Raw genomic sequence first — 142,703 nt, 5'->3', positions numbered from 1 at the left:
AGCCAAGCATGGTGGTGGGTACCTGTGATCCCAGGTACTCAGGAGGCTGAGGCAGGAGAATCGGTTAAACCCAGGAGGCGGAGGTTGCAGTGAGCCAGGATTGTGCCATCGCACTCCAGCCTGGGTGACAAGGCGAGACTCTGTCTCAAAAAAAAAACCCGTAAACAATTAAGTTCATTGTCTGGTAGATATTGAGAGCTCAATAAATACTAGCTACCACTAAAACATATAACAAAACACAGAAAAAGCTTTCCAGGAGTGTGTTTCTAATCCTAGGGTTTCATATCTGGAAATAGACAAGAAGTCCAAAATTTATGTACAAGGATGTTCACTGCAATGATTTATTTAGAGGCAAAACCCAGTCACCCAGCCATCCACCAGTGGCAGCAGACGGCTGGATGGACTCTGTGCAGGGTACCCAAGACATGATGTGACGAGTCAAAGGGATCCCATGGCTCCGTAAACACCGTCATGAAGAGACGATCCTTACTAAAAATACAAAAATTAGCTAGGCATGGTGGCACATGCCTGTGGTCCCAGCTACTCCAGAGGCTGAGGCAGGAGAATCACTTGAACTCAGGAGGCAGAGGTGCAGTGAGCCAAGATTGCATCATTGCACTCCAGCCTGGGCGACAGAGCAAGACTCCCCTCAAAAAACAAAAAGAATAAGGTAACAAAAGAATAAGATGAATCTAAATCCCTCTCATGAAAGTATATCCATGCTATAGACTTACAGAAAAAAGCAAATGGCAGAACACAGCTATTATTTTATATTACTAGTCAAAAAAAAGTACAAGGCTAAAACCAACCTGTTAGCAGTGACTGCTGCTGTTGAGAGCGGGATTGAGTAGGGTGAGACATGGGGCACTTTTCTTTCTATCTTTACACGTACTTCTTTTTCTTATTATAAACTAGTATCTTTACTTTTAAAAGTTATTTAAGGTTTTTTGTTTTTGTTTTTGTTTTTTGTTTTTTTTTAAAGAGAGAGAGAGAAGGAAGAGGCCAGGTATGGTGGTTCACGTCTATAATCCCAACACTTTGGGAGGTTGAGGCAGGAGGATCACTTGAGCCCAGGAGTTCAAGACCAGCCTGGGCAGCATAGTGAGACTGCATCTCTACAAAAAAATATATATATATACAAAAATATTTAGCTGGGCATGACAGTGCATGCCTATAGTCCCAGCTACTCACAGGCTGAAGTGGGAGGATCACTGGTACCCAGGAGGTTGAGGCTGTGGTGAGCTGTGATCACACCACTGCAATCTAGCCTGGGTGACAGTGAGACCCTGTCTCAAGAAAAAAAAAAAAAGGAGGAGAGAGAAATATTCAGAACCTGGAGGAGAGAACGTTCAGCAACTCCTGGCTCGCCCTCCCAGCACTGCAAAACCCAGCTCTCAGGACACAGCCCCCTTGTTTTCAAGTTGCTGGTCCCTGAAGCTGGGTGATGGGGCAGGCCTGCCACACCCTAACTCAACTATGATTTGTATTTTCAGGAGGGGGAGTCAGTATCACGGTGAGGGGTGTCCAGGGTCAGAAAGGAGAAGGTACAGGAAGGAGAACAGAGATGAACCCATGCCTAACTCTTGTTCAGTATAAAACACCCTCCCAGTTAACAGGAGGGCATTCTATCTGGAGTCTGGAGACGCTGCCTCTCCTGCCTCCCAGTCCAGAGGAAACACTGCTACCCCCAGTCCAGAGGGGACGCTGCTCACCTCCCTAGGCACCCCGACTCCACCTCCTGGGGAACTGATATCGTTTAGCTGTGTCCCCATTGAAATCTCAACTTCAACTGTACCTCCCAGAATTCCCCCGTGTTGTGGAAGGGACCCAGGGGGAGGTAACTGAATCATGGGGGCCTGTCTTTCCCCAGCAATTCTCGTGATAGTGAGTAAGTCTCACGAGATCTGATGGGTTTATCAGGGGTTTCCACTTTTGCTTCTAATTTTCTCTTGCTGCTGCCACATAGGAAGTGCCTTTCCCCTCCCGCCATGATTGTGAGGTCTCCCCAGCCATGTGGAACTGTAAATCCAGTTAAACCTCTTTCTTCCCAGTCCCGTGTATGTCTTTATCAGCTGCGTGAAAACAGATTAATACAGGAGCTCTCCCCAGACGCCACAGCTCTTACTTCAGAATCCCAAGTGGCTCCATCCTCTCCAAGACGCCTCCCGAGCCCCATCCTGACTGCCCACTCCCCGGCTCACATCCCACTCCCTGGCTGATCACGGCCAACCTTCTCCACCGAGGCACTGGATTGAAGCAACATATTCTTCTGCAATTCTCCTTTTCTCGTTTCAGCCTCTTTGTAAAGGGACTGTTGGCTACGGATCTTGCTTGGCTGCTGGGATGAGCCAGCAGCACTGGAAGGTTTCTGGAAGGAAAGAAAGATGGGCACCCAAGTCACCATGAGGGTGTTTCCCTTCCCCATGGGGGATCAGAGTCCAGAGGAGGATGATAAAAGAGGTGGCACTCCCGAGCCCCCGCAGCAGGTACACTGCCCTGGGAAAAGCAGCTCAGTGGATCCTGGAAACATCCACTTTAGTTCCCAGAAATTTTGTTAGAGCAAAGTTGGGGCAGAGACTTGAGTTTGCCTTTGGGGAAGACCCTTTGTCCTAGAAGAGACCATCCTGGTTAAATGAGGATAAAGGCCAGGCATGGTGGTGCACACCTGGAATCCCAGCACTTTGGGAGGCCGAGGCAGATAATTTCAGGCCAGGAGTTCGAGACCAGCCTGGCCAACATGGAGAAACCCTGTCTCCAATAAAAATACAAAAAAATAGCATTAGGAGAAATACCTAATGTAGATGATGGGATGATGGATGCAGCAAACCACCATGGTATGTGTATACCTATGTAACAAACCTGCACGTTCCGCACATGTACCCCAGAACTTAAACTATAATAATTAAATAAATAAATAAAAATACAAAAAACTTAGCCGGGCACGGTGGTGCACACCTGTAATCCCAGCTACTAGGGAGGCTGAGGCAGGAGAATCTCTTAAACCTGGGAGACAGAGGTTGCACTGAGCAGAGATCACGCCACTGCACTCCAGCCTGGGTGACAGTGAGACTCCATCTCAAAAAAAAAAGTAAAACATAAAAATAAGGATAGAGGGGAAAATATACCCATCCACCCACTGCCCTAGAAGATTTGAAAGCAGTGGTGTAACCTCTGGTAACTCAAAGATGGTATGAGTGTCTTGTGGTAAAGTGTACACATCTTACAGCAAAACAATATCCTAGCAGATCATGTTGAATCGAGGTCTAGACTGCTCTATGCCTAGCAATTATTGTGTGTCTGGGGAAGGTGGTGGTTCTCACTCAAGCCTCAGCTCCCAGGAATGGAAATCAGACTTTGACTGCGAGAACAATCTGGCTGGTTCCTCCTCCCCAATACAAGAGATTATTGCACTGATTGTTGGAATACTGTCCTCACTGCTGAAAGTTCAAGGGCAAGCCATCTCCTGCAAGTAGGGAAAGTAACTCCTCCTGCTCTTTCTCCCTACTCTCTGTAAAATAACACTGCCAGCCATTCTTGGAATGGCTAGTCCTGGAGCAGAGATGAGGCTCAGAGGAGGAAGAGAGTGGTTTGTCTGTTTCTGGGTCTCAGACTCTTGCAGCCTGGTCTCCAAGCAGCTGAGGCCCCCATGGCTCACCTCTGCACGTGGGCCAAGGTCAGGTGACTTGCGCTTGAGGACTGAGAATGCAGCCCAGGATCTAACATCCAATTTTAGGTTTTCGGGGCTGTGTTCTCTTTGGGTCCTGCCTTTCAGCTTTCAGACTTTGAGGCCTGGTATTAGCCATGCCCTGGGAAGGGACCAAGCCCCAGCTCCAGGTTAGATTTCAGTGGGATTTTAGTCCAGTGGGACTAAAATTGGAGGGTGCCCTACCCAGGCCCACAACGGTCAAAACAAGTGAGTTAAGGGACCGAAAGGCACTCTGGAAAAAGTGCATCCCAATAAGAAAACACACACACACAGCAGGTGTGTGAATGCCGGTGGCTGGAGAGTGAGGGCAGCCTTCTGGTTGGGCTCTCGCTCCCACCTGCTGGGGCACAGCCCTGTCTGACTCGTTGTCCCTCGGGCACCTCATCACTGGGGGAGCCGACACCAGGCTCTGCCTCAGGTTGGTACTGGCCCCAGACTTGGGGCCGAGACTGGAGAGCTTCTTGCGGGTCTCGTATGCCCACTTCTCCTGTTCCACACAGGGTCCGCTGGGCCTCCGGCTCTCAGACAGGCAGTAGTTCACATCTTGTGCCTGTGCCAAGGAGAAAGCAGCCCCTAAGGCATTGCAATGTCCTAGAGGTAAATTCTGGGCTGCCCCAGATCAATGCCAACACCACGGGGCCCTCCAGCCGCCCAGGACTTGCTTTCCAGAAACATAGCCCCCTTGAAGACATCAGCCCAGAGCTTCTAACCCCATTCCTGACCAGCTGCAGTGCCTGGAGTCCCCACAGACAGGACACTGCTCCCATGAGGAACTCAGTCTCCTCATCTGTAAAATGGATGGTGGTTTCCAAATATTTTTGGGGTTACCTTTAATCTCAAGGGAGGCTCCAAAGCATAAAATAGATAAAAAGCTGAGCCATTCTGGGGGAAGCCCCACCTACCAGAGCCCCCCTGCAGGAGCTTCCAAGCATCTCTCCCTAACACATTTGGAAAAACCACTGGACGAGGCGGCCCCTAAAGTCCCTTCCTGCTTTGATCTGCTGAGATATGGAAATTTGGAGACTGAATGGGTTGCCTTAGTCCCTACTGGTGAGCTCAGAGGGGTAATGTGTAGTGGCAATGGGAAGGAGTGAGTAATCTATAGATGGCAGGACCAGCACTGCCAGCCTTTGGAGTCAGATTGCCTGTGTTTGGATCTACTTCTTGGCTGTGTGACCTTAGGCAAGGAGCTTAACCTCTCTGTGCTTCCATTTTCTCATCTCATCTGTCCAATGAGGAAAATTACAGAAACTACCACCCACCTAACCAAGCTCCCCACCCACTCCAGAACAAGTCGCCATCATCCCTCCTGCTTCCCAGGGTGCTCCCCACCCTCCCTGCCTCACAGGATTCTGGCTCACAGCTCAGAGAAGGGTGGGAGGAGAGCGTGCTCCTGTTAACATACCCTCTTGGGCTGCAAGGGCAAGGGGCTTATAGAGGCATTGAAGTTGAAGATGGGCTTGAGTGTGCTGGTGTTCCAGAAGAGGATGTCCCCACTGTAGGAGGAGGTCCCGTGGAACTGGTTCTGGTACTTGGCCATGCTCAGGATGTCCTGCACGTGGTAGGTCTGCCAGTGGCAGCACAGGAGCACCGGCTTGGTCTTGTGGAACCTGTGCACATGCCAGAGGCAGGAGGGCTGAGAGCTCAGCCTTTATTGCTCCATCCACTGGGGAAGCACTGGAGCCAGGAGGATTCTGGGAGCCGACTCAGAGGAGGATACTCTCAGGCATTGGAGCTGGGCTGAAGCCATGCTCCATTAACCTCGTTTACTAAGCGCTTACTACGTGCCTTCTACAAAGGCCTTGTCGTAGGGACTTTACATAAACTAATCTTACGGATAACAAATCTGCAATACACCCCCAGTCAGACACCTAGGTAAGGATTAAGGTTTAAAGGAGGGGAAATTGTGGCCTTATCGAGGCCCCCTAAAAAGAAAGAGACCTTGAACATAGTGTTCCTTCTGCCTGGAAAGCCCATTCTACTCTAAAGACTTCACTGAGACCCTTCCTTCTCATGCTTCGGATTGCACTCCACCCACAACGCCCTCACTGAGCCTTTCCTGACCACCGCCCTCAAAAAGAAATCAACCCCCATAAAAACTTCTACTTTTTTTCATGGCACTTAATATACTTTATAACTGAAAGTATTAACATTTGATTAGTATCTGCCTTCTTGATGTAGACAGAACATTCATATTCTCCAAAAATTTATGTTAAAACCTAATCCTCAATGTGAGGGTATTCTGAGATGTGGCCTGTGGGAGATTATTAGGACAGAAGGGCAGAGCCCTCATAAATGGAATCAGTGACTTTATAAAAGAGGTCCTAGGCTAGGCATGGAGGCTCACGCCTATAATGCCAGCACTTTGAGGGGCCAAGGAAGGAGAATCGTTTGAGGCCAGGAGTTCAAGACCAGCCTGGGCAACAGAGCACGACCACATCTCTACAAAAAAAAAAATTTTTTTTAAGTAGCCAGGCATAGTAACACACACTTGTAGTCCTAGCTATTCAGGAGGTTGAGGCAGGAGGATCACTTGAGCCCAGGAGTTCAAGGCTACAGTGATCTGTAATTATGCCACTGCACTCCACCCTGGGCAATAGAGCAAGATCTTGTCTCCTAAAAAATACAAAAATTAGAGGCCCAGAGAGATCTCTTCTCCTCTCTACCATGTAAGATCATCACCTAACTTCACAGGCTCCATTCTCCATGCTCCTTGACCACTCCACATGTGGCTCCTGTGGACGCTGGTATGGCACGGACTGCACTCAGCAGAGCTGAGAGGACATGGCTGCCCCCACCACCTAGATTTCAAAGGACAGGGCCTCCCAGCAGAGCCACAGCCTTGGAATTCCAGCCCCACAGGGCCAGGGGGTTCATGCAGGGAAGTGCAGCAGGGGCAGGGCCCAGGCATAGAGCCACCAGGGGGGCAAGGCTACCAAATCTCCAGGTGCAGGGCTGCCCAGAGTCAGAGTTCCAATCATCTGCCTGGCAAAGCTGCAGGGACAGAACTGCCACCCCAGTGGGCCTGAAGGGCAGGGCATCCAGCCAAAGAGGATTATCCTTGAGATTTAAGGTCTATGAGCATTGCCCCGATGGATTTTTGACTTGCTCAGGACCTGTCCCCTTTCTTCTTTCCTGTCTCTCCCTTTTATCAATCCTATGCCTGTCCCACCATTCTATTTCAGAAGTACATAACATGTTAGTATCACAGGTTCACAGCTAGAGGGGAATTTGCTTCAGAATGAATTGTGCCTTGAGACTCACCCACATTTGATTTAGGTGATATTCAGATGATATTTTGGACTTAGACATTAAAGTTGATACTGGAACAAGTTAAGACTTTGGGGGCTACTGGGATTAAATGAATATATTTTGCATGAGAGAAGGACATGAATTTTGAGAAGTCAGGAATGGAATACCATAGACTGAATTTTGCTCCTGAATTCATATATTGAAACCTAATCCCAAAGGCGAGGATATTTGGAGGTGGGGCCTTGGGAGGCAATGAGGTCATGAAAATGGAGCACTTGGCCAGGCGCGGTGGCTCACGCCTGTAATCCCAGCACTTAGGAAGTCCGAGGTGGGTGGATCACAAGGTCAAGAGATTGAGACCATCTTGGCCAACATGAGGAAACCCCATCTCTACTAAAACTACAAAAATTAGCAGGGTGTGGTGGTGCACACCTGTAGTCCCAGCTACTCAGGAGGCTGAGGCAGGAGAATCGCTTGAACCTGGGAGGCAGAGGTTGCAATGAGCCGAGATTGCGCCACTGCACTCCAGCCTGGTGATGGAGCGAGACTTCGTATCAAAAAAAAAAAAGAAAGAAAATGGAGTCCTCATGAATGGGATTAGTGTCCTTATAAAGGAGGCCCCAGAGAAATCTCTTACCCCTTCCACCATGTAAGGTTACAGTAAGAAGACAGCTCTCTATGAATTAGGAAGTGGGCCCTCACCAGGCACCAAATCTGCTGGCACCTTGATCTTGAACTTCCCCATCTCCAGAACTCTGATAAATAAATTTCTGTTGTTTATAAGCAACTCAGTCTATGATATTCTGTTACAGCAGCCCAAATGGACTAAGATATTCCCCCACTGAACTAGATGCTTCAGGAGGATAAAGACTCCAATGCTCTTGTTTCTACGCATCCCAGGCACCTAGCAAAAGGCCGACAGTGTATTAGCCTCATGAACGATGAAAGGATGGATGGATGGATGGATGGATACGTAGATGAAGCAATAGTCATTAACCACCACTAACTTCCTGCTCGGTGTTCCAACCACCAGGAAAGCTGGGAATGGAGGAACCCACCTGGAGAGAGAACACGCAGCTGCTGTGACCTACTCACCACGCACACTTTCTACTCACAGGTAATGAGTGATTCTCTTACTCCATCCTGTCACATAGAACACTTTGTTTATATGGATAATCCCACTAATCTGCTGAAGATGAAAGAAAACAGAACTAGAAAACTTAGAGAAAATGGCTCTGGGCCCTAAATGTCTTCCTAAAGGTGCCAAGCAAGAAGTCAGACCTCTCGATGAGAATTGCCTGCAGTTGATACCACCGTCTTTTTCATCATGCTCTCACATCCTATTCTCTCACTGGATGGACTTGGGGGAGGCAGACAGGGTAGTACCCATATCCATTTCACACAGAGGGTAGCTGGGAAACTGGCAAGTGGCGTGGCTGAGGTCAAACCACTATGAGGGACAGGATCTGGGGCAGTACTCAAGCCCCTGGTTTCCCGGCTAAGTACACTTTCTTTTTTTGTTGTTGTTTTGTTTTTTGTTTTTTTTCTTTTTGAGACAGAGTTTCGCTCTTGCTGCCCAGGCTGGAGTGCAACAGCATGATCTCAGCTCACTGCAGCCTCTGCCTTCCAGATTCTCCTGCCTCAGCTTCCCGAGTAGCTGGGATTACAGGTGCCCTCTACCACACCTGACTAAATTTTTTTTGTAGTTTTAATAGAGATAGGGGTTTCGCCATATTGGCCAAGCTGGTCTCGAACTCCTGGCCTCAGGTGATCCACTCGCCTCAGCCTCCCAAAGTGTTGAGATTACCACCCAGCTGGCTAAGTACACTTTCTGAGTTGGTTAAAGGACTGTGTCACAGAAGTTAGGGTGGAGATGCTGGCTTTGCCCTATGCTACTCCCATGGACTGGCCCTATGATACCATCAGGCATTTCCCAAATAGGGGTGACCATGGGTGGCTGTGAATTAACTGACCCCACTGCTAGAAATGCAATCCAAAGGTCCAGTATGTGGAATGAGAAGTGCTAGCAAATTTAAAGCGCAACAGTAGCTAACCTTAGGGGAAACCTGTAAGGCCAGGCACTGTTACCTGTCTTCATTTCATGCATGAGGACACAGAGGCTCAGGGAGGTTTGAAGCCAGGCCACCTGACTATGGTCAACACCCTTTCAGGGAGGTACAAAACATAATGCATACCAGGGTCACAGGAGCCGGGCTTTGCTTCCCAAAAGGCCCTCCCTGGCTCTAGTTGACAAGCCAGACTGACCTCCAGCTGGTCCGGATTGGGAAAGGTCAGCAGGCATTTGCTGATATTGTAGTTCCACATTTTTATCATGCCATCCCGCAAGGCTGTGATCAGGCAGCGCTCGGACTCATCCAGGGCCATAGTGGTGAGCTCCATGTGCTGGCCCCCAGATACAGAGAACTCCATCGTCTTCCTGCCGGTCACGACCTCCCACACACTCACTATGCTGCGCAGGCAGCCACTCACCACCTGTGGGGAGCACATGGCTGGGGGCTGCTGGAGAGGCCGGGGCCTCCAGTCTCAAAGGTGGCCTCCAGCCTGCCATGGCCCCTTCCCTCCATGCACTGAGAAAACAGAAGTTCAGGGCACCCTGCTACAGCATAAGCCATTCTTGAAAACAGGACCTCCTCTGCCCCGTATCACAGGGCAGTTCAAACTGGAACATTTGGTGAAGAACTGTTAACTCAGAAATGGCACTTATCAAGATCTAGCCAAAGAAAATAATCCCTATCTGGAAAAAACATTACTGAAGCAACATTAATCATGACCACTCCCTCAAAAAAAATAAGAAATAAACTAACTGCCCCCTAAGTAGGCAAATGTTGAGAGTAAGGATGGCTATGCCACTCGATGAAATATTTTGCTGCCATGACCACTGTTATAATGCAAGAGTAGCAGGTGAGGCTGGGCATGGTGGCTCACACCTGTAATCCATCCCAGCACTTTGGGAGGCTGAGGCAGGCAGATCATTTGAGGTCAGGAGTTCGAGACCAGCCTGGCCAACATACTGAAACTCTGTCTCTACTAAAAATACAAAAATTAGTTGGGCATGGTGGTGCATGCCTATAATCCCAGCTACTCGGGAGGCTGAGGCAGGAGAATTGCTTGAACCCAGGAGGCAGAGGTTGCAGTGAGCCGAGATCTCACCACTGTACTCCAGCCTGGGCAACAGAGCAACACCCTGTCTTTAAAAAAAAAAAAAAAGTAGCGATGAGGTTGTTTCAGATCAACTCCCCCTACTGAGAACATGTAGAAAAGCTGAGAATTTTTTTTAATTTTAAAAAAACTTTTTAAGGCACTGAAGAGCGCTAAGGCAGTGAGAGATGCTGGTGGCGGGAGCCGGGATGGGCAAGAAGCCCAGAGTGGTGAGCTCCATCCTTGCACAGCCTGAGGCCACCTCTGCAGCCAACGCAGCGCCCCTGTCCAGAGCCCGCACCAGACAAGAGGTCCCGGTGGGTGGGAGAGAGCAGAGGGCCTTGGGCAGCAGCCCCTCCTGTCCTCACTCCTCAGAAGCAACTCCTCGTGCCCAGCCGCCCTGCCCAACCCAGAAACTCCACGCAGGACCAAGGCGCAGCGTGCTGCCTGGGCCTCCCTCCCTTCCTGCAATGAACAAAGCCAAGTTATGGCTTCCCTGGAAAGCGATGCCCAAGAACAGCACCCGCTCTGGGAACCCAGGAGAGCGCCTCGTAACTAGCCCTCCGTCCCATACTCCACGTAAAGAAGGCCCACTCCAGAGCTGACCTGAGGCGCTCAGCCAAGGGCATGAGGCTCAGAGGAGTTAGGCGATCCCATGGCTGACGGGTGGAGCTCAGAGCTGATCCCACGCCAGCCCATCTGCAGAGCTGCTTTCTGTTCCTCTCCCACTGCTCCAGCAGCACCATCAAAGCTGTAAGAGTTCCCAGCATGCCATGGGAGGTGACTACAGACCCAGACACACAGGGAGGTCTGGTTCTGCCCCGTGGCGCCTGGCGCTCCTGCCTCCCCCAAGGCCAGCGCTAGCCACTCACCTGCTTGAAGATCTCGCTGTAGAGGACGGCGCACAGGGGCGAGGAGTGAGTTGTCATCCTCCCTGCTTTGGAAGGCCCCTGGGCCTTTAAGTACCCTTTTAGGATCCCGATCTGGAGGTGAGGAAAGGGGCAGAAAGCTGGTCTGTCAGAAGGGCTCTGCCCACCGTGGCGGGCCGCCAGGAGAAACTTCCAGTAAACCACGACATTAAGACATCCTGAGCACATGCAGGCCTGATTCCAACAAGACTCCAGGCCCCCAGCAGGCCTGCAGATAGCTCGACCCTACTCCATGGCCCTGCCCCCCGGGACTGAGCCTCCCAAACCCTAGTGTTCCTAGACCCCAAATTCCCAGTCCAGCCTCCCTTTCACCTTATGAGTTCTGAGAAGCTAAAGGCTCAATCAGGTGTTCCCTCTGGGAAGCCCCCCCGCCTCCTCCTTGTCCCAGACGAGGCTAAGGATTTCTCTGTGCTCTGAAAAGCACCGAGCACACAACTATACCATAACACATAACACTTTCTACTGAAATTATCTGTTTTTCTTCTACCCTGTAGGTTCCTAGAGAAATGGGACAGTGTCTTTGTCATATATTCTCAGTTCCCGACAAAAAGCAGGGGGTTGGTAAGGTTTGGTGATTCTCAAATGGACTTCAAAGGCCTATTTAATTCAACAAATGATGACCTCAACAAATGTCTGGCACTCAGCAAGGAGATAAAGGAACCCATGACCTTCCTCCTCAAGAAACCCACCTTATAATTTCTGAGAAGCTAAAGTCATCTTAAAACTTCTGAGAAGCTAAAGGCTGCGCACAGTGGCTCATGCCTGTAATCTCAGCACTTTGGGAGGCCAAGGTGGGTGGATCATGAGGTCAGAAGTTCAAAACCATCCTGGCCAAGATGGCAAAACCCTGTCTCTACTAAAAATACAAAAATTAGCTGGGCATGGTGGCAGTCACCTGTAATCTCAGCTACTCAGGAGGCTGAGGCAGGAGAATCACTTGAACCCAGGATGCAGAGGTTGCAGTGAGCCAAGACCACGCCATTGCACTCCAGCCTGGGTTACAAGAGCAAAACTCCATTTCAAAAAAAAAAAAAAAAGGAAAGAAAGAAAGAAACCTGCCTTCTAGTGGAGAGCCAGCCAAGTGCATAAGGATGACACATGTGTCACCGGCCAGGATGGCCCAGCCCACGGAGCATGGGAGGCCGAGGTGGAACTCAACCATGAGTGGCCCCCACGCCTCCTTTCCGAGCTTCTGCTCCCATCTACGGGCTGCGGTTCAGCCTTGCAGCTCCCCAAGCCTCCATCTTACTGCAGCTCCCCTTGCCCCAATCCTCCACAGGAAGCCCCTCCTGCCTGTCCCCATGTTTCCTGTCCTCCAGGGTCAGGACAGACCTCACAGGGGTCCCCACTGGGTCCTGAGTCACAGATGGTCTGTTTCCTGGAGTTCATGACTTAGCAGGAAAAACAGTCACGTGGTAGTGACAGGGCAGTTACGAGGGTCTAGGCTGAGGGAAGGAATGGGGCCGAGAAAGCATGGAGGAAGGGCTCCTAACCAGCCTGAGGTTCAGGGTGGCTTCCAGAGGGAGAGGCTGAGGATGCCTGAGTGGGGACAGTGCAGACAGCAGCAGCAGCTACAGAGAGGGTGACAGGCTGGGGGCCTAGATTTCAGGAAATCCCAAGACACGGCCCCCCGCAGGCCAGGCCACAGAGTCTCGCAGCCTCAGCAGGAGGGATGGGTGTCCCATGGGATGTCAGACCCAGACCCTGGCCCTCTCCCTGCGGCCTCAACCCCACTTCCTCCTGGGACAGCACTCACCGAGTAGGTGCTGCAGATGAGGGTATTGTCCTTCTCGAAGAAGTAGGCGCTGGTGATGGGGCAGTTTCCCAGGGCAAAAAACTTCCCGCAGAGGACTGGAGGCATACGTAGTCCAGCATGTCCCACACACGAATGTTCTACGGGGTGGGAAACAGGCAAGAGGCTGAGGGTGGGTGCTGGGGATACAGCCGCTCCTGAAGCCGTGGGGGTGCATCTGGCGACCAAGGTCAGGCACGTCGTGCAAGCACTTCCAACATACACGCATGGTGTTGGCACCATCACACCCAGCAGCGGAGAGGCTACTCTTGTGCTCAGATAACACAGGTACATAGTGAGCAAGGGCTAGGCATAGCTCCACCCCCACACACCCCCCACCCCGATCCCCAGCCTGCCCCTAGGCCTCCGCCCTGCCAGAGCATCTGAATTAGTTCGCCGGGCACAAAACCCAAGCCAGGCAGCACGTGCTGGCCCTGGGCCCTCCCTTGCTGCCACTCCAGTCTGGGACACAGTCCGAAAGTGGCTACCAACACAGTTGCCACAATGGCCTGCCTATCCCCAGAGGAGCCCCTCCCACTCATCCCAGGCAAAGGAACTTTCCGTAGAGGGCCCACAGAAGTCCTTCCAAGACCCTCACTTCTTGGAGGCATCCTCTGCCCGTGGCTGACTGGGGGCCTCAGTGAGCCCGTCCCTGTCCCCGTTCCCCCAGACTCAGACCCTTCATCAGAGGCGATGATCCCAGCTCCCAGGGCTTCTGGGAAGATGCCAGACAGGAGGGTGTATGGATGTGTTGGAGACGGTGGCCTGGGTGACTCTGAGGGCCCTGACAATTCTCCATCTCCAGAGTCCCAGAAAATGTAACCTGTCCCCTGAAGAAGGGCCCACACCACCGCTGGCCCGCAGCCCAGCAGACGGGGCAGTATCCTGAGCCAGCAGCTGCAGAGGAGCAGAGTGGCGGGTCCTGAGTGGGAGCCCTGGAATGTGGAAAAGGCCAGGCCCAGCCCTGATGGCTGGGCAGCCGAGGAGGGGTCACTAGAGCCCTGAGGTGAGGGGTCACTGAGAGGTAAAGATCAGGGCAGGAGCAGCACAGGGGAAGGGCTGTCACGCAGCGCACAACTCCCCTGCGCCAGAGGCTGCACTGCTGTTTTGCTGCTGGTTCTCTAAACCACTCAACAGCCCGTTCCATGGATGGGAAGACTGAGGCTTAGAAAAGGGAAGGACTTACCAGGGTTACAAAGTCAGAAGCCAGGCTGGGTTACCTGGGAACCCAGCTCTGGCGACACGCCCAGAGGCCCATGACCACCCTCACCTTCCTTCCACCCGGGTCCCCTTCCACTAGGCCTCCGGCCAGATGTGGGGCCGTGGGCAGGGAGGTCACACCATTCCTCTGGCCAGTGTGTTTCCCTGAGGAACAGGAGTCAGGCGGACCGTGGGGGCAGACCTTGTCCTTGGAGACACTGATGAGGATGCTGCTGTTCCTGCTGTCCACAAGGATGTGCGTCACCAAGGTCTGGTGTCCCTTCATCAGCCACACAGACCTCTTTGAGACAAAGGGGTTCCACAGGCAGATGAAGGCATCGTAGCCACCAGTCACTGGGGTCAAGACATGGGTGTCAGTCCCAGGGGCCTCCACTGGGGACCTTCATCCAGGGCCAGGTCCTTGGCCCCCAGCAGGCTTGCCAGGTCCCTCATGACTCTGCCCCTCCTGCTCCAGCCCCTCCATCCTCCTCCCAGGCGGCCTGTCATCACACAGCCCTGGTGCCCAGAAATGGGGAAAGGAGCAGCAGGAGAGGAAGCCAGACAGAGGCCAGAGCTGTGCAGCCGTCTCCTCAGCTCAGCTGGTGCCCCTGTCCCCAGCAGCCCTCCCCCCAGCAGCTTCTGGGTGACCTGAAGATGACTTACCCAGGAAGTTTCTGTCTGGGCAGTAATCGAAGCAAAGAATCCCTTTCCTTAAATGCAGTACTGACAATCTAATATCAAAGGAGAGAGAGCTGCAGGGCTGGGAGCAGTGGCCTCAAGGGAGCCTCTGAGACTAAGCCTGGGGTGGGAGGAGCTGGAGGCAGGGCCTCCCAGGAGGCCTGGGGAGGAGTCACTATCTCTCTACCCTAGGAGAGGAACAGTCCCGGAGACCACCCAGGGCTCACTCTGCAGCCAAGTCCAGGCTCAGCACCACAGCCAAAGCAGTAGCCCAGTCCCAGCCCCAAACCAGCAGCCCAGGGGGTAGATGGCACCTTCCAGGTAGAGACAGCTCCAAGGCATGCAGAGACAGCTCCTGACATTTGCAAAGCATTTGGCCTCATTCCAAGGACAAACTTGATTTTCACATCAACTGTACTGGGACAGGCATCTTCCCATCCATGATACAAATCAAGAAAAAAGGGGGGACTCCAAGGGAGGGACGGAAAGAAGCTCCCAGGTGCCCTGCCCTGGCTCTGTGTGGTCGCCATACAGGGTGCTGTCTCCTGCGTCACCTGGACGCCGCACACAATGCCCAAGATGGAACTGCCCTGTGCTAGGGACAGAGGCACCAAAAGGAAAAGTCAAAGAGCTTGCCCAAGGTCACACAGGTCACAAACGATGGGAGCTACGGGGTGTAGGACATGCTACACCAAAATATGGCACTTTGGTGTTTCAGACAACAGCAGAAGCAGCAGGAGGGCCACACTCGCCTTCCCCTCGCCTTTTCCCTGAAGTAGGTCATAGAACACTCATTCCATAGGTGCCCACCCTATACCTGGGGAAAGGAATGTTCTTATTTCTTTTATTTTTTTCTTTTTCTTTTGTTAGACAGACTCTCACTCTGTTGCCCAGGCTGGAGTGCAGTGTAGCTGGGATTACAGGTGCGTGCCACCAGGCCCAGCTAATTTTTGTATTTTTAGAAGAGACGGGGTTTCTCCATGTTGGTCAGGCTGATCTCAAACTCCTGACCTCTCGAACTGCACCCGGCCAGAATGTCCCCATTTCTGAAGACACAGGGACACAGAGGAGAATCTGGACAAACAGGCTCCCATCTCAGTTCATTACCATCTGATGGAACTGTCCCATCATCCAGCATGACTATCCATTCTTCATCAAACTTCGCATAAAAATACACAGGAGGCCAGGTGCAGTGGCTCACGCCTGTAATCCCAGCACTTTGGGAAGCTGAGGCGGGCGGATCACCTGAGGTCGGGAGTTAGAGACCAGCCTGACCAACATGGAGAAACCCCATCTCTACTAAAAATACAAAATTAGCTGGATGTGGTGGCACATGCCTGTAATCCCAGCTATTCGGGAGGCTGAGGCAGGAGAATCGCTTGAATCCGGAAGGCGGAGGTTGCAGTGAGCTGAGATTGTGCAACTGCACTCCAGCCTGGGCAAAAGAGTGAGACTCCATCTCAAAAGAAAAAAAAAAAAACCACAGGCATCTCTGTTTCTTTGCTTTTTTTTTCCTGAAGGCTCCAATGTCACATGAAACTTAAATGTGCATGCTTTTCTCTTGTTAGTCTGCCTTTTGTTATCAGTGTCTCAGCCATAAACTTTGCAATGGATGAAAAAAAAATGACTCCTCCCGCACAGGGGTCAGAATTCAGAACAAGGGTAGACATGGCAGGAGGTGGCAGGAATCTCAGTACCCAGCAATCCAGGAGAGGAGAGGCTCGGAGGGCCAGAGAGGCCAAGATAGGAGTTCCAGGAAGGCCAGGGCCACGCAGCCTCACAGGCCTGAGCCCCAGATGCTCTGTGTCTATGCCCGTGCCTCTCATCCTCAACACCCTGCCCCGCCAGCTCCTTCTACTATACTCTCTCTCCAAAACTCCATTCTGGCCAGGCACAGTAGCTCATGCCTGTAATCCCAGCACTTTGGGAGGCCGAGGCGGGTGGATCACCTGAGGTCAGGAGTTCCAGACCAGCCTGGCCAACATGGTGAAACCCCATCTCTACTAAAAATACAAAAATTAGCGGGCCTGGTGGCATGTGCCTGTAATCCTGGCTACTTGGGATGCTAAGGCAGAAGAATTGCTTGAACCCGGGAAGCGGAGGTTGCAGTGAGCTGAGATTGCGCCACTGCATTCCAGCCTGGGTGACAGAGTGAGACTCTGTCTCAAAAAAAAAAAAAAAAAGGGGCCAGGGCAAGCAATTCAGATGGGAGATGATGGTGGCTTTGACTAGGTGGTGGTGGCAGGGGTGAAGGAAGAGGGAGCATCGGGGTAGATGCCGGGGGTCAGTCCACACAGCACCAGTTCCTGTCACCACACTGGCTCTATCAGATTTGCTCCTAGCTCGAACCATCTGAGAACTCAGGGGAGGCTGGCTGCCGGGAAGCCAGACCCTCAGGCCCACGCTGCCTTGGAGGCTGAGGCTGACTCCAGAAGCAGAAGTTGGGGTGGCAATGCCAGCCCCACCCACAGAGGGTTTGCCCTAAGACCAGCAAGTGGTCAATGATGCCACCTGCTGGCTAGTACTTTGTACTGCATGCAAACAAGAAAGCATGGGGTGCACCACCACACCCAGCTAATTTTTAAATTTTTTGTATAGGTGGGATCTTGCTGTGTTGCCCAGGCTGGTCTTGTACTCCTGGCCTCAAGGGATCCTCCTGCCTTGGCCTGCCAAAGTGCTGGGATTACAGGTGTGGGCCACCGTGTCTGGCCTAAATGGAGTCTTTCTTTTTTTTTTTTTTTTTTGAAGACAGGGTCTTGCTCTGTCACCCAGATTGAAGGAAGGGAGTATGTGTCTCTGTGTTTGTGTGTGTAAATATATTCTCTACCCTACCCCAAAAATACACCTCCAATCCCTCCATCCCACAACACAAGCCAGCTCTAGGCCACCATCATATACAACCTCAACTATTGCAATGGCCTCCTCACTGGAGTCTCCATCGCCATCCCTGCCCACGGACACTCCACCTGCAACACATAAGTCAGACCACACCAGTTCTCTGCTCAAAACCATCCCAGAACCGTGCTTATATCTAGTTTCAAATATTGTAAGAAGATACTCTGAGGTACTTGGGGAAATGGTAACATGGACTAGCTACTAGGTGATAGGAAAGAATTCTATGATTTTATCTATTTTTTGTGTGTTTAAGATTTTTTATAATAAAAACATTAATTTAAAGTTAATTAATTTAAAAAATAAGAGCATACCAAGGGCAGCAGAGCTGTGCAAAGGCCCTGGGGCAGGAGCATGCCTGAGCCTGAAGGAGGCCAGCGGAGCTAAGTGGGAAGGTGGAAGCGGTAAGGTCAGGAAGGCAGCAGGGCCAGCCCACAGAGGCCCTCCTGGCCCTGGCGAGGTGACCCCCTGATATCCACCTGCCACTGGGGCTCAATAAAACAAGATCTGAATGAAACACATATCGTAGCCGGGCGCAGTGGCTCACGCCTGTAATCCCAGCACTTTGGGAGGCCGAGGCGGGTGGATCACAAGGTCAAGAGATTGAGACCATCCTGGTCAACATGGTGAAACCCCGTCTCTACTAAAAATACAAAAAATTAGCTGAGCATGGTGGCGCGTGCCTGTAATCCCAGCTACTCAGGAGGCTGAGGCAGGAGAATTGCCTGAACCCAGGAGGCGGAGGTTGCGGTGAGCCGAGATCACGCCATTGCACTCCAGCCTGGGTAACAAGAGCGAAACTCTGTCTCAAAAAAAAAAAAAAAGAAAAAGAAAAAAGAAACACGTATCATATACATCAAGCTTGTCCACCTCGTGGCCCATGGGCCTCATGCAGCCCAGGACAGCTCTGAATGTGGCCCAACACAAATTCATAAACTTTCTTATAACATTATGAGATTTTTATGTAATTTTTATTCAGCTCATCAGCTATTGTTAGTGTTACTGTATTTTACGTGTGACCCAAGACAATTCTTCTTCTTCCAATGTGGCCCAGGGAAACCAAAAGATTGGACACCCCGATAGACACAAAGCGAAACTATGATACCAGCACCCATGCAGACAGCCTCAGAAACAGCTCCAAGCAAACTCCCGCCACACAGCCCCATTCAAAGCACTGAATCCAAGACTGAAATCTCCCCTTCACATCAGACATTCCCAGAGGCCCCTTCCCAGCCTGCAGGGAGCTCCAGGACTTGTCTAGGAATGCACAGAGTGCACTGTTTGATCTAAAATGCACTGGACAGCCAGGCGCAGTGGCTCACACCTGTAATCCCTGCACTTTGGGAAGCCAAGGCAGGCAGATCACGAAGTCAAGAGATTGAGACCAACCTGGCCAACACAGTGAAACCCCATCTCTACTAAACATACAAGAATTAGCTGGGCATGGTGGCGCATGCCTGTAGTCTCAGCTACTCAAGAGGCTGAGGCAGGAGAATTGCTTGAACCCAGGAGGCGGAGGTTGCAGTGAGCCTGGCAACAAAGCGAGACTCCGTCTCAAAAAAAAAAAAAAAGGCATTGGCCATATAATGAGGCCCAAGATAAAACTCCAGCTCAAGTGTCTGTTCTAAGACAGACTTCCCCTCCCTGAGCTTCAGGTTTCCCATCTGTAAAATGAGGATTTCAACTGAGTCAGCCGTATCATCTCAGGATTAAATTTTCCTCTGAAAAACAACTGGGACAGACAGGGACAGACAGGGGTCCAAATGGCCCTGGGTCTCTGCCCCAACCCCACCCTGGCCTCACCCAGTCACTCTCTCTGCCCATGCTGTTCCCCTAAAAAGACTCTCCTGGGGCTCATTCTTCAGCCTGTGCAGGAGCAAAATGTTACAGCCCTAGAGGCTCAAGGGAACGACTTGGGGCAGGAGGAAAACTGCAGGGGCAAGAGAAACCCAGCGGAAGATTCTGCAAGAGAACATACCTCCAGTTTAGCCACCAGAAACTGCACAGTAGAAGCTACACAGTAAAAGAACAGAAGTGGTGGCTTTTGATAACTGGGTCAGGGAATGGGGATTGAATGAGGAGGGGGTCTGTCAGGAGTCCAACCTTCTTTATAATGCTTTTATCTTTCAAATGGACAATGCATTTAATACATTCTTGTGTGATTAACTGGTTTTTCAAAAGAAAAGAAAAAATTCACTCAGGGGTAGAGGAATCTAGAGCCAAGGAAACAGATTGGAGCCATCTGCAAAGAAGCAATGCTACCAGTTACCGAACATACCATGGAGGATTCACTCACGTAACCCTGGAGGAAGTGACGGACGTGCTTGTTTTCCTTTCTTTTCTTTTCTTTTTTTTTTTTTTGACAGAGTCTCACTCTGTCGCCCAGGCTGGAGTATAGTGGCACAATCTCAGCTCACTGCGACCTCCACCTCCCAGGTTCAAGCAGTTCTTCTGCCTCAGCCTCCCAAGTAGCTGGGATTACAAGCACAAGCCACCGTACCCAGCTAAGTTTTTGTATTTTTAGTAAAGACAGGGTTTTACCATGTTGGCCAGGCTGGTCTCGAACTCCTGACCTCAGATGATCCACCCGCCTCGGCCTCCCAAAGTGCTGGGATTACAGGCGTGAGCCACCATGCCCAGCTGGAAGTACGTGCTTTCACATCCTTTAACAGAGGAGGAAACTGAGGCTCACAGATGAGAAGGTAACTCATAGTCATCCCTTCATTAAGAAAACATTTCACTGACTGCCACTCACTCTGTGCTGGCTTCCATGCTGAGTTTTGCATATAAATTGGGAGATAGAAGAGGCTACTGTGTTCTCACCATGCTGCTGGTGGCAATGCCAGAGAAACTAGACTCCAGAGTCCACACTCCAACCACCATCCCCCACCGTCAGCCCAGAGGACAGGCCCTGCTTCCTGGGACCTGGTGCAATCTGCAGGCCACTGGTCTGCCCACCAGAGATGTCACTAACGCAGAGGTGGGTCCCCTTTTGGCAGGGATGTCCACATGTGGCTGAAAGGAAACCAGACCCTCACCATGGTCCACTCACCACCCCCATCCCTTCCAACCCCACCACCTCAGCCAGGAGAGAAGCGCTTCTTACTTGGTTTCTCAGAGGCTTTAGCTGGCAATAGCGTCAGCACTACAGAGGACTTCTCGAGAGCCGAACAGGAGACCACCAGGTTCATCTGGGGGATGAACTTGACCTGCTTAAAAGCACACAAGCCTACTTTCATTTGAAATCTTGTAAGTCAGAGGATGGGGAAGGTCAGGCCCACACTAATAATCTCCCGAGAGGGGAGAAAGGATGAACTGGAGTCTGCCCAGTCCACAGTCTGGGTATCCACAGGGAGCCCCCACTGCGACGGGCTGTGCTCCTGGCCCAGTGCCACCCTCCGTGTCTGTCAGAACATGCAGTGCTCACGGAGGCAGGGAGGCCATAAGCATGTGCACTTTGCTGCAACTTGAGCCACAAAAGGATGGCACGCAGCCGAGAGGGCTGGTTGGGCTCTGAATTCTCCAGCTCCTACTCTGTGACCTGGACCAGTGCTTGGCCTCCCAGTCTGGAGATTTTCCTCTCCAGGACAAGAATGGAAACGGTGGGTTGGAGAGATTGGTTCATCAAATACTTGTTCAGTGCTTTCCACATGTAAGGCCCTGAGCCAGGTTTTACACATGCTCACCAGGCATCTGTAGCAATGCAGGCACCGAATCCAAGACACCAAGTGAGACCTGAGACGCTGAGCAGCGTGGAGGGAAACCCAAGCCCAAGATGAGCTTCCCCTAGAAGACAGAAGAGCAGGCATGGTGGCTCACACCTGTAAACCCAGCACTTTGGGAGGCCAAGGTAAGTAGACCAGCCTGGGCAACATAGTGAGGCCCCGTCTCAAATCAAAAAAAGAGCTGGGTGCGGTGCTTGTATTCCCAGCTGCTCCAGGGGCTGAGGTGGGAGAATCACCTAAGCCTGGGAGGTCAAGGCTGCAGTGAGCCATGATCACACCACTGCATGCCAGCTGGGGCAACAGAGTAAGACCCTGACCCCCCCCAAAAAAAAGGGAGAGTTAGTGCAGTCCTGTTGGACCACCCAGACCCACCCTGAGTGTGTCGTTCATTCATTCATTCATGCAGCAAATGTACTGGGAGCCCACCAAGCGGGGGTTACTGTTTTAGGCACTGGAGACAGAACCGAGGACACAAAGTCCCTGCCCTCGAGGAGCTGTGGATCTCGTGAACGTGACAGAGTGAGGAATCAGTGGACGAACCACACAGAGCTGGGAGCTGGTACACACCAGGGGCAAAGGGAGGAAGGCAGAGGTGGGTGGGCGCAGGGCTGTCCTAGGATGGCTGGTTGGGACCAAAGGAAGTAGACAGGGGGAATACGGGGCCCTTCCCCGCAGCCTGAAGGCACAGCACATGCAGAGGCCCAGAGGCAAGAAGGGGCTGAGCGCATTCGAGGAACAACAGCAAAGGAGCCTGTGCTCTGCAGGAGAGCGAATGGGGAGGAAGAAGGTTGGAAACAAGCCCAGAGCTTGCAAGCAGGGGCCAGGTCACCTCAGGTCCTGACGGCCGTGGTAAGGACTTGAGATTTTTTTGCCAAATGTGATGAGAAGCTACTGGGGTGACTCAACCGTATTTCTTTTTTTCAAGACAGAGTCTCTGTCACCCAGGCTGGAGGGCAATGGTGCGGTCTCGGCTCACTGAAACCTCCACCTCCCAGGTTCAAGCAATTCTCCTGCCTCAGCCTCCCAAGTAGCTGGGACTACAGGCGCGCACCAACATGCCCAGCTAATTTTTATATTTTTAGAGACAAGATTTTACCACGTTAGCCAGGATGATCTCGATTCCCTGACCTCATGATCCGCCTACCTCAGCCTCCCAAAGTGCTGGGATTAGAGGCGTGAGCCAGCACACCCAGCCAACTCAACTGTATTTCTAACTCATCATTTCTCTGGCCCTGAATGGAGACAGTGCTGCATGAAGAAAGGAAGTGGGGAAGCCAGCCAGAAGCCACTGAAGCCATCCAGGAGCGAGGCGCTGTCAGCCGGAACCAGGGCTTAGCAATGGCGGTAGTGAGAGGGGCAGGGCCACGCTGAGATGTGGTCTGCAGACAGAGCTGACCAGATCCAAAAGCTGCCTCGACCTGTTTCCAGAGACCAAACCCCAAGGGCTAAGACTGAACCCAGGGAGTAAATCCACTTTTTGCATTTACTTTGAGTGGTACACATGTACAGATAATTACCATCGTAACAGACCAAGGAAAGAAACAACACCCTCAGCCGGTAACTTCTGTACAAAGCAGACTTCTCATTTAAGAGTGTCTGCATGGAAACTTTGATCCAGTGATCTGATAGGGGAAAAAAACAAGGTCCACAGCAGCCGCTTTCCTCCTTTACTGGCAAGCAAAGCCGCAGAAGACGTTGATTTGAAACTCCTGTGCATCTCAAAAGGCTTTTCCACCTAAACCTGACTGGCGGCTCACCGTGTCCTGGTGAGCTCAGTGGAGTGCTCTACCCCAGGAAAAAGACTCAGGCAGATCAATGCTGCCTCCCAGAGGGCCCCCGCTAGTGCTTGGCAGAACCGGAACCAGATTTCAGAGCTCCTCACACTTGCTTGGTGCTGCAATCTAAACAAGCTGATTCTTCATCAGGGAGCTCCAGCTTTGCTGGAGTGGAGAAGGATTGAGACTCCAGGCTCTTTTTATTCTGATAAGTAATCACTTGGGAGTTTGCCATCATGCCTCAAACTACAAGTGCTCCTTGTCCAGAAAGCACAGGTTCCAAGAAGTAGAAGTTCCTGGCATGTATCATAAAACAAGCATGTCTGGGCCAGGCGCAGTGGCTCACGCCTGTAATCCCAGCATTAGGAGGCCAAGGTGGGAAGAACACTTGAGGCCAGAAGTTAAGAGACCAGTCTGGGCCCAGCGTGGTGGCTTACACCTGTAATCCCAGCACTTTGCTAGGCGAAGGAGGGTGGATCACCTGAGGTCAGGAGTTCAAGACCAGCCTAGCCAGCATAGCAAAACCCCATCTCTACAAAAATACAAATATTAGCCGGGCATGGTGGTATGTGCCCATAATCCCAGCTACCCAGGAGGCTGAGAAAGAAGTATCACTTGAACCCGGGAGGCGGAGGTTACAGTGAGCCGAGACTGCGCCACTGCACTCCAGCCTGGGTGACAGAGCAAGACTCCATCTGGAAAAAAAAAAAAAAAAGATACCAGCCTGGACAACACAGTGTCCAGAGGGGTCAGTGTTCCTGTGTGGGCCCCCCGGTGGCCTGTGCCTCCTGGTGGATGTGCACACAAGGCTGGATTCTGGAGAGGCTCCAGTTCAGATGGGTTCCCTAGGTGGCCCCGAGCCATGTCCTCTGGGGATCTAGCGACCTGGGCAGAACAGCTCCAGTGACTTCCTCCTGCATTTAGTCAATGTGGGATGCAGCCCACAAAAGGCTAGCAGCACAGATTCCAGGGCAGGCAGCCTGACTTCAGATCCTAGCCCCCCGCTCACCCAGCAGGGGTGTGTGCAGTTGACCTCACCCCTCTCTGCCTCTTATTCTGGGCTGCAGCCACAGCTCCTCCCTCCTGACAGTAGGCCCAGCAGGGGGTGCTCCAGACACCAGTGCGCCCACTCACCCATGCCAGCCAGGCCATGCCCAGGCCACACAGAGTCCATCTCCAGGACAGCCCTGCCCACCCAAAGGCAACACCAGAGCCAAGGAGAGCAGAAGCCTCCTCACCACCATCCGAGGAAGTTAGCATCAGCACTCTCACCCAGGATCAGAGTGGATGAGGGACTTCCCCAGGGTCCCCCCCACTGGAATCATCCTGGGGTGAGGAGCATCCAGCACCCCTCGGCTGCACCCGTACAGCCTCCCATCCTCAGAGAGGCTGCCCTCTCCCCAGCCCTCCTGGTCTTCTGCTGCCCATCACCTCTCCCTCTGCACTCTGAGCTGAGTGGCATGCACCCTGCACTCAGAAACAGACATCTTCCCAGAGGCTCCCAAGCAGAGACAGGGAGTGGGGGGTATGGGGATCAGGATGGGCTCAGCATCCATGTCAAGGACATGCCCAGGCCTCCGCCCCCTTCCCCAGCATCTTAGCTACCCCACTTGGAGGCCCTGGGGAGGATATGGGGGTTGAACAGCCCACCGGCCATGTTTTCAGAGGTGAAGACGATGACATTGCCCTTGGCGTCCCCATAGCAGAACACACCTCGGTGATAGTCAGACCTGGGGAAACATAGGGACAGAAGAGGCTGTGTGGGCCAGGCATGGTGGCTCACCCCTGTAATCCCAGTACTTTGAAACGTCAAGGCAGGTGAATCACCTGAGGTCAGGAGTTCGAGACCAGCCTGGCCAATATGGTGAAACCCCATCTCTACAAAAAATATAAAAATTAGCTAGGTGTGGTGATGGGCATCTGTAATTCCAGCTACTCAGGAGGCTGAGGCAGGAGAATAACACTTGAACCTGGGAGGTGGAGGTTGCAGTGAGCCAAGATAGTGACACTGCACTCCAGCCTGGGAGACAGAGTGGGACTCCATCTCAAAAAAAGAAGAAGAAAATAAAGAGGCTGTGGAGCCTCTACTTCCTCTCTGGACCCCCAACGGCCTCCCTCCTTCTTAGAAGCAAGGGCAGTTCCAATAAGACCTTCCAACCTTGCCCAGAAACCTGATGAGCCAACAAACACGGGCCCAGCAGACCAGGTCCTGCCAATCACTGAACCAGGATTCAATTTTTTTTCAACCAAATAAATGAATCCCTAGTCCTCCAGCTGCCCTTTGTCAAGTCACCCCTCCCAATAGACTGTGACGTCCCCAGAATCCTCAGCCACAGCCAGACAAGCCTCTGCTGGGATTTGATGGCCATCTTGGTTGAGGGAGTGACAATGACTCCAAGCTCTGAGTAACCCTGGGGGAGAAGGACACAGGGGCCTCGGAGCCAGTGGGGAGATCTTTCCAGGGCTGTTTCCTAGGAGGCTTTCTGGGGGCCCCAATCCTAGCCAGTGATGCGGCTGCTGCCAAGACCCCGAGCACCTGGGGGAGACTCACCAGTAGTCCGTGACCAGGGCACAGCTGTCCAGATCAATGAAGGTGAAGGCCCAGACACACCTGTGATCACTAATATCAAAGAACTCTGGGGGAGAGACAGAAGCCACATGGAACCCAAGCCATGCCTGGGAGGTCTTCAGGCACAGTGAGCAGCCTCATGGCTCTCCCAAGGAATCTGCCCCCTTCAGCCCTTCTCCCCCAGAGAAATCATAAGCAGCTGTTCACAGAGTAAACCCCCCAACTGGGAAGCCCACTGAAAACCCCCAACGGCTTCCCACTGCAGCTGGAATAAAATCCCAGGCTGGATGTGGTGGCTCACGCCTGTGATCCTAGCACTTAGGGAGGCCAAGGGAAAAGGATTGCTTGAGCCCAGGAATTTAAGGCTGCAGTGAGCAGTGACTGTACCACTGCACTACAGCCTGGGTGACAGAGCAAGACCCTGTCTCAATTAAAAAAATCTGACTCCTTCCAACAGATCCAGCCTCACTTCCAGACTCTGATGAGCAACAGCCTCGCCGCCAGGCTGTCTCCACATCTGAAGGGCAGTCTCTTGCCTTCCTCTGCCTCTCTGCATGGCCAGCCACCCCAGAGGGCTGTGAGTCACCAGAGGAGTCCTGGCTGGGCTGGGCTGGGCTGGGCTGGGCTGGGGTCACAAAGGCCAGGGGTCACACTGGTGCCACTTCTACCCCTGCTTCTGGCCTTGACTGAGTGCCTCCGAGCAGGTGACAGTTGCTACATCAGGACAGCAGTGATGACATAATGATCTCTAAAATGGGGTTGTAGGCTGGGTATGGTGGTTCATGCCTGTAATGCCAGCACTGTGGGAGGCTGAGGCAAGTGAATCACCTGAGGTCAGGAGATGGAGACCAGCCTGGCCAACGTGGTGAAATCCCATCTCTCCTAAAAATACAAAAATTAGCCAGGCCTGGTGGCGCATGCCTGTACACCCAGACGCCTGATGAGCTGACAAACACGGGCCCAAAAGACCAGGTCCAGTCCATCACTGAACCAGAATTCAATACTTTTTTTCAAACAAAAATAAATGAATCCCTAGTCCAGCTACTCAGGAGGTTGAGACAGGAGAATCGCTTGAACCCAGGAGGCAGAGGTTGCAGTGAGCCGGGATTGCACCACTGCACTCCAGCCTAGGCAACAAAGTGAGACTCTGTCTCAAAAAAAAAAAAAAAAAAAAAAATAGGGTTCTAATGCCAAATTCTCAGGTCTGTCTGAGGATGAAGGGCCAGAACGCCTGGGACAGCACCAGATCCCCAGGAAACAGATGTTGCAATGGAAAGCCCAGGTGTGAGTCACAGAGAGATTGTTATAACCCTTGCTTGATGGCTGACCGCTTTCTCTGTATCACACAATTTAGCCTCATAATGATGTCAGTGTTGATTAAGAGCCCACTCTGTGCCAGGTACCATGCCAGGAGCTTCACACACCTAACCACTAAGCCACACTCACCCTGGAGCCATCTATCATTGGCCCCATTTTACCTCTGGGTAAAGCGAGGCACTGGGAGGTAAAGTAATTGCTCAAAGGCAGACATCTACAGAGCAGTGGGACCAGGGTCTGAACCCAGGTCCTTTTGATTCCAAAGTCCCTGCTTGTTCCAGAACAGCTGCTCTCTCTCCCCCGCCAGCCTTGCATTGCCAGCTGTAGTTTCAGGTATGAATTTCCTCTTCCTGACCACATTACGGGTGTGCTTAGTCAGAGGCTCATTCATCATCCATCCATTCAACAGTCATCAAGCATCCAGGAAGTGCCAGGCACCGAGACACTAAGTTGAGCAGAACAGATGCAGTCCCTGACCTCATGGAGCTTCCAGTCTGGAGGAGGAGACACGTGCTCAACAGAAGCACACTAATGCATGTGAGATGACACTGAAAGGGGACCTTGAAGGGAAGAGGTACAATCTCACGGGGTCTTTCTAACAGAGGATCTTGGACTAGAGGGTCAGGGAGGGCTTCCTGAAGGAAGTGACTTCTGAGATGAGAGCCAAAGGAAAAGCAGAGACTGTGGAGGTAGAGAGAGGGGCAGGAGGGACAGCAGAGCAGAGACCGAGGCCACAGCACCTGTCAGAGGAGGCGAGAGGAGGCCACAGTGGTCTCGGCACCACAGGGAGGGGATAGGTGGGGACTACTGGAGGCAGCAGGGGTCAGACCTCTGAAGGCCTCATAGACCACACTGAGGATCCCACCTTCATCCTAAGAGCACTGGGGTAGGGTGAAGGCTTTCTGCAGAGGGGTACTGTAAATGCACATCCTGCCTTTGGGGGCATGAGGGGAAGCACAGCATGCGGGAGAGGCTATTTCAGTGAGAGTGAAGGTGGCCTGGACTAGGAGTGGCAAGAGGCAGGAAGTAGAATTGGGACCGGATATAGACTGGTTATGGGCTCTGGCTTGTAAATGCGGGTCTGTTCAACATCACTGTGTAACGCGAGCATTCGCTGACCATCCCTTGCCTACTCGGCACTAAGGCCTCGCCACCTGGCCATCCTCCCAGGGGCTCTGATCCATGTTCACAGTTGCTCAGCCAACAGACCTCTCCCAGGCACCAATACAGGGCCCCCAGTGGCTGAGAGCAAGGCTGGGGAGCCCCCAGGGACTCACCTATCTTTTGCTTGGTAGATGCAATTGCAACGAGGTTTATATTGTGCAGACATACCATGTCGATGACCCACATTGGCTGGTTGTGGAGCTACTGGGTCTGGTTAAGCTGCCAGAAGAAGAGCAAACGAGACGGGCTGGGAAGTATGCCCAGGCCAGCACAGCTCCCTGTGAACCCCTCCTGCCACACGAGGCCCTGGAGCCACTACAGACCTGGCATGGAGCCCAGCACTACCACTAAGACTAGCGATGGGGGCCCTGGATGAACTCCCCAGCCTCCCTGAGTCTCTGTTTCCACATCTGTAAAATGGGCTTAAAAAACACCTTCTTGGGGCCAGGCACAGTGGCTCACACCTGTAATCCCAGCACTTTGGGCGGATGAGGTAGACAGATCACCTGAGGGTAAGAGTTCAACACCAGCCTGACCAACATGGAGAAACCCCATCTCTACTAAAAAAAAAATATATATATACACACACACACACACACACACACACACACACACATATACACACAATTAGCCAGGCATGGTGGTGCATGCCTGTAATCCCAGCTACTCTGGAGGCCGAGGCGGGAGAATTACTTGAACCTAGGAGGTGGAGGTTGTGGTGGGCTGAGATCGCACCACGGTACTCCAGCCTGGGCAACAAGAGTGAAACTCTGTCTCAAAAAAAAAAGAACACCTTTACAACCCCCTTCTGGAGCAGTCTCACAGCTGTATCAAAGTCTTGGCTGCAATGAGCTGTGAACACACCACTGCACTCAAGCTTGGGCAAGAGTGAGACCCTGTAAAAAAAAAAAAAAAAAAACAACCAAAGTCTTGAATATGCATAGCTCATGATCCAGAGATCTATTTCCAAGACATTTCTATGGGGGTGTTTGCATGTACTCAAAGGGGATGGGGCAGCTGCTGTTAGAGCAACAAGCCAGAAGCCACCTGGAAAGCACAGCTGATCTCAACCCACACCACTGACACCGACACCACCCAGACGCTAAGAACAAGGGAGCTGTGCACATGCCAATAAAGAAGAGCTGCCAAGAGATATTAGTGACAAACCAAGGTAAAAAGCAGCATTATAATATGCTTCCATTCACACATTTAAAAAGAAAAGGGCACAGTGGCTCATGTCTGTAATCTGAGCACTTTCAGAGGCCAAGGCGGGAGGATCACTTGGGCCCAGGAGTTTGAAACCAGCCTGGGCAGCATAGGGAGACCTCATCTCTACAAATTTTTTTTTTTTAATTAGCTGGGCATGGTGGCGCAGGCCTATAGTCCCAGCTACTTGGGAGGCTGAGGTGGGAGGACCCCTTGAGCCCAGGACGTTGAGGCTGCAGTGAGCTGTCATTGCACCACTGCACTCCAGCCTGGGTGACAGAGCAAGACCAAAAGAAAGAGAAAAGAAAAGAAGGGGGTAGAGGGAAAGAGAAAGAAAAGAAAAGACAGAAAGAAAGAAAGAAAGAGAAAGAAAGAAGTGAAAGGAAAGGAAGGAAGGAAGGAAAGAGAGAGAGAAAGAAAAGAAAAGGAGAGGGGTATTTAGAGAGGATAGCCATGGAAGACCACCCGAAACTGGTCATAGCAGTTGCCTGCAGGGAGACGAAGTAGGAACTTGGGGAAGGAAGACTGACTTCCACTATCTGCCCCTCCACAGATCTGAATCCTGTTTTCCATCTGCAGGTATCACCTGGTCAAAGCTTACTAACAAGAATTCGTTCTGCAAAGTTGTGAGGAATGAATGGAGTAAGGAACGTTAAAGTGGCCATGTGCGGTGGTTCACGCCTGTAATCCCAGCACTTTCGGAGGCCGAGGTGGGGGGATCATGAGGTCAAGAGATCAAAACCATCCTGGCCAACATGGTGAAACCCTGTCTTATTAAAAATACAAAAAAATTAGCTGGATGTGGTGGCACACGCTTGTAGTCCCAGCTACTCAAGAAGCCGAGGCAAGAGAATTGTTTGAACCTGGGAGGCAGAGGTTGCAGTGAGCCAAGATCACGCCACTGCACTCCAGTCTGGGCAACAGAGCAAGATTCTGTCTCAAAAATAAAAACAAGAAAGTTAAAGCATTGAGGGTGGTGCCCAGCACTCAGTAGGAGCCCAGCACCTGTGCCTCCTGCATTCACGTAACATGCACGCCGACAGAATTCAGGCTGGCACTCCACACAAGTGAAGCCACAAGAAAAGCCAGGTCAGCAGAAATGAGCTGCTGTATCCTAGGGAAGAGGGGAGGCCAGCCTACTTGCCTTAGAGTTGAAGAGGAATCAGAGATGAGATGGGTGTGGCCACCTAAGGAATCTGTATTTTACTCTTTTTTTTGAGACTGAGTCTCACTCTGTTGCCCAGGCTAGAGTGCAGTGGTGTGATCTTAGCTCACTGGAACTTCTGCCTCCTGGGTTCAAGCGATTCTCATGCCTCAGCTTCCCGAGTAGCTGGGATTACAGATGTGCACCATCACATCTGGCTAATTTTTGTATTTTTAGTAGAGACAGGGTTTCACTATGTTGGCCAGGCTCCAACTGGTCTCAAACTCCTGACCTCAAGTGATCCACCTGCCATGGTCTCCCAAAGTGCTGGGACTACAGGCATGATCCCCCACGCCTGGCCCTATATTTTACTCTCTGAATTACGCCACAGGCTCTGAACTGAAGAAAGCAGAAAGAAGTACGATCTGAAAAGCTGGGAGGAAGGAGCAGGGAGGAGTATAAACCAATTCCTCTAGATGGATATTCAGAAGGAGTAAGGAAGGCAGGGGCAGAGAGGAGTCTGTTCCATCGGAACTCAGGGAACCAAGAGAAGAGAGGACTGTGCTCTTGGCCTCCCCAGATGGTTCCGGTGATGAAGACTGGGCCAGAAACCCCCTGAGTCCCTCTCTTCTGCCCAGGGCTAGAGTCTAACCCACATACACTGGTAGCTTTGGTAACTCCCACCATCCACACTGTTCAGATGAGAATCAAAGAGCCCTAGAGAGTTTCAGTGACTTGTACCCAAGAGCACATAGCTCTTGAGTGGAGCTCAGCGCCCCCACCCCGCCACTAAACTTGAGGTCTTTCCATCTGCATGACAGTGGGTGTGTGGTCCTGGGATGCCAACTCCTGCTAAAGCAGCCCCTCCAGGAAGAATCCAGCTCTGCTGGGCCTTCCCAGTGAGCCTTCCTCTGTCCCCTTCAGCCTTTGGAGGTGCTTCAGTGACCATGCAGCAGCTACAAGCAGGAGCTCTGGCTGCAACACACCCTGCCCCAGTCCACACACAGAAAAACAAGATGGACGGCTATGGGAATTCACTCAGGGTGATAGCAAAAATATTAAGGGAAATATATTAGAGAAAGCTATATAATATAGTCTCAAACCCTTTTGGAAGGCCTAAGGGTTTTTTCTATAGTTCTTGGCTAAAGGCAGCCAGAGTATCTTTGTAGGAGCCAGAGAGATTAGGGTGCAAATACAAAGGAATATAAGTAGTTTATCTAGCTAGCTTGTTTACTCATGTGGTCTTAAAAATAAACTTTGAGCCAGATGGCCCTCTCAGAGGGAGGTCAACCAGGGATATTACCCTCTAATGGTGTTTGCTTTGGGCATCAGAACCTGTGCTTTAAACTCCAACCTCTAGTGATGTTGACTCAAGCCTTTGTCAATTAAATTTTATGAATAAATGCAAGTCTCACTGGCTGGTGGGGACTGGTGGTCACAACTGTTTACAGTACTCTCCAGGGAGTCTGTAAGTGACCATGGACCCTCAGCTGAACTGGCAAAGCATAATATCCATGTGTCAGCATACTTTATTCATCCACGGCTGAGTTGGGGTCTGCAGGACAGACCCCTGCAGGTAGTGACCCTGACAGCACCACCCAACATGGGATGACAGCAACAGAGGGCTATGGAAGCCACAGCCTCAGGACAGCAATCATGACTCCTTCTTGGTGCACCCAGGAGAGCCAAGGGACCTCCACGCACCCTAGTTCCACCCAGGCCTCTTCTTCCCCAAAGGCTGAGCCCTGATGCAACTGTGAATCACTCTGCAGTTACACAGGCTTAGAAAACCCTTTCTCTGGGGGCTGCATTCTCAATAAGCCTTTCTGTAGAGCCCTGGAGAGCAGTATTTTTCTCATCTGCTGGAAGATTCTGGACTGGCCTAGAGACCAAGTACAAAGCAGTTCTCCTGAGCGTCTTCTCACTTACTACTCTCAGTCAGGAGCTGGCAGCACAAAGACAATGGTGATGTCAGCTTAAATCCAGTGGGGACTTGCTGCATGCCCTGCCCTGCCCCAAGCACCACACATGTATTACATCATCAAGTGTTCCCAACCACACTGTGAAGAAACGCTACAGCTAGCCCCATTTAACAGATGAGGAAACTGAGGCACAGAGAGTATATAATAAGTACCTTGTCCAGGTCACGGAGCTGGCAGGTAGTACAGTCAGGATTCTAACCCTGGCTGTTGGGCTCTAGAGCCCATGCTCACAACCACTATGACTTCATGCCTGGATCAGGCAAAAGGCCTGAATCAGCAGGACTTGGGGACAGCATGGGAGTGGCTGACCCTAGCACAGGAGTCTTGGGGATGACAATACCATTCACTGAGATGGGGACACAAGAGAAGGAAACCCAGTGGGCAGGGACAGCTGAAGGGACATGCTATTTAGGCTAACAGGTTTGAGGGGTTCTGTGAGACGCCTGCATGGGACAGGCATCCAGGTGGAATCCTGCTTAGCAGAAGGGAAATGCACGGCTCCCACAGGGAAGCCAAGTCAGGACCCAGGTGCTGTGACTGCGAGTCCAGGCTGCTCAGACCATGAATCTGCCTGGGTCCAGGTCACCTTCACCATCGGGGTGCTAAGGCAGAGGCCCTCTGATGACCCATATGTGCACCAAGTGCACGGGCCCCACTTACCCTAAAGGAGCTGATCAGCGAGAAGGACTCGGACCAGAACTGCAGGATCCCGTCTTTGGTGACAGTCAGGAAACACCCGATCTTCTTGAACCAGTGGATTAAAAACGCCACCTTCACCACCTCACAGCCATGGTTCCTAAGGAATGTGATGAGAGAGAGAAGAGTTCAGGCAAAAACAGCTCAGGGAGGGGGCACCTACAGCAGAACAAAGAACCACCGAGAAGGAAGGACAAAAGCCAGCAGAGCGTCACGCACAGGCACGCGTGTGTGCACGCCAGGAAACCATAGCTGGACGTGAGCTGCGGGGCTCTGCCCCCTCCTCCAAGCGGGTTTCTACTGGATCATCAACAGTGACTGAAAGAGAAAGGGCCCCAGAAGCTGGTATGAGGCGGGGCTCCAGAAGCGAGAGGCAGCAAGCTTATTCTGCGAAGTAGCCAGCCAGCCTTCTCGTGACATAGTGGGACAGAGGAGACAGAACGGAGGTCGCTCACAAAGCTTCTTTCATAGGAAAAACCACCCACAGAGGGTGAGGAGAGTGGAGCCTGAGGCTGAAAACTGAGAAACAGCACTTTCTAGCAACTGCTCTAGTGCTCTGAGGTAGAAGGGGGAACAGAACCCAAGGATGAGATCAAAGTGGACAAGGGGCAGTGGGGAACTAGGGCCCCATGCACCAAACAGGCTTCAGTGGTCCCCTCTGGGGGCTGCTTCCCTGTCGCCTGGGAGGAAACCCCTATCCCTGCCTGTGCCTGCCACCTGGGCCACCTGGACCCCTGTGATGAAACTGCCAGACCCACTCTGCACCAACCAGCGCAGGAAGCAGGAGAAGCAATGCTGTATATTGACTGGGGAATGGGGGCTGAGAGGGCCAAACAGAGCAGCCCCGCCATTTTCTACTTATTGGCCTGGGGCCAGCCATTCAACCTCTCCAGGCCTCAGTGGGCTCATCTATAAAATGGGGACAAATCACCTACCTTAGTCCTAACACTTACAGGGCTGTGAGGTTGAAATGAGCCAAAGGATATCAGGCAGCAGGCCGACGCCAGCCCCCAGTCAGCACCAGCGAGGTCATGGATTGAGGGAGGGGCTCGCTGCAGGCTGGCACCAGCACTTGTCCAGTCACCCCCACCCACCAAGGCCCAGGCAGAGGCTCCTTACGGGGGACGACTCTCATGGGGAGGTGGAAGTGCAGGCGGTACTGGCTCTTTCGCATGTCCTCCTTTCCCTGGAACTCTCGCATCATGTAATCCACATACTTTTGCTGCCTCGGAAAGAAAACACAAAGGAGGCAAAACGGTCTCGGACTTTGGTGTCAAGAATGCAAACCTGATTCCCAGCCCGCCGCCCCTCCATCTCTCCCATGCTCTTCTAAGGGGCTCTGGTGGCTGCTTCCCAAGTACTGGCCAAGGCAAGTGGTCAAGCAACAGACCTGCTCTTTGCTTGTTTGTCACTCACGCTGGAGTGCAGTGGTGTGATCACAGTTTACTGCTTAGCCTCCCAAGGTGCTGGGATTATAAGCATGAGCCACCACACCTGGCCTTTTCTTTTTTTTTCCTTTAGGACAGGGTCTCGCTCTGTCACCCAGGCTGGAGTGCAATGGTGTGATCACGGCTTACTGCAGCCTCAGCCTCCCAGGTTCAAGTGATCCTCCCACCTCGGCCTCCTGAGTAGCTGGGACCACAGATGCATGCCACAATGCCCAGCTAGTTTTTGCATTTTTTGTAGAGACAGGGTTTCTCCATGTTGCCCAGGCTGGTCTTGAACTCCTGGACTCAAGTGGTCTGCCAGAGTTCTGGGGTTAAAGGTGTGAGCCGCCGCGCCTGGACAGCAGACCTGTTCTCGAATCCTGAGTATGGGAAGGGGCTACTCGCAGCATTCACTGAGAGAGCACAGCAGCACCTCCCTAGCCGTCCTGAAGTGCTAAGTGCATCCTCACATCACCCCCACAACAGGCATTGCCCTGGGAGCTCTTTATTCACTCTAAGGATAATAAGACTGAGGCCCCTATAAGGATGTGTGAGACACCCATGTTCAAACTTCAGGTTAACAGCAGGGAGCACCCACAACCAGGGCCACTGGGGCAACTCTAGACTCCATCACACTGCCCAGCTGCTGGAAAACACAGCCAAGGCCCAAAACAGCCACCATACAAAGCTATAATGAGAAACGGGAGGTTGTGGAGAAGGACCACTGGGTAAAGCACTGAGAATGCTGGGAATGCAGGGGGGTTACTTTTTTTAAGATGGAGTCTCGCTCTGTCACCCAGGCTGGAGTGCAGCTGTGCAATCTCAGCTCACTGCAACCTCCACCTCCCGGGTTCAAGCGATTCTTCTGCCTCAGCCTCCCGAGTAGCTGGGACTACAGGCATGTACCACCATGCCCAGCTAATTTTTGTATTTTTAATAGAGATGAGGTTTCACCATATTGGCCAGGCTGGTCTCAAACTCCTGACCTCAGGTAATCACCCGCCTGGGGCTCCCAAAGTGCTGGGATTACAGGCGTGAGCCACCACGCCCAACCAGTTTAAATTATTTTTTATTCTTTTTCTTTTAGTTGGCCTTATTGTTCTAAAGGAAATGCTTATTATAAAACATTAAGAGAAATAAAAACAAGAAAATTAAGAAGAATAAATCCCAGAGTGTATGCCTATGCTGAGGAGAGCTACGAGACTGCAGTTACCGCAGGGACTCTCGAGGCACGCTCCCTAGGTTTGAATACTGGCTCCAGTGCTGATGAGGCTGAAGCCCTGGGCAAACTTTCCTAACTTCCCCATGCCTCAGTTTCCCAATCTGTCAAATGGAGGTAAGTTTTTTTGTTTTGTTTTGTTTTGTTTCTGAGACACGGTCTCACTTTGTCATCCAGGCTGGGGTACAGTGGTACAATCTCAGCTCACTGCAGCCTCAACCTCCTGGGTTCAAACAAAATGCACCACCACACCCCGCTAATATTTGGTATTTTTTGTAGAGACAGGGTTTTACCATATTGCCCAGGCTGGTCTTGAACTCCTGACTTTGTGATCTGCCCACCTTGGCCTCCCAAAGTGCTGGGATTATAGGCGTGAGCCACCGTGCCTGGCCAAGCTGGCCTATTCCTGAGTGATGGTGAAGGGCCATGAGATGGTCATGGTACCAGCTTGAATCCCCCAAGCCAACTGGGGGGCTGGTGGGCAGCGCAGGCACATGTCAGGTGGGAAGGCCTTTGTGTTCACCACTGCACACTCAGTAGGTCTCACACCGGAGCCAATGACACTTGTCCCTGGGGAATGAGCTGCCAGGAACTCAGCTCACAAAGATCTCGGGAGGGACCTTTCCACCACGCAAGCCCCTCAACTGGGGCCGGAACAGGGAGGCTTTCCCACGTCGTGATGGCCTCCCATCTTCAGCCGCACCAATTGGTCAAGGACTGGAACCTCCAGTCTCCCTCCAGCACCTGAGGCAGCAGGGGCACCCTCCTCACCCAGGTGACGAAGCCTTCACAGTCCGAGTCCACCTTCAAAAACAGCTCCTTTAGCATGTCATCCGACGCACTGCTCAGAACCTTCTTCATGGCCTTGATGAAGGCGTCCATGCCCAGGGCTTCAAAGAGAGAAGAGAGAACATTATCCCCTTCCTCACAAGTCCCGTGGCCCATCACTGCCACGTGTTCTCCAGCATGGGTGCTGAGGGGGACACACAGAAGACCACATGTACGGCTGGGTGCCGTGGCTCATGCGGTGGATCACTTGAGATTAGGAGTTTGAGAGCAGGTTGAGAAACATAGGGAGACCCAGTTTACATAAAATTTTAAAATTAGCCAAGTGTGGTGGCGTGAGCCTATAGTGCCTGCTGGTTGGGAGACTGAGGTGGGAGGATCACTTGAACCCGGGAAGTAGAGGCTGTAGTTGGCCATGATCTCGCCACTGCACTCCAGCCTAGGTGATGGAGACAGAACCTGTCTCTAAAAAATAAATAAAATAAAGGCTGGATGCAATGGTTCACACCTATAATCTCAGTACTTTGGGATGAATTGCCCAGGCTCTTGATATCCTGGGCTCAAGCAACTCTCCAACCTTGGCCTCCCAAAGTGCTGGGATTATAGGCATGAGCCACTGCACCTGAACAGAAGCACTTTTTTTTTTTTTGAGATGGAGTCTTGTTTTATTGCTCATGCCTGTAATCCCAGCACTTTGGGAGGCCAAGGCAGGCAAATCACAAGGTAAGGAGTTCGAGACCAGCCTGGCCAATATGGTGAAACCCTGTCTCTACTAAAAATACAAAAATTAGCTGGGCTAACCAACAGAATATGGCACAGATGACAGGATGTGCACGTGATTACATGATTTGTTATATAAGATTGCAACACCTGAGGCCGGGCACAGTAGCTCATACCTGTAATCCCAGCACTTTGGGAGGCCAACACAGGTGGATCATAAGGTCAGGAGTTCGAGACCACCCTGGCTAACATGGTGAAACCCCATCTCTACGAGAAATGCAAAAAATTAGCCAGGCATGGTGGCATGCACCTGTAGTCCCAGCTGCTCAGGAGGCTAAGGCAGGAGAGTCGCAGGAGGAGGTTGCAGTGAGCCAAGATCACACCATTGCAATCCAGCCTGGTTGACAGAGCAAAACTCCCACTCAAAAAATAAATAAATAAAAATAAAAACAATAAAAAAGATTGCAACACCATCTTGCTGGAGTTTTTCTCCCCCTTATTGGCTTGAGCCTTGCAGGCAGCTATGCTGGTGAATCCCGCATGGACAATGAGCAGCCTCTAGAAGCTGAAGGTAGCCTCCCATCAACAGTGAGGAAGAAACAGAGGCCCTCAGTCATACAGCGGCAACGAACTGAATTCTGTGAACGACCTGAGTGAGCTTGGAAGTGGGTCCTTCCCCAGTCAAGCCCAAGATCATTCCACAGCCCCAGCCAACAACTTATTTTTTATTTATTTATTTTTTTAGAGATGGAGACTCACTCTGTGGTCTAGGCTGGAGTACAGTGCTGCAATATTGGCTCACTGCAACCTCCGCCTCCCAGGTTCATGCAATTCTTCTGCCTCAGCCTCCCAAGTAGCTGGAATTAGAGGCCCATGCCACCACACCTGGCTAATTTTTGTATTTTTAGTAAAGATGGAGTTTCACCATGTTGGCCAGGATGGTCCCAAACTCCTTCCTTACCTTAGGTAATCTGCCCACCTTGGCCTGTCAAAGTGCTGGGATTAGAGGCATGAGCCACTGCGCCCGGCCCCAGCCAACAACTTGATTGCAGCCTTGTGAGAGCCTGAACAGAGAAGCAGCTAAGCCATGCCCAGATTCCTGCCCCACCAAAGCTGTGAGGTGCATCGGTTTAAGCCACTAAGATTGCGGTTGTATCACACAGCAATAGGTAATAAACCATACATATGAAACTGAAAGAAAATACACCCAAATGCTAACAATGGTTACATTTGGGTATTTGGACTAGGGGTATTTTTAAAAATTTTCTAGATCCCAAATAGCCCCCAAAATGTTTGCAATACCTATGTAACGTCTGAAAGTTTTAAAAGAGAGGTCAGGCACGGCACAGTGGCTCACACTTGTAATCCCAGCACTTTGGGATGCCAAGGCAGGAGGCATTGCTTGAACCCAGGAGTTTGAGACCAGCCTAAGCAACATAGCAAGACCTTGACTCTACAATTTTTTGCCCCATTCACCAGGCATGGCGGCGTGTGCCTATAGTTTCGGCTACTCCAGGGGCCGAGGCAGGAGGATTGCTTGAGTCCAGTAATCCCAGACAAGCCTGGGCAACATATTAGGTTGGTACAAAAGCAATTGTGATTTCTGACATTACTTTTAATAGCAAAGACTGCTCTTGTTTCTACAAATTTTTCTTTCTTTTTCTTTTTTGGGTGACAGAGTCCCGCTCTGTTGCCCAGGATGGAGTGCAGTCGCGCGATCTCAGCTCACTGTAGCCTCCGCCTCCTGGGTTCAAGTGATTCTCCTGCCTCAGCCTCCTGAGTAGCTGGGACTACAGGCACGCGCCACCATGCCCAGCTAATTTTTGTATTTTTAATAGAGACGGAGTTTCAACATGTTGGCCAGGATAGTCTCTGTCTCCCGATCTCATGATCTACCCACTTCAGCCTCCCAAAAATGCTGGGATTACGGGCGTGAGCCACCATGCCCGGCCTATAAAAAAAATTTTTTTTTTTAATTAGCCAGGAGTGGTGGCATGCACCTGTAGTCCCAGCTACTCTGGGGACTGAGGCAGGAGGATCACTTGAGCATGGGAGGTTGAGGCTGCAGTGGTGATCACACACTGCATTCCAGCCTGGGCAACAGAGCAATATCCTGTCTCAAAAAAAATGCTTATCATGTCTGAACCCTCCACACACCCCAGGTGCTGGATCCTGCCCTGTTGCAGAACTCACAAAACACACCTCCAGTCGTGCTGACGTCCTCCTCAAACATCTTCTCTATCTTGGCCAGGTGTGCAGTGATGTTTTCTCAGTAAACAGTTGGGACCCATGCTGAAGGTCCAGCACCTGGCTAAGGGTGACGGATGGTGTCGGGGAGCTAACAGCCTCCTTGTTCTGGAAGCCATGTGGGATGGACAGCTGGAAAGAATATAACAAGAACCAGGCCTGAGCATTTTGATTTCCTGAGCCAAACATTCTCAGCACATGATTTAAAGAGACTCTTTGAGAAAGAATGAGGTAAGTAGTGTTATAATGTTACCAACGGACAGAAACATACAATTCTTAACCATTTTTAGACCTAAGAAGATGAAGAAAAATCTAAATTCCCCTGACTTTGGAGAGTGAATGTTCCCCTTTTATAGATGCCACAACTGAGGCCCAGGATTGCTCAGGGAGGACACAGCCAAGTTCTACCTTACTCATAATGGGGTGTTCATTTATAAGGGACATCAGTTCAGTAACTGTATCATTTCAAATCTTCAGTGGTCAGAATTCAAGACCCTAGGGGGCTAGGCAAGGTGGCTCATGCCTGTAATCCCAGCACTTTGGGAGGTCAAGGAAGGCAGATCATTTGAGGTCAGGAGTTCTAGACCAGCCTGACCAATATGGTGGAAACCCATCTCCACTAAAAATACAAAAACATTAGCTGGGCATGGTGGCAGGTGCCTATAATCTCAGCTACTCAGGAGGCTGAGGTAGGAGAATCGCTTGAACCCAGGAGGTGGAGGTTGCGGTGAACCGAGATCATGCCACTGCAGTCCAGCCTGGGTGACAGAGCAAGACTCCTCAAAAACACAGATGCCAGGGAATCCAGCTCCACCTTCCCTAATTTGATCTTGCCCTGACCAGCCCAGATGTCCCATCTGAGTCAGATCAGCTCACCTGCCCCAGGCCTGGCCTCTGCCAACACACCAATGCTCACACAGACCCACCACTAGGGGTTCTCCCTCACCTCCTCCTTCTACTCATCCTTCCCAGATCCCCCCAAAAGCCTTCCCCACCCCTCCAGGCCTCACGATGCTTCCTCTCCTCGCCCCTCCGTGGGGACTCATATGGACACTAAGCATAATGTTTCAGGTCACCAAAGCTCACACCATCACAGGCTGCCTCCCCTAAAAGATTCCAAACGTGGATAACTAGATGACCTGAGTGGCAGGCAGGCAGTGCTGCTCACTGAGACACACTGCTTTGGGCCTTGGGAAGATGGAGAGATTTTAGTTCAAAAAGTCAAAGGACAAGGGATTGAATTGCTCACTCTCCCCACCTTAGCCCCAACTAAAAAGCAAACGTGCTCATCCTCCTGTGACCTTTCATTCATTCGCCCAGGGTCTACACACACTGACTGAGTGCCAGGCGCTGTGGATATAGCACTGTGGATGCACTGTGAACATAGTGAGGGTCCCTGCCTCCATGAAGCCCAACAGAGGAGCACGTGAAGGCTCTCCCCACCCACCCAGGCCCCAAATTAGGAATCTCAGCACCACCTTCAGCCCTTCCCTCTTCTTCCTATGCATTCTACCATCCCTCTTGTTAATTCTTCCTGATTCCATCTCCTACATACAAGCTCCCCTCTCCTATACCCCTGCTCAGCCCAAACTCTAGTCTTTTGCTGGGACAAGCACAATGACCACCCCTAACTGAGATCAAAGTTTGGCCTTCTCTTCCCATCTCCCAACACTAACACCAGGCATCTTTCTAGGCAGCAAATCTTTTTTTTTTTTTTTTTTTTGAGACAGAGTCTCACTCTGTCACCCAGCTGGAGTGCAGTGGCGGGATCTTCGCTCACTGCAACCTCCGCCTTCTGGGTTCAAGTGATTCTCATGTCTCAGCCTCTCAAGTAGCTAAGACTACAGGCATGAGCCACCACACCTGGCTAAGTGTTTGCATTTTCAGTAGAGACAGGGTTTCACCACGTTGGCCAGGCTGGTTTGAACTCCTGCCCTCAGGTGATCCTCCCACCTCGGCCTCCCAAAGTGCTGGGATTACAGGTGTGAGCCACCGCGCCTGGCTTCTAGGCTGCAAATCTGATCGATAACTTTACCCTGACTCTCACACTCTTCACCCCCAACTCCTGAGCACAGCATTCGAAGCACGTCCTAACCAGCTCTGACCTGTCTAGTTTCAAGCATGCACCACGTTCCAGACACACCTCCTGCCCCACCATCCCCAGGCCCAGGAAGGGTTCCGTGCTTACTCACATTGTCTCCCATACACATTGCAGCCCATCTCCCCAGAGGTAAGCCTACCCACTCTTCAGACTCTCCCTCAGATAGAACCTTCCCCAAGGAGCTCTTCCATAACTTTCACCTGACAGTCATCACTGCCACCTCCATATTCCCGGGTCTTTGTTCATATCTGCCCCTCATGGCACAGTAAGTGTGTATGTATGTCCATACATGCAGACAGCAAGGCGTGAGGGGAAGCACATGGCTGCAGAGCCCCAGAGCTCTGGGTTGGAATTCTGCCTGGCTCCGCCACTTACAGGCTATTTTATTTTATTTTCTTATTTATTTATTTTTCTGAGACAGAGTCTTGCTCTGTCACCCAGGTTCGCATGCAGTGGCTCGATCCCGGCTCACTGCAACCTCTGCCTCCCAGGCTCCTGCCTCAGCCTTCCAAGTAGCTGGGATTACAGGTGCCTGCTACCACCCCCGGCTAATTTTTGTATTTTTAGTAGAGATGGAATTTCACCATGTTGGCCAGGGTGGTCTCGAACTCCTGACCTCGTGATCCACCCGCCTCAGCCTCCCAAAGTGCTAGGATTACAGGCATGAGCCACTGTGCCCAGCCCAGGCTATTTTAATTTAGACATATCGCATCACTTCTCTGAACCACATGTTTCTTCATCTGCAAAACAGAGAGCCACAGTCCCTACCTGCAGGGTTGTGGTTGAGACCTAATGACACCTGAATACATGTGAAGCCCCAGTAAACTGTAATTACACAATAAATGACAGCTCTTGTTATTATTCCTCGTCTCATAGTGAGCTCTTCAAAGGTGAGGGCATATTTAATTAATCTTAACTTAATCTAATTTGTATTAATTATCTCTAGATTCCCCAGCCCCAAACACATAACAGACAATGTGCTTGATAAAAACTCCTATAGCCTGGCCAGGCGCTGTGGCTCATACCTGTAATACCAGCACTTTGGGAGGCCAAGGTGGGCGGATCACAAGGTCAGGAGATCAAGACTAGCCTGGCCAATATGGTGAAACCCCGTCTCTACTAAAATACAAAAATTAGGCAGGTGTGGTGGCACATGCCTGTAGTCCCAGCTATTTGGGAGGCTGAAGCAGGAGAATCACGTGAACCTGGGAGGCAGAGGTTGCAGTGAGCCAAGACCACGCCACTGCACTCCAACCTGGGTGACAGAGTGAGACTCCATCTCAAAAAAAAACTCCTACGGCCCATCCCACCATTATCACAATCTGGTGGACAAAATTAAAATTAAGTGGAAAAGTGGAGTCCACGTACAGACCACACATCACGGGGCTCAGGTGTGTTGCATTTGGCTCATGTAGCTTTTTTGTTTTTTTTTTTTTTTTTAGAGACAGGGTCTCACTCTGTGGCCCAGGCTAAGTGTAGTGACGAGCCACCATACCCAGCCTCAGGCAGCCCTTTAAAAGTACACTTAGGCCGGGCATGGTGGCTCACATCTGTAATCCCAACACATTGGGAGACTGAGTTAGATAGATCACAAGGTCAGGAGTTCAAGACCAGCCTGGCCAACATAGTGAAACCCCGTCTCTACTAAAAATACAAAATACAAAAATTAGCCGGGCGTGATGGTACACACCTGTAATCCTAGCTACTCAGGAGAATTGCTTGAATCTGGAGGGTGGAGGTTGCAGTGAGGCAGGATGGCGCCACTGCATTCCAGCCTGGGCAGCAAAACGAGACTCCTCTGTCTCAAAAAAAAAAAAAAAAGAAAGAAAACAAGTGGCCAGGCACAGTGGCTCACACCTGTAATCCTAGCACTTTGGAAGGCCGAGGTGGGCAGATCACCTGAGGCCATGAGTTCAAAACCACCCTGACCAATATGGAGAAACACCATCTCTACTAAAAAATACAAAATAAGACAGGCATGGTGGCACACGCCTGTAATCCCAGCTACTCAGGAGGCTGAAGCAGGAGAATCGTTTGAACCCGGGAAGCAGAGGTTTTGGTGAGCCAAAATCATGCCACTGCACTCCAACCTGGGGAGCAAGAGCAAAACTCAGTCTCAAAAAAAAGAAAAAAAGTACACTTAAGTTACTTGTGGCCAGGCGCAGAGGCTCATGCCTGTAATCCCAGCACTTTGGGAGGCCAAGACAGGTGGATCACCTGAGGTTGGGAGTTCAAGATCGGCCTGACATGGAGAAACCCCATCTCTACTAAAAATACAAAATTAGCCAGGCATGGTGATGCATGCTTGTAATCCCAGCTACTAGGCAGGCTGAGGCAGGAGAATCAATTGAATCCGGGAGGCAGAGGTTGTAGTTAGCTGAAATCACGCCATTGCATTCCAGCCTGGGCAACAAGAGCAAAACTCCATCTTGGAAAAAAAAAAAAAGTTACTTGCCCAGTATATATCTGAGTATGCAACCCCTGATGCAGAAACCACTGTACTTCCATGCTGGTAAGTGATGTTTTGGGTGACTCTGGAATGCCCCACCCTTTATTAGCTCAAATAATTGTCTTACCTTTTGGAGTTGAGGGATCTCTGCTAAGTCTTCAGAAGACATTAGTCTTGACCTAGAATAAAGAATCATGGTCAACTTAACTACTTCATTGTAAGGACCATGTGGAAGGCTGACCTAACCAGGTCACAGAAAGATAGAAAAGAAGTCAAGGTCAAGGGAGAGGGTGGCTGCCCCTTGCCCATGGACACTCCCAGCAAGCATTTGATGAGCATCCCTTTTCCCAGAGATTTCTCCAGCAAAAACCTTTTGCCAGGCTTGCACCTGAGCCTTTCTTCCCCTGATAGAGAGGAGTTGTCCTGCAGAAGCCATGAGTTTCACAAGTCTCTTTACTCCTGACTCAATGCCAGAGGCTTTCTAATGGGGATCACACTTTCTACAGAAGTAGAAGGGTCTTAGGAGGCCATGTGGTGGTCCAAGTACAATAAACAGATTAGAAAAATGAGGGCCCCTGACTTTCTGCTGCATACACCCTCCCCACCCGCTTTCCAGTGCCCTTGCAAGTCAGGACTTTGGGAGAGCAGACAGAACAGAGCTCTGCTCTGGGAACACAAAGGGAACGTTTCTATTGGGTCGGCAAGGCCTCCATATGAGAAGGATGACAGTGTTTTGTTAGGGTAATTGGAGAGCCAATCCACCTCATCAGCAAGTCTCACTGGGCAGGAGTCCAGAGGGCACGCTAGGATGGCAGGGGTACAGCCAAGAAATAGTTAAGCCCAAGACAGGCACAGGGGATGGACCAAGTGAGCTAGCTTGGCTTGACCTGAAGAGTCCTGGGGGCAGACGGGTGGGAGGAATCATGGGAGAGAAGAAAAAAAAATTGGCAGCAGAAAGTAGAATCTTGAATACCTGATCAGACAGTCTGAACAAAATGAAGGGCAACTATAAAAATTCATGAACAGTCAGGCACAGTGGCTCACACCTGTAATCCCAGCACTTTGGGATACCAAGGCAGGTGGATCACCTGAGGTCAGGAGTTCGAGACCAGCCTAGCCAACATGGTGAAACTCTCTCTCTACTAAAAACACAAAAAAATTAGCCAGGCATGGTGGCAGGCTCCTGTAATCCCAGTTACTCAGGAGGCTGAGGCAGGAGGATTGCTTGAACCTGGGAGGTGGAAGTTGCAGTGAGCAGATATCACGCCATTACACTCCAATCTGGGTGACAGAGCGAGACTTTATCTCAAAAACATAAAAATAAAATTGATCAGCACAAGCTGGAGGGAGAAGACTGAATGCTAGTCAAGAGTGCCCTAACCTAGCAGCCTCTTGGTAACAGCTCACACCTAAGCACCAAAGGAGAGAGCATAGCCTAAGGAAAGGAGATTTGGAAGCCAAGAACCAAGCTAACAGAAATGCCAGAACCATTTCCAGAAAAAGGAGCAAAGAGTGAAAGTGGTTTAATGCATGTGATACTGGGCTGTCCAATCAGAAATTAAAAAACAGGCCAAGGCAGGAGGATCACTTGCATCCAGGAGTTTGAGACCAGCCTGGGCAACATTGAGAGACATCTCTACAAAAAATCCAAAATTAACCAGGTGTGGTGGCACACGCCTATAGTCCCAGCTACTCGGGAGGCTGAGGTGGGACAAGTGCTTGAGCCCAGGAGATTGAGACTGCAGAGAGCTGAGGTCGTACCACTGCACTCCAGCCTGGATGACAGAGTGTCTCAAAAAAAAAAAAAAGAAAGAAAGAAAGAAAAGGAAATGAAAGAAATAAAAAAATACCTGGGGCCAGGTGCAGTGGCTCACACCTATAATCACAGCACTTTGGGAGGCTGAGGTGGGTGGATCACCTGAGGTCAGGTGTTCAAGACCAGCCTGGCCAACATGGTGAAACCCAGTCTCTACTAAAAATACATTAGCCGGGCGTGGTGGCACCTATAATCCCAGCTACTCAGGAGACTGAGGCAGCAGAATCGCTTGAACCCAGGAGGCAGAGGTTGCAGTGAGCTGAGATCGCGCCACTGCACTCCAGCCTAGGCAACAAGAGCAAAACCCTGTCTCAAAAAAACAAAAAAACACACACAAAAAAACAAATACCTGGAAATCTGGGGACTGACACCTGAGGAGTGGCTACATTTAGGGGATAGAAGGAACGAAAAACACACAAGACAGCTAGGAAGATGGGATGCTACAAAGTAAGCCAAGGTGATAAGGGAAAGAAACGGCCACTGAAAGAGGCAATTAAGAGGTTACCAGTGAAAAAAGCTGCAGAAGCTGTATATAAAATGTTAAGTCCATTTCTGTTAAGCATATATGCATATACATGTTGTCACATGCCTACAAAGAAGACTGGAAACATATACTCCAAAATTAATGGCAGTTATCTCTGGCAGGTGAGATTATGGAAGATTTTTTTTTCTAGACAGACTTTTGCTATTGTTGCCCAGACTGGAGTGCAATGATGTGATCTTGGCTCACCGCAATCTCCACTTCCCAGGTTCAAGTGATCTCCTGCCTCAGCCTCGTTTGTGAACTGCAGGGTTGGGTTTTTTTTTGAGACAGTCTCATTCGGTCACCCAGTTAGAGTACAGTGGCATGATCTCAGCTCACTGCAACCTCTGCCTCCTGGGTTCAAGCCATTCTCATGTCTCAGCCTCCCAAGTAGCTGAGATTACAGGCTTGTGCCACCACACGTGGCTAATTTTGTACTTTTAGTAGAGAAGAGGGTTTCTTTTCCATGTTGGTCAGGCTGGTCTCCAACTCCTGACCTCAGGTGATCTGCCCACCTCAGCCTCCCAAAGTGCTGGGATTACAGGTGTGAGTCACTGCACCCGGCCCAGAAGATTTTTATAGTCTAAATCATGCCAATTTTCTGATTTGTATTTTAATTCAAAAGGGTTCATGGCAATCTTCTGAGATGGGGTCTTGCTATGTTGTACAGGCTGGTCTTGAACTCCTGGACTCAGGTGATCCTCACACCTCAGCCTCCCAAGTAGCTGGGACAACAGGCGCATGCCACTACACCCGGCTCATGGCAATCTTTAAAATGTGTTTTAGTGGAGTGGGTAGGAAGGTGGTTAGTAATTTAAATGACTCCTTTGTGAAAGGCCACTGTTGAAGAGTGATTGCTGCAGCATCATTCACAGGAGCAAAAGCCAAAAGTGAACCATTCTAGGTCAAGAAATGGTGAATAAATCAGTACACCTGTACCTAGGACATCACCCAAACATGCAGAAAGACGAATCTGACTTTCAGCAGCTAAGACAGATTTCCATGAAGCACTAATAAGAAAAGCAAATTGCAGGCTAGGTACGGTGGCTCACACCTGTAATCCCAACACTTTGGGAGGCCAAGGCGGGAAGATCACTTGAGCCCAGGAGTTTGAGACCAGCCTGGGCAACATGGTGAAACCCCATCTGTACAAAACATTACAAAAAATTAGCCGGGTGTGGTGGCACTCAGCTATAGTCCCAGCTACTCAAGGTGAGGTGGGAGAATCACCTGCATCCAGGGGTTCAAGGCTGCAGTGAGCTGTAATCACACCACACCACCACACTCTGGGGCCTGGGTGACAGAATGAGATCTTGTCTCAAAAAAAAAAACAAAAAAAAAACCCAAGATGCAGAAAAGCGTGCACAGTATAATGCCAATTTTTGTAAAAGAAAGAAAAATAGGCTGGGCACAGTAGCTCACACCTGAAATCCCAGCTACTCAGGAGGCTACGGCACAAGAATCACTTGAACCCAGGAAGTGGAGGCTGCAGCGAACCAACATCATGCCATTGCATTCCAACAGAGTGAGACTCCATCTCAAAAAATAAAAAAGGTTACCACCATCAGCGGAGCAAAATGACATCCATCACGCACCTCCTGATCCAATACGCTCAGGGCACATTGCTTCAGTAGTATTCCTGCCAAAAATACACATAATCTGAATCTAATCATAAGGAAACAGACAAATCCAAATTATATGATATTCTACAAAATAACTAGGGTTTTTTGAGTTTTTGGGGTTTTTTTGAGACAGAATCTCACTCTGTCACACAGGCTGGAGTGCAGTGGCTCAATCTCAGCTCACTGCAACCTCCACCTGACAGGTTCTGATGATACTGATGCCTCAGCCTCCTCAGTAGCTGGGAATTTATAGGTGCATGTCACCATGCCCAGCTAACTTTTCTATTTTTAGTAGACTCGGGGTTTCACCATGTTGGCCAGGCTGGTCTCGAACTCCTGGCCTCAAGCGATTCCTGCCCACCTTGGCTTCCCAAAGTGCTAGCATTACAGGCATGAGTCACCGCACCTGGCCAAAATAAAATGCCATGTAAATCAAAGAAAGGCTAAGGAACTGTTAGAGAACTGTTCCTTAGCTAAGGAACTCTTGATGTGACTCAAGAGACCCAACAACTAAAGGCAATGCACGATTCTGAACTGAATCCCAGACTGGGACAAGACAAATATGCTGCAAGGGCTGCTATTCAGTGAAATTATGTAAAATTTGAAAGTGGACTCTATGTTATTAGACATTATATTAATGTTTTGTGTTTTTGATAACTGTATTGTGATTATAAGAGAATGTCCTTGTTCTCAGGAAACGTAAACTTAAAAGTAAAAGGGCATGATATAATTCTCAAATGGTTTAACAAATACATGTTTAGTAACACAAATGTAGCAAAATGTTCACAATTATCTGGACAAAAGGGCGTTCTTTGTACTAGTCTTACAATTATTTATATATTCTTATTTCAAACTAAACGTTTTGTAAAAGAAATAACTTTCACCAGGAGAAAGAGGTTCTATGTATGTTCATGAAAAGAGGCAAAGCGCCACATGGAAAAAAATACTGGTTGCTGGCAAGAGACAACCCCAAAGAAAAGGGCAGAAGAAAGACCATTCCTCCAACATTGAAGGGAAGGAAGAGAAGGCTGAGATGTAGAACTCTTTATATTTAGAATTAGAGAACAGATCAGAAGTCACACCCATCTGCCTCAGTCTGTTCCCTAAAGTTGACCTGTCTGGAGCTGACAGAAGAGGGGCAGGGCAAGGCAGGCGGGGAGAGAACCATCTTGAACAGGGGTAAGAACTCAGAGCAGCCACTAGGGGAACATGCTAGGGATGAGAAGAATGATAGGGTTGTAGGAATTTGTAGAGGCAGAAGACTCAGGATACGTGCATTCAAAGTCAGCCAGGACATGGGTAAGAGCTATTCTCCAGGTTCCCAAGCAGCCTTGGAGCTCAGGTGGAGGTCTTCAGCAGAGTTATCCAATCTTTTGGAGGGCAACTTTTACCCAAAACCCTCACTTACCCTAACTCAATTTCATCTCCCCAGTTATCTTGCTGGCAAAGCGCTAACACTTTCCAACTTCCATCTCAACAAAGACATTGGCAACTGTTTCCAGTCCAAGACAGCTCCTTTATGAAGTCGAGATGGAACTCTGGGTCTGCTGCTCACATTTAGAACCAGGGAAATGAGAAAGAATTCCATATGAAGTACAAAAATGAAGCATCAGAACCCATCCCACAAACCATAAGCACACAATCACTTTTCATCCAATTTGAAACATTTCTTTTATTGAAGAAGTTGAACTTACACAACAGACAGGGAAAGGAGCTACAAGCACAAACAGCCAGGACAAGCACAGATACAAAATCATACATAAAACGAGAGGGAAACTGGAAGACACCAGGGAGTCCTCTTATAAAAAGCAGGCTTCACCAAAACCAAAAGGCCAGCTGGCTCCAGGACAGCGAAAGCACAGTGGCTCCTCTGCCCTCTGCATAAGCTCCAATTCTTTGAAAATAGGAAAGAGACGAGAGATGTGAGATGGGAGACTTACAAATCCAGACTTCAGGGCAGGCCTAGACGTGATGCAGCCACTGCAATCTTAGTCCACGGTGCAATTTGGCAGACAAGTTGGTGAAAGGCAAGTGTATGGAGACTTCAATCAAGAACGTGGATTCCAGATTTTTTTTTTTTCTTAAATGAGACGGAGTTTTGCTCTGTCGCCCAGACTGGAATACAGTGGTGTGATCTCAGCTCATTGCAACCTCCGCCTCCTGGGTTCAAGCAATTCTCCTGCCTCAGCCTCCCAAGTAGCTGGGATTACATACAGGCACCCACCACCACATCCAAGCTAATTTTTGTATTTTTAGTAGAGACGGGGTTTCACCATGTTGACCAGGCCGGTCTCGATCTCCTGACCTTGTGATCCACCTGCCTCAGCCTCCCAAAGTGCTGGGATTATAGGTGTGAGCCACCATGCCCCGCCTGGATTCCAGATTTTATAAGATACCCAGCTAAATCACATTTCACATGGAAGTGGATGTTTTCAAATGCTAAGTGACCACCAAACAAAACATTCTCCCTGGGCCTTCACTACTCTGAGAACACCAACATACAAAAATAAAAAATGCTTCCATTTAATCAATAATGGAGACAAAGGATTTTGTCATAGTGTACAATATTAAGAGTGGATGAATAAAAAGTCAAAAAAGGTATAGAAGTCCTATAAATCAGGGTTTATTAGACTAGATATTAATAAATTAGAAGGGATTTAAAAAAAAAAAAGGTTGATGGCCCTAAATATGAGTTTCCCACTGTTTCTTGGCTTAGTACATTCATTTTCCAATACAATGTTAGCAATTCTTACAGCAATTCCTTCATTTTTCCAATAACACATATATTAATCAAATGGTATATATTTTTCACTATATATAAACTATCTTCACTGATTAATACATTTATCAATATTTTAATATGGCCTAAAATATGTTAAATTCTGTCACAATAAAGATGTGTTTCCCTCCCTGGAAAGAAACATGAGTAAAAAAAGGACAATATTAAGATGGATTCCACTTTTTAATTAAGGAAAAGTTCAGAAAACTCACACTTTCTTAAAAAAGAATGAAAATATAATCATAAGTAACTCAGGTTAAAAAAACAGTAACAGAGCCAGGCACAATGGTTCACACCTATAATCCCAGCACTTTGGGAGGCTGAGGCAGGAGGATCCGTGAGCCCAAAAGTTTGAGACCTGCCTGAGCAACATAGTGAGACCCTGTCTCTATTAAAAAAAAAAAAAAAAAAAATTAAAAAGAGAAAAAAAAACAGTAACAATGAAACAAGTAGGAAGAAGGACATTCAGAAGAAAAATCTCCTAAACCTCTGCACAAAAATAATTCTTGCAGAGTTAGAAGTCCTACCTGAGATTAATTCAGGCGTCACTTGCTAATGCTAAGAAAATTCTGACTGGAAGGGAGCAACTCACATTAACAGAAGCAATTACCTGCCCTAGAGAAGGCACTTCCTCACACTCCCACTTAGCTGCAATGCCAATACTATCCTTTCAAGCCCCAACACTGTGATTTTAAGATGTCAAACTTGTATCCTGCTTCAGCTCTATGTAATTTGTCAAAAATTTCAAGATGCAACTCCATAGCCAAAAAGTGAGCCTTTTCTTTTTCAAACAAAAATAAACAAGAGAGAAGTCACTGACTGCTAGAACTAGCAGGGACCCTCAAGGCTGGTATCACTGGATCACACCTTCAGCTGGCAGTAGGTTGAGGTCAGTAACTCAGCTCACGTTACATTTAAAACCACACAACACTGCCAGAGAGAGCTACAGGTTCAGATGCCAATGATTTCAAAAAACCACGACTCAAGAAAAAGGCAGATTCTCATGTGTTCAGCAGCTACTTAAAAAAACAAACAAACAAACAAACAAAAGCACTTACTGGCCAGGAATGGTGGCTCATGCCTGTAATCCTAGCACTTTGGAAGGCCAAGTGAGGAGGACTGCTTAAGCCCAGGAGTGTGAGACCAGCCTAGGCAACATAGCCAGATCTTGGCTCTACAAAAATTAAAAAATTAGCTGAGCACTTCCAGCTGCTTGGGAGGCTGAGGTGGGAAAATCAAAAATCACTTGAGCCCAGGAAGTTGAGGCTGCAGTGAGCCGTGATCATGCCACTGCACTGCATTCCAGCCTGGGTGACAGCGAGACCCTGCCTGGAAAACAACAACAACAAAAAGCACTTCTTAATGACTAGGGAAAATATTAAATATTAGGATATTAGGTCAGAGAGTTAAAGACTCCTAGAATTTTTTTTTTTTTTTTTTGAGACAGAGTCTCACACTGTCACCAGGCTAGAGTGCAATGGCGCGATCTCGGCTGACTGCAACCGCTATCTCCCATGTTCAAGTGATTCTCCTGCCTCAGACTCCCAAATAGCTGAGATTACAGGCACATGCCACCACACCCAGCTAATTTTTGTATTTTTAGTAAAGATGGGGTTTCACCATGTTGGCCAGGATGGTCACGCTCTCTCGAACTCGTGATCTGCCACCTCGGGCTCCCAAGGTGCTTGGATTACAGGCTTAAGCCACTACGCACAGCCAACTCTCAGAAACTTTTAAGAATAAATTTATTTCACTCTACAGTGAATCTTAAAATTACTACTTCTTTGGACTGGGCACGGTGGCTCAGGCCTGTAATCGCAGCGCTTTGGGAGGCCAAGGCAAGCAGATCACTTGAGCTCAGGAGTTAGAGGCCAGCCTGGGCAACATAGTGAAACCCCATCTCTACCAAAAAAGAAAAAAAAAGTATTACTTCTTCTCTCAGGCTTCAAAATTAAGCAGGAGGGAGGGACATACTGCGGTATCCCATAGCTGCCTGCAAAAAACACAATAGCTTATTCCATTCTCCCAAGCTTAACTCTCACATTTTGTAGAAAAAAATACCAAATATCCCCCCCAAAAAAAAAAATAGCCAGGCGTGGTGATGGGCACCTGTAGTCCCAGTTACTTGGGAGGCTGAGGCAGGAGAATCACTTGAACATGGGAGGTGGAGGTTGCAGTGAGCCGAGATCGAGCCACTGCACTCCAGCTTAGGCAACAGAGCAAGACCTCCATCTCCAAAAAAAAAAAAATACTAAATCAGGTTAGAAAACTTAAGTAGAACGCCAAAATCCAGATGACCTTGAAGTTATGCTGGATCTTAAAATCACTAGAAGTATTTCAAAATATATAAACAGGCCCCATTATGAAAAATATAAATATGAACATGATAAATAAGCAAGAGGAGAGGAAACTGGTCATTCAGATAAACCATTACAAGTCCTGGGTAAAATACATTTAGACGATTCGGAGATGGAGGTACTACAGTTAGCAAGGCCCTCCCTACAGCTTGCAACCTGTGGAGGAAAAGCCAAACAGGTGGTGGGCCACTTGTGTTATCCCTCCTGTCAAAGCCTCCTCTTTCAGAGTCAAAACCAAAAGTAGTTGAGGTACTGTGCTTTTCTATCAAAATCATCCTTCATTGGTGAAAATTAGCCTCCACTCACAATGTTTGCTGGGACTTGTGCACGCTCCTATTCTTTCTTGTTCCAGTATCCTATTGGCTTTTACAGACCTCAGTAACTTTTTGTGAACCAGAAGGACTCATCTGACTGAGCCAATGAAAAGCCATGCTCTGCAAATTTCGGATGCAGGAACTAGCAGAGGACCCTGGTCTTAACTGGTCTTAACTTTCGGTCCATTGCATTCCACCTACAGCACTGTCTCCCTCATTTATTTCAGGAAAGGTCAGAGATGGGTACCAGCCACACACCCCCTTCATATGTTCGGTCTACCTACTTGTATGCTTGATCTTGGACTTAAATTCAATAGTCTGCATTGCAATTTGTGCAACATCCATTAAAGCTAAATCTTAAAAACATCTGTCTCCAGTGGAGACAGAGTAACTAGTAAAAGCCATAAATCCACCTTTAAGATTTACCCTGATAGACTGACTCTCACCTAACAAAAGCTTCCCACATCCCACTCTACTGCCAAAATGGAAAGTAAATGAAAGCCATCAGCACATGGAATAAATTACTCTTCCTCCTCTGCCTCATTCCTACACCCAGCCTCACCAACAATCTCAGACTGCAAGAACACACTCAAGTCAACCACGAAAAAATTAAGGTAGAAAATTTTTAAAAAGTAAATAAGGCAAGATATGTAGAATTCCAAACTTCTTTTTTTTTTTTTTTTTACATTTTTTATCAATTAAATAGAAACGAGGTATCTTGCTTTGTTGCCCAGGCTAGTTTCAAACTCTTGGGCTCAAGCAATCCTCCTGCACTGGCCTCCCAAAGTGCTGGGATTATAGGCATGAGCCACGGTGCCCAGCCCCAAACTGCTGATGGATCATTTTACAATTCTATCTCTTGATGCCACTTACAAAGTTCTAGGCATTGGTGGGTAATCTGGTTTGCTTTCAAATGGTCACAGGACAAAGAACTGCCTCTCCTCACACTCAGAAACATGTCTATGAAGGCTATTTCCATTTCACATTCCGGAACCTAAGAGCCTCCAATACTGAGGAAATAAGAGTTATGTAAATTTTGATACACACACACACACACACACACACACACACACCTCTCAAGATTTAAGGTTCTAGACTGAGGAGCCTAGAAATTTGAAAGGCTAGACTTGCTCACCTAGATAACCAAATCAATGAAGCTACTCGATACACTCAACAGAGTACAGAGAAAGCTTCTGTACTCCAAGGACTAAGGTAACATTACTTTCCAAATCAGATTAAGCCAAAGGGGAAACAGACAGACTGTCACAAATTACAGCTATATAACAATTTGGGCTAGGCACAGTGGCTCACACCTGTAATCCCAGCATTTTGGGAGGCAGAGACGGGTGAATTGTTTGAGCCCAGGGGCTCAAGACCAGCTTGCAATATAGCAAATCCCGTCTCTACAAAAAACACAAAAAAATTAGCCAGTCAGGCAGGGTGTGCACCTACAGTCCCAGCCACTACGGAGGCTGAGCTGGGATGGACAACTTGAGCCCAGGAAGTTGAGGCTGCCATGAGCCATGACTGCGCCACTGTACTCCAGCCTGGGTTGCAGGAGACCCTCTCACAAAACAAAAACAAAAACGAGACATAATTTGGCTGAAGTCATCTAGGTTAATGGTTCTAACTATAGTCAAGTTCAACATAAGAGTACAGAATCCCTTCAGGCTTTTTTTTTTTAAACGGAGTCTCCCTCTGTCACCAAGCTAGAGTGCAGTGGAATCATCTTGGTTCACTGCAACCTCTGCCTCCTGGGTTCAATTCTCCTGCCTCAGCCTCCCTAGTAACTGGGACTACAAGCACATGCCACCATGCCCAACTAATTTTTGTATTTTTAGTAGAAACAGGGTTTCACCATGTTGGCCAGGATGGTCTTGATCTCTTGACCTCCCCTTCAGGCTTTCAGAGAACTCTGAACACTCAGTTATACCGTCACATGTGAAAACAAAGAGAAAAAAAGAAGCGTCATGAAGACACAGAAATGAATATGAACTCATTGGTTTTAAAATTTTACAAACTGAATGTGTGAATTCAAAGGTATGATATAGAGCCAGGTGTGGTGGCTCACACCTGTAATCCCAGCACTTTGGGAAGCCAAGGTGGGCAGATCACTTGAGGACAGGAGTTCGAGACTAGCTTGGCCAACATGGCAAAATCCCATCCCTACTAAAAATACAAAAATTAGCCGAGCATGGTGGCACACACCTGTAATCCCAGCTATTCGGGAGGCTAAGGCACAAGAACTGCTTCAGCTTGGGAGGTGGAGGTTGCAGTGAGCCAAGATGGCACCACTGCACTACAGCTTGAGTGACAGAGCAAGACTCTGTCTCAAAAAAAATAAAAAAGGACATATTGCAACAGTGCCAGACCAGAAAAATGAGTGGGTGCCTCACAACACTGATCACAGACTGAGGTTCAGCTTGTTTCAAAGCAAAGTTCTCTGTTGTCAACAGTCGGATTTGGGTCACCCACATGCTAGCAGGCTAATCTGATTAGGTTGATCGGACTAAAGCTTGCATTTTGTTTGAGGACTTTGCAATAAACTCTGGTCAACATCACAAAAGGACTCCTTTATACTCAATCTTCTAAAGCAATCCTTAAAAACTACAGAATATCACCTTGGCTAGAGCAAAAGAAAACCACTCCTTTTCAAAACCCTTTACATTCTAGAGAGTAAACCTTAAAGAAAAACGGGTTTTTAAGTCAATGAATCTGAGACATTGAATCTTCATTTAAAAGAAAACAAAAACAGGATAAAAACAATAGCCTGAAGACAGAAGGGAGTTCTACTTGTCCATACTACCATGCTGAAAAATATTAAAAGAACGTGTCACTATTGTTACAAAATACCCAAACCCTATCTGAAGGAATGCCCTCCCAAATTCTCAGGATACAAAAGCCCTGTCTGTCCTAAGCTTTTTCTAATCAATAAACAGAATTTCAGACCGCATCTGAAGAACTCGTGCCATAAATAATGCCTCGTCTGTACAGAGCTTTTTAGCTTTGTGGTTGGTTTTTTTTTTTTTTTTGGTCCATTGCCCCTTCTAATCCCAACAAATACCCAGTGAGAGAGGCACTTCAGCCAAAATCGTCATCTGTTTTGCAGGTAAAACAAGAGAGGTCAAATAGCTCAAAATTCACAAAGCAGGACAGACCTGCAACAGGATTCACGTCTGATGCTCCCCTTGCCAGAATTATGATTTAAAATTGCAGACATATAGATAAGACCCAAATTAAAATGCAGATTTTCAACCTCCCAACTCAGAAACTCTGGTGATGAACTTTTATAAATACAGTATATCAAGTTCCCCATGTGATTCTGAAGCCCATCAGTCTGAGGATCACCAGCACGAAGAATGAATCTTAAATCCAAATCAAGCCAGATAACCCATTTGTTTACCTGTCCATCACGCAACACAGAACTTGCCAAGCAAACCAAGCAGCAAAGACTGGATGTGCTTCAAATTCAAGAGGCAGGTCAATGCACTTGGTCAAAGATACCCACAGTATCAGCTTCTCTCCTTACCAAGGTAACTTCTCAGTTGACAGCAGCCAAGAATATCTTCACAAACTCCTTGCACTCCTAGAAGGTATCTTCTTGTAGATGACCAATACATATGGTGTCAAATTCCTTCTAAAGGTATTTAAATTTCAAGGGAGGTATCATACCATTAAGTAGGGGTGCAACCCTTGTCAAATCATCAGGTTAGGTTTACAGAGCATCTATCACCATGACTCTACATATCCTACAAAAAAACTACCTTCTGCTCATTTAACTCTATCTCCAACTGAAAATAGCAAGTCTCCTTTTGACTCATTTTTAATGGCATAGAATTTTATAAGGGAGAAAAAACGGCGACAACTTTAGATTATTTTATAGATTGAGATCGTGTTAACTGCCTTTGAAACATACTTTCAGGGCTGGGTGCAGTGGCTCACGCCTGTAATCCCAACACTTTAGGAGACCAAGGTGGATCACTTGAGCTCAGGAGTTCAAGACCAACCTGGGCAACATAAAGGGACCCTGTCTCTACAAAAAATACAAAGATTAGCCAGGCATGGTGGTGCGCGTCTACAGTCCCCACTACTCATGAGGCTGAGGTGGGAGGATCGCTTTAACTCAAAAGGTCAAGGCTACAGTGAGCCAAGATCGTGCCACTGCACTCCAGACTGGGCAACAGAGGGAGACCCTATCTCAAAAAAGAAGAAAGGAAGCAAGAACCACACTTTCAGGAGAGAAAAAAAAAAACCCTCCCCATGGTCATCTGCCAAGCACTGTCCTGCTGTATTTCTCAGGAGGAAATGCCCTGAAAAGGCTTCACGAGCAGACAGGCCAGGCCTTAGACTTCCAAGAGAAAAAATCTCTTACAGCAATGAGAATTTTAAAAAGCAAGAGGCTGTGAAATGTAACGTGAATGAAGAGAAAACAAAGTTGGCTTAGAAATAAGCACATCTTGCCGCGCGCAGTGGCTCATGCCTGTAATCCCAGCACTTTGGGAAGTCAAGGCAGGCGGATCAGGAGGTCAGGAGTTCAAGACTAGCCTGGCCAAGATGGTGAAACCCCATCTCGACTAAAAATACAAAAAAAAAATTAGCCGGGTGTGGTGGTGGGTGCCTGTATTCCCAGCTACTCAGGAGGCTGAGGCAGAGAATTGCTTGAACCGGGAAGGCGGAGGTTGCAGTGAGCTGAGATTGCACCACTGTACTCCAGCCTGGACGAAACAGCAAAACTTTGTCTCAAAAAAAAACAAAAAAAAGAAAGAAGCACATCTGAAAAAACAGTAAAGGATTAGAAAAAATCAGTCCTCATTAAAGAAAGAGAAGCACTGGTTTGTCATCACTTGAACCTAACAGCATATACCCAGGGTAAGACAAATTTCAGAAGACATGATACTCTTGAAATACAGAATTTTATTTAGAAACTGTTTAAAGTAGAAAAAAACCCTGTCAAGAAAGACCAGGTGGAAAATGGGTTCCCAATAAAATGGAATTTCAGGGCAACAAAAGTCTAAAAGGCCACAAAAGAGAAATAGCACCACTGTCATTTGAACAATGGCTGGTTACTTGCATTTTTTGGCATTGTTAATCACTGAATCTGGGTTTTCCTCTGAATTCCACACAGAGCATGCACTACACAACAATTTTATCATAAAACACTTGCTTTCTACACACATTTTAGGACAAGCTACCACCAGAAACAAATCAATACAGATACATCAGGGGCTGAACAATCTCAGTAGTGGGTGAGACACATTTTGCAGAATCCTGCCAAAAAAGGAACTGAATAGGCTGTGGGCAAAGCAAATGAGGGAGAGTTAAGGAATGAAATATTTTAAATATTAATAATTAATTCAGACACGGTACTGTATTTTCTGCAAAAGAAAATTAACATTTAGTAACACACTAATGAATTTTATCTCCAAAGAGATTAGTGCACTGGCAAAGTATTCGGATTACAGTGGAGAGCTGTGGACAGCAGATACCGAAAACACCCCAGCCTTGCAGATCCCAAGGTAACGATGGCCTTCACTGACCACTCCCTTTGCCAGAGGTCCAGAAAGAACTTGCAGCATGATCACCTGCCTGCTGCATTTCCAACTCTAAGCAGCAAACTTCAAGGAGCCAAAGAGGAGTCCCCAAAGGGCAAGGGGAGCAGAGAAGAGAAACATGGTAAATGTAAACCCAAAAGACAGTAAAATGGGATACAATCGCCATTGAAATCCCAGAGATGTGGGCAAGTCCCAAAAAGTAGTTGTTAGATTAAAAAACTGGGCACACCTCACTTCCCCAAAAACATAATACATAGAAATTTCGGGGACAACTGGAAAAATAGAGAAATGCTCAATGAAAACCGAGCTCTTCAACTAGAACATCTCAGGGCTGAAACACATCCTCTATTATTCAGGCAACGATGCCTCTTGACTTTTAGCAAGGATGCAACTGGGCAATGACACCAAATGGCTTACAGGGCAACTTTTTAAATGTTCCTTTTAGACCAAAGCCTAGACCTGTGAGGAGTCAAACAGCCCTGTAAGACCTGTGACAGCAGGTTCCAAAGGGTCCAAGGTCTGACCCTTCCTTCCCAGACACAATGTCAAATGCAAAATCTCCTGTCATGTACATTTTATATTTTGAAATATGGAAGCATATTTTAAATACTCTTAAGGCATTTATTTATTACAACATTCTCTGATTTCACATTAGCTTAAAATTCGATTCAGTCCTTACATTACTTCACTGAGGTCACCGCCTCAGCATATGACATAACACCTCCTCCAGCACTCAGTGTGACCCGCATCCGCACAGTGAGCCCCACGGTCAGCCTCTTTGTTCCCCAGGTGAACCAATTAGATGTTAATACTGCTCTGCTACAAGGTAAAAGCTCCTAACTCAAACTTATTGGAAAAGGAGTGAAACGTCTGCAAAGTGCACTTTAAGAAGAGGTACTTTTTGCTTATGAAAAGAAACCAGTGAGTCCTCTAAGGATAATAAAAGGGAGTATTTTACAGTTAAGCACATGATTTGGAGTGAAGAATTCGGATGTTGCTCTGCTGGTCCAGGCTGTTAATACTCTTCTTGCTCCTCCTGTGGGCCCCCTTCATCAGGTATCACAAAGCCTTCCTGAAATGGGAAAATGAGAGGGAAAGCCACTGAAGATCCATTTCTACCGTGAGTTCACTTTCTTCATACTTAAAGCCTCTCAAAGACAATGGTTCATCCCAGCTCCACCACACACCTGGCATTTAATCACACAGGCCAGCTGACTGCTATTTTATTTCTTTGGTAGTGGAACTGGATCTCATCAAAGACAAAAACTGAGCACAATCAAATTTACCCTCAGACTTGTGAAAGTGATGGATATGTACACTGTTTTCATTATGGTAGTAATTTCACCCATGCCATCAAACGTACAATTTAAATATGTGCAGTGTATTATGTCAGTTATACTTGTAAAAAAGAAAGAGAAGGCCAGGTGTGATGGCTCACACCTGTAATCCCAGCACTTTGAAAGGCAAGGCTTAAGCCCAGGAGTTCCAAACCAGCCTGGGTAACACAGTGAGACATTATCTTAAAAAAAGGAAAAAAAAAAAACAAAAAAACTAGCCAGGCCTGGTGGCACATGCCTATACTCCCAGCTACTCAGGAGGCTAAGGCAGGAGCTGCAGTGAGCCATGATCACACCATCAGGCACTCCAGCCTGGGCAACAACGTGAGACCCCATCTCTTAAAAAAAAAAAAAAAAAAAATTTACCCTCAAAAATCCCTGAAGTCCCCTGAGAAGTTCATTGCTCTAACATCTTCTCTCAATAAACTGTCTAGGCAGCCAGCTTTTCTTTTACATCTTCCTTTTGTTGTACTTAGGAGGCATGCTTGACCCAAAATATTCACAACAGCAAGGATGACCCAACATCAGTGGCAGAAAAATTGAGTGCACAAGGAAAGAGCAGATTTAATGGCTCCCACCTCATTCTCATCCCAGGGCATTCTGGCATGGACTCAGAGCAGGAAATTGCTATACTATTCTGCTGTAAAAATTAGGCTTCTACTTCAACCACCATCTTATTAACTAAATCTCTATAGCTGAACTTAAGATGTGGCTCCACTAAAATAATACTCAGCCTAAACCAAGGTATCCCTACATCTTCGTTGCCTTTTTTTTTTTTCATTATATAGCAAAGAGCAAGCTCTAAATAAAGATTTATTCAACAAATTATCAACTTTTCAGTCATCTGTCTTAATACCCTGAAATTCACAAGATACGTCTCAAGGACAGTGAAAATAACAGCACTATTACCACCTTATATTTGCATAGTGCTACACAGACTACAAATCGCTTGTAGTTTGATCCTACTATTTGTAGACTTTACTAGGCATGCAGAATTACAAACATGACCATTAAACAGTGGACACAGCCAGATACCAAATCCTAAATCTAGAAAAAAATATGAATCTTCCCTGATTAATTAACATGTTGTGATTAATATCAGATTTGGCTGTGCAATAAACATGAATCCAAAGAAACCTAATCAGAGAGTACTGTGAGGGAGCAGGAACCGAGCAAATTCCTAGGAGGGAGGCAAAACACATGCCCGGACATGACGTGATATGGGGGCAAGTTGTGAAAAAGGGAGCATGTGCCTGCTTCTCTGGGCATGCCTCGGGCCCTGATAAAACAGAGGCAGCACCTGAAGCTGAGGGATCCAAGCTATAGGAGGTGGGGTAGGGCGGGGTGGGGTAGGAGTTGCTCCTGGCTAAGAGCAGTTTGTGGTACACACTACAGATGCTGGGCAAGCCAGACACCTCCTTGTCCTATTCCTTCTTCAAAAGCTCAGAGATCTCAGGCAGAAGCTAAAGCTGGGCAGAGGTGCCCTCTGGCTGACTTTCAGGGGTCAAAGATGAAGTCTTTTGATGAACACAACACTGGAATACAATAAGCATCAGCACAGAGCTTGCCAACCGAACTATGTAAAATGGAAAGAAAATATCCTCATGTCAACACATACATCTGTGGCATACAGAATGTCTACAATCCTCTGCAATACAGGGTCGTTTTCCCCCTCATTCTCCTGGCAAATCAATTCAATGTTCCGTAGCTTTCCGAAGTAGAAGTCCCTCTCTTTCTCCAAGTCTTCAACAGTAAGTTTCAATACGTTGACCTGCACAAGACGTTAAAAAGAGCGAGATGCCTGACATTAGTGTGGCAATAAAATATCAGACAGACTTCTAACCCAAAAGGAGATGTGGTCTTTGATCAAACCCCAACACAGACAAAAACCACTTCAGTTTAATGTCAATTTTCTTCAGCCTCAGATAAACAACATAGACTTGTTCATGGCAACCTTGACAATAACAGCTCCCAGAAAGGGCAGACTACACCTTGAAACATGCAGGCGCTGCTCAGGGACTGAAAAAGGATTAAGGAGAAAAAACTAGGGAAGCCTGACACAATTTACAGCCTGGCAAGGTAGCTGACAATCATAAATTGAGTCCTTACCAAGGGACTGGTCAGTCGAGTCCAGGTCTGATTGCATGAGGGGGTCAACGGACGGGACCCTGGAAAGGGCTGAACAGAGCTCTTTTGAAGCCCAATGGAAAGTGCGCTGACCCTCCATGAGCCCCACTGAGGGGCTCTGATTCCCCTTAAGAGGCTATAAAGAAATCAGTCTCAGTGCTTAGGCCAGGACTCTATCTAGCCAAGAGCAATTAATGTTGTAACACTCACAATCCTATGTGTACTTTAGCCATGGTGCATCTTCATTCCAGTGTACTGTATTCACATCTATGACAACTGAATTCAATTTAACTCTCACTGAATGCATGTTTCTTGGCATATCCTGCAGCATAAAACCCTCATAAAAACCTGTATTTACAGGCCAGGGCCATAAAGCAGCATGGAAAGTCAAGCAACAAAATGCAAGGTACAGCCACTGAGAACAACCCCGGCAGAAGGGAATGCTACAAGTCAGAAGGGACCAGAGAAGTCATCTAGTCCAGCCTTCTGAACTTACAGCCCCAAAAACAGAAGCATGTCAGGTGTGCAGTCGTGCACACCTAGTCTCAGCTACTCTGGAGGCTGAACTGGGAGAATCGCTTGAGCCCAAGAGTTAAAAGCCAGTCGCGGCCGGGCATGGTGGCTCACGCCTGTAATCCCAGCACTTTGGGAGGCCAAGGCGGGTGGATCACGGGGTCAGGAATTCAAAACCAGCCTGGCCAAGATGGTGAAACTCCAGCTCTACTAAAAATACAAAAAAATTAGCTAGGTGTGGTGGCGGATGACTGTAATCCCAGCTACTCGGGAGGCTGAAGCAGAGAATTGCTTGAACTGGGAGGCGGAGGTTGTAGTGAGCAGAGGTTGTAGTGAGCCGAGATTGCACCACTGCACTCCAGTCTGGGCAACAGAGCAAGACTCCATTTCAAAAAAAAAAAAAAAAAAGCCAGTCATGACAACATAGCAAGACTCTGTCTTTTTAAAAAATAAATAATAAAAATTTAAAAACAAAAACAAACAGCTTATCTAGCTTCCCCACAGCCTGATGAAGATGCTAAACACTACAGAAGAGATCAAGTCTCATCCCAGGAAGAAAGGACCCTCTTTATAACCTGCATTCAAAAAGCATCCAGAGATGAGGAGCAGGCAACATCACCAGGACAGTTTTATCAAAGCTGACTTCAAAGTGCATCATCAAAGTCTTGTCAGACCAAACCAGAATCACAGTTCTAGACAGTCTATCACTTTTCCTTTACCAACCACAGAAATCAAAAATAATTGAAAGTTTCAATAAAGTACTAAAGGGGCCAGGTGCAGTGGCTCACACCTGTAATCCCAAAGCTTTGGGAGGTCAAAGTGAGTGGATCACTTGAGGCTAGGAACTCGAGACCAGGCTGGGAAACACGGCAAAAACTGTCTACAAAAAATCTAAAAATTAGTCAGGTAGGGTGGTGTATGCCTATAGTACCAGCTACTTAAGAGGTTGAGGCAGGAGAATCGTTTGAGCCCAAGAGTTCAAGGCTGCAGTAAGCTATGAATGTGCCACTGCACTCTAGTCTGGGTGACACAGCAAGACCCTGTCTTTCTCATTCATTCATAAAGTACAGCTACTGCCTGGTGGCTGGCAAAGCTAAATCATTTTCCCTCATTCTCCCCACCTCTGCTTTTGCTGTAGTTTGCTGCCTTTCCTGAAACCAGTAGCCCCAAAGAGCAGGGGTCACACAGGTCCAGAGTTGAACAACTCCAGCAGGAAACGGCCTCGGAGCTTCAGCTCCACCATCCAAGAGGCACGGAAGGAGCCTTCTAACCACATGCCTGGTGGTATTAAAGACCAAGGAGGAAAGGAAGTCAAAAGAGCTTATAAAAAGGAATGCTGGCCGGGTACGGTGGCTCACACCTGCAATCCCAACACTTTGGGAGGCTGAGGCGGGCAGATCATGAGGTCAAGAGATCAAGACTATCCTGGACAACATGGTGAAATCCATCTCTACTAAAAACACAAAAATTAGCTGGGTGTGGTGGCACGTGCCTGTAGTCCCAGCTACTCAGGAGGCTGAGGCAGGAGAATGGCTCAAATCCGGGAGGCGGCGGTTACAGTGAGCTGAGATTGCGCCACTGCACTATAGTCTGGGCAACGGTATGAGACTCCGTCTCAAAAAAAAAAAAAAAAAAAAAAAGTAAAATGTTATCTCCGGGCAGGTTCTCACTGTCCTGATTTCTTAGGAGTATGAGTATGGGTTATGAGAGGTTCGGCATTAGAGATCGGTTCCCTCAAGTTTTAGGACGTGGCTGTTAGGAAAGTAAAAGTATTCAATCCCAAACTCACTAGAATCACAGAGCATCCCAGAGTTTGTCAAAGGAGCCAGGCATGGTGACTCACACCAGTAATTCTAGCACATTAAGAGGCTGAGGAAGGAGGATCAGTTGAGCCCAGGAGTTGGAGACCAGCACTGGCAACATAGGGAGACCCTATTTCTATTTTGTAAAAATATATATTTTTTTTTAATAAAATTTAAAGCCAGACACAGTGGCTGTCGCCTGTAATCCCAGCACTTTGGGAGGCCCAGGGATGTAGATCACGAGGTCAGGAGTTTGAGACCAGCCTGACCAACATGGTGAAACCCATCTCTACTAAAAATACAAAAATTAGCCTGGCATGGTGGCATGCACCTGTAATCTCAGCTACTCAGAAGGATGATGCAGGAGAGTAGCTTGAACCCGGGAGGCGAAGGCTGCAGTGAGCCAAGATCACGCCACTGTACCAGACTGGGCAATAGAGCAAGACTCCATCTCAAAAAAAAAAAAAAAATTTGTTAATGGAATTAACAAAAAGAATCATCTGAAAGAAAGCAAACAAACCAACTACAAGGATTAGTGAGAAAATGTCTAAAACTTGTTTTGATTGACAGAGACCTCTGACAAGTGCCTTAAGGACATTTACTCCTGAAGAAGACATTTCAAATCACCAAATTACTAAGAACAGAACCAGAAGAGCAACAGGCTTTTCGTACCAGTTCTACTCTCAATTTCAATCTCCAGTGACCCCAGTCCAAAACTCAGCAGAAAGACTGCAGAATCCTTTTTATAAAATTATTCAGGGCTGGGCCCAGTGGTTCACGCCTGTAATCCTAACACTTTGGGAGGCTGAGGCGGGCAGATCACTTGAGGTCAGGAGTTCCAAGACTAGCCTGACCAACAGGGTGAAACCCCGTCTCTACTAAACATTCAAAAATTAGCAGGGTGTGATGGCAGGCACCTGTAAATCCCAGCTACTTGGGAGGCTGAGGCAGGAAAATCATTTGAACCCAGGAGGTGGAGGTTCCAGTGAGCCAATATCACACCACTGCACTCCAGCCTGGACAACAAGAGCAAAATTCCATCTAAAAAAAAAAGTCGGGTGTGGTGGCTCATGCCTGTAATCCCAGCACTTTCAGAGGCCAAGACAGGCAGATCATGTGAGGTCAAGAGTTCAAGACCAGCCTGACCAACATAGAGAAACCCCATCTCTACTAAAAACACAAAATTAGTCAGGCATGGTGGCACATGCCTGTAATCCTAGCTACTCAGGAGGCTCAGATTGCAGTGAGCCAAGATGGCACCACTGCACTCCAGCCTGGGCAACAAGAGTGAAACTTGGTCTCAAAAAGAAAAAACATTATTCAGAAAGGACACCTCCTTTTTCTTTCATTCTCCAAATCCCAGGTCCCTGGTAGTATTCCAGAAACATTCAATAAGATTCTACTCTAAGGGCTGGCTTCCAAGCAGACACAGGCTTCTGTCACACTAAGAGAGTTCAGACATGCGTGATCCCTCCCCACTCACCTCTACACTCATGCTCCCTGCCCAGCACCTCAGGCTCACACGTCACATGCTCTGGCAAGCAAACAAGGCAGATCTTCATCTAAGAACATGGACAAGGCACCCCAGCCACCCCAAGTATCCTGTCCCTCAAGGTGACTCACATCCTAAACACAGGGGTGCCCACCTGCTGCATCAACTCAGCTGCCTCGTCATCCCCATTGCCCACACCAGGGTTCTTTCGCACCACACCAGGGCCAGCCTTAGGAGCCGCAGCAGTTCTCTGTGTTGAGATGGGCCTCTGGGGAGCTGAAAAAGAGAACACAGGTTTTTGAAAGGAGTAATTTCAGATCAAACAAAAAAAATCCACAAGACAACACGGAGAAGCTATGACCAACTGCCTTCCACAAGGTGTTCAGTGAAGGAAACCAATGCTAGAGAGTCCCAGCATGCAAGACAACACCCCCACATTTGCCTATTAGTGGTTTCTAACCTGGCAGCAGAGTTAAGTGCCAATTTCGGCTATGATGTTTCATGCTGGGAGTAAGTCCTTCAGTGAGGTCTTTTCTCCGCCGCAGTGAACAGGACTATCATCTATCTGAAAGGGGTACAGTTGTTCTAGTGCATAGAGATGATCCACCTTAACCCAGCTCTGACCGAATCCACAAACAGGTTTTTACATGTTGGTTACCACAGCTAAAATTTAGTTAACATATCTACAAACCAAATCCAGTTTCATGAAGCAAAGGCAGACTTCACGGCAGGTCTGAGCGCACAGTCCCGGCTGTTGCCAGGTGCCCACTGCTCCCCATCTGGAAAGTTAGGTCCCTCCTAACTCCTCACCTCAGACTCCTTGGGCTGGAAGAGGGAAGGAATCCATAAGAACAGGAGAACCTGCTCTTTCCATGAATTGCTTTAAAATCTTTATCTTGTGTACCTTTTAGAAAGTGTTTAGAAGGGTGAGGAGAGAAAAGCATCACACTGACTAGTATTTAAAGATGTCTCTCACTATTTACAGCCAAAAGCAGACAAAGACAAGAACGAAGGAGTAAAGGAGGCAACCTATCTACAAGTAAAAATAATCAAGACGGGCTGAACCTCAAGGTATATGGATCATTGACGATTCATTTACTTAGCAATTATTTTGTAAAGTTTGTGTATTACATGCCAGTTTTGGAAATATTTAATCTTCCTAATACCCCAAACTATCATCACAAAGCCTTTCACCCACTGTAAGAGGTATTTCCTCTGGATGGCTCTATCACATGTTTATCCCAAAGACTAAATGCTTAATGCATGTCTCCACTCAACTGGTATCAGCATCTGAAATATGAAATGCACAGGGTTATCTACGCAGTTTCCCATTCTAAACAGCTAAAGAATAAAAAGTACTCAATATCTAGAGAAACAGGAACCGACATACTGCTGATGGGAATGCAAATGGCTCAGCCACTTTGGAAAACAGGTAGTTCTGCAAAAGGTTAAACACAAAGTTAACACATGGCCCAGCAATTCTGCTCCCAGAGTATATACTCTTGGGTCTGTAACTGAGAGAAACCAAAACATAGTCCACACAGAAGCTGTATATGAACGTTCACAGCAGTATTATTCACATCTGCCAACAAGTGGGAAACAATGCAAATAACCATGAACTGATTAATAAAATGAGGTATAGCCATGTGATGCAATATTATTCTACAATAAAAAAGAATGAAGGACTGATATATGCTAGAGTATGAAGGAACCTTGGAAACAGTAGGAGGAATAAAAGAAGCCAGACACAAAAGACCACATATCTATGATTCCATGTATAGGAAAAGTTCAGAATTGGCAAATCCAGAGACAGAAAGCAGATTAGTGATTACTTAGGGCTGGAGGGAGGAGGAAAAGCTGGGGAAAGTGGGAAGTGACAACTATTAACTATACACAAGATTTCTTTTTTTTTTTTCCTCTTGAGACAGAGTTGCGCTCTTTCACCCAGGCTGCAGTGTAGTGGCGCTACTTTGCTAACTGCAACCTCCACCTCCGGGTTTCAAGCGATTCTCCTGCCTCAGCCTCCTGAGTAGCTGGGATTACAGGCATGTACCACCATGCTCAGTTAATTTTCATATTTTTAGTGGAGACAGGTTTTCACCATGTTGGCCAGGCTGGTCTTGAATTCCTGACCTCAAGTGATCTGCCTGCCTTAGCCTCTTAAAAAGTTGGGATTACACAAGGTTTCTTTTTGGAGTGATGAAAATGTTCTAAAATTGATTGTGGTGATAGGTGCACAACTCTTTGGATATATTAAAAACCATTTAATTTTATACTTTAATTAGAAAGGCATATTTATATGGCATGCAAATTATCTCTCCATAAAGCCATTTGGAAAGCACTCAACCTACCCTCTCTATCAGTTGAAACAGGCTCTCTCAAGGTATTATGAAACCTTAACTAATACTCTTGCCATCTTTTGGAAAAGAAGCAATTTGCATCTGTAGAGTACCCTGCCCCAAAATATACACATTCTGTATTACTGTAAACACATCTTGGGAAAGCTATCAAGCCCATACCCTTTTGAGAAGGTCTGTAAAATCAGCCTCTCCCTACCCCCAGACTCTGCTAGCACCAAGGCAAGCCAAAGTCACCTAGCAGCTAAAGTTCTAGGGCAGGTAGGTAAACTGTGAGTACACATAGAAAGCTGGTCTAGACAGAATGACACAGACAGCCAAAAGCAGTCTGAGAGACCTACACAGCTCCTTCAAGGAGTTCAGCTCTGGTATAATTTCCCATCCTAGGGCTCTGTAAAAACACCCTTGTTCTGGAACTAACTGAAGCTCTCTTATGTGAGCTAGCCTTATGGATTTCTAGAGCTTGGGCAAAACTATACACGGTAACTTTTTCAAGTTTCAAAAACCCTCTGGGGCAAGTATTAAAATTCCCATTTTATGGAGGAGGAAATTGTAGGGCAGAGATGAACTAGCTTACACAGGGCTACAGATACCTAAGGACAAAAAGTTACCTGCCTGATACCAGAATCCATGCTCTGACCACATGCCTGGGATCATATTTCTTAAGCTCCCTAAGCCTATGGCTACTGAAAAAATGCTAGTTGAATGCTAAATGATTATCTGGAACACTATTGTTTGGAAACATTTTGGGGGTTGTTTTTTTACCTGCACTACTAGAACTGAGAGGTTTCTTCGGTTTATTCAGAGCTGGAGCAACAAGGGAGGGAGCCACTGCAGTTTCTTGACCTTGTCTGGCAGCCACAGGGTCATAGTCTTTTCCATCATAGTTTGCATCAAAAAACTTCTTGAACCACTGAACAAATTCAAAATTGTCCTGAAACTTTCCTTTTACTAATTTGTCCACAGGAATTATCTGCAGAGAAAAACAACTGTTTAGCCCAAAGCAAGAGGTTTTTGACAAGCAACAAACTAGTCCATGCATCAAATCATTATAAAGCTCTCCCAAAAAGAGAAAAAAACATTTTAAAGACCTTAGGGCTAAGCCCCTAAATTTATAAAGCAAGTTTCATTCAGTATGCCTTCAAGAGTACCTACACTTACCAACCCCTCCCCACTCTCTCAAATTTGTGAAAAGGAATCAGAAACAAAAAAGGAACAATTATCATATAAGACACATACACACATCCAAGCACGTCCTAAGTCGTTACTCAAGTGTCATGCAATAAAGAGTAAGTCTCCCATATAACTTGCATGGCCACAGTGCCTGTCACAAAGCATGAAATCCACTGCACAGGCCAGGCATGGTGGCTTATACCTATAATCCCAGCACTTTGGGAAGCCAAGGCGGGCAGAAAAATTGCCTCAGGTCAGGAGCTTGAGACCAGCCTGGGCATCTACAATGAACTGTGTTCAAAAAAATTCTGGGCTGAGTGTGGTGGCTCACACCTGTAATCACAGCACTTTGGAAGGCCAAGGTGGGCGGATCACTTGGGGTCAGGAGTTCGAGACCAGCCTGGCCAACATGGTGAAACCCCATCTCTACAAAAAATACAAAAATTAGCCAGGTGTGGTGGCGGGTGCCTGTAATCCCAGCTACTCAGGAGGCTGAGGCATGAGAATCGCTTGAATTCAGGAGGTAGAGGTTGCAGTGAGCTGAGATTACACCACTGTGCTCCAGCCTAGGCAACAGAGCAAGACTCTGTCTCGAAAAAAAAAAAAAAAAAATTCTGACCTGAAAATAGATCAAGATGCAGAATCAGTCGCAGGATAGATTTCTACAAAATGACATGTTTTTCAAGTAATTCCAAATCCTATTAAAACATACTTGCTGGGTGCAGTGCTGTGCGCACCTGCAATCCTAGCTACTCATGAAGACTGCTTGAGCCCAGGAATTTCGACCAGCACTGGCAACACAGCAAGACTTCATCTCAAAAAATAAAAATAAAAAAAAGAAAAAACACAAACAACAGTAACAACAAGACTTCAACTCAAAAAACAAAAAAAATCCACAAACAACAGTAACAACAAATATACACAAGGACCTTGTATTTTTACTGTATAAGAATACTGTGTTTTCAAGTATCCAAACCACTAAAGTGTTGGCCAGAACTTAACTTTTTAATTTTTTTTTTTAAAGAGATGGGGTCTTGCTCTGTTGCCCAGGCTGGAGTCTGTAGTGGTCCAATCATAGGTCACTGCTGTCTCAAACTCCTAAGCTCAAGTGATCCTCCTGCTTCAGCCTCCAGAGTAGCTACAGGCATGAGCCACCATGCCTGGCTTTTAACTATCTTTTATTCTCCAACAATTCCAGATGCATTTATTTACTATAAAAAGAATACATGCATAATCTAACTACATACACCCCTCTGACAAATATAATTTTTAAAAATTACTTTGTATAATACTGAAATATTCACAAATATTATCTCTGCACTCACTTCAATAACCCAGGAATACATAGGATGGGACAGAATTAGATATAAAACAAAATTGGCCATGCTAACCATTGAGGTACATGGGGGATCATTACACTATTTATTTACTATTTATTATTTATATACTATTATTACTTTTATATACTTTATAGGCATTTTCCATATTCAAAAAATAAAATATAATTCCATGATAATGAATGCAAAATTACTGTATATAAGCTATATCTATTTAAACTATGCCTGGAAACTAAGTGATATTCTTATTCTATAAATACCTATTTTATATAGTGTATAGAGACAAAACTAAAATAAAAAATAAGCCTAATTTCAAAATAAATAAAAACCAGACACACCAGCAAGATAACTGGGGGTGTCACTTTTGCCAAAAAAAAAAAAAAAAATGTTATCCCCCAAAAAATGGCATAAAAGGGTAAATCAGCCAGGCACAGTGGCTCACACTTGCCTGTAATCCCAGCACTTTGGGAGGCTGAGGCAGGCAGATCACGAGGTCAGGAGATCCAGACCATCCGTGGCCAGCATGGTGAAACCCCATCTCTACTAAAATACAAAAAATTAGCTGGGCATGGTGACCCCTGCATGTAGTCCCAGCTATTCAGGAGGCTGAGGTAGGGGAATCACCTGAACCTGGGACGTGGAAGTTGCGTGAGCTGAGACCACGCCATTGCACTCCAGGCTGATGACAGAGCAAGAGTCCATCTTCAAAAAAAAAAGAATAAACCCTTCAAAGGGTGGGGGAAGGAACAAACTACTTAATCTATTATCTGCTAAAACAGAGGTGTTTATGCTAAACCACGTCTGGTGGACCATGTTTCTGTTACGTTCAAAAAACTTTGGGGGCAGAAAGGAGTTTTCTAGCACCCACCACGGAACCTCCTTGTATCTTTCTATAAACAGCAAGTATTTCTAGAATCTTCTCCACCTCAGCTTCCAAAGTGCTGGTATTACAGGTGTGAGCCACCATGCTTGGCCTAGAATCTTCTCTATTGGAACTATGCTACATACAGTATGCTTTTACAGAAGTAAATCCAGATTAAGACACTTAGATCCCAGACTACTAGATCTGTTACCCAGGCTGGAGTGCAGTGGGCGATCTCAGCTCACTGCAACTTCCGCCCCAGGTTCAAGCAATTCTCCTGCCTCAGCCTCCCACATAGCTGGGACTACAAGCCTGTGCCACCACGCTCAAATACAAAATTTTTTTACATTTTTAGTAGAGATGGAGTTTCACCATGTTCGCCAGGATGGTCTCAATCTCCTGACCTCGTGATCCACCCACCTTGGCGGCCAGTGATTTTTATTTTTAAAAAATTACTGTGTAGCCAGGTGCGGTGGCCCATGCTTGTAATCCCAGCACTTTGAGAGGCTGAGTCAGGCAAATCATCTGAGGTCGGGAGTTCGAGACCAGCCTGACCAACATGGAGAAACCCCGTCTCTACTAAAAATATAAAATTAGCTGGGGGTGGTGGTACATGCCTGTAATCCCAGCTATTTCGGGAGGCTGAGGCAGGAGAATCATTTGAACATGAGAGGAGGCTGCAGCAAGCCAAGATGGTGCCATTGCACTCCACCTTGGGCAACAAGAGCAAAATTCCATCTCAAAAAGAAAACCATAATCATAAAATAAAATAAAAATAAAAATCACTGTATAAATTTACAAGTTGACTCTTCTAAACAGTTACTAACTTCACAGATGATGAAGAACGACAGCAAAAGGAATAGAGGCAAGAAGGTAAAGGGAAACTGCTCCCGGTAAATTCTGTGTTAACTGAGAAAAGTTAACTAGATAAATTGGGGAAAAAGAAAATGTCCAAAGCTAGCAAAAAAAATAAGCAAGCATTGGCCAGGCTTAGTGGCTCACACCTGTAATCCCAGCACTCTGGAAGGCAGAGGCAGGCGGATCACGAGGTCAGGAGATCAAGACCATCCTGGCCAACATGGTGAAACCCCGTCTCTACTAAAAATACAAAAATTACTGGGCATGGTGGTGCACACCTGTAATCCCAGCTACTGGAGAGGCTGAGGTAGAAGAATCACTTGAACCCAGGAGGCAGAGGCTGCTATGAGCCGAGATCAAGTCACTGCACTCCAGCCTGGTGACAAAGTGAGATTCTGTCTCAAAAAAAAAAAAACAATAGCATCTGTATCCTTATATCATTAGTTAAGAAACATTAACCTCTATAAAACAATAACATTTACTTACTTTGTCAACACCCATCCTCTTAAAACCCGCTTGTAGTATTTTGAAGTTCTGGATGTACTCGTGTTCTAGCTTAGCTTGGAATTTCACTTTCTTCAAGGCAATGGAGCCAGGAAACAGCATGTCCATAAACTGACAATACGCAGCCCCTGAATGAAGAACAACAGAAAAATACAATTAAAGCAGCATGGTGAACTTTTTCCCAGACCCACTTAAACCAAATATAATTTTAAAAGCTGTGAAGTAGACCTACAAAAACCAAAAGTTTTACTGACTACATGTGAAGTCAATTTTTAAAATCTATAACAAGACTGTGGTTTTACCCCACATATTCTACAACATACTTGCAAGCCAGACGCCTATCATAAGGAGAAAAGGAATGTTTCTACTAAATTTTAAAACTCCTGTTCTTTATTGGTAATCATCACGACAATAAAATGACCACTAGAAAGAAAAATGAGGCCGGGCACGGTAGCTCATGCCTGTAATCCCAGCACTTTGGGAGGCCAAGGCAGCCGGATCACCTGAGGTCCAGAGTTCAAGACCAGCCTGGCCAACATGGAGAAACCCCATCTCTATTAAAATACAAAATAATTTGACTGAGAATTCCGTTGGCTAATAGGAATAAAAAAAGAAAAAAGAAAAAAAAATACAGAAAAATTAGCCAGGTATTATGGCAGTTGCCTGTAATCCCAGCTACTCGGGAGGCTGAGGCAAGAGAATTGCTTAAATCCAGGAGTCGGAGGTTGCAGTAAGCCGAGAACACACCACTGCACTCCAGCCTGGGACTCTCTCAAAACAAAATTAAGAAAGAAAGAAAAATGAATGCCCAAAATGCAGAAAAGAAAACAGAAGTAACATTTTCTGATTTTTCACAAAGATATATCCTCCTCTTCATGGGAGTATTTCAAAGATCCATCCTTGATCTAGATTAAAAAATATTTTTTTCCCTAAGATGTCTGTCTCCCTGGGCTTTTTAAATCTCTAAATACATTTAACCTATCATTTATTTTCTTTCTTTTTTTTTTTTTTTTTTTGAAACAGGGTCTCACTGTTGGCCAGGCTGGAGTGCAGTAGCACAATCTCAGCTCACTGCAACCCACCTCCCAGGCTCAAGTGATCCTCCCACCTCAGCCTCTGGAGTAGCTGGGACTATAGGCATGCGTTACCATGCCTAAGTTTTTTTGTCTTTTTGTAGAGCACCTGGCCAACTTATCATTTAATTAACAAGGTTGAATCGAAGACATTTTGTGTTCCTCTATTAAATTAAGAAAAAAAAATTATTGTAAGTCCAGGCCCAGTAGCTCAGGCCTGTAATCTCAGCACTTTGGGAAGCAGGTGGATCACCTGAGTCCAGTAGTTCAAGATCAGCCTGGGCAATATGGTGAAACCCTGTCTCTACAAAAAATACCAAAATTAGCCAGGCATGTTGGCATGCACTTGTGGTCCCAGCTACTCAGGAGGCTGAGGTGGGAGGATCACTTGAGCCGGGAGACAGAGACTACAGTGAGCCATGATCGCATCACTGCACTCCAGTCTGGGGGACAGAGAGAGACCTCATCTCAAAAAAAAAAAAAAAAAAAAAAAAAAAAGGAGACTATAATAATAAATTATTGCAATATTTTTACCCCTTTCGCCCCAATTTCATTCCTTCCCCCACTTGCCCATTTTTTTTCCAAAAACTGTTTTATTAACGCTTAAACTTTCTAGGAAAAATATTTCTCTAATTGTCAACAAACTGAACTCTCCTAATTCAGAGCAGGCCTCACTGTGTATTTACTGCCCTTCTAGGGCTCATTTGCCAAAAGAACAAGCTTGGGAAGCTAAACCAGCAGCTAAACAACAGATAATCTGCAGAATTAAAGATAGCCATAAAATGCATATTCAACTTACTGGAGGTCAGGCCGAACCAGTCCTCTGACAGTTCCAGCATGTTCAGTTACCGTTATTTTTGGAAAGTCAACATAAACAAAGCAGGAGCGCTTCAGTGACCAGGGTGACATTCTTAGTAGAAAGGATCTTCAGAAGGTTAAAGTCTTTATTTTATTTTATTTTATTTTATTTTTTTCAAAGTCTCACTCTGTCACCAGACTGGAGTACAGTGGTGTGATCTTGGCTCACTACAACCTCCACCTCCCTGGTTCAAGCAATTCTCCTGCCTCAGCCTCCCCGGTAGCTAGGATTACAGGTATGTGCCACCATGCCCAGCTAATTGTTTTGTACTTTTAGTAGAGATGGGGTTTCACCATCTTGGCCAGACTGGTCTTGAACTCCTAACCTTGTGATCTGCCTACCTCGGCCTCCCAAAGTGCTGGGATTATAGGCGTGAATTACTGTGCCCCGCCTTTAGGGGCACTGATTTTGAAGTGACTGATTTATTTACTGATCCAACAAAAATACACTGAGGGCATTCTTTTTTTGAGATGGAGTTTCCCTCTTGTTGCCCAGGCTGGAGGGCAATGGCACAATCTCACCTCACCACAACCTCTGCCTCCAAGGTTCAAGTGATTCGCCTGCCTTAGCTTCCAGAGTAGCTGGGATTACAGCAATGTGCCATCATGACTGGGAAATTTTTGTATTTTTAGTAGGGATGGGGTTTTTCCATGTTGGTCACACTGGTCTTGAACTCTCGACCTCAGGTGATCCGCCCACCTCAGCTTCCCAAAGTGCTGGGATTACAGGTATGAGCCACTGCGCCCCGCCACACTGACGGCATTCTAAGTGCCAAGCATTCAATTAGAAATATTTATATTTTAGGCCAGGCCCAACACAAGTATTTATAGTTTAAAAAATAGAACACTTTAATAGCTTTGTAAATTCTAAAGGCAAATGTCCCAGTTTCTTCAACAAATTGTATGAAGAGGGGAAACTGTTATATTCTATTTTATTTTAGAGACAGAGTCGCACTCTGTCATCCAGGACGGAGTGCAGTGGTGGGATCTGAGTTCACTGTAACCTCTGCCTCCTGGGTTCAAGCAAGTATCCTCCCTCAGCCTCCTGAGTAGCTGGGATTACAGGCTCACACCACCATGCCCAGCTAATTTTTATATTTTTTTAGTAGAGACGGGGTTATGCCATGTTGACCAGGCTGGTTTTGAACTCCCGACCTCGTGATCCACCCACCTCAGCCTCCAAAAGTGCTGCAATTACAGGCTTGAAGTCACTGCGCCCAGCCAAGGAAACTGCTATATTTTAAAAGAGATTTTAAAAATCCTAATTTGGCCAGACACGGTGGCTCACGCTTGCAGTCCTAACACTTTGGGAGGAGGAAACTGGTGGATCACTTGAGGTCAGGAGTTCAAGTCCAGCCTGGCCAACATGGTAAAACTCCATCTCTACTAAAAATACAAAACATTAGTGGAGCATCCTGTCGGGCCAGCTACTCGGGAGGCTGAAGCAGGAGAACTGCTTGAACCTGGGAGGTGGAGAGTGCAGTGAGCCGAGATGGCGCCATTGCACTCCAGCTTGGGCAACAAGAGTGAAACTCTGTCTCAAAAAACAAAAACCAAAAAAATTAGCTGGGCATGGTAGCACACACCTATCGTCCCCACTACTTGGGGAGCCCAGGAGGTTGAGGCTACAATGAGCCGAGATCACGCCACTGTACTCCAGGCTGGGTGACAAAGGGAGACCCTGTCTCAAAAAAAAAAAAAAAAAAAAAAAAAACCCTGTATATACAGTATGTCAATTATGAGTAACCCTAGGTAAGTTGTCTAACTCTGTGTCTCAGCTTTCCTACCTGTAAAAGGCAGATGAGAGTACTTACCCTCCAAATTACACATGTAAAACACTATGGGGCCGGGTGCGGTGGCTCACGCCTTTGGGAGCACTTTGGGAAGCCAAGGCGGGCGGATTGCCTGAGCTCAGGAGTTCGTGACCAGCCTGAGCAACATGGTGAAACCTGGTCTCTACTAAAAAATTAGCCAGGCACAGTGGTGGGTGCCTGTAGTCCCAGTTACTCACAAGGCTGAGGCAAGAGAATTGCTTGAACCCAGGAGAGGTAGAGGTTGCAGTGAGTCGAGATAGCGCCACTGCACTCCAGCCTGGGCAACACAGCGAGACTCCACCTCAAAAAAAAAAAAAAAAAAACCATACACATTTTGGAAAGTACTTAGCATGGCCAGGCATGGTAGCCCATGCCTGTAATCCCAGCACTTTGAGAGGTCAAGGCAGGCAGATCACCCAAGATCAGGAGTTCAAGACTAGCCTGGCCAACATGGTAAAACCCTGCCTCTACTAAAAACACAAAAATTAGCTGGGAGTGGTGGCGCATGACTGTAATCCCAGTTATTTGGGGGGCTGAGGCACAAGAACTGCTTGAACCCAGGAGGCAGGGGTTGCTATGAGCCAAGATCAAGCCACTAGTGCTTAGCCTATGGAAAGCACTCAACAAAGCCATAATTAGAAAAAAAAATACAGATAGATAACAATGATTATCACTAATTTGTGACATTACAGCAGATTATGGATTCCTTCATGTTTCTTTCTTTTATCTTTTTTAAAGATAGGATTTTGTCATGTTGCCCAGGCTGGTCTCAAACTCCTGGGCCCAGATGATCCTCTCACTTCGGCCTCCCAAAGTGCTGGATTACAGGCATGAGCTACCACACCCGGCCTTTAATGTTTTTTCAATGGAGACCTAACTATTCATAATAAGAAGAAAATGAGCTTCCTATCTTGTTTTGTTGTGCTTTAAGTAAAGCAAGGGAAAAAATCAAGGTGGTGTTGAAGACTTGGGCAAAAATATTTGAAAAGATATTTCCTTGATTGGAAGCATGACTAGATAAAACTAGCCCCTCAGCAAGGCTGCAGACTTACGAAATCTAACAAAAGGGAAGATGGGGGCTGGGAACTTAGAGGGAACTCCTGTGTAGTCAGGAGGCCTCTGCAGCAGCACACAGCAATCTGAGAAGGGGCTGGATCTAGAAGATCCTTCAGAAGACAAAACTGTGAATTCGCCTCAAAAGATGCTTCTCAGGCCTGGGACACTGGAAAAAAGGTGGAATCATAGCTGCAAATAGAGTACCTGGAAAAGGGAGCTAGCCTGAGGAGAAAACAAACCTGGGATTTTAAGTAATGACAGGTAGGGCAAAAGTATTCCATAAACAGAAATCAGACCAGATCTGCATTCGGGGAGGCCTGGTTAGGCGTGTAGTAACACACTCAAAGCATGAGGACCAGGTCATTCGCAGTGCAGCATGAGTGAGATCAACAAGCTGTCTTACATTAACTCAAGGGCTGTCAGGGCCCCCCATCAAGCTGAGGAGAAAGGAATCTACTATTTGCCTGGGAATATCAACACCTTTGCTGCACAGGAACCCAGAAAGGAGGCCAGGCTGAAGGGAGAAAGCAAGGAGGATAAGGGAAGAGCCAAATACATTCAGTGAGGCCTCTCTACATGTGCAAAGGACCAAGCTGGGCCCTTGAGAAAATGCAGGGGGGCCTGAATATGGAATGCAACGCAGGAACGATTCACAAAAGCAACCAGTACTCCCTTTCTGACCAAAGCAATCTCTCATAAAAATCATTCTCTTTGACCACATTTTTTTTCTCATGACGGCTATCTTTCCAAAATACTTGATGCCTAGCTCTCCAAACTACAAAGACTACAGAATGTATTAATGAGTCTTGAAACAACCTGCCAACTCTTTCACTGAAAGTTATCCTTACCTAAACTCCCCCTACCACAGCCAAGCAAAGGCTCAGCTCACTGCTGGAGGTAAGGTAGCCCACTGCTTACAAAATTTGGCCACGTCACAGGCAGCCAGCAGATTAACACAGGACCTCAGCACTTTGCCCTCTCAAGGGAGAAACTTTTTCTTACTTTGTAAAGCTGTGTTTGGTGGAGAATTCTGGTCTGCTAGATCCTCTGCTCAACAAAGGCGAGGTTAGGCGGGATCTGGCACCAGTGTCAAAAGCTCCTGGAATTTTCCCTGGGCCTTAGTAAAGCACAAGGAGTTGAGAAGCCTCACTTTCTCTGACTCCAACCCCCGGCAGTGGGCCTTCTTCAGGGACACAGTGCCTGTGCCTTATCCTGTCTGCTCTCATACTGGAAGCAAGACCTCATTTTCTAAACACCAATGTAAAATACAATGCAACCATCTACATACTCCAAGAGACATCCTATATGGCTTTCAAAAGAACTAGTTATGAATGAACAAGTTTGTTTACAAATCACAGTTAAGTGCTCCACACTCACCCTTTTCTACTGGGAAAAAGCACTTTATCCGGGAATAGTAGCAGACATCAGACAAAATTGACATACTGGCTGGGCGTGGTGGCTCACGCCTGTAATCACAGCACTTTAGGAGGCCGAAGCAGGTGGATCATGAGGTCAGGAGATTGAGACCATCCTGGCCAATGTGGTGAATTTCACCTGGCCCAGACAGTGGTGAAACCCCGTCTCTATTAAAAATACAAAAATTAGCTGGGTGTGGTGGTGCATGCCTATAGTCCCAGCTACTTGGGAGGCTGAGGCATGAGAATCACTTGAACTCAGGAGGTGGAGTTTGCAGTGAGCTGAGATGGTGCCACTGCACTCCAGCCTGGCAACAGACTCCATCTCAAAAAAAAAAAAAAAAAAAAAAAAAAAAATCTGACATACCTGACATTTTACAGTGAAACAACATCACTATAATTCACTATATGTAATTTACATTTGTTTTAATCCCCTCCAAATGTTTCTATAAAAGGTATATATAACACGTATGCAGCAGGATGCATGTGGGCTACGTGCTCAGAAAGATCTGGATTCAAAACCAGGCTCTGTAATACATAACCTGCGCCCCAGGGGCAGACCAGTCTCCCCATCTATAAAAGGAGGATGCGCACCCCTCAAATGACCCGTATTCATTTCCAGGGTCTGGCACACAATATCTGAGAGCTATTATTATAGGTGATTCTCACGCTGGCCAACAAGTGAGCCAGGTATGACTGCCCCAGTTCACAGATGAAGAACTGAGATATTAAGGGTCTCGTCAAAAATCACATGGCTCAGAGTAGACTGAAGCCTCTTTATGTCTCGTCCTGTCCGCAACAGCTCCTGCCTGAATGAGATAAACCTAGAGCCCGATCAGCATATATACAACTTACGTAAACGTTAAAAGATCACATTTTCCAATTAACTAAGTGAAACAGACTTTGGAGTATACTTACAGAAAGAGGTAAATTTTAGGGAGAATCGCTGGTGAAAAAGCTGGCTCCAGAGAAAATTAGAATGACCTCATCCCCACATTAGTCACAGATCACAGGGAAAGCAAGTGCTTTAAAAATCTCACACAAATGGGGATAGGGAAATGAATAATGAGGAAACTAACAGAAAATGGGGGCGGCAGAACACAGATCTAAGGCTAACAACCTGTTGTTTATGATCAACAAAGGAATTAATGCTTAATAAACATGACTCTTGGGCACCACTGTGTTACTGTACAGCTTCACATGTAGCCCCCATCTGACCATCTGTAAAACCGAGATTAAATACACCTCACCAGGGAAATAAGACAAGCCAATGATACTAAAGCCAAGACTAGGACCCAGCTATAAAATAAGGAAGGGCAGAAGCTGAACCAAAAAAAAAAAAAAAATCCCATAAGCAATGGCAATAATTTAAGATCAATCCAGGCCAGGCACAGTGGCTCATGAATAGTGAGTGAACAGTAGCTGGCTTGAGTAGTGCAATTATAAGGCATTTTTTATTTTCTTCTTTCTAGTTTCCCACATGTCATACCATTAACATATATAGAAAGAGACCATGTTTTGTTATTTTAAATCTTTTTTTTTTTTGAGACGGAGACTTGCTCTTGTCACCCAGGCTGGAGTGCAATGGCACGATCTCAGCTCACTGCAACCTCCGCCTCCTGGGTTCAAGCGATTCTCCTGCCTCAACCTCCCAAGTAGCTAGGATTACAGGCACCTGCCACCACCCCCAGCTAATTTTTTTAGTTTTAGAAGAGATGGGGTTTCACCATGTTGGCCAGGCTGGTCTCGAACTCCTGACCTCAGGTGATCTGCCCACCTTAGCCTCCCAAAGTGCTGGGATTACAGACATGAGCCACCACACCCAGTCTTTAAATCATTACTTCTTTGCCAAATTGTGGTTAAACAGTAGTTCCATAAAATTGTGGCTGAAATGACATTTGCTTGACTTTGATCTTGTGCTTCTTGGGAATAAGAAATGCCACTGATGAACATAAAACTAGAACACTAGTACAATTACTGTCCTCAAATAAAACATGAAATCTGTATGCACAATGATAGAGACCACAAAGTCGGGGCTGAGCTCCAGGCCTTAGAATGCAGTCCCTAGAGCAGAAGATGGTGGACCCACAGGCCAGAGTATGCTCTTTTTTTAAGTATAGTTCTGGCCGGGTTTGGTGGCTCACACCTATAATCCCAGCACTTTGGAAGGCAGAGACAGGCAGATCATTTGAGGTGAGGAGTTCAACCTCATGGTGAAACCCTACCTCTACTAAAAATACAAAAAAAATTAGCCATGTATGGTGGTGCATGCCTGTAGTCCCAGGTACTCAGGAGGCTGAGGCAGGAGAACTGCTTGAACCCAGGAGGTGGAGGTTGTAGCGAGTCAAGATTGCACCACTACACTACAACCTGGGTGACAGACCGAGACTTCATCTCAAAAAAATCCCCACACACTGGCCGGGCACAGTGGCTCACACCTGTAATCCCAGCACTTTGGGAGGCGGAGGTGGGCAGATCACAAGGTCAGGAGATCCAGACCATCCTGGCCAATATGGTAAAACCCCGTCTCTACTAAAAATACAAAAAAATTAGCTGGGCCGTGGTGGCGCACGCCTGTAGTTCCAGCTACTCGGGTGGCTGAGGCAGGAGAACTGCTTGAATCCAGGAGGTGGAGATTGCAGTGAGCCGAGATCGCACCACTGCACTACAGCCTGGGAGACAGTGCGAGACTCCATCCCAAAAAAAACAACAAACCCCAAAACCTATAGCTCCTTTTGGAAGCACAAGCAAAGGCAGGGCTGAGAGGAAGAAACAGGGAGGCCCTAACAAGGACCCTGAACCTCTCTGTGTGGCTTTGCAGTCAGATACAAGCCTTCACATTCCTGAAAAACCTACAGGCTTTCCTAGAAAAATTATGTAGCAGATTTCTCTTACCTGAGCACAACTGTTCAATCTTTGTCAGATTCAACTGCAGAGACTCATTGATCCAGGCCAGCATGTCATGTCGACTTAGATTATCACTGGTCACTGACGTTGAGTATACGTTCACTGCCATCTTCTAAAGCATGGGAGGTAAAGAGAAGAGCTGACGTTATAGTAGGCATGCAAGTAAGGGCAAGTTTTTCCAAGAGAGTCACCCAGAGCAGCAAAAACCTGCAGGAACACTTCTTTTTTTTTTTTTCTTTTTTGAGACCAAGTCTCACTCTGTTGCCCAGGCTGGAGTGCAGTGGTACGACCTCAGCTCACTGTAACCTCCTGGGTTCATGCGATTCTCCTGCCTCAGCCTCCTGAGTAGCTGGGACTACAGGTGTGCACCATCACACATGGCTAATTTTTGTATTTTTAGTAGAGAAAGGGTTTAACCATATTGGCCAGGCTGGTCTTGAACTCTTGGCCTCAGGTGATCCGCTCACTTTGGCCTCCCAAAGTTCTGGGATTACAGGCGTGAGCCACTGCATCCAGCCTAGGAACACTCCATTTTTAAGCCTCACCTAAGAGGCCAAATGAGACACTAGAATTACAGCCCAGGACCTGGATTTCCACATACAAACATGACCTGAAATGAACTGCCCAACACCAGCCAGCCTAAAATTAAGGCCCCATTTTAATGTGGTTAATATACAATTCTAAACTACCAGAGGCATTAAATAAAGGGATGAGTAAGTGCTTTATGATGGGAGGCGGATGCACAAACGAGAATGCTTTCTGTTTAGAAAACATCAGTCCAAGTGTATCCATTAAGATATCAAAATGTTCAAAATTTTCTTCAGACAATGGGTTTTTATTAATTACTATTTGTAGTTTTCACTATTTCCCAATTTTTCCTTAAAGACTGTATCTAGGCCAGCATACTGACACATGCCTGTAATCCCAGCACTTTGGGAGGCTGAGGTGGGAGGATCACCTGAGTCCAAGAGGTTGAGGCTGAAGTGAGCCATGTTCACACCACTGCACTGCAGCCTGGACAACACAGTGAGACCCCACCCCACCCCACCAGCTCCCAAAACAAAACAAAACAAAACAATTATAAATACTTTCATAATTGAAAAAGTAAATCAGCTTTTCAATACCCAGATACTAAAAAGGCACTAGCAAATTATCTTACAAATGAAGAATACCTGTAGCTAATTCTCCGCAGAGCTACCTGGGGATTACAGGGGATCTGAGGGCCTCAATGCCAGATGCTTCACAGATCCTTGTAGTTAAACCCTGACAGTCCTCTGCATGGTTCACTTCATGTCCCTCATTTTACAGGTGAGGAAAAGAGAGGCCCTCAGGGTAGACAGACAAGAAATGCTAGTAAATGTGGGTGTTATTGTCTATGAGCACCAGTTTAGTCAACCCTCACTCAAGTATTTACCCTCTACAAGTATTTACTAGCTCTATCACATGCTAGTTACTGTTCTAGGGACCAGGAAACAGATAAGCAAGAGACAAGGTGCCTGTCCACTGGGAGTTCACATCCTAGTGGTGCGAAGTCTGACACTGACCCAATACACCAAAAACATCATTTCATACCAACCACTTATGCAATGAGGTTTAGGGAATGCGGTCAGAGGAAGCCTCTCTGAGGTGATGGTTGAGCTTAAGGATCAGAAGAAAGCAGCCACAGGAAGCTCTAGAGATAGGGCGCTCCAGCCCAGTGAGCAAAGAGGAAAGCAGAACCTGAGATGGGAACAGAATTCAAGAGGCCAGACGGTGAATAGGCTCTGCAAACTATGGGGAGGAGTTAGGGTTTTATTCTGTTAAGAAATCCACTGTCGGGCCGGGCGTGGTGGCTCACGCCTGTAATCCCAGCACTTTGGGAGGCCGAGGCGGGTGGATCACGAGGTCAAGAGATCGAGACCATCCTGGTCAACAGGGTGAAACCCCGTCTCTACTAAAAATACAAAAAATTAGCTGGGCATGGTGGCGCGTGCCTGTAATCCCAGCTACTCAGGAGGCTGAGGCAGAAGAATTGCCTGAACCCAGGAGGCGGAGGTTGTGGTGAGCCGAGATCACGCCATTGCACTCCAGCCTGGGTAACAAGAACGAAACTCCGTCTCAAAAAAAAAAAAGAAATCCACTGTGAGTTGTTTTGTGTTCTGAGGCAGGGTCTCACTCTGTCACCCAGGCTGGAGTGCAGTAACACAATCACAGCTCACCGCAGCCCTGACTTCCCAGGCTCAATCCATCCTCTTGACTCAGCTTCCCAAATAGCTGGACTATAGACACTCACCACCAAGCCCGGATAATTTTTTATTTTTTTGTAGAGACCAGGTCTCGCTTTGTGGCCCAGGCTCAAGCGATCCTCCACCTCAGCCTCCCAAGGTACTAGGATTACAGGCATGAGCCACCACGCCCAGGCACTTTCAGGTTTTAAGTGGGATAGAATCTTGCTCTAATTAACAGTTTGAAAAAGATCACATTGACTGCTGGTAGAGAACAGACAGCGGGGAGGGAAGATTGAAGATAAAGGCAGGCTAATCCAGATCTAAATCAAATCCCTGAGCAGTCACCATGAGGGCACATTATAAAATACCAGAGAGATTTCATAGTGACCTTGACACTTAAAATTTTCTTCATTTCATGAGACAGCAACTTTACCAGTGGGGAGGGGCAGGAGAAGGATGCAGAGCAATCTGGAACAATCCTGAGATCCCAGTCCTTTGCTCTCTTCTGGCACTTCATTCCCTCCACCTGGTGACTAGTATAGAGTTGGTCTTTCCACACCCGTCTCCTGCATTAAGCTGCTGCAAACCTCCTGAGTCACCAAGCTACAGAACATGACAGCCAGAAGAGGCAGATCCCCTTTTTATGGGGTGACTGAGGTCTGCAGAGGTCAATAACTAGCCAGGTCTGCATCCCCTCACATCCCCCAGGCCCCTCACAGCGTCTCGAGAGACGCTGTGAGGGGCCTGGGGGATGTGAGGGGATGCAGGTTGTATTCAGGTTGGCAAAACAGTGTCAAGGAGAGAAAAATATATCTATATAAACTTATCAGAAAGCAAATCATCAACACCCTTACACTCCCCAAATCAGCTGATAAAACCATGTTATGCAAGACACCAACACAATTTAGTTACTGATTCCACTGGGAAATTAATCCCTGTGTTTCCAGAGCAATTCATTCAAACCTTTATGATAGGAATTACCACACTGAATTGTCATTATCTCGTTATTTCTGAACCATTCTGGAATCAGATTTGGGCCAGGAGGCAATCCACTAAATACAAATAGCTGAGGATTTCAAGCCAGGAGGACATGGGTTTGAATGTGAGGCAGTCATTCATTAATTGTGCGATCTTAGGCAAGCTACTTAAACTCAATGTACCTCAGTTACCTTACAAGTTAAAGCCACCTATCCGAAAAGGGTCATAGAAGGGTTTATATTAGATAAGGTATATAAAATATCTGGCATGGCATCAAATTTAAGAGGTATTAAACAGGCCGGGCACGGTGGCTCATGCCTGTAATCCCAGCACTTTGGGAGGCCGAGGCAGGCGGATCACGAGGTCAGGAGTTCAAGACCAGATTGGCCAATATGGTGAAACCCTGTCTCTACTAAAAAATACAAAAATTAGCTGGGCATGGTGGTTTGTGCCTGTAATCCCAGCTACTTGGAAGGCTGAGGTAGGAAAACTGCTTGAACCGGGACCCGGGAGGCAGAGGTCGCAGTGAACCAAGATCACGCCACTGCACTCCAGCCTCAGCTACAGAGCGAGACTCCAACTCAAAAAAAAAAAAAAAAAAAGAGGTATTAAACAAACAAGGTATAGGGCAGGGACCGTGTCTCACTCATTCTCCTGTATCCAGTGCCAAAAACAGTGTGCCCGAGACCTGCCAGCACTATCTTGCATGGACATGCACTGCAATAGTCTTCAAATTTGTCTGTGTCAATCTGTTCTTACACAGCAAACCAGAGAGAATTTTTTGAATCACAAATCAGAGCAAGCATCTCTCCTGTTTAAAATCCCTGAATGAACAGAATATTGTGTGCAAAATCAGGTACCAAGCAGAGACATTCAAACAAAAAACACACAGTCCCAGCTGAACACTTGTAATCTATTATGGCAACATTCCTATATATACTGTATTGTGTGCACCATGCTGCCATAAAATCTAAGCAGCTGGTAAAGCCATGTGTGTCTCCTGACCACACCCCAGCTCAGAAAATGTTAATGGCCTTTCATCATCATAATTTAAAACTTTCATTAGCAGTACATTAATACCTGGTCCCACGTGCTCCACAAACGCTGCAGCCACTAAATACATGGATTAGGCACCCTGTGGATGTGCAATAAACATCCACCCACTCAAACAATTAATCGGCTCCTCCTAACAGTAAAAACAGAGCCTCGTTCTCAGACCTCCAGCTTCAGCTCACCTTCCTTCACAACTCCATCACTGGCAGCAATAGAAGACCCATAACTACCACACAAATCTCACCCTTACAAGACTTCCTGATCCAGGTTTCCACCACCATGAAAAAGCTACCTCAAACCTGCACAAGAATCTCTCTTCCTTCAGCAGCTCTCCTAGCAAGCTCCCAAACCTATACTAATTCATTGCTGGCTGAAAAGCACTCTACTTTCAAGGCACCATATTGAGCCCTATGCAAAGAGGGGGAGGAAGGTGCCACCAGAAAGAAGCTATGTGATCCTGGGTAAGTCACTTTATCTTCCTGAATCACAAATGGCTCATCCTGTAAAATGGGTAAAACAGTACCTTCTGCACAAAGTGGTGGTGAGGGTTAAACGAGAATCTACATGAAACACTTAACAAAAGGCACATCACATGCCAGGCTTCCCTATGTGCGGAAAACAGTGCTAGACACTTTGACACACCACCACAAAGGGCACATCTGAACCTGTAGCTCTGGACCTCAGGGATAAAGTGTAATAAAAAGGTTAAGAGGCCGGGCCTGGTGGCTCACGCCTGTAATCCCAGCACTTTAGAGGCTGAGACGGGTGGGTGGATCCCTAGAGGTCAGGAGTTCGAGAACAGCCTGGCCAACATGGCGAAACCTCGTGTCTACTAAAAACACAAAAATTAGCAGGGCGTGGTGGTGTGCGCCTGTAGTCCCAACTACCAGGGAGGCTGAGGCACGAGAATCGCTTGAACCTGGGAGGCGTAGGTTTCAGTCACCCGAGATCGCGCCACTGAACACCTGGGCAACAGAATGAAACTCCGTCTCAAAAAAAAAAACAAAAGAAGATAACCTCTCTTAAAGACAGTGTGTGTGTTAAAAACATACAATGCCACATGCAGCACTTAACACAGTGCCTGACACACAAGTGCCCAACTAACAAAGAGCTGCTATTATTATTACTACTGTTAGAGACGTGCCATCAAAGAAGTGGATGCCCCGCCTAGCATAACCTCCCTCAATGGGTCACAGGATCCTCATCCCCAAAATGGGGCAGAGGTCAAGCTCTGCCCTGCAGCATCCGAGGGCAGCTGTGAAGCAGGAGCTGGACTAGCACTGTTCATACCATCCTGTTAAATACTGTCGTCCCGCTCATCACAACGTGGATTCCTGGAGAGCAAATCTTTGCTCCCGGGCGAACAGCCCGCGCTTAGCACGGTGCTCAACACCTAGTGGGCACTCGATAAACACACTGATGAAAGGAGGGAGTCCAAGAACTGGCTTACTTTCTGCCATGCACCGCGCTAAGACTTTCATGTAGCTACTATTATTGTCCCCGTTTTACAGATGAGGAAGCTGAGGTCCAAAGCAGTTAAAGCACCTGTCCAAGGTCACACAGCACGGAATCCAACCCAGGTCTGAATCCACAACCGGATCACTCGGCCCTCAGGCGACATGGCCTCCTACAAAGTGGGTCCCCAGAGCTCCCAGCACGGCCCACCTCGCCCACACCCTCCCGGGGCCCAACAACCCTGGGACCTCCGGCCGCGTTAGCGCAGGGTCCACACCTCAGCTGCGGCCCAGAAGCCCCCACACCGCGGAGCAGCAGCCCCCACTTCCGGCCCGAGACCCCGCCCCCCCCTCCCCGGGCAGAGCGGAGTGCGCGCCCCCCGGCCCAGCCCGCGCGCGCCGGGTCACGGCCCCGCCCTTCCCCCACCCGGCTAGAACCGCACCGCTGTGTAGAGCGGCCCTGGCGCCGCCCGCAGGGCCTGCGTGCGCACGCCAGGCCTTGGCCCACGCGACCGCTCCCACAGCCGCCCGTCCCCGCGCCCGCTGGCCGGCTCACCAGCTCTCGGCGGAACCGCGTCCACTGCCCGCACCCGGCTCCGGTTCCGTCTTCCTCTCGTTCAAACCGCCAGACCCCGCCCGTCCGCCCGCGCGATGACCTCACACGCACCCCCCACGTTACGCGCCGACGTAAAGGCTCGTCATCGCCCGCCGGCTCCTTTTATAGAGAGGGACCCAGCCGCGCGCCGAGGGCGGAGCTCAGCCCCTGATCGACAGAAGGGGAGCCGAGGGGCGGGGCCCCTACCGCCGGGTCGACTGCGGCACGTGGTCGGCCGCAGCCAATGAGGTCCCGTCTCGGTCCGGTGTGACTTGTCCCGTTACAAAATCCCCACCGCAGTAGCCAAAAAACAATTGCTTTCACAATGAATTTTTTTTTTTTTAGAGGCAGATGGAGGTCTCGCTGTGTTGCCCAGAGTGGTCTTGAACTCTTGACCTCAAGAGATCCTCTCGCCTTAGCCTCCCAAAACGCTGGGATTACAGGCGTGAGCCACCGCACCCAGCCTTACAATTAATTTCTGTAAGAATAGGTTATTGAATAATAAAGATACTTGATAGACACTTTGGGGAAAGGCTTAGAAGTCAACGTTCTGGGCCGGGCGCGGTGGTTCACGCCTGTAATCCCAGCACTTTGGGAGGCTGAGGTCAGGAGTTCGAGGCGAGCCTGACCAATATGAAGAGACCCGTCTCTACTAAAAAAATATAAAAATTAGCCGGGTGTGGTAGCACGTGCCTGTAATCCCAGCTACTTGGGAGGCTGAAGCAGGAGAATCGCTTGAACCCAGGAGGCGGAGGTTGCAGTGAACTGAATTGCGCCTCTGCACCCCAGCCTGGGCAACAAGAGCAAAACTCCGTCTCAAAAAAAAAAAAAAAAAAAGTAGGAAGGGAAAGAAGATAGGAAGGAAGGCAAATTGAACACTGCAAAGGTCAGCAGGTACTTTCCAGCTCCAGCAAAACAAAAAACAACAAACAAACAAGAACAACAAAGATGCAGGTGAGACCAAGGAGAAAAAGGAGACTGGCTTCCTGGAGCAGATTCCAATGCGCAACTCCTTTTGCTACAGATGCTGGGTGACTTTGGGTATGTGATCAGACCTCTTTGGAATCAGTTCTTTTACTCATAATCATGGTAATCAGGCCTCACAGGGTTGCCAGAATTCTCTAACAGTAACAAGAAAGCATTTTGGGGGTCATTTGTCATTGCCATTTACTCAGCATTCAGTCCCCACCAACTTCTCCCATGGGCCTCATATACACTGAATTATTTGAGCCACACATCAGCTCTGTGAGGTTGATATTATCCCTATTTTATACTTGGGTAAACTGAGGCACAAGGACTCTATGGAGCACCCCCAAGATCACAAATTGGCAGAGAAGTAAAGACAAGATGGGAACCCTACCAAGTAGCTTTGGGATCCCCACAGGATGTGGGGGGCGGGGAAGGGCACAAGTTCCACACCTGATGCCACTGTTGCTACCAGACACCAGTCAGTCTGGCTGCTGACAACATCTGGAGAAATATTACCCTACCTTTTTAAAAAGGTTTATTATTTGAGGCAGGGTCTCACTGTTGCCCAGGCTGGAGTGCGGTGGCGCAACCTCGGCTCACTGCAACCTCTACCTCCTGAGGTCAAGCGATCCTCCCACCTCAGCCTCCCAAGTAGCTGGGCCCACAGGGGTGGGCCACCATACCTCGCTAATTTTTGAATTTTTTTGTAGAGAGGTGGTTTCACACCCCATGCTGCCCAGGCAGGTCTCAAATCCCGAACTCAAGTGATCTGTCTACCTTAGCCTCCCAAAGTCCTGGGATTACAGGGGTGAGCCACTGTGCCTGGCCTAAGGCTATTATTACTGATAAACATTGGATGTTACTATCGCTACCTGCATCCAGTCTTCATTGTCATCAGCACCACATTAATGGGTCTCATTTTTACAAAAATGTCTCTTTGTAGAGTTTATTGCCTGCCAGGTGTAAGGCAAAGGACTTTCCCTATTGCCTTTAAATTTCAGTAACCTTATGAAGTAGGTAGGATTTATTATTTCCACTTTTTTTTTTTTTTTTTGAGGCAGGGTCTCCTTTGTCACCCGAGCTGGAGTGCAATGGTGCAATCTCAGCTCACAGCAACCTCCATTTCCCAAGTTCAAGTGATTCTTCCACCTCAGCCCCACCAAGTAGCTGGGACTACAGGTACGTGCCACCACGTCTGGCTAACTTTTGTCTTTTTTGGTAGACATGGGGTTTCCCCATGTTGACCAGGCTGGTATCTTTTAGATGAAAGATGAAAAACCCCAAGAGGTTAAGTCATTTGCTTGCTCCAAGTGACACGGTAACATGCCAGACCCCAGACACAAATCCAAGCAAACACAGACTGCTTCAGCAAAGGCCTACGCTCCAGCCTCTTTCCCCAGATCAGAGCATTCACTGCATTCTCCCCTGGCCTCAGAACATAGGATCACTCAGACCTCAGCCTAACCTGAGAAAACACAAGAATTACCCCATACCCCCTCTGAGAACCCCCACCACACAAGCAGACGAGGGCTCCTCACCTGGAGGGCTTGTCCATCTCTCTTGGGGTTTCGAGGCCGGGGCTGTTTATTTGGCTTCATCCTGTCCTGGCATTTGGTACAGCACTGTATACAAGATGGCTTAATTGGGTGGCCCAGGTCCCCGGGGTGTCAACACCTGGGGAAGTGTGAAGAAGTTGTGTGGGTCTAGCTTACTAATTGCCAGCTATCTCACCATGGCAACTGGCATGTGGGCTGTTCTAGTCCTCAAGCACCTAATAACACATTCATCCTGGCCAGGTGCAGTGGCTCACGCCTGTAATCCCAGCACTTTGGAAGTCCAAGGCAGGTGGATCACGAGGTCAGGAGTTCAAGACCAGCCTGGCCAAGATGGTGAAACCCCGTCTCTACCAAAAATACAAAATTAGCTGGGTGCGGTGGCAGGCGCCTGTAATCCCAGCTACTTGGGAGGCTGAGGGAGGAGAATCACTTGAACCTGGGGGGCAGAGTTTGCAGTGAGCCAAGATTGTGCCACTGCACTCCAGCCTGGGTGAGTGAGACTTCATCTCAAAAAAAAAAAAATTAGCTGGGTGTGGTGCTGGGCGTCTGTAGTCCCAGGTACTCAGGAGGCTGAGGCAGGAGAATTTCCTAAACCTGGGAGGTGGAGGTTGCAGTGAGCTGAGACTGCGCCACTGCACTCCAGCCTGGTGACAGAGCAAGACTTCATCTCAGTTAAAAAAATATATATATGCTACAGCCACTGGGAGGGATGTAATATGGAAAGATCTCCAAGATGTACTAACAAGTTCATCCTTCCACTCTGGAAGCTTCTTCCCTCCCCAGACCCTGGACTAGGCCCCTTAGAAACCTGACCTTATGGAAGAGATGGCCATGATTATAGCCCAAATCACACATGACCTGGGAGGCTCAAAGGTGCTAGGTCCGACTGGGGCTCAGTGGATAAACCCCAAATGCATCATCCTATCCCCTCTACAAACACTAGCTAACCAATATTAACCCCCTTCTCCCTGACCAAAGGCTGGAGATGAGTAGCCTGATGGGCTCTGGGCTTGGGACTTCTGCCTGGGCAACCCCAAGTAAAGTAAAGTAAAATGGGATTACTGGAGTCGCAATATTAGGCTGAGAAGGGCAACGGGTATCGTGAGTGCTCATGGAAGGCCAGGATTTCAGTTGAGAGCACACTAAGAATCACAGTAGACACAGGGTAGACTGGGACCCCAGGGCCACTTCCAATTAGTCCCCTTGCAGAAGGTAATTGACCTGCAACATGACAACTTGGGAGCTGTGGAATAAGGTACAGAATTCCACAGAAGCATGATGAACTGTGAGAATCATCATTAGGATCTTTTGCTTGAGGTCTGATTATCACCTTGATCAATTCCCCAAGATCTGTATGTCTGGAAACAGATGTCCCAAACATGGTGCTTCTAAATGAATTCAGCCACTCAAGCCACAGTTGGGAACCATGACTTGGATGCCCATTCACTAGTCTGGTGTGGTCCCTTGATAGACAGCATCAAATTCCTAGGGTCAGGCTGGGTGTGGTGGCGCATACCTGTGGTCCCAGCTACTTGGAGGCTGACAGAGGAGGATCACGTGAGCCCAGGAGGTCCAGGCTGCAGTGAGCAGTAATTGTGCCACTGTGTGACTGAAAATTCCTAGGGTCCACCCTAAACTTTGAGTCAGCAACTCTGGAGGTTGGGCCAGCAATCACAGCCCTGACAAGCCCTCCAGGAAATGCAGATGCACTGGCCCCCACCCTTACATGTTAGCTAGGCCCTCCCCCAGATCCCCCCATCCATCTGACCTGCAGAAGAAAAGGGACATCAGACAGTTATAGAGAAATACTGATTTTAATTAAACATAAGGTAAACTCTAGGTATCCGTCATCTTTCAGCCTAAAAATTAGCAAAAACTGTTGAAACAAGGCACAGTTTCTTCCCCATATTTGTTACGTTGTGGCTCCAGTTACAAAAAAATTTTAATGAAAACGTTAAACATAAAAATAGAAGTTTGAGATTTTAAAAAAAGTGTATAAAAAGCCCCACAGAACTTGTCAATGTTGTTCCTTATCCTACAAAATAGCACCAGTAAGAAGAGTAAAAGGTGTTAAAAACCATTACGACAGCATTTCTGAAATGCAGCTTGTCTGAACTCCCATTCCCCCTAAAAATGACTTATCGTGGAATTAAAAAAAATGTTTAAATCTCCAGAGGGAGAACCGAGCTTTTATTGCCGTTTTCCCTGTCATCTCTTAGATGAGGGAAAGGTGTGAGAAGTGTGCTTCTGTCCCTGACTGCTGTCACTGCATCTGAGTTTAGTAAAAAGATGAGGAATGAACATAGCAGACTTCTGGGGACCTGTGCCAGTGGAGGGTAGGTCTCTTGGAGAGGGGATGGGTTTGAGGGGGTGTCTTATCTTATCTAAGCTCCTTCCTTCACACTCCTCTCCTAGGGAAGAGGGAGATATGGAGGAGCCGTAGTTGTCTACATAATATGTGGCAGCTTATATTATAGAACTCAGCACACCCCTTCCTGAGCTCCCCAGAGGGTTCTATTGCAGTCACTGGGAGGGATTTAGCTAAGAGAGGCCCCTGCCCTTGGGTTTGTGGGGGAAAAAATAGCCCTGAATGTGATGATGATGTCATCCCTGCTGACATCATCATCATTATGGAAAATACTATAATGGGTCCCGTGCAGACTCCAGACCTTGTATTTAGGCAAGGGGAATGTGCCGGGTAAAAGACATATACAACATTTCCTCTTCTGCTTGCCCTGAAAAAAACCATCCTGGACCCTTAAAAATGTCCTGTAGTTACATGCCTACAACTGCACACATCTGGCAACAGAGTAGCAGCCAGTTTTCAGAAATTAAAGTCTTGCAGTAACTGTCTTGGGTGATTTTTCAGCATTAACCTGAGTATTGGAGAGCTGTCGGCACTGTGGTTTTGGTATCTTAGCCATTGTTTCTCTGAGTGGTAGACCCAGGAAGGAAAGAAAAAGCCACGCTGCTACCTACTTCAAGTTTTAAAGTTTTAAGGAAAGGAAAAAATGAGCACCGTGTTTGGCTGCTCCAAGCAGCCAGGTCTGAATTGTGCACCAGGAGGTGGCACCTCGGGCTCCCTCTGCAAGAGATTCAGGTGGCTCTGCCCCCACTGAGCAGGAGGGAACTGAGGTACATGGTATGGCCCACACAGCTGAGGAAAAGCAGGGCCTGGGGATGCCTTCAGGAATCACACCTCCTGGGTCCTGGCTCTGCCACACACCCCAGTGGCTTTGGGGCCTGGCTGGAACTATTCACATGCAAAGTAGTCCTTCAGAGGGGCGAAGAGGTGTCGGATGACAGGCACACTCCAGGACCTTCCCAGCAGCTTCTGGCGGGCGCCACGGCCCATGTTGGAAACATCTGTGTAGTGCACAGGAAAGCCAAAGATCCTGAGGGTACCAGGGTGAAAAGACAGCAAGTTAGAAGTGCCCCTAGCATGTTGACAGCCTCTGGGGAACCCTCGTCTCAACCAGCCAGGTCCCACTCTTTCTGCCCTCGCCATCCCTCAGTCCCATCAGTTAGGTCCCTGGGACCTAAATTCAGAGCCCTTAACTCAGAACACTTGCTCACAAATGGCTCATAAATAAAAATCCTCCATTTTGTGTAGGCCTAGCACCATACTATTGGCACAGAGTTGGTGCTCAGAGGACCTTCCTTGAATAAATGTGTGCATACCAAATCAGCCAGCCAGCAATGCGTCTTCAAACTCCTACGATGGGAGAAGTTCAGCAATTTCCTTAGTAAGGAACAAGGTCACTCAAAAACAGCCTAGATTTTCAATCATCATAGTCTCAGGCAATCAGAATTTTCCTTCCTTCTTCAAGCCCAAATGCTGAATGAAGGACCAAGCTGGACAACTTCAGGCAGGTGGCATTGAATATACTAAAAGCTTCCTCTATAGGATTCTACCAGGCCTGGAAAGAGGCTTCAGAGGCTGAACCTCAGTGTTACTCAGGTATACAATCCAATACCAACAAGTCATCCCAACAGGCCACTGACTGCGTGGGTACTCAGAAGCATGTCAAAGGTGTATGCAATACCTCAGGCCTGCATCTTGCTTTGCCTTAGCGTCTACACAATGACAGCCATCTGCACCAACCATTTTAGGTTTGGGTCCATACACAATAATCTACAGCATAAATACTATTCAGAAGTTACTTTTATACTCAGAAAAGTCAAAGAAGAAATTAAACCAGTTGTAGAAGTGAAATATCTGGAATGAAAATAATCTGTATCAAAGCCTTCCAAATACAGAATAGATGTAAAGAGGAATGTTCAAAGCCTTAATTACATTACTGTACCAAGTAATGATTTTTTAAAAATAGTATAAGCAAAAGGAACAAACAGAGGAGGGAAAGAAAAAGGACAGAACAGAACTGAAATCTAAGAGAGGGTTATTTGCATCAAAATAGACAAACGTAGCCAAAGAAAGGGAAGGAGAGGACAAACTGTGGCTAAGAAGGAATCATTTATAGAATGAGCAAAGTCTTCAAGAATGGCATGTCTGTGGGGTTTTCTTTCACTGGCTTCTCATGCATCCTTGTGTCCCAACGTGTTGGGACAGGCAGATATCAGGGCAGTGCGGCCAACAGACAGATGCTGCAGCCTAATGACCTCCTACCTCAGATTCCTCACCACCACCACACCCCCTCCTCCATTTTTGTCAGGAAGTAAGGGCGAACTATGACAAGGTATTATTACTCCTAGCCCCGCTAACACTGAAGGGCAGTGAGACCATCAAGAGTTAAGATAAACACCTGCCCATGTCTGCCTGTTTCTGTTTCTACCTGCATGGTTTCCCTCGCCAAGTGCAGCCTTGCTCACCTTTCGAGCTCAGTGCACCACAAAACATCTTCTTTGCCATTCATGACAACAGGGAAAAGTTGGTTTTTCCCCTGTTTGATTGAGTTCGACTTGGTGGTTATTGTCTGTACTTTCTTTAACTGGAGAACAAAACGACATCATGGAGTGAGCGCAGAATGAAGGGATCTGGGAAGAGTCAAGATATGGAGGGAAGAGCGCAGGTGCGGCAGAGGAGTGGCAGGGCTGGGAGAGAAAAGTGCCTGGGAAAGATGGAGGGGCAGGCACAGGCGCGGCAGGAGTGGCAGGGCTGGGAGTGAAAAGCAGAGTTGAAGGAACAAGAACATTTTGTGCTTCCCACAAATGCCAAGAAGTTAACAGGAAGGACCAGCCTCAGGAAAAATGAGATAAAAAGTGACCATGAATGAGATCACATGGGGGACCAAGAGGACACCAGAGTTTCTGATCGAGCAAGATTAAGTAAAAACCACCCAGATACAGAGAATGCTCAACCGGAGTTTAGATAAATGGATCTTTGCTTTATGCAAACATGGAGATTTAGGTTTATGGAGGTCTTCATAAAATTAATTTTTTGGCAAAAGCATTAATTATTCCTTTCTCCCAGGGAGGGCCAGCTGAAAATCTGTGTCTTTATGTATCCAGTATTAAAATTAGAAAGACTAGTTGCCTTTTCTCACAGTGATTACTTATCAGGAATGTCTCCTGGTCTCTGTATTTGAGGATGGGACAGAACAATCGTGTGGGAGAAAGAAGCCCAACACCAGGAAGTCACGTGGAGGGGAGGAGTAGGAATCAATCAGACACCAAGGTCATCTCCCAAGTCCCCACTTAGAGGACACCAAGTGCATTTTTCCAGAGGGCCACAGCTCATCTTACCTTGGCTATCCTATTGTATTCCAAGCAGTCCTGCAGCTCGAGTTTATCATTCTTTGATGCTATCACGGGCCTGGGAACAGCCAAAACCCATTACTTTTTACTAGCTGTAGAGGGTCCTCTGCTAGGCACAAGGTGGGAGTGAGGGCCTGTATTGCAGAGATGTACCCTGGCAGTGAACTTACTACATTAAATGATGAAACTGATTCTGGCATGAGCACGAGCATGTGTGCCAAAGCCAGGAATGGGTTAGCCCCAAGAGGGGACAGCCCAGCATCCAGGAGGTAATGCTCCCCTGCCAGGACTTCAAAGTCAGGTTCCCATTGAGCAAGAACACTACACAGGGGTGGGACAGGAGAAACCTCAGGTCCTCGCTCCACTGCTCACTGTCTGAGTGAGCTTGAGCAAGTCACACTACCCCTTTAAGCTTCCTGTCTATTTTAAAGTGATTTGGTTTAGATTTTTGTGGGTCTACCTGATACAATCACTACATCACACCCACGGTTTGGTGGCTCACTGCTGGGTATGCTGCCTCAGGAGGCTTTAAAAGTTAATGGCAACTGGCTGTAGCGGTTCCTACCAATAATCCCAACACTTGGGAGTTCAAGGCAGGAGGATCGCTTAAGCCTAGGAGTTAGAGGCTGCAGTGAGTTATGATTACAACTCTGCTCTCCAGCCTGGGAGACAGACCCTGTAACTTAAGGCAGAAACAAAAACAAAAAAAAGCAGTGGATGGCATTTTCATTACAATGGACAGGAGGTGGTTCACAAAAGGACCAAGCACCCTTTTAACTTTCACCCTTGAAAACAATTTTGCAAATGCAGAGAGGCAAACAGATGACTAAGAAGGGCAAGGGATAGAACTGAAAGTAGCCGAGCAGCTCCAGAACAGAAACCAGAGCAAGAGCACGGAATTCAGGACGACCACAGTAACCCATGTTAGGGATGTCAAGGCCAAAAAACTCAGACATGAGAATGGGAACCGTGCCCACAGAGGGGCTGGGGAAATCACAAAACATATGTCCCTAGACTGATACATTTCTTTGACCTTACCTGCCAGGCTTCAAATACCACCTCTATCACTATTCCTACCACCGCCATGGACCCAAGGGAGCTGAGAGACCAAAATAAAAGGACACTGCACAGCCCCACCTTGTGCTGATTGTAGGATTAAGATCTAAACAAGCCAGATGACTTGGGTCTGTCCCCTTTATGATGCTTGACACACCCATCCTATAAGCCTGCATAGCTTAGTCACAGCATCAGATCTGCATCACGTCTCACTGATCCTCCCACCTCCTAGCCTACACATTCAATGCCTCAGCAAATGTACTACCCTCCAAGTATCCTGAATCTGACCCCTCATTGCTAAGTCACAGGACTGCTGTGCTGCAAACCCCAGGGGCCACCACTCACATTGTGTTCTCTGGGGATGGCACCTCCTGGGGCACCACATCATCATCAGTCATCTCTCCTTCTTTGAGCCATCTAGTCACCACACGTATCCCCATTCCTGCCTACATCCTGCTGTTGTCTGTAATCCACCCAGAAACTGCCATGAATGTAGGACACAATTCATCTCATCTGTAACTTCCCATGCCAAAGCGATTTCAGTGGTACCACATTAAGGCCCATGTTACTTGGCCCTTCTTTCCCAGCCACCTCACATAGGGTGCTCTGAGCTGGTCTGGGGATGTTTCCCATCATCCTAGACCCTCTTCCTTCCATCTGGAGTACTCTAATAACTGCATGGCTCCATTCCTTCACTGACGGCTCTGGCTAGAATGAGAAGCCCTCCCATCAACCATGCAATGCCCATCCGCCAGCAATGAACCCCAAATCACTGTCTTCTCTCCCCTCCACGATAAGCATCTCACTATCATGAAAGTCAAGATAGACATGATGTGTTTAACCTCAAAAATGGCAACAGCGTAACAGTGCCTGACAGACTGGGAGCTCAAATGTTGAAGGAATTAACCCATTTAATTCCAGACACTGGCATGGTACCCTAAGACTGGCTGCTTAGCCAAGTACACAGGCAAGGTGGCCAACAAAAATCCTCCAGGCTACCCCAGGACCCTCACCTCTGTCCACACTTCACTAAGTGGCAGAAGGTTATTGTCTTTCCACACCTCATTCTACAGGGGAATGTTTTAAGCTTAACTCATTAGCAAGTCTGGGATGTCACATTACCATAACATTTTACATCTTAATTAGCAAGTTCTTCTCCTTGAAACCACATATAGAGGAGATAATCCTCAACGAAGCTGCCTGCTTTGTGGCTTTCAGCGGGTCTGAAGACTGAACTGTCTTTAGTATATGATAAATGCTCCTGGTGATGACAATCTGAGGGAGATGGTCTTCAGGCTATTGTTTGTCATAGCAGCTCTGCCGCCTGGTTGGTCAACACAAGCCTGGCCAAGATCGCGTCATCTCTGGGGCAGGAGGAAAGGCACTGCTAACAACAATCTACTTCCATTTCCAGATGCTGTCCCTATGGCAATGGGGAGGAGAGGTGAAGGGCAGGAGCATCAACAAGCTTAAGTATTGAGAGATCCCTGGCAGAAAAGAGATACACAGTCTGGCTACAGCACGTGAGACTTGTATTTTTCTTAATTTTTTATAGAGATGGGGGTCTCACTTTGTTGCCCAGGCTGGTCTAGAACTCCTGGGCTCAAGCGATCCTCCAGTCTCGGCCTCCCAAAGTGCTGGGATTACAGGCGTGAGCCACTGCGCCCAGCCACCTGGGACTTTTAAGATCAGGTCAGTCAGCAGCTTGCAGCAGGTAAGAGTAGAACTCCTACAGAGATTCTCAGGGACTTGCTGAACATCTCAGGGATCAACCCGTAAGACCACAGGTGGTCTGAAACCCAGGGTACAGCCATTTCTCAGCAGAGCCAGCTCTGTCTCGAAAGGTGTGAATGTCAGAGCTGATAATCACATATCACATATTTAACTTGGCTGTTACCTGACCCACTCAGAGCCCCTTGTTACCTGTTCATCCCAGGAAGGTTGCCCCAAAAATATCGGGCCCTGTGAGCAGCAGAAACTTTGATGGCATCAATCATCACTGGATTACACTGCAGGGAGAAAGAAGATTGCTGTTAGGAGCCCATTATTAGAGTTCTGGTATCAAGTGGAACAAAGTCTGACCTTTGAACTTTGCAGGTGATAGGGCTATTCCCTGACTATGAAAGAAGCATGAATCCTCCAAGACAGAGAAAAGACCAACTGCCATCAGGAGGCTGGCTAGAGGACATGATAAATACCCTCATACTATGCTAACGGTGGGTAAAGGGATAAGGTGAAACCTGCAGATTCTGAGACAGTATCTCCTGGGACAAGCCAGATATTACAAAATATGATACACAGTGGGCTCAAGTGATTCTCCAACCTCAGCCTCCCAAAATGCTAGCACTGCAGACATGAGCCACTGTGCCTGGTCTAAAGCAGTTTTCATATCAAAAATGAGAAAACTCTCTAGAGTTAAAAATTGAGTCAAGGCCGGGCATGGTGGCTCATGCCTGTAATCCAAGTCCTTTGGAGGCCAAGGCGGGTGGATCACCTGAGGTTGGGAGTTCAAGACCAGCCTGACCAACATGGTGAAACCTCGTCTTTTTTTAAAAAAAAAAAGAAAATTAAAAAAAAATTGAGTCAAATCTCATGAGCCCTTAACAACAGATGATGGTTTCATCATTTCTGACTTCAAAGAGTTGGGATGAAATTAGAGATCAATGATTTTCCTTGTACTGGCAGGGCACAGTGGCTCACATCTCTAATCCCAACACGTTGGGAGGTGGGCGGATTGCTTGAACCCAGGAATTCAAGACTAGGCTGGGCAATATACCAAGACCTCATATCTACCAGAAGTACATGGTGGTGTGCCCCTGTAGTCCCAGCTACTCGGGAGGCTGAGGTAGGAGGATTCCTGAACCCAGCTGTTCAAGGCTGCAGATCACACCACTGTACTTCAGCCTGGGAGACAGAACAAGACTCTGTCTCAAAATAAATATTTCCCATGTACTAAGAGAACACACCGAAGCCCTCTCTTGGATCTTGCCAGACCAAGAATGGGAAAGTCATTCCCAATATTGGCAACACCCACCAAGCAGCACTGCCAGCAGGGCTTTCCCTGCCCAGGCTGACTGTGACAATCAGGTCCCCAGATTCCCTCACCTCCAGGAACCGTGAGATGTCCCTCTTGTCGCCAACCTTCATGGCTACAACATTCTCAAACATCCAGAAGAACGGCCGGTCATCACCCTCCTTGGGGCGTGAGTAATTCAGCAGGTGGTAAAATTCGAAGAAGAGCCGGCCTGTGCCCTCTGTGCTCAGAAAACAAGGTGACAGAGCAGGGTTCATTCGAAACCTCCAGCCCAACCCACTGTATTCCTGAGACCAACAGGTTCCCAGTGGCCTCCTGACAGACACTAAGGCCGATGCCTACCGTCCACATCCACCTGAATGACAGCAGGGACAGAGGCAGCAGCAGGGCACTATTTACTAGGGTGTTTCCCTGGTGGGCTGAGGATTTACTATGGAGAGTAGGCAGCACCAACAGACCCCTGGGGCTCCCGGTAACTTGGCGGGAAGCAAGTGGCTCCTTCTCAGGCTGCTCAACCTGGATCAGTGGTCAGGTGACATAGGGTCTCCAGGGACTCCCAGAGAGAAGGATGCTCACCATATAGGCCTTTCCTGGCTGGATTCACATTTGAGAGATCGTTGCATGGGCTTCCACCAATCACCAAGTCAAATGGGCCCCATTCTTCAATCTGAGAGAGTCAGGATGAGGGTGTGAACAGAGGGAGAGTTGGACCCACTTCTAGAATCTTCCTTGGGGCCAGGTGAGATGGCTCATGCCCGTAATCCCAGCACTTTAGGAGGCTGACGGGGCCAGTTCATCTGAGGTCAGGAGTTTGAGACCAGCCTGGCCAACATGGAGAAATCCCATCTCTACTAGAAATATAAAAATTAGCCCAGTGTGATGGCACATGCCTGTAATCCCTTAAGCAGAAGGAGAATTGCTTAAACCCGGGAGTGGAGGTTGTAGTCAGCTGAGATTGCACCATTACACTCCAGAGTGAGGCTCTGTCTCAAAAGAAAAAAAAAATAGAACCTTGCATGCTCACCAACTCCACTTCTGACCCTAGAAAACCTAATGTTTAAGATTCCCCAAGCTTTCAATCATTTTTTCTTTTTCTTAAATAGACACAAGGTCTCACTATGTTGCTGAGGCTAAAACTCCTGAGCTCACATGATTCTCCTTCCAAAGTGCTGAGATTACAGGTGTCAGCCATCACACCAGGCCAACCACAGATTCTCTTCTACTACAGTACCCTGGGGTCTCAGGGATGGGGCCTACATGCAGGTTTCAGGGTGTGGAGGACTGGGGAGCACAGGAAGAGACGAGGCCCACAGGGTACAGACTGCCCTCACATTTTTCTTTGTGATGTTCCTCACGTCATTCACATATTTGATATTTCCCTCGTGCTTCACGGTTCCAACAGCGATGGACTCCTCACACACTTCGGAGGCGACGTACTTTCCCACCTTTATGCCCAACTCTTTGAGGACTAGGTAGCCTGTGGGGACCGGGGAGACACAGAAGCATAAATGATGCTGAGCACACAGCAGCTCATCTCCTCCACTCCCTGCTATAGTAAAATGCAGAATTCCTCGTGACTGCATCACATGCGTTCAATCCAGGAAAGGCTATACAGGCACCACACATACTAGCTGTGTGAACTCCATATGGGAGAAAAGAAGGAAACCAAAACCAGAGAGAGCAGTAGTTGTTGCCTAATTTATCTCCAATTATACTTATACTTGTGGAATGAAAATCGGTTGCAAGATATCTGCACATAACAAAAAACAAACTGTAACAGCTAGCTGGGCGTGGTGGCTCATGCCTGTAATCCTAGCACTTTGGGAGGTTGAGGTGGGTGGATCACCTGAGGTCAGGAGTTCAAGACAAAGTGTAACAGCTAAGATGTACCTCCTTTTAAAATGACCAAGACTGCCCGGGCACGGTGGCTCATGCCTCTAATCCCAGCACTTTGGGAGGCCAAGGTGGGCAGATCACCTGAGGTCAGGAGTTCGAGACCGGCCTGGCCAACATGGTGAAACCCTTTCTCTACTAAAAATACAAAAATTAGCCAGGGATGGTGGCGAGCACCTGTAATCCTAGCTACTCAAGAGGCTGAGACAGGAGAATCGCTTGAACCCAGGAGGCAGACACCACAGTGAGCAGAGATCCCGCCATTGCACTAACAAATAAATAAAATACAATGACCAAGACTGCCAGGTGGTTGAGAAGGTGGAGAGTTTTCTTCAGAGAAGGTAATCCCCGGGGTCTTTCTTGCCCCGGATGAGACACCGTAACCATGCCTTCTGACACCTTGGCTACCCTCTTGCGATGCAGCAGCAGAGCATCCCCAGGTGTACCCCAAACTCACCTGTTGCAATTCCATCAAACAGAGACAGGACTCGAATGGGCCGCCTTCGGGCTGCGGGAATGGCAGGGTACAGCTTGGGGGCTTCCTGCCAGGTAAGGAAGGAGGTCATGGTGGTGAAAGTGCAGGGGAAAGACTCCAGCTCTGAGGGAGGGGCAGGTTGACCTTGCTCAGAAGGCTTCAAACCCTGCTGCAGTCACTGCAAAAAGCCCACTGAAGCCTTGATGGGACTGGGGAGTCAGTGTGTACCGTGCGAGCCTGCATTTGGCCAGGAATGGCCAATTTATCCTTGGACACGAGCCAGATATGCATGCACAGATGCACACATGAAAAGGTTATCACCCCAGATGGCAATGACCTAGGGCGGGCCTCCCTCCAAGAACTAGCGAATTCATTTCTACGATTTCCTTCCCTCTCAGCTGTGCTAACTCAGAAGACTACAACCATTTCTTCACATGCTGAGAAACCGGCAAGGAGGGAGTGAACCCTGGCAAGGCTGAAAACGGTGCCCAGGAGCTGTCAACTCGCCAGGTCTCTCAGCTGTTGAGGCTCCAAGAGGTTCCACTTGTACAATGCATCTTTACTTCTACTACTCTTTCTCTGAGAATTCCAGAGCATTCCAACACCCTGTGCCCCTGGGGTCTGTGGTTGTGGAGGTGGGAGCCTGTGGCTTACGTATTCAAGCCCCGTGTCACTGGTGAAGAAGGCCTGTAGGCGCATGTTCCAGTCCTTCCGGCGCCGCAGGATGCCGTGACAGCGCTGCGGGAGACACATGTAGCAGCTCCAGGGCTCCTGCAGCTTGGCCTCGGCCGCTGTGCCTGTACCCACCAGCACCTCCAAGCACTCCACACAGAAGCACCTGTACCCAGCGGCAGGGAGAAGGGATGCCTTTGTCATCCAGCTGGTCTCCTGTGACACCCCCTTGCCACTTTCCACAGGGAAATAGCAACCCCCTCCTAAAAGCTTACCAAGGGTCCGCTGCTTCACAGCATAGCCTGCAGGGCCCTGTGTGGTATGGGTTCACTGAGGTCTTTCTTGATTACCCCATCCCACTTATTCCACAGGCTCTCTGATCAAAAATGCTCTCCCAGCAACCTACTTCACTCCATGAACACTTTGGATTATAGGCCAACTGGCAAATCAGGGAGTGAACCTTCCTGACACCCGAGTCATCCCCTTCCCTCATGCTCTTAGACTACTAAGAGCACATCTAGCTGGGTGCGGTGGCTCACACGTATCACCCCAGGGCTTTGGCAGGCTGAGGTAGGAGAATTGCTTGAGCCCAGTGATTTAAGAACAGCCTAGGGAACATTTATACTTTTAATTTATAACCAAAAAATAGGCTAGGTGCGGTGGATCATGCCTGTAATGCCAGCACTTTGGGAGTGCTGGGATTTGGGAGGCTGAGGCAGGCAGATCACCTGAGGGCAGGAGTTTGAGAGCAGCCTGGCCAACATGGTGAAACCCTGCCTCTACTAAAAACACAAAAATTAGATGGGCGCGGTGGTGCACACTTATAATTCCAGCTACTCGGGAGGCTGAGCTATGGGAACTGCCTGTACCCTGGGGGTGGAGGTTGCAGTGATCCGAGATCATGCCACTGCACTCCAGGCTGGGTGTCAGAGCAGGACTCTGCTTTAAAAGAAAAAAAAGAGCAAGACTCCACCTCAAATAAATAAACAAATAGCTGGGTGTGGTGGCCTGTGCCTGTAATCAAGCTACTCAGGAGGCTGAGGTGGGAGGATTGCTTCAGCATAGAAATTGGAGGCTGCAGTAAACTATCATCATGTCACTGTACTCTACCCTGGGGAACAGAGCGAGACCCTCTCTCAGAAAAGAGAGCCCTTCCCAGCCATCACAAGTATCAACCCTGTGTGCTGCTTCCAGGACAATTTAGCTCCCTGTCCCCATGCCTGGGATTCCATTAAACAGGCAGCTATCTGCAGACTGCAGGAACCGAGGAGCCTAGGGGGCCCACCCACATCCAGCCCACAGGGCCCAGCGCTCACCGGCAGCAGCTCGTGTTGCTGCAAAGCAGCAGCTCTCGGCCCTCGCAGCACACGGTGCAGTAAGACTGATAGCCATCGTCATCATACATGTAAAACAGCTCGAGGAACCGATCCTGACAGCAAGAGAGAAACACCAGTGAAATCGGAAAGCAGAGAAGCCAGGCCCTGCCAGCTTGCAGGTGGAGGTCCTAGGATACAGCCACAAAACACACTGCTGGTGGCTTGGTGTCCTTTAAAAGGACAACTGGCTGTGATGTGTGTGCCGCCGGCCTCTATGACAGCTCTCCCCGACCCTGCCCCAGAGGCAGCGTGCAAGGCACCTGGGATGAGTGAACTTCACTGATGTTCCACACAGGTGCTGTTGGGAAGGACAGGGGAGAGTGGCGAGGCAGGGGGAGGAAGGTCCAGGGCATGGGGAGGAGGACTTACCCGGCATGTCTGACAGAGCCCCCCCTCAAAGAGAGGGTGGAAGGACGCAGGATTTTTCCTGCCACAAGACAAACAGCCATCTGTAAGAAAAACAGGGTTGCGGCTTGTGGCAACGGAGGCCCTGACACCAGCTGCTGATGCCTGGGGTCTCTCAGGTCTTGAGATTTTCCTCCAGGCCAGCACCTTGCCTAGGACTCTTCATGCCTCAGGTCAGGCCTCATGGCTCCTACCTTTCCACAGTGCTTTCAAGGTGCCATCCCTGCTTCACAGATGGGGAACATCAAGACAGGCAGGGGCTACCCTAGTCGGATGATGTCAGGCAGAAAGCTGAGCAGGGGGCCCTCCAACAGAAACAGGTTTTGAGGGCCTGGTGTGACAATCCTTGAGAAGCCTTAGATACTGGCGACACTAAGGATTTTGCAGTGACTCCAATTGGTTTGTTGTCTCATTCATTATGGGACTTGCCCACGCCCATGCCCTATAAACAGCAAATGGCTGTAATTTCAGAATCCAGGTCCCTTAACCAGTAGGCAACCCTGCCTTCCTTTCATATCACCAGGTCAGCATGGAGTTGCATCCCTGGCTGGGTAGATAGGACCTTTATGAAGTCCATGACCAAGCATCCCTACCTAAACAGAAGTGTGAGTGAGTCTTAGGGAGTAGGATTTCTAAACCGAAGCTCTTCCCGGGGTTCTCTGGGTCAGAGATGTGGTGTTTTCCTATTCAGCATTGAGTAACTGGGGGTTAAGGAAGCAAGGGAGACTTCATCCTCACACATTCTGTATTCCATGAGGTATATTCTGGCCAGAGTATCCACAGTGGAAATCCCCAGCCAGTGCAAGCAGACTATTTAGCCTGACAGTGGCCACGTGTCTAAAAGCTAGTTAGGTGCAGCTCTTCTTTAGGAAGGCTCATGATACCAGTAATCTTGGTTTTAGGTTATGGTTCTCCCAGCCAAAGAGGCCAATCTTCCCTTCTTCCGCACCACACCCTTCCTGTCCCTTTCTCTTAAGGGGCACAATTGGGTAATTCATTCCACAAACTGTAGCAACTAAGATGCAGGGACCAGGAATAGGACCACAGAGCTCAGGTTAAATCCCGGCAGGGTGGATGAGCTGGGATAAGGCAGGCCTAGAGCCCCAGCCAGAGTGTGAAAGGGAAGGACTGAGGGAGAGAACGTTACCTTCCAGGCTGCTCTTGTTGCTGGCAACATCTGAAGCCATTTGTTCTATTGAAAAAAGAGGGAGAAGGCATGAGATGAGGTTAGGGAGCCAGGTATGGACCAATTCCCGATCTGCCGAGTCTTCCTCCCATCTGCCCCGTGATCCCAAGGTAGGGTCCCCAACAATCACCTCGGGTCTGATCTTCATCCCCTCGGTCTTTGCCGTTGTTATAGCAATTTGTCTTGAGGCGCTTGGGTGGGGGGCAGTAGTCAGAGGCAGTTGAGTCGTCAGCTGTGCGTCTTCGAGTCTTGTTCTCTGTGAAAGGTAATTAGACTGCAGCCGTGGCTTGGTAGGAGGGTCCAGAGAGAATGCGGGCCCAGGACAAGACCATGCTATGTCTGGGTACCAGCTGCAATTGGGGCATGACAGGGGGGCCACACTGAATGTATATGGCCCCTTGATGGGCAATTCACAACAGGAGCTCATTCAAAACCCCTTGCACCCAGGATCCTTAACCTTGTTTACAAGGTTTTAAATGGCTAGGATGTAAAGGTGACTCAGCTCAGAGAGAAAGCTCAATTCAAAGCTAAAAGCCTGACATACCTATGTCTGTGATATCTGATATCTGACATGCTGGGCAATAGCCATTGGGGGTGCCTACTGAGAACCTGAAACTGGTGAGTGAGGAAATGAATTCTAGATTCAATGTTTATTTTTTTTTTATTTTTTTTTTTTTTGAGACGGAGTCTCGCTCTTGTTACCCAGGCTGGAGTGCAATGGCGCGATCTCGGCTCACCGCAACCTCCGCCTCCTGGGTTCAGGCAATTCTCCTGCCTCAGCCTCCTGAGTAGCTGGGATTACAGGCACGCGCCACCGTGCCCAGCTAATTTTTTTGTATTAATAGAGACGGGGTTTCACATTGTTGACCAGGATGGTCTCGATCTCTCGACCTCGTGATCCACCCGCCTCGGCCTCCCAAAGTGCTGGGATTACAGGCTTGAGCCACCGCGCCCGGCCGATTCAATGTTTATTAAAACACTGACAAATGGGTCGAGTAACTGGCTTATTATGACTAACCTAGACATATGAGTCTACTTTTTCAAATGCATATTTTATGAATGTAGTTAATTTCTGTTTAATCAACTACATCTGTATTTAGTTAATAATCTGTATTTACTTAATACAGATCAATTATTTTCATTGCAAATTTAGCATCAAAATTGAGATCTATAAAACATATAATATGTAAAATAAGTAAAAATTTGAAAACAGCACTATAAATGTAAACTATCTCAACTTTTTTTTTTTTTTTTAAATAAAGACAGGGTTTCATCATGTTGGTCAGGCTGGTCTTGAACACCCAACCTGAGGTGATCCGCCCACCTTGGCCTCCAAAGTGCTTGGATTACAGGCGTGAGCCACCACACCCGGCCACACTATCTCAATTTTTATATTAGCTACATATTGAAATGCTAACATTTTGGAAATTTGGTGATAAAAAATGATTTGTATTAATTTCACCTGTTTCTTTTTATTTGTTTTGTTTTGAGATGGAGTTCCACTCTTTCTTGTTGCCCAGTCTGGAGTGCAATGGCACAATCTTGGCTCATTGCAACCTCCACCTCCTGGGTTCAAGTGATTCTCCTGCCTCAGCCTCCCGAGCGAGTAGCTGGGATTACAGGAATGCACCACCACACCTGGCTAATTTTTGTATTTTAGTAGAGACAGGGTTTCACCATGTTGGCCAGGCTAAGGGATCTGCCTGCCTCAGTCTCCCAAAGTATTGGGATTACAGGCATAAGCCACCAAATCCGGTCTCCTTTTTACTTTTTAAATGTTCTTTTTTTTTTTTTTTTTTTTTTTTTGAGATAGGTTCTCATTGTGTCACCCAGGCTGGAGTGCAGTGGCATGATTTCAGCAAACTGCAGCCTCAACCTCCTGGGCTCAAGCGATCCTCCTACCTCAGCCTCCACAGGCACACACCATCTCGCCTGGCTAATTTTGTATTTTTTGTAGAAACAGGGTTTCACCATGTTGCTCAGGCTGGTCTTTAACTCCTGAGCTCAAGCAATCTGCCCACCTCAGCGTCCCACAATGCTGGGAAATCCAAGATATGGTTATTTGCATCCCAAAGTGCTGGAATTACAGGCGTGAGCCACCAAACTCAATTTCAGTGAGACTGCTAGAAAAAATTTTAATTACATAACATGGCTCCCATTCTATAAGTGGGATTTTGTAAAACTCATTTGTATTTCTATTCCATCTATACAGAAAATCTTAATGGACACAGTTAAATTTGACTCTGACCCTAGGAAAAAAAATTATACAGCCATTAAAATTCATAAGGACCTTTTAGTGACAAAATGACATTGGACAGTGCTTACAGTATTAATATTGAGAAATAAAGGAGAAAGCAGGCATCCAACTAGTGTACAGAAAAATCTGGAAGGATGTGCACCCCAATGTTAACCTGGAAGGTATTTGTGAGGGCGGGATGTGAAGAGGAAATGGGGAGGGAGTTCAGATTAACTTTTCAAGAAATTTGATTCTTTTCCAGTGACCGTTTTATATGCAAAGAAATCAGAAAAAGTGCAGAGAAAACAGTGTACAGTCAAAAGACGGGAAGGAAATACCGTATTTCTTTGATTCTAATTTCCTACTGCCTGCACGACGCACCTTCGACTTATTAACCACTTTTGAGGGGAAACAAAACACAACAGAAAAAAAATTACATTAAACGTATGAACCGTTTTCTTTTCCAAGATAAGGTCTTGTTCTGTGGCCCAGGCTTGAATGCAGCGGTGTGATCTTGGCGCACTGCAACCTCTGCCTCCTGGGCTCAAGCCAATTCTCCCACCTCAGCCTCCCAAGTATCTGGAACCACAGGCACATGCCAACTACAACAGGCTAATTTTTGTATTTTTCACCATGTTGTCCAGGCTGGTCTCAATCTACTTGCCTCAAGTGATCCACCTGCCTTAGCCTCCTGAACTGCTGAGATTACAGGTGTGAGCCACTGTGCCTGGCCTTTAAATGTATAGATTGTAACACAAGTCCTGGATTTCAAGAAACCAGTTATCTTATAACAGGAAATATATGGGACTGGTCAAAATGTTAGCAGGTGGCATATTGTTCTTCTTCAACACTTCCCAATTTTCTTGAATGAACATAGTTTAACTATTTTTTTCCTTTAAAAAAACATTGCATCTTGACATCAAGACAGGTATCAGATTCAAACAAATTCTACGTACATGACCATTAGCAAGAAAGTGGCCAGGGAAGCCAGATAGGGCTGGCACAGCCTTCATATGCCTGGTCGTATTTTTTCTGACATTCAAAGTTGAGACCAGCTGCTAGAAAGCTGGGTGGGGTGATGGGCAGCAGGGGTGGCTGACTCTCAAGTTGTCCCACCAGCAGAGACAGCGGGTGCTGCTATGGGGACTCATTCCCACCTGGTTGCGTGTTGTTGGGTTTGAGGCCCTCGATCCCAGTGGGCTTGAAGCCCCCGTGGGCCCACTCCAGCATGGGCTTCAGCTGGTCCTCCAATGAGTCTCCAGGGCTGCTGGGGAAGGTCTTGCCAGCTCGAACCCTAGCTTTCTGCAAAGGCAGAGTCTGTGATGAATGGGGGGTGGGGAGGAGGTGCTCGCCAGGCCACACCCAGGGATTCCCCCAGCCAGGGCCTACATTCCCCTTCACACTGGGCCCTTTCATAGCCAGACAGCTGTCCTGGGCTGTGGTATGTGTCAGGGAAGGAGGAGCCTGTGCAGGGAGAGGCCTCGGAAGGGGGTTGTGGTTGAATCTTTCCATGCAAGCACCCAATAGGATCTCTTCCCCCTAGGAATGTGAGTGGTCACTTCCCTCTCAAAGGGCAGATACATTAGAATTAACTCTACCACTTTAAGATACAGAAGCCCCAGCCAAAACTAGCTCATCTCCTCTGTATCTTATATAAGAAGGCACTTGATTTCTTGTTTTATCTCCCTAAAGATGGGGACATTAACATGTGTCCTACATAAAGCACCATGAGGATTTCAGTGTCTAATGAAGCCTATGGCAACTAGAAGAGGCTGGTTCTTAAATGCTGAACAAAGGTGGGAAAAAAAAATCAAGGTAAAGGGAGGGACAAGGTGTAATGGTTCGTCGGGGTTAACATGGCCCACAGATGGAAGGCAGCTGGCCTCCACTGCTGTCTTAGCTGTGAACTCCACCCCTCAAAAGGAAGCTCTGAGGTCTCTGGAAAAGCATATTCCCTGACATGAATATTCCACCTCTAACTGCCTGTGCTCTTTCCTTCTGATTCAGTTAGTGGTCCCAACAAGAGGCAGCTGGGATGGCTCAAACCCCTTTGCAGGAAGGCTGATCTGGTGGCCATCATATTGTTGGCATTTACCTCCTCCCTGGCCACCCTGTCCCCTCCAAACCACCCCTGGCAACACTGAGCTAGGTTTCTGTGGGTCTCCTGCATCATCCCTGCTCTCAGGGCCTGGCCCTTGTTCCCTCATCCCATGTTACCTCCAGAGCATGGTACATGGCTTTTCGATAGGAGACGAGCTTATTGAAGGTGGCCAAATTAAAGTGCTGGCTGAACAGCCCCAGTGCCACCAGTTTGTCTGCAGAGACCTAGAAGAGAAAGACATCATCAACATCCACCTACAGGTGTGTCCCAGGTGCCATGTCTATCACAAGGTTGTCCATCAGATGCAGAAGATTTTCATACACTTTAACCAAGAACCCATTCCTGGGGATAAAGTCCACAGATATCTATGCGAAAGGAAGGAAAGAAAAAAGCAGAAAAATAGAAATGACACAAAGTCTCAACACAGATATCCAGAACCTGGTTAGATATGACATTGTAATGGTGAAAAAGGAATGATACTTGGAATGAATGCAATTAGATGAACCCCATGTTTGTGACCCCTGAAGCTCAGTCCTAAAATTATCTATGGATGCTCCAGCATTGGGGGTTTGCACATATTCCTTCTTCTTTCCTAAGCACGATAACTCTTTACTTCTTACCCTTTTATTAAAGCTATTTCAGGCTGGCACGGTGGCTCATGCCTAACACCAACACTTTGGAAGGCAGAGGCTGGTGGATCACTTGAGGTTAGGATTTCAAAACCAGCCTGGCCAACATGATGAAACAGCCCGTTTCTTTCTTTCTTTTTTTTTTTTATTTTTTTTATTTTGAGATGGAGTCTTGCTCTGTTGTCCAGGCTAGAGTTCAGTGGCACAATCTTGGCTCACTGTAACCTCTGCCTCCCGGGTTCAAGCAATTCTCCTGCCTCAGTCTCCTGAGTAGCTGGGCTTACAGGCACGCGCCACCACACCCACCTAATTTTTGTATTTGTAATAGAGATGGGGTTTCACCATGTTGGTCAGGCTAGTCTCAAACTCCTGACCTCGTGATCCGCCCGCCTAGGCCTCCCAAAGTGCTGGGATTACAGGCATGAGCCACCGCTCCTGGCCGAAAATACAAAAAATTAGCCAGGCGTGGTGTCAGGCACCTATAATCCCAGCTACTCGGGAAGCTAAGGCAGGAGAAACACTTGAAGCGAGAGGTGGAGGCTGCAGTGAGCCAAGATCATGCCCTTGCACTCCAGCCTGGGCAACAAGAGCAAAACTCTGTCTCACAAATAAAATAAAATAGAAAAATAAAACAAGTCCCCCTAATGAATGTGTTTAGGAAACAATGCTTGACACAGTAAGCACCTTTCACTTATTGTGATTATTTACCTTTAGTTCTTGTGATTTAAGCCATATTCTACAAGTCTCCTGATGTCCCAAGTCCCCAGACCAAGCATGAACTGACTGAGTGGCCAGTGAGAGAGAAAATGGACGTTCAGGGAGGCTAATCAGAACCGAAACAGACGCAGTGGGTCAGGCCTAGATTCTCAGCACTTTGGGAGTAGGAGTTGGGAGGACTGCTTGAGCCCAGGAGTTAGACTAGCCTGGACAACATAGCAAGACCCCATCTCCCCCAGAACCTAAAGCACAACTTAAAAAAAAAAAAAACCCAGGCCAGGTGCGGTGGCTCACACCTGTCATCCCAGCACTTTGGGAGGCTGAGGCGGGTGGATCACGAGGTCAAGAGATCAAGACCATCCTGGTCAACATGGTGAAACCCCGTCTCTACTAAAAATACAAAACATTAGCTGGGCGTGGTGGTGCGTGCCTGTAATCCCAGCTACTCAGGAGGCTGAGGCAGGAGAATTGCTTGAACACAGGAGGCGGAGGTTGCGGTGAGCCGAGATCGAGCCATTGCACTCCAGCCTGGGTAACGAGAGTGAAACTCCATCTCGAAAAAAAAAAAACAAAAAACCCATCTTTACAAAAGATTTTAAGATTGAGCCAAGCACAGTGGTGTGCACCTGAAGTCTTAGCTACTCTGTTTAAGCAGAAGGATTGCTTGAGCCCAGGTTACTGAGGCTGCAGTGAGCCATGACAGCACCATTGCACCACTCATCCTGGGTGACAGTGAGGACCTCATCTCTAAAAAAAAAAAAAAAACAACAAAAAACTGCAAGACACAGGGAATGTTCTATTCTCCATGGAGCATGCTCACACTCAAACAAACCTCCATTTGATACTGGACAGCCTGACTTCCTGTGTGGGGATGTGACCACTACTGGTGAGAAAATACTGCAGCTCCGGTAGCGGGAAAAAGACGCTCATACGCAAGTGCTAGTTCCAGTGCTCAGTAGCTCCAATGCAACCCGAACAGCGCACACATGCCAGGCAGGCACTTTCCCAGGCCAGAGCCAGGTCCCATACGGTCATCTCATCCCCTGATGCCGACAGAACCACACTGCATTGTATTAGCCTCAGATTCTGTCTTGCAGAGTGCATTTTATGTCTTGATGGGGCAAAGCAATTGCAAACAATCCATCTTCCTTCACTTCACAGAAGTTACCACTCTCAGCCCTGGAAGTAGCGGCCTCACTGCCAGCATGGGCCCAGGACTTGTCCTTCTGCTCCCTCTGCTGGTCACAGTAGCCATCTGCATGCAGAGTCTCTCCCACCAGGGAGACTCCACACCCTATTATTTTAGCCCTTGGGGTACTTCGATGCGTTCATGGCAAATGGCCCCTTGGTAGCTCAATTCATGGGAAAAACAGAATCTCTGCTTGAGGCTGAATCCCAAGAATGTACAGCCCTGGCTTGCTGCTGCTGGAACTCCAACCTCATTTAGCCTCTCTCTGAGGCTAACTTAGCCTCTCTTAGGACTCTGAGCGTGGGAATAATATTTACTTCTAAGAGACTTATCACAGGAAAGGTCTGTTTGATCAAAATCTTTGTTGAGGCCAGGTGCGGTGGCTCATGCCTCTAATCTCAGCACTTTGGGAGGCTGAGGCTAGTGGATCATCTGAGGTGAGGAGTCGGAGACAAGCCTGGCCAACAGGCTGAAACCCTGTCTCTACTAGAAATACAAAAGTTAGTCGGGAGTGTTGGTGGGTGCCTGTAATCGCAGCTACTCAGGAGGCTGAGGCAGGAGAATCACTTGAACCCAGGAGGTAGAGGTTGCAGTGAGCCAAGATTGCACCACTGCACTCCAGCCTAGGCAATAAAACGAGACTCCATCTCACACGCGCACACAAAAAGAATCAAAACAGCCTAGTTATGCCCAACACAGCTCTTCCCCAGCTAAATTTCATTGTCAAGAAAGATTTTAAATGGCTAATGTCAATCATCAAGAGACTCTGAAATAACCAATTCTACTAAAACCCTTTTCCTAACTGATATCAGGTGACCCTAAATTCCAACTGCAGGCCACCTAAGGATGCACTTGTGCCTGTCTCCTTTCCCCCCCAGGGCTAAATGACAAGAGGTCCCAGCCATGCTTCTGGTCTCTTCCAGGCTTCTCCACTGAACACCTTTGGGTACCTGCTCATGTGGCCACTTCTGGCCAATCAGAGTCCACACTGGTGATTCAGCCCCCAGAAAATAAATCTAAGAATAACAAAAAAATCCAAGTGGCCATGGATCCAGAACTTTCTAGCACTTTTGTCCCCTCCATGAGTAGACCCATAAAGACCCTAAGAATCTGCTGTCGCTGGTTAACAAGGTAAGTTTTGTCCTTCCTCCCGGACAGTGTGAAGGCATAGGCTCGCCCATCTGCAGAATGCAATCGCAGGGCTCCATCTCCAAAGGCAATTGCAGAAGGAAGACACAGCCTAAAGCCTGCAGAGCCCCTTCCCTTCCCCGAGACTCACCTCGGAGAACTTGCCATCGCCAAACCACTGGACCCACCGCATGCCCGACATGGCCTGTCGCTTGGAGGTGGCCTTCCAAGATACCACCATGGCGGGCCACCAGGAGAAGCCCTTGATCTTCCCCCACACAAGGTCCCCTATTCCAAACTCCTTCCCATCCTGGAAGAAAAACCACATGAAGAAATCCCAGTGAGGAGAGGCACCCTGGGCCAAGTCCCGTCCACGTCACTGACCCTGAGGGCAACAAAAAGCTTGCTCAAAATGTCACATGTAGCCAGATGCTATGGCTCATGCCTGTAATTCTCAGTACTTTGGGAGACCGAGGCATGAGGATCACTTGAGGCCAGGAGTTGGAGACCAGCCCAGGTCATATAGCAAGACTCCATTTCCACAACAGAATTTAAAAATTAGCTGGGTGTGGTGGTGCATGCCTGTAGTCTCAGCTACTAAGGAGGCTGAGATAGGAGGATCGCTTTAGGCCAGGAGTCTGAGGCTAGCCTGGGCCCCATAGCAAGACCCCTTCTATACAAAGTAAAATGTAGTAATAGACATAGAAAAAAGGGATCCTAACAACACATAAATACATACATGTGTAAGGAGTCTCCATGCAGCAATGCTTGAATCAAAACATAAACAACCTCAATTGGTTAATTAAGCTATGATCCAGACCACTGGATTCATAATCCAGATGTGAACCTCAGGCAACTCTAGTTCTTAACAGGTTAAAAAAAAAAAAAAAAAAAAAAAAGCCAGTCTACAAAGGTACACTATGTACAATATATACAGTATGTGCACTCTGATGAACAGAATCACAATATGTATTACATATGCAGCTGGAGTCCTTATATAAATGCCATGTTCAGAAAATCACAGTATTCAGGTGATTAATACTGGCATTTGACTTATGTCTGGGAGAGGATTAAGGTAAAGAAAGGACCATGGTGCATATGGAAGATATTTAAAATTCAAATATTTCAATTATTACAATTACAAAAATTCTAACAGCTGTTGGTCGCTTCATGTTTACTGACAGCAGCAGGTAACTGGTTGGGCCCCTTATTCAGGGTCCTCAGTCACCCTGGGCAGGAGTCCCTCTCGGCAGTACCTGATACTCTGAACTGTCTCCATCTCTACTGTCTGCCTCCACCTGCGGGGACTCCATGCCCTCCTGCTGGCTGTCCTGGGCTAGGCGGGCGTAGGGGGTACTGCTGCTCTGGGGCATCACATCTGTGTCCTCTGTATCGTCTGTGAGGTCGATGGTGAGGTAAGGGCTGGGAGGGGACGACCATGGCGTGCCTGCCGATGCTGTCGCCCGTCGTCTCAGGGACTGTGGACAGAAGGACATAGTTTGGGCCATAGCAAAGGATGTCGGTGACCAGAGACCAACGGCACCCCCAAATGCCTCCTAGGCAAAAAGAAAGAGGAAAGACCAAAGTTAAAGAGAAGAGAGACCGCTGAAGAAGGTTCTCCAGGAACATGTCTCCCTTAAGAGGTGGGAGAAAGTCATTGTAACTGTCCCAGCAACAGAGACAGAAAGAGGACAAAGGCACAAATGATGGATAATGACGAGGGACCCCAAGCCTGGAGCAGGTCACTGGCTTCTTTAAGCGCTTACTGTGCATGCGACCATTCTTGCAGCGACAGTGAAGTGTTGGCTCAAGACAGGTGAAAAAGACATTAGTGAGAAGACAGTCTGGAAGTTAGTGGTTTCTACCTTGTCTCCAAGGTCAAGCAAGAACCAAGTCAACAGGGAAAGCTTCCATTCCCAACAGAGTGTCATCTGAGATCAGACCAGGAGAGAAGCCAACAGGCTTAAGGGAAGCTTACCCAGGAGAGAAAAGAAAAAGCAAGAACCTGAAAAGCAGCATGAAAAAAGGACACAGAATATCCACCAGCCACAGCCAGGAGTGCAGTGAGTGAGGCACGTCTCCCAGTTAGAGACTGGGGGCAGGGGTCTGGGCAACTGGGGAACCAACCCTGGTAGCCGGGAACTCCACGGGGGACTCCTCCACATGGCTGCGGCCCTGCCGGCCTCGGGTGGAACGTGGGGAAGGCCTGTGCCTCTCCCTGCTGGAGGCACTGTTGTTATTTCGGGTTCGGACCTGGAAGCAAGAGAGGACACGCACTAGGCCTGAGGTGACTGGAGGCCTGGGGTCTGGCAGGGCCAGGAGGTGGCCAGCTTCAGGACAACTGGAAATGAACAGGTGATGAGGTAGATGGGGACTCTGGACTGAGAGGAGCAAGAATTACCCAGCTCTTGGAATAGAGGTGGCAGGGTGACCAGCTAGGCGGCCCCACACCCAGCAGGCCCTGCTCTGCCTGTCACAGCAGACAGACGTGGCCAGCTGAAATGGCACCTGTCAACTGGAATTGAAAAATAAAAATCTGGCCAAGAGCAGTGGCTCATGCCTGTAATCCCAGCACTTTGGGAGGCCAAGGCGGGCAGATCATTTGAGGTCAGAAATTTAAGACCATCCTGGATAACATGGTGAAACCCCATCTCTACTAAAAATACAAAAATTACTTGGACATAGTGGTGGGTGCCTGTAGTCACAGCTGTTCAGGAGGGCTGAAGTAGGAGAATCCCTTGGACCAGGGAGGCAGAGGTTGCAGTGAGCTGAGGTCAGGCCACTGCCCTCCAGCCTGGGCAACAGAGGGAGAGTGTCATTAAAAAAAAAAAAAAAAAAAAAAAAAACAGAAAGAAAGAAAAATTCACGTTCACTCTAAACCAAACTTTTATGCCAAAGAATTAAGGAGGCCAATGACTGGGTTCAGAAAGGCACCCGATCATCAAGCTGGAAAATCCCTGAGGCTCTATGTTCATTGTCAAAAATGGTACGAACTTGTTGCTGCAGAACCTGAGTTCAAATTCCACATAGAAGAGTTCCCGTTTAACCTGGGTAAGCTGCTGGAATCTTCTCTCATCTCCACAAGGGGGATGATACAGACCACATCCTGGGCAGGGAAGACTGTCACCCACACCTGGGATAGGAACTGAATGTCAGCCTGGTCTCTAAAGGGCTGGGTGACCGTGAGCAGTAACTGCCTTCCCATTGCCAGACCTAAAAACTGTGATCCACAGAATACACCCACAGAAGTGGTGGACTCGCTAGGTAATTAGCAGCTGAGCCATCCATCCTGCAATCTCTATCGCTCTTGGGCACCTCCGAGATTATACAAGAACTGAAAAACCACCTGAAAGAAATGGGATATACCGGCTGGGTGCAGTGGCTCACGCCTATAATCCCAGCACTTCGGGAGGCCAAAGCAGGCAGATCACAAGGTGAGGAGTTCGACACCAGCCTGGCCAACATGGTGAAACCCCGTTTCTACTAAAAATACAAAAATTAGCCAGGCATGGTGGTGGGTGCCTGTAATTCCAGCTACTTGGGAGGCTTAGGCAGGAGAACCGCTTGAAATTAGGAGGCAGAGGTTGCAGTGAGCCAACATCACACCATTGCACTCCAGCCTGGGTGACAGAACAAGACTCCATCTAAAAAAAATAAAAGAAAGAAAACCTTCCAGGAGGCCAGGTGCAGTGGCTCATGCCTGTAATCACAGTACTTTGGGAGGCCGGGGCACGTGGATCACTTGAGGTCAGGAGTTCGAGACCAGCCTGGCCAATATGGTGAAACCTAGTCTCTATTAAAAATATAAAAAATGAGCTGGGCATAGTAGTACGTGCCTGTAATTCCAGCTACTAGGGAGGCTGAGGTAGGAGAATTGCTTGAACCCGGGAGGCAGAAGTTGCAGGGAGCAGAGATCGCACTATTGCACTCAAGCCTGGGCAACAAGAGTGAAACTCCATCTCAAACAAAAACCTTCCGGGAGACTTGCTTATATTTTCTAGAGTCGAAACATTTGTTTGCCTCTTTCTCTCTCTTAAAAGCTCCCCTAGGGAGATCTAAGACATGTTAACTATGCTATGTAGCGTGGTGGCTAAAAGTGCTTTGGCTCAGGGTGTGGCTACTTACAGCTGGGCTTTCTGACCGAGTCCTGGTTTCCCGGAAGAGCTTCGGCATCACTGGGGTGTCAGAGCCATCGCCATCTTCCCCGTCGCCATTGCCTGTCAAGTCCTTTATAAGGAAACATGATGAACTTTTCAATATCGGTAAGAAGTCACACAAGAAAAACAGTGTAAAAGTAAAAAATCAGTCATCATATTGAAACTACAATCATACTACTAATTCAAGAGACCAAAAAACATTTTCAACTCCCTTATTTTGTCCCCAGATTCCGGGGACAAAATTTCTACAAATTCAAGACAGGACTGAAAGATAAAAGAAATGAGGCAAGTGCAATATGCAAGACTGCTCGCCTGCGCCTGGCAGGGAGATCAAGTCACTTACTGCAACACACCGCATACGGGCACAGACACAGGCCAACCACGAGAGCTGTCCAGGAAGCAATGCCATGAAACCTGCACCATGTCATAAGGGCCTCCTCGCGCAGGATTCATACCTCTCACCAAAACCCAACATAAGCCGAACACAAAGGCTGAAGCAGTGAGCAGCTAGGTCTGGCTACAGTGTTGAGCACTTGCCTTTACTCACCAAACCGTGTGGCCTTGAGTCCACTTCCCTCACTTTAAAATCACAGTAACAGTACTTCCCTCATAACACAACAGGGTTACATCAAGAATCCAATAATGTGCTGGGTGTGGTGGCTGACACCTGTAATCTCAGCACTTTGAGAGGCCGAGGCAGACTGAGGTTACCTGAAGTCAGAAGTTTGAGACCAGCCTGGCCAACATGGTGACACCCTGTCTCTACTAAAAATATAAAAATTAGGCTGGGAATATAATCCCAACACTTTGGGAGGCCAAGGCGGGCAGTCAGGAGTTCATGACCAGCCTGGCCAATATGGTGAAACCTCATCTCTACTAAAAATACAAAATTTAGCTGGGCATGGTGGCAGGCACCTGTAATCCCAGCTGCCCAGGAAGGCTGAGGCAGGAGAATCGCTTGAACCTGGGAGGTAGAGGTTGCAGTGAGATCACGCCACTGCACTCCAACCTGGGTAACAGAGCAAGTCTCTGTCTCAAAACAAAATGCACAAACAAAAATAAAACAAATGTTTGGGCAAGAGATTTCACTACTGTTGCTGGTAATTAGCTATCAGAAACAAAATAGCAGAGCTGAGCCTCTGATCCTGCAGCCTCCCTAATTCCTCCCAGGGCTTGGGTGCCTCACTGTCTGAGTCCCCCCAGTAGGTTGCCCACCACCAAGAGAATGGAAGCTGAGGGTGAGTTTTCACTGCTCAGGACTGTTTTGACTGACACTCGCTCTGAGCAAAAGCAACCCAACTGACCAACTCTACTAAGAGTAATTAGGAAACAGAAGGCATCAGTAAAGGAAGGAACACAAAACATGATGGGAAAAAAATCCAGCTTTGGAAAAGTAAATGATGACGTAGAAACCTTGATAATGTAGCAAGTCTTAAATGATATAATTGTTTGAAATTCCTTAAAATAAGCTTAGACAAGTTTATTCCAGCTTCTAAAAAAATTCCTTGAGCCCATATAATCCTGACATCAAAATCACAGATATATTTAAAGAAATAAAATCGGCCAGGCACAGTGGCGCACGCTTGTAATCCCAGCACGTTGGGAGGCTGGGACAGGCGGATCACTTGAGGCCAGGAATTCGAGACCAGCCTGGTCAACACATGGTGAAACCCCATCTCTACTAAAAATACGAAAAAATTGGCCAGGTGTGGTGGCACATCACCTGTAGTCCCAGCTACTCAGGAGGCTGAGGCAGGGCAATTGCTTGAGCCCAGGAGGCAAGAGGTTGCAGGGAGCCGAGATTGTGCCACTGCACTGCAGCCTGGGCAATAGAATGTCTCAAAAATAAATAAACAAATAAAAAAATAAAATCATACTCCCATTTCATTCATGACTACATGAATAAAATCAACTTCATTACAATTCTGTGATCCTCATAAAAAAAAAATCGACTTCATAATGCACATGACCAAGTTGGATTCATTGCAGGAATAAAAAGATAGCTTGCTATACAGTAGTCCCACCTTACCCAGGGGGAATACATTCCAAGCGCCCCCATGGCTGCCTGATACCTCAGAGCATGGAGCCCTATATGTGCTGCATTTATATCTATATCTACATACCTAAAAAGTTTAATTTATAAACTAGGCACAAATTAACAGCTAATATTAAAATAGGACAACTACAATATACTGTTTTTGTTTTTGTTTTGTTTTGTTTTGTTTTTAAGATGGGGTTTCACCATGTTGGTCAGGCTGGTCTTGAACTCCCGATCTCAGGTGATCCGCCCGCCTTGGCCTCCAAAGTGCGTGGATTACAGGCATGAGCCACCATGTCCGGCCCAATATACTGTTAATAAAAGCCATGTGAATGCGGCTTCTCTCTCAAAATATCTTATTGTACTCGAGTCAGAGTTCATCTGTCCTTCTGTGGCTTATGACCTGGTGCCTTCCTCCTTTGCACTTTTCTGAATGTAGGTTCTATCAGGCATCCTCCTTCTGGAGGAGTCTGGTTTCACTGCCGTCTTGTTTTGGATGATTTCCTTTCTCCTTAATCAACTTCGACTCTTCTGAAAATGTAGCAACAGCTTTTTCTTTTTATTTATTTATTTTTTCACTATCTCCAGTAATGGCTATAAGCAAAACAGCTTTTTCATTGGCAAATGCAGCCTCTCCAGTAATTTTTACAGTCAAAACCTATTCTTGAATCTGTGTAACCATCCCTTACTTGAAGTAAATGGTTTGGTGTCAGGGGATCCCTTGCTTTAGGCTCAGTGCTTTCTGGCACAACACACTGCTGTCAATCAGAACGCATTTCTGTTCATGTCTTGCACCTATGCATTTCATGCCTTTCCCACCTTAACTACACACTTATCATGCAACATGGCCATAACTTTTGCAGTTTGAGGCACAACAGCAAAACTAGCATGAATTGCTTTTTCCTTCTTCACCATTACACGGCTGGAAGATTTGTTCTTACCATGGATCTAGCAACTCCAGCATAAGATTTTTTCTTTCCTTATTGAGAACTTCCACTTTTTCACTTACAGGAAACACTTCATGGCTTATCTTTGACATAACTGAATTGCCAGCATCATCACTCCTGCACTTTGGTGCCGTTATTAACTACAAGGAGCATTACTTGAACACAGGCACTGTGATACTGCAACTGATCAGATCACGGAGATGACCGGTAGCACCTAAGCGTACAGATGCCGGAAAAAGGCTGGACTCTGATCCTGGGCAGGATAGAGCAGGAAGGGTGAGATTCCATCATGCTACCAGAATGGCACTCAATTTAAAATGTATGTACATAATGTTTATTTCTGGGATTTGCCATTTAATATTTCCCGTTTAATACAGACTGCAGTTGACCGCAAGCAACTGAAATCACGGAAAGCAAAATGACAGATAAGAGGGGACTGCTATATTAGACATTTATCAATGTAACTGATTGTCCAGATTAAAAAAATAATTCCAAATATATGCAGAAAGTGTCTACCTTGGCAACCCTCCATACATTTCAGATGTTAGTTCCTATGGGCCTCAGGTTGCCCATGTCCTGAAAGCAAAAGACAACGTCCCTGAGCCTGAACAAGGGAGAGCAGAGACCGTACCTGCGTATAGCTTAGCAGACTGGACACCTCCCTCTTGGAGAGTCTCAAGCTTGATCTTCGGCCTGTGGAGGAAACAGCCAGAGTCTGTTTTGAGGGGGCAGGCACTAGCCAGGGGAAGCTGACAGGGGCTGCTCTCCATGGCCTGCGATCTCCCCAACAGGGGTTTGTCAGCCACAGGGGTTTGCTCTCAGTCCCCCAGTATCGCTCATCCTCTCCACTGATTTTATTCATAAGGCCACAGAGCCCTGGGCCCAAAACAACACTGAAGTTACCAGGAAGGGGAGCCCTCCAGTTCCTCCAGCAAGGTGCTGCCCATCCAGGGACCACTAACTACATTTCCAGGAACAATTCACTGCCTGCCATGTCAGCCGCATCTCAAGTGCTCACATGTAGAGTGTGGCTATTGTGGGGAACAATGCAGAAATAGAACCCTTTCACGCTCGCAGGAAGTTCCATGGAATGGCACCGCTGAGAGGACAATGCAGGGCTTTCCAACCCAGCTGGGGCGGGATCCCAAGTGAGCTGGCTGGGAGCTGCTCAGGGCAGGGTGGAAAAGGACCTCCCGCTCCGAACCCCAGCCCCGCTCTATCGGGGGAGAGGGTCTGCAGAAGACCACCCCTGTCATGACTGGCAGAGGACAGGGAACCATCACCCTTGTGTTATTCTCAGAGCCCAGCTGAGATGAAAGTCCCACAGGAGAGGCCATGGGCTGCAGGCAGGCGTGAAGGGCTCGGCCCTGCATCGCTCCTTGCTCTCTTCCCTCCTGGGGGACTGTGGAGTTGTCAGAGACTCTCCTCAAAGCCTCCAGTGGTCTGCAGTGACTGCTCACTGTGTCAGCGCCTGACCCCACCCCAGTCCCCAAGGCCCAGCCACCTCTGATCTCGGGGGTGCGGATGGCCTCCAGGATTGGGGGCGAGTCGGAGGACTGGTCACTGCAGGCCCCATTGACGAGGATCGAGTCTTCCCTCCCGCCGGCGTCCTCCTCTCCATTGAGATGCCTGGTGTCTCCCTTCATGCTTTCCTGTGGGATAAGCCAGAATGGGTGAGGTGGAAGGGAAGCAGGGGCATGAGATGGGCAATGTTCCCCAAGACGCCCCACCATGGGCTCTATGTTCTCAAGCCCCAGGACGCATTCGCAGGGTGATGCTCTTGCCCAAGCACCCCACCCAGGCTGCCCCCCATAGCCTTCCTCTCACCAAGCTCGGAGGCTCAGGACTTGGTTCCATGTGGACAGTCTATCCCGAAGGCTCAGACACCAGCACCCAGGACAGAGGGGCCAGGGCTAGGGTCTCAGGCTCAGACTGCTCTGTGCAACTAGCCGGCCCCTTCAAACAATGCCATTTAGGACCTGCCTGCCCCGGCCTGTCTGCCGCCAGCCTCTGTCCCCTCTGGCCCTGGCCCCTTCTCCCTGCTCAGCCTCTGCAGGGGCTCAGGAAGCCAGTGCATTATTTTCCCTCCTGACCCCTTTGTTTGCTCTCTCCCTTCCCCTCAATCTCCAGGTCCTCTTCCCACCCGTCCCCTCCTCCCCCACAGAACCGCTTCTCTCCTCTCCATGGCAGCACAAGCCCCGCCTCACCCCATCCTCCAGGGCCCATTGGTCTGCTGGCCTGTCGATCACTCCCCTCCTCCCTCACCAGCTGGGGCTCACAGTCCCAAGTTCCCAAGGAGGGAAGGATGAAGGAGGCACTGGCAGAAAGGGTAGGGGCAGTTAACAGGAGGGGTACTCTCCAGATCCCTGTAGCCTCACCCTCACCTCTGGGACTTGGCCTCCCCACTGCTGCCCCTCTTGGTCAGGTAAATCAGCTAAGACACAGGGCCAGGGCCACACTGATGGCTTGGCAGGCTGTGTGACCTCTGGGCTGTCCCATTGCCTGCAACATTGTAGGCACACAGATTTTGGTGGATGCAAGAACCCGCACCTCCCCCTATGGAGACTGGGGAGTTCACCTTATAGAAAACTGACATGCAGACTAGGTTATTCTCCATGGCCAAATATACCATTTAAAACGTGGGGCCAGGATTATAGAGAACGAGTAAAAAACTCCAGGGCACAAATGCCAGCTGAAACCTGAGTTTTCCAATAGGCACTTGCCTTTGCTTTTTGTTCTACCTTTGGTTGGGAAAAATATTGTAAAAGCCTTGGCACAATGTGAAACCCCCAGGCCCCCATCCCTGAGCCCCAAACACCTCCAGGCCACTCACACCATATCCTCTTGCCTGGAACCCTGCCTGAGAAAAGCTTCCTCAATAAGCCGCTGCCCATATCCACCAGGCCTCCCTGCCTCTGGGCCCCATGTTGGAGACCCACTAGCCCCTGCCAGACAACCCATGCTAGCCTCGTAGTTTATCTTCCGCTCATCCATCCATCCATTCATTCCATCCATCCATCCATCTTAGAGACGGGTCTCACTCTGTCACTCAGGCTGGAGTACCGAGGTGTGATCATGGCTCCTTGCAGGCTTGAACTCCCGGGGCTTGAGTGATACTCCCGCTGGTCCCACAGGTGTGCGCCACCACGCCCGGCTAATTTTTTGTAGAGACAGAGCCTGGCTACGTTGTCCAGGCTGGCCTTAAACTCCTGGCCTCAAGGGATCCTCCCACCTGAGCCTCAAAAACCAGCGTAGCTTCTAAAAGCCACACCTCCTCCTATTGCTAGCTCCAAGCTGCACTGGCACCACCAGCACCGCCCACCAGGGGGTGCTGTGGAACTCAGTGTGACGAGCCCAGTGGAGCACCCAGGGAGAGGCGGTGGCAGCCCCCAATTCCATGCCCTGCGCCTGCCCATTGCATGGGGCAACTAGACCTCTGCTGCCACTCCCCGAGTAGCCCAGGGGTCAGCACCCTGGCTACAGCGCCAGCTACAATATCATCACCTGGGAGCTGGTTGGAAGAACTGCTGGAACTGGGAGCTGGTTGGAGAACTCTCAGGCACCAGGCTAGAGGTCTTGAAACAGGATTTTTTTTTTGAGATGGAGTAACTCTGTTGGCAGGCTGGAGTGCACTGAGGCAATCTCGGCTCTCTGCGACCTCCCCATCCCGAGTTCAGGAGATTCTCCTGCCTCAGCCTCCTTAGTAGCTGGAACTACAGGCACGTGTCACAATGCCCGGCTAATTTTTTCCATTTTTAGTAGAGATGGGGTTTCACCATGTTGGCCAGGACAGTCTCGATCACTTCGTGATCCACCCGCCTCAGCCTCCCAAGGTGCTGGGATTACAGACGTAAGCCACCGCACCTGGCCTGAAGCAGGATTTTCACAAGACATTTTAACACACACAAGTCATGCCTGGGTAATTAAGATGCACATTAAAGCAGCATTGTTCAGATTACAAACATATGCGCTGATACACAGCATAGGCTTTCTGCGCCTCACATGATCCAGGGTGTGTGTCAGCACATGTTAAGGAATTTCCCCCACCCCACAAGGACAAGGGACATGCCTGAGTCAGACCAATCAGCTGCTTCTCAGACCCTTTTCTCCCAAGCCCTGACCCGGAAGAACAGGCTGGCTGACCTATGGCCAGTTCCTATGAGACCTAGCGGCCAGAATCCCAGGAAAGCTGCTGGAGTGTCAGTTCAAAATAATCATTAATTTCAAGCGTTTTACCTCAGGCCAAATCAGTGAACTAAGTAACCTAGGGGGCCCGGCATAAAGTAGGAGGCAGGGCTACCTGGTGTGCGTCTCCAGGAGGGTCTACCACCCCAAAGTGCTCTGGGGGGAGGAAGGAGGAGTCACACAGGGTTTGTTTGCGGTCAGGACATGGTGGCAGACCGGAGGACTGTACTGAAGGATGTGACCTCCTCAGCCTTCATCCGGAGTCCAGGGCTCTAATGTATGCTGGGTTTCTCAGGCAGCATTGAACCCCAGTCCCCAGACAGCCCCTAACTGGATCAACAAGAAGCCAGACAGGAGTCTCGCCTCCTAGACAGACCCAGGCTGACAATGATTAACCACCTTGGGCCTACCCCCAGGGCCTCAGCAGAGCCAACTGGCCACCAGCCTACCCGATGTGTGGGCAGTGCACCCTCTAAAACCCATCTCAACATTCAGGAAAAGGCTCAAGCGCCTAGAACAAGACCTGTGGGTACTGAAGAAAGAGTCCAGGAAAAAAACCCACTATAAATGGCATCAGCTACCTGGGTGTCCCCCAGCAGCGAGCTGAGCACTTAAATACGCTTCCTTCCCATTGCATAATTTAATGTGATTTTATTTAAAATTCGTTGTTTTTATCATGACCCTGTATTTGTAGTGAAATTAACTACCCTCAATGCCTTACAGCCACAGCTGTGTAGACAGCACGCACCAGCTTCAGAACCGGTGACTGAATGATGCCCAGATCAATTCCTCCCCCACCCACCTTCAGTCTACACCCTGGCTCATGTGAGGCCAAGCCAATCTAGCCTTGAGGCATGTGCTGCTGTGTTCTCTCAGCCTGGAAGCCCTCCCCAACTCCCTATACCTCCTGCTTCCTATCTCTGACTTCAAAACCCACAGCTCCAAATCCAGGAATAAAAGCTTTTCTCCTAGGCCCTTCTTCCTATGTATATAAATATATGAATCCCCCCCAATAATAAGATCGTATGTTTTTCAGTGCTTAGTATGTGCCAGGCACTGTTTTCTGCTTTACCTATCTGAGCTCATTTAATCTTTCAATATTGTAGGTACTATTATTCCTATTTTGCAGATGGAGAAACTGAGACAGAGATTGACATACCTCCTTGATTAATATATAGGGAAGCTACATAACACACAAATGTAACTGCATGTTCTTAGAATCAGGACAAGAGAAATGAACATCAGATGTGTAATGGCAGATACAAATCTCCCCCGCTTTTTTTTTTTTTTCTTGAGACAGAGTCTGGTTCTGTTGCCCAGGCTGGAGTGCAGTGGTGCAATCTCAGCTCACCACAACCTCCGCCTCCCGGGTTCAAGCGATTCTCCTGCCTCAGCCTCCCAAGTAACTGGAACTATAGGCACAGGCCACCACACCCGGTTAATTTTTTTTTTTGTATTTTTAGTAGAGACGGGGTTTCACGGTGTTAGCCAGGATGGTTCTCAATCTTCAGTTCTCGTGATCCACCCGCCTCAGCCTCCCAAACTGCTGGGATTACAGGCATGAGCCACCACGCCCAGCCTCCCCCACTTCTTTCTATGTACCTCACTGACTTCATGATTCATCTGACCTCAGGTGATCTGTCCGCCCCGGCCTCCCAAAGTGCTGGGATTACAGGTGTGAGCCACCGCACCTGGCCTGTCTACCACCTCTTTTAACCCCCACCCATCTTGGGGCAGGTCTTATTATCTCCCTGCCTTCAACAGGCTCAGATGAGTTAAGTCACCCAGCAAAGTGGCAGTGCCAAATCTCATGCCCAGGCAGTCCAGGGCACGTGCCTGGAACTGCCATAACCAAGACAGACAAGAATTACAGGAGTTACGAACAATGCATCACCCATCCCAAGGATGAAGGGAGCATCGTGGCTGAGACATGATACACCAGCTGAGCATTTCCCTTCACAGGAGGTAGCTGTCTAACCTTGTGATGAGAGGTGAACTCTGACCCTTTCCCAGAGGTTGGGGTCCAGTGTGTGATTCAGGGGTGGGCAGCAGCCCTGGGTGGGCTCACCCGCAAGATTCTCCCCCAGGGGCCTTCCTCATTAGTGCAGGGTGTCTGTGCCCTGACTGAACCAGGTCAGATGTGCTCAAATGCAATGTGGCAGACAGAGGGGTAGGTGGCACCCCCAATTAGACTCAGAGGAGGCTCAGGGACTCGCCCCAACCCAGAAATAACGCTGAGAACTGATGTCACTCATTTCCTCCAGGCTGACACTAGCAGCAGGGCTGTTTCACAGCACTTCATAAATGTTAATTGCATTAATTAAGCCTCACAATGCAGGAAGGGGGGTCACTTTGGTATCTGCCCAACCCCCTAGGGTACAGTAAAAATTAAAAATTAAAATTCTACATTCGGCCGGGCGCGGTGGCTCAAGCCTGTAATCCCAGCACTTTGGGAGGCCAAGGCGGGTGGATCACGAGGTCGAGAGATCGAGACCATCCTGGTCAACATGGTGAAACCCTGTCTCTACTAATACAAAAAAATTAGCTGGGCATGATGGCGCGTGCCTGTAATCCCAGCTACTCAGGAGGCTGAGGCAGGAGAATTGCCTGAACCCAGGAGGCGGAGGTTGCGGTGAGCTGAGATCGCGCCATTGCACTCCAGCCTGGGTAACGAGAGCAAAACTCCGTCTCAAAAAAAAAAAAAAAAAAAAAAATTCTACATTCAGTGGAGAGTATTAATTTAAAGACAAAATAAATAAAAATTCCATCTCTATAGCTAAGTTAGAGAAATCTAGAGCCAGGTGCAGTGGCTCAAGCCTATAAGCCCAGCACTTTTGGAGGTAGAGGCAGGTGGATCACCTGAGGTCAGGAGTTCAAAACTGGCCTGGCCAACATGGTGAAACCCTGTCTCTACTAAAAATACAAAAATCAGGCCGGGCTCACAACTGTAATCCCAGCACTTTGGGAGGTGGAGGTGGGCAGATCACTTGAGGCCAAGAGTTGGAGACCAGCCTGGCCAACATGGCAAAACCCCATCTCTACTAAAAATACAAACAAACAAAAAAAAATTAGTGGCCGGGCACAGTGGCTCACGCCTGTAATCCCACCACTTTGGGAGGCTGAGGTGGGCAGATCACGAGGTCAATAAAACGAGAGACCATCCTGGCCAACACGGAGAAACCCCATCTCTACTAAAAATACAAAAATTAGCTGGGTGTGGTGGCACTGCCTGTAGTCCCAGCTACTCAGGAGGCTGAGGCAGGAGAATTACTTGAACCCAGGAGGCGGAGGTTGCAGTGAGCAGGCTGCAGTGAGGCTGAGATGGTGCCAAGGCACTCCAGCCTGGGCGACAAGAGCAAGACTCCATCTCAAAAACAAAAATGAAAACCAAAAAAGAGAGAAAAGAAATAATTGACACTGGAGACTCCAAACCAAAAAGAGGGGAGGATGAGAAGGAGCAAGGGTTGACAAATTACCTATCAGGTACAACGGTCACTATTTGTAATGGGTACATCGGAAGCCCAATCCCCACCAGTAAGTAATATACTCATGCAACACACAAGCACATGTACTCCTTGAATCTAAAAAAGAAAAAAAAGCCGGGCACGGTGGCTCACGCCTGTAATCCCAGCACTTTGGGAGGCCGAGGTGGGTGGATCACGAGGTCAAGAGATTGAGATCATCCTGGTCAACATGGTGAAACCCCGTCTCTACTAAAAATACAAAAAATTAGCTGGGCATGGTGGTCCATACCTATAATCCCAGCTACTCAGGAGGCTGAGGCAGGAGAATTGCCTGAACCCAGGAGGCGGAGGTTGTGGTGAGCCGAGATTGGGCCATTGCACTCCAGCCTGGGTAACAAGAGCGAAACTCCATCTCAAAAAAAAAAAGAAAGAAAAAAAAGGCACCACAAAACAATGGAGTAAGAAGCTGTAAAATTTAAGCCCAGGAGGGAGACCAAACCCAGGCAAAGTTGGGAGAGGGAAGGATCCAGGCAACAGGGCAGCACATCCAAAGGAAAGGGGGCCAGAGGCGGGCTGTCTACACCACCGGTGGCAGAACTCGTGACGGAACACAAGGCCCCAGTTCTGTGCTTTTGTCTGATAAGGAACTTACCCTCAATTCCAGAAAACGTCAGATTTACAGGAAAGCAGTTTTAAAAAAAAGGCTGCCAGGCACAGCGGTCACACCTGTAATCCCACCATGTTGGAAGGCCGAGGCTTGAGCTCGGGCTCAGGAGTTCAGCGCCAGTCTGGCAACACAGCAAGACCTCTTCTCTATTAAAATATTTTTTAAAATTAGCTGACTGTGTTGGCATGTGACTGTAGTCCTAGCTACTTGCCTGTAGTCCCAGCTCCTCAGAGGCTGATGGGGAACGATCACCTGAGCCTGGGAGGTTGAGGCTGAAGTAAGCTATGGTCACGCCACCGCACTCTAGGCCCAGCGACAGCCCAAAACCCTGTCTCAAAAAAAAAACAAACATCCATTATTTTTCTCAAACCCCAGTTTTGTTATCCGTGAAATAAAGTAACCCACCTGATTCACTGGGAAGTTGGTGCCAAGAACCCCTACAGATGACACAGCCATGACACCTGACGTCACTTATTCTCATGTGCCATCTTGCTACCTGCCAACACTAACCCACAAGGCCAATCAAGAAGCATCCACGGCCGGGCGCGGTGGCTCATGCCTGTAATCCCAGCACTTTGGGAGGCTGAGGCAGGTGGATCACGAGATCAAGAGATCGAGACCATCCTGGTCAACATGGTGAAACCCCATCTCTGCTAAAAATACAAAAATTAGCTTGGCATGGTGGCGCGTGTCTGTAATCCCAGCTACTCAGGAGGCTCAGGCAGGAGAATTGCCTGAACCCAGGAGGCAGAAGTTGCGGTGAGCTGAGATTGCAGCATTGCACTCCAGCCTGGGTAACAAGAGCGAAACTCCGTCTCAAAAAAAAAAAAAAAAAAAAAAAAGCATCCACCCTGTCACCCTCCACAATTCAGAATGTGTTTGGCAAATTGCTCAGTGCAAAAAAAAGAAAGAAATGTGTCCAAGCAGGGAGAAAGCAGACAAGTGGCTATGAACATACCCCTTGGAGGGCTGTTCATGACACCCAAATACAGTCAGATGTTTGTCAGTGCATTGGAATAAAAGCCTATACCATCACCTTTTAGATAAGCAACAGGAAAAAAAAAACCTAGGAGCATAAAGATCTGAAAAGCTATGACAATAACTGTGGAGTCTGAACTTTTTGCCCTTTATACAGATAATACAAGCACCCAGCCCCTTCCCCTGCACCCACTTTGAGAATCACCTGAAGGGTGTGGCAGCCCCAGGGAGTGGTCAGTGGTAACTCAGAGAATGAGGGGCAGCATAGAAGCAGAATCCTAGACAGGGCGTGGTGGCTCCTGCCTGTAATCCCAGCACTTGGGAGGCCAAGGAGGGCAGATCACGAGGTCAGGAGTTCAAGACTAGCCTGGCCAACAGGGTGAAACCCAGTCTCTACTAAAAATACAGAAATTAACCAGGCATGTTGGCTTGCATCTGTAGTCCCAGCTACTCAGGAGGCTGAGGGTGGAGAATTACTTGAACCTGGAAGGCGGAGGTTGCAGTGAGCAGACACCACGCTACTGCATTCCAGCCTGGGCAACAGAGCAATACTTCATCTGGAAAAAAAAAAAAAAAGCAGAATCCTAGACACTGCCATACCCACTTCCTGTGGCCACCTACCCCTTGACAAAACCAGAGTCCAAAGCCCTCTGTCACCTCCCAAGGGGGCAAAGGAGGTTAATGTTCCGGAAACAGATCCCCTCACCTTGGCCCCTCCCTCACAGTGGGCTCCACCTGTGGCTTCAACTAAGAATGCCTTAAATCTCAAGTCTAAATATCTACACTGCATTTAGTAATCTTAAGTCTAAATACCTACACAGCAGCGATACTGGTTCAGGCTTTGAGATGGTAATCTTGACAGTGTCATCTAAAATGCCTAATGTCTGTATCCTGTTACACAGGATTCTACTGCTCAGAAACCACTCAGCTCAAAGCTCTCGCCAAGTCTTCTGTGCAAGAAGGTCACTGCAGTCCCATTTCTCATAGCAAACACTGCAATCAAATCACCTCAGGTTAACTAAATTACCTGCCTCCACAATAGGGGGCAAGGAGTACAGTACCTATTGTTAGACAAAGTTATGTAAAGTGAAAACAAGAAACCTGCATAATACAATATCAATTATTAAGGTTCAAGCCATTTCTCTTCAGCATTTCTTCCCTAGCTATAAAAATTTGTGGTCAGAAGGGAGGTTTCGGAGCTAACTAGCTTAAGACCATGTCACTTTTACAATCAGAAAATAGACATAACTAGCCTGTCCAAGAAACATTTATTTGAATTAGGCCATTCAGGTTTAATCGACATAATTAATCATTTGTATATGGTATGCGTTAGGGACCTAATATTTTCCCCAACAAGGAAAGCCAGACACCTATGAATACATCCCAACTCTATCTCTTATATGAACTTCCCATATATATGTAGGATGTTTTGAGGCTCACTTTTCTGTTTGGTATTTATCCTTTGCCACTACTTTTAGTTTTTATTTTATTTTTTTGAGACAGAGTCTCACCTTACCATTTTTTGGCTTTTTTTCTTTGACGCAGTCTCATTCTGTTGCCCAGGCTGGAGTACAATGGTGCAATCTTGGCTCACTCCATCTCAGCTTCTCAGGTAGCTGGGACTACAGGCACCCACCATCGTGCCTGGCTAATTTTTGTATTTTTAGTTGAGGCAGGGTTTCACCATGCTGACCAGGCTGGAGTACAATGGCGTCATCTCAGCTCACAGCAACCTCTGCCTCCCAGGTTCAAGCAATTCTCCTGTCTCAGATTCTCGAGTAGCTGGGATTACAGGCATGCAGCCACCATGCCCTACTATTTTCTATTTTTAGTAGAGATGGGGTTTCTCCATGTTGGTCAGGTTGATCTCAAACTCCTGACCTCAGGCGATCCACCCACATCAGCCTCCCAAAGTGCTGGGATTACAGGCATGAGCCACCACACCGAGCCTCATTGCCACTACTTTTTTTTTTTTTTTTTTTGAGACAGTTTTGCTCTGTCGCCAGGCGCCAGGCTGGAATGCAGTGGCGTGATCTCAGCTCACTGCAACCTGTTTCCCAGGTTCAAGCAATTCTCCTGCCTCAGCCTCCTGAGTAGCTGGGACTACAGGCGCGTGCCACCACCTCAGCTAATTTTTGTATTTTTTTAGTAGAGACGGGGTTTCACCATGTTGGCCAGGATGGTCTCAATCTCTTGATCTCCTGATCTGCCTGCCTCGGCCTCCCAATGTGCTGGGATTGCAGGCATGAGCCACCACGTCCGGACCATTGCCACTACTTTTAATCATTACAACTGCTAGAGCAAGCCTGCTAGCCTTATTGAAAAGTTCATTTTCTCCCTTTAGTTTGTGGTCTCTCATTTCCTGTTCTCTTCTGGTCTCTAGATTTCTTTAAGGGAGCTTAGTTCTACCTACAGATAAAGACACAGCACTTTTTTTTGTTTGTTTGAGACGACGTTTTGCTAGTTGCCCAGACTGGAGTGCGATGGCACAACTCACTGCAACCTCCGCCTCCCAGGTTCAAGCAATTCTCCTGTCTCAGCCTCCCAAGTAGCTGGAATTACAGGTGCCTGCCACCACACTCAGCTCATTTTTTTGTGTTTTTAGTAGAGATGGGCTTTCAACATGTTGGCTGGGATCACTTGAAATTCATTCAGATATGAGTTCTCCCAGGCTTCAGGAACCATGATAGGAATTAGGAATCAAAGGCAGGCAAAGGACCAGGTACGGTGGCTTATATTTATAATCCCAGCACTTTGGGATTATACCTGACCCCAGGAGTTTGAGACCAGCCTGGGCAATATAGCAAGAGCCTATCTCTATAAAACATTTTAAAATTACCCAGCCCTGGTGGCTCTCACCTATAGTCCTAGCTACTCAGGAGGCAGCTGAGGTTGGAGGAATCACTTGATCACAGGAGTTCAAGGCTGCAGTGAGCCATGAACGCACCACTGCACTCCGGCCTGGGCAACAGTGAGCTGTGTTGCCATGCTGCCAGGGCCCAGTGCTGTACTGGCTGCAGGGAACACCCACTACAAAGGCATCAGCACTTCTGCAAGAGCTAGGGGCCCGGTTGCAGCCCCAGCTCTGGCCCCAGCACACACACATACAACAAGACCCACATGCTGCTGGACTCCAGAAAAGCCTGAAGAGGACTTTTTCCAAAGGAAGAGTTAGACCCTCGACTCCCAATCCCCTCCCTCAGCCTCCTGCTCTGGAGACAACCACTCTTCTTCAGCCACCCAGGCTGAGGCTCTGGACAAGAATATGAGACAAGCCGGGCACGGTGGCTCAAGCCTGTAATCCCAGCACTTTGGGAGGCCGAGGCGGGTGGATCACGAGGTCAAGAGATCAAGACCATCCTGGTCAACATGGTGAAACCCCATCTCTACTAATACAAAAAATTAGCTGGGCATAGTGGCGCGTGCCTGTAATCCCAGCTACTCAGGAGGCTGAGGCAGGAGAATTGCCTGAACCCAGGAGGCGGAGGTTGCGGTGAGCCGAGATCGCGCCATTGCACTCCAGCCTGGGTAACAAGAGCGAAACTCCGTCTCAAAAAAAAAAAAAACATGAGACAGCTGAGCACAGCAGCTCACACCTATAGTCCCAGCACTTTGGGAGACTGAGGCAGGAGGACTGCTTCAGCCTAGCAGTTTGAGACCAGCTGGGGCAACATTGTGAGACTTTGTCTCCACAAAAAACTTTTAAAATTAGATGGGCATTCAGCAGACTTCGGGATTTGAGCTAAAAAGAAGAAAAAACGAAATAGAATAAAATTAGATGGGCATGATGGCACCTTCTAAGGTCCCAGCTACTCAGGAGACTAAGGTGGGAGGATCCTGGAATGAGCCCAGGAGTTCAAGGCTGTAGTGAGCTATGATCGCACCACTGCACTCCAGCCTGGGTGACAATGCAAGACTTGTCTCAAAAGAAATAATTTTTTAAAAAAGAACACAAGAGGTTACATACTGAGACAAGGGGAGGAACGGATGCCAAACAGACCTCGCCAGTCCCCTGGCCCTGTAGCCAGACCTGTACTTCCCAGGGCAAGGCACTGGAAAATTGAGTATCCCTTAATACTGGAGGGAACAATAAACCCTAGAATATTCTCAGGCACATAAATGATGTTATTTTCATAAAACAAGACAAGGACCCCATTAAAAATTGAATTTGGGTGTGTTGGCTCATGCCTATAATCCCAGCACTTTGGGAGGCTGAGGAGGATAAATTGCTTGAGTCCAGGAGTTTGAGACCAGCTTGAGGAATGAGGTGAAACCCTATCTTTACAAAACATACAAAAATTAGCCAGGCATGGTGATGTCTGCCTGAAGTCCCAGCTACTGCGGAGGCTGAAGTGGGAGGATTGCTTGAGCCCAGAGAAGTCAGAGGTGGCAGTGAGACTGCACAACATTACACCACTGCACTTCAGCCTGGTTGACAGGAGACCCTGTCTCAAAAAAAAGAAAAAAAAAAGAAGAAGGAAAGAAAGAAAGAAAAAGAAATGTTAAACATATAGTACAAGAATTCTTCAAAAGAGAAAAGATGAAAGTTCATATAGACCGGGTATGGGGGCTCATGCCTGTAATCCTAGCACTTTGGGAGGCCAAGGCAAGCAGATCACTTGAAGTTAGTTAGGAGTTTGAGACAAGCCTGGGCCACATGGTGAAACCTCATTTCCAGAAAAAATATAAAAATTAGCTGGATGTTATAGTTTCTGCCTGTAATTCCAGCTACTCATGATGCTGAGGTACTAGAATCACCGGAACCTGAGAGGTGGAGGTTTCAGTGAGCCAAGATTGTGTGCCACTGTACTCCAGCCTGAGCAACAGAGACTGTTCTCAAAAAAAAAAAAAAAAAAAAAAAAAGGGCCAGCCAGGTACTGTGGCTCATGCCTGTAATCCCAGTACTTTGGGAGACCAAGGGAGGTGGATCACCTGAGGTCAGGAATTTGAGATCAGCGTGGCCAACATGGTGAAACCCCGTCTCTACTAAATATACAGAATTAGCTGTGCATGGTGGCGGGCGCCTGTAATCCCAGCTACTCGAGAGGCTGAGGCAGGAGAATCACTTGAACCCGGGAGGTGGAAAACTTGCAGTGAGCTGGGATGGCGCCACTGCACTCCAGCCTGGGTGACAGAGTAAGACTGTCTCCAAAAAAAAAAAAAAAAAAAAATTCATTTAGAGGATTTAGAAGCTTAAAACTATTGCTTAGAATGCAAACTATAAGGACAAAAGTTCAAAGAAAATTCCATCAGGCCAGAACACTCAACATCTAATAAGAGTTACAGATTGAAAACAGGAAAATCACGATGTGATGATCTAAGGAATTTATTCCCTCAAACTTAGGATGGAAGCTCCCAACCACTTCTCACTCTTTTCTCTGCACCGCTCCCCACACACACCTGGTCAACATCAACCTCTCACTTCTCCCAGAAAGGAAATTTATTGGCTAAGAACCTTTTCCCACTGACTTCTGTTTCTCTCTCTCGCTCACTCATCAACTCTTATTTTCTGGAAAATGTCTTTCTAATTTCCTGCTTACAATCTTTCAACGGCTACCACTGTCCTCCAAGTTTCAAAGGTTTTAAAAGATCATTTTATGAAAAACTTGGTCAAAGTTTGGTCTTTGATTGGCAAAATTAAAAAGCAGGGAGAGAGAAAGCAGAGACTTAAGAGCAGACATCATACCTATACTATTTTGTTTGAATCAACGAAAAAAATCTGAGTGAAAAGTGACTTAGAAGCCATGCATGGTGGTAGCTCATGCCTGTAATCCCAATCTTTTGGAAGGCTGAGGCAAAAGGATCGTTGAACCCAGACTTTCGAGAATAGCAATGGCAACATTGTGAGACCTCGTCCTTATAAAAAAAATTAGCCAGGTGCGGCGGCTCACACCTGTAATCCCAGCACTTTGGGAGGTCAAGGCAGCCATATCACGAGTTCAGGAGTTCGAGACCAGCCTGACCAAATGGTGAAACCCCATCTCTACTAAAAATACAAAAATTACTCAGGTGAGGTGGTATGCAACTGTAATCCCAGCTACACAGGAGCTGAAGCAGGAGAATCGCTCGAACCTGGGAGGCAGAGGTTACAGTGAGCTGAGATCATGCCACTACACTCCAGCCTGGGTGACAACAGCAAAAACTCCGTCTCAAAAAAAAAAAAAAAAATTAACATATCTATTTCTATATATAGATACATATATACACATAGTTGTTTTTTTTTTTTTAAACAGGGTCTCTCTCTCTCTGTCACTAAGGCTGGAGAACAGTGGCAGGTTCACTGCAACCTCGGCCTCCAGGGTTCAAGCAATTCTTTTGCCTCAGCCTCTGAGTAGCACGGATGACAGGCATTCACAATCACGCCTGGCTAATTTTTGTATTTTTTGTAGTGTCAGGGTTTCACCATGTTGGCCAGGCTGGTCTTGAACACCTGGCCTCAAGTGATCCACCAGCCTTAGTCTCCCAATGTGCTGGGATTATGGATGTGAGCCACCACACCCAGCCTAAATATATATATACATTTAAAAAGTGTCCGGTGTGACGGCTCATGCCTGTAATCCCAACATTTTGGGAGGCCAAGGCAGGTGGATCACTTGAGGTCAGGAGTTTGAGACCAGCCTGGTCAACATGATGAAACCCCGACTCAACTAAAAATACAAAAAGTAGCCGGGCGTGGTGGCAGGCGCCTGTAATCCCAGCTACTCAGGAGGTTGAGGCAAGAGAATCACTTGAACCCAGGAGGCTGAAGTTGCAGTGAGCTGAGATCACACCACTGCAATCCAGCCTGGGCAACAAAGTGAGACTGTCTCAAATAAAAAATAAATAAATAGGGGGCCGGGCGTGGTGGCTCACACCTGTCATCCCAGCACTTTGGGAGGCCAAGGCGGGTGGATCACGAGGTCAAGAGATCGAGACCATCCTGGTCAACATGGTGAAACCCTGTCTCTACTAAAAATACAAAAAATTAGCTGGGCATGGTGGCACGTGCCTGTAATCCCAGCTACTCAGGAGGCTGAGGCAGGAGAATTGCCTGAACCCAGGAGGCGGAGGTTGCGGTGAGCCGAGATCGCGCCATTGCACTCCAGCCTGGGAAACAACAGCAAAACTCCGTCTCAAAAAATAAATAAATAAATAAAAAGAAAGAAAGAAAATGATCACCACCAAGGTTTAATAGTACCTGTATCTTCCAGAGCCTCAGTTCTATCACCTGTAAAACAGTCCCGGTGAGAACATGAGTCCTCCAACAAAAAGGGAAACATGTCTGCTCAGTCTTCTTTACAAAGACAGTAGCCTGTACATGAAATGAATTCCACACTTCACCAGCCCTAGTCCACCATGAAACTGGAAATCATACTGAAAATTCATGATTTAAAAGAAAAAACTCCACTCAATTAGTAGTATGTGCCTGGGCTGAGCGTGTGTGGGGTAGAGAACGCAACCTCGTACCTCTGAAAAGCTTCACATTTAGCAAGGACTATTTCAGATGAAACTGGAAAAGGCGTCTGAGCCTGGAGGTGAGGCAGCCGGCATGAGAGCTGGTCTAGGAAAAGGAATCCCAAGGTAAGTTTTCCCTGAAGGAGAACTTGCCCAAGTCCCCACTGGAAGCAGGCCCATGGGGCTGCAATAATGAGGGGCGACAGGCGCTTCTGGATCACAGGCCCCACGTGGCTGGAGGAAGGGAAGGAAGCAGCCTCCCCAACCCCACCTCCCTTGCTCCTCCCTTAGCCCCCTGCAGCTCCCAGATACCGCCTTCCCCTCCCCCTATCCTTTGCAAGGCGTGGGTGTTATGTCTATAAGAACTGGATGCCACTGGCCCCAGCCCTGGCCCCTTTGTCTCAGCACTGCCCACCCCAAAGGGAAAAGGTTAAGGATCTCACTTAGTTCTGCAATTACACCTTTGCAGTAGGCCCCAAGCTTGGCTGGGAGGGCTTTAAAAATGGCCCCGACCCATAAAACAGAACCAAGACTCCGTTGGAAACGGAACAAAGGCGGTTCTTCCTGCCAACACCCTAATCATGGACAATGATTGGGAAAAGCCTTCAGAGCTGAGAAAGGAATTGACTACCTTCGCGAAGGCAGGAAAAGGTGAGGATGGCAGAGGTGATTCCCTCCATCCTCAAATCTCAGGAATGGCCACCCTAAAATGAGGGGCTATTGGTTATTAAGTACGGACATCAACACTCATCCTATGCTGATCCTACACCGGCACCATCCCGGTGCGCCTTTACCCAGGCCCAGTGTTGTAGAGCCTATTACACCTCAACATCTGAGAAAGATCAAGGGCTGAGGTTAATTCGCGCATAAAACTGGTTTCATCCTTACACAACCCTATTAGTAGGACTGTTGCTAATTCACAGATGTAATAATTAAGGCACGGAGGGCAATGAACTTGGCGAAACAGGGTTTAAACACATGCTGAAGAATTAAGAATTATGCTACCCTAAGGAAGGAAGCTTGCGTAGCCCACGTGCTAGCCAGTGATTCCAACGATGGTAAACATGTATTGAGTACTTACTGTATACCAACACTATAAACGTAAGTACCATCATCTCAACTCTGGAAAAATCAAGTCCGCACTGGCGTTCCCAAAGTGGGTGAACAAGAAGCCCCAGCAGGCCTGGTAGAGGAGATAAGAGCTGTCTCCCAAAAACTGCCACCCGTCCGCCAAAACCCACCGCATCCAGAACTCAGGAGGCAGCTCCAAGTTCATACTGTCCTTAATTCCCTTTAATTCAAACACTTCCCAGCTTCGGGGAAGGGTGGAAACACGGGGGCCCAAGGGAGCCTCTCTCCTAGACCAGGGGCTAGGCTCAGAACTCCAGCTACAGGTGAGACCCTCCAGCGGGGAGCTTGGGCCCAAGGGCAACGAGTCTTACAACTTGTTAGGTCCTTCGCTTCCACTTTCTCCCGGATAACGTGGGGCTCAATAATCCCTCCCCATACAACCACGAGCCAGGTAGCTTATCTTCCAAGAGCTGGTGGTAGAGGTTTTGTGGCCTCAGGGTGCGAGTCTGGGAAGTGGGGCCAGCCGCACCCGGGAGTTAGGCTAAGAATGGAAAGTAAGTTCCCAGGGTAGGCGGCGTGGCCGGGGGTGGGAGGCGCCGCCCCTCCGGCCGCCTCCTCCTGGGCCAGGTGTGCACAGGGAGAGGGCAGCCCCGCTGCGCCCCGCGCTTGGTGGCTCAGCTCGGGAGCACCCCGGGAGGTCGCCCTCTGGCTCAACCCCGACGCGCGCACACCCCACCCAGTCCGCGCCACTGTAAGCCCACACCCACGGGCTCTTTCCTAAAGCTAAGGTTGGGGAACGGACAGCGCCTCACCTGAAGCCCCCGCATCCTAGTCGCAAGGGGCAGACGCCCACCTGCATGGCAGAAACCCCTCCTCACCTCTCCCGCCCCTTAACCTTTCTCAAGGCGGAGGCCAGGTGAGTATACCCGCTGCCCGAGACCAAAGCCCCGGCTCACGCTCCCCTGGGACACCTCCTCCCCCTCGAGACTTGGCCCCGAGAGGCCAGCGCGTCCCCCTCCCTGAGAGCGAGCTTCTCTCCTCTTTGGGCTCCTGGAGGCAGAAGCGTCCCTTCCTCTCGTATCCCCGGTCCCCGTCAGAGGTATGTCCCCGCTTCCCACCCGCGGCCCCCGTCCACCCCAAGCAGGGTCCGGGACGTTTCCTCACCCACCCCCCCAACCCAGCCCGGTCTCCAGCCTGGCGGGAGCCCCTCCTCGAGAGGTCCCTAGAGAGGGTCAGTCCCCGGCAGTGTGGGAGCCCCCCGCCGTCCCTTCCCCCAGCAGCCCTCGAAGCCGCCGGCTGCCGAGCCTCCCCGGGGCCGCGGGGCGCTCACCTGCCGCGGGGCTGGCTCGGGCGCGGCTGGGCGGCGGAGCCGCGGGTTGGGGCGGGCTGGCGGGAGGCCGGCGGGCGGCCGCGCAGGGCGCTGGGCTCGCGAATCTCCGGCGCCGATCGCCGAACTAGGTTTACTTGGGCCACTTAACCCCAGCGCTGCTGTCCGGGCGCGGCCGCCCGCTCGCCCGCCCGCCAGGGAGCCGGTCCCGTCCGTCGGGGGGCGCTCGGAGCGTCCACGCGGGCTGCGGCCGCGGAGCCGGGAGCGGCTGCTGTGAGCGAACGGCGCGGGCCAGACTGGGCAGCGGGAGTGGGTGGGGCGGGGGCGGTGCCGACTCCCCTTGTAGCCCCGGCCCGGCCCTCGCCCCGCCCCCGCCCGGGGGCGCCCCCGCCGCAGCCACTCAGATCCCAGCACGGGCGCGGGGGGACGGGGGGGGCGGGGACGAGGGAAATTTGAAATCGCTCGGAGCCTCCCCTCCGCCCCTCTCCGCGGGCTCCGCCCCCTGGCCTCCTGCCCCCCCAACCTTGGGCCAGTTATATCAACCTGGGGGATCAGAAGCCCTAAGCGGGAGAGGAGTAAGACATCCTAAACCAGACTGTTTCTGAGGCTTCTTTTCCCAGGGCCCCTTCAACCCTCCCGGAAACACACAGGCCTGGAGGTGGGTGCTCAGAGAGGGCAGGGCCCCCACTGGAGTCACACAGCACCGGAGTCTCCGCTTTAACCCCTACCTCCAGCCGCAGTGCCACCGGGGCGCCGTAGAGCTCCTGCCTGTCATCCTGCTCTGGACCCTCTGCCTCGCCCTCCCTCCCTCCCTTCCGCCCAGCCCGGACTTTGTCAGCCATCTTGAAGGGAGGGGAGGCCAGGGGAGGGGAAAGAAGACCTGCGGGTCTCTGGCTACCTGGGTTCCAGGCTCTGCAGGCATGGACAGGCTGAGGGAGAAGCTGCACTCAGCAGGTCTTCCCACCTCTATCCTGAGATGACTGTTGAACCACTGGAAAACAACACTGCCTAAAATTTATCTGACCTGGGACTTGCGTATTTGCTTGTTAACCTGCTTATGGTCTATCTCTATGCAGTAAACTAAGGACATGATCTCAGTAGATGTTCAATAAATATGAGTTGAATGAATGAATGAACAAATGAATGATTTGTATCGCCTACAAGCCCCTATAGGAGCCTGCGCTGCCTACCTTTCCAGGTGTCTCCTATCTTAACCCCTCTCTGTCTT

At 48.3% G+C, this 142,703-nt stretch overlaps 3 protein-coding genes across 4 annotated transcripts in view; all 3 read right to left on the bottom strand.

Annotated features, from left to right (window-relative positions):
* EFCAB8 (EF-hand calcium binding domain 8) overlaps positions 1-48,116 on the bottom strand; it is a 68,980-nt gene extending 20,864 nt beyond the window's left edge. Inside the window, 23 exon segments of the mRNA XM_064382322.1 lie at positions 2,231-2,368; positions 4,044-4,256; positions 5,112-5,316; positions 8,074-8,144; positions 9,224-9,451; positions 10,990-11,100; positions 12,803-12,894; positions 12,897-12,939; positions 14,241-14,392; positions 14,702-14,772; positions 20,717-20,837; positions 22,226-22,233; positions 22,877-22,955; positions 24,714-24,838; positions 25,660-25,744; positions 28,272-28,377; positions 33,151-33,286; positions 34,293-34,408; positions 36,604-36,722; positions 39,541-39,604; positions 39,607-39,717; positions 44,263-44,314; positions 48,070-48,116. Of these exon segments, the coding sequence (XP_064238392.1) occupies positions 2,231-2,368; positions 4,044-4,256; positions 5,112-5,316; positions 8,074-8,144; positions 9,224-9,451; positions 10,990-11,100; positions 12,803-12,894; positions 12,897-12,939; positions 14,241-14,392; positions 14,702-14,772; positions 20,717-20,837; positions 22,226-22,233; positions 22,877-22,955; positions 24,714-24,838; positions 25,660-25,744; positions 28,272-28,377; positions 33,151-33,286; positions 34,293-34,408; positions 36,604-36,722; positions 39,541-39,604; positions 39,607-39,717; positions 44,263-44,304 (2,436 nt within the window). The 5' untranslated portion in view covers positions 44,305-44,314; positions 48,070-48,116.
* Positions 48,117-58,440: 10,324 nt separating this feature from the next.
* Positions 58,441-88,939, bottom strand: MAPRE1 (microtubule associated protein RP/EB family member 1). 2 transcript variants are annotated; one of them, XM_064382320.1, is made up of 7 exons: positions 88,832-88,939; positions 82,572-82,695; positions 73,443-73,588; positions 69,492-69,699; positions 66,524-66,645; positions 62,054-62,206; positions 58,441-60,170 (listed from the first exon to the last, which is right to left on the bottom strand). In XM_064382320.1, exons 2-7 carry the CDS (start codon positions 82,690-82,692, stop codon positions 60,114-60,116), a joined length of 807 nt encoding a protein of 268 aa, XP_064238390.1. In that variant the 5' UTR covers positions 82,693-82,695; positions 88,832-88,939; the 3' UTR covers positions 58,441-60,113. The 2 variants fall into 2 exon arrangements, with proteins under 2 accessions (XP_064238390.1, XP_064238391.1); XM_064382321.1 differs by having other exon boundaries at positions 82,572-82,692; positions 88,832-88,934.
* Positions 88,940-93,199: 4,260 nt separating this feature from the next.
* DNMT3B (DNA methyltransferase 3 beta) lies at positions 93,200-130,703 on the bottom strand. The gene is made up of 23 exons (XM_012455196.2): positions 130,651-130,703; positions 123,854-124,001; positions 122,981-123,042; positions 119,333-119,434; positions 117,335-117,460; positions 116,464-116,685; positions 115,359-115,517; positions 111,661-111,768; positions 110,601-110,745; positions 109,782-109,841; positions 107,338-107,463; positions 107,169-107,213; positions 105,986-106,065; positions 105,557-105,669; positions 104,223-104,406; positions 103,551-103,635; positions 102,532-102,677; positions 101,777-101,867; positions 101,272-101,420; positions 100,090-100,175; positions 97,099-97,168; positions 96,226-96,344; positions 93,200-94,790 (listed from the first exon to the last, which is right to left on the bottom strand). Exons 2-23 carry the CDS (start codon positions 123,993-123,995, stop codon positions 94,649-94,651), a joined length of 2,562 nt encoding a protein of 853 aa, XP_012310619.1. The 5' UTR covers positions 123,996-124,001; positions 130,651-130,703; the 3' UTR covers positions 93,200-94,648.
* Between the last annotated feature and the right edge of the window lie 12,000 nt (positions 130,704-142,703).

Source organism: Aotus nancymaae, unplaced genomic scaffold (assembly GCF_030222135.1).
Source record: "Aotus nancymaae isolate 86718 unplaced genomic scaffold, 86718_ANA_hifiasm-v0.15.2.pri h1tg000029l, whole genome shotgun sequence".
Lineage (NCBI taxonomy): Eukaryota > Metazoa > Chordata > Mammalia > Primates > Aotidae > Aotus > Aotus nancymaae.
The sequence above is the reverse complement of the archived record's forward strand: the minus strand, read 5'-3'. Positions and strand labels throughout refer to the sequence as shown.

What these genes read in the sequence shown, in the direction of transcription:
- DNMT3B (XM_012455196.2), bottom strand. Translation starts at nt 123,995, where the DNA reads ATGAAGGGAGACACCAGGCATCTCAATGGAGAGGAGGACGCCGGCGGG. An exon ending in AATACAATAGGATAGCCAAG is followed by an intron (nt 96,345 to 97,098) that starts GTAAGATGAGCT and finishes TTTGTTCTCCAG; the next exon opens with TTAAAGAAAGTACAGACAAT. An exon ending in TGGTGCACTGAGCTCGAAAG is followed by an intron (nt 94,791 to 96,225) that starts GTGAGCAAGGCT and finishes TGGTACCCTCAG; the next exon opens with GATCTTTGGCTTTCCTGTGC.
- MAPRE1 (XM_064382320.1), bottom strand. Translation starts at nt 82,692, where the DNA reads ATGGCAGTGAACGTATACTCAACGTCAGTGACCAGTGATAATCTAAGT. An exon ending in AGAGGATGGGTGTTGACAAA is followed by an intron (nt 69,700 to 73,442) that starts GTAAGTAAATGT and finishes TTTTCTCTGCAG; the next exon opens with ATAATTCCTGTGGACAAATT. An exon ending in ACATTCTGTATGCCACAGAT is followed by an intron (nt 60,171 to 62,053) that starts GTATGTGTTGAC and finishes TTCCCATTTCAG; the next exon opens with GAAGGCTTTGTGATACCTGA.